Raw genomic sequence first — 144179 nt, 5'->3', positions numbered from 1 at the left:
TATATTTACAAACTTGTGTGATCAACCTAAACAGACATACAGGGACATTGTGACAATAAAAAGTACTGAACTCCAAGGATAATTCGAAACGGAACGTTCCTAATCAAATGGCAAAATCAAAAGCTCAAACACATCAAACGATTGGATAATAACTGTCATATTCCTGACTTGGTACAGACATTTTCTAATGTAGAAAATGGTAGATTGAATCTAGCATAACTTTTCACCTTGATGACAGTCGCATCATATTATCAACGATGCGTGAACAAAACAAACAAACATAATAGATACAAATGTCAACAAAAAAACAGTATAAGATGTTATTTAAATTAAATAGCCTAAATTGAATAAATATACAGCGCACATTCAAATAAACAAACAAGAATAGAAATAGATACTAGTACTGTATTGATAATTATTACTATTAATGATTATGTATAACTGACCTGGAACAATGTAGGCACAATCTTCATCATAGTTACCATCAAGGTCAAAATCGGGTAAATACTTTCCAACTGCAAAGTTGTACTTTTCAGGAACTGATAAGGTACAAAAGAAGAATAAAAAAATGGTAAATTTATTTTCTATTATCTTTTGAGATTTCAATTGTCAGTTAAAAAAAGTAGAGCAGCTATTATAAGTCAATGAAAATAATAATAATAATAATTTAAATTTAAAATCTTTTACAGTCTATTAAAAACTTTTGACTGTGAACAATACTAGCATGTTTCAATTAAACCCGATCGATAGTGGAAATCAATATTATATTAAAATGGAAAGAATTCAACACATCCCTTTGAAATTATCTACAACGCACCTACAATACAGCTTTCGCCCAGACTGAAATCGATAATAAATAGTATATATATCATCTTTAAGTAACCATTCATTTGGAACTGGTTTAATTGAAATGTTACAATGTATTGTTAATTTCAAAGATGTACGAACAGCAAGAATGAAACGTATCAGCAGAGATGACGGTGGAGGCCATATTGTTTCGGCATTATTGACTATGATGAGTTTTGTTTTGTGTAACAATTTTCAACTTTTCTTGAATGCATGTGATTCAAATGATGCAAAAACACAGCCGGTCTATTAATTTGGATATTCAGGTCCTGGAATTATTTCTCGATTCTATAGTTCTGATAGATTGAATCATATCCATCTTGTCAATTTAGCAACAAGCTATTTTTCATTATAAATTCATATGGGTACATCATTTCAAATTGATGAGCATCAATATTGTATTAACTTACCAAAATGATATCCTAATAATGTACACAATTCTTCTTCTATATGGCCATCGCAGTCCTTGTCAGCAGTGATCCCAAGATGACAAGTCTAAAGAACAAATATAACAAGAACATTGGTTGAGGGTTGATACCTGAACACCTGTTGGTGACCTTCTGCTGTTTTTGTTCTATGGTGGGATTGTTGTCTCTTTGATACATTCCCCATTTTCATTCTCAATTTTATACTCTGGACATAACTTTTCATTCATATCTTAATCATAAGTATGTTAATAAGTTATTTACATTCATATCCGTAGATATGGACATTTTAACACTCCAACGTATCCAATTACACTCTTAGGTGAAGCTGGAGGGTGTACAAGATACTGAAGGGTGTTAAATTATCCATCTACGAAAATAAACGTTTGAGAAATTCGACCACAAAGTTTAATGTGAAAGCGGTGGTTTTTTTTCATCTTTTTAAGATCTTAAATTGAAATTTTGCACTTTGACATTTTTTGAACGGGGTGTAGGGTCATATCTTTGGTAGAACCCTACAGGTATTTAGTAAATTAAGGACGCTTGTTATCCTGAGATAGAGAAACTTGAATGGTTCGAATTTGGATGCTTAATGTTGTGAGACGTACATCATGGACGGTGTGACGACCCCAGCATGGGTCATTTGCATAGATTATTTATCTTACAAATGTAACTCCTATACATTTCTAGGAATGTGATAAGTTAAAAAGTAACCGGGTAATTTTTTATTATAAGTTTAGCAGAAAGAGCTTATTTTAAAACATGGTTAGCAGTTGTGTTACATATCTTTATTAAACACCACAGTAATTAGGGAAATTCCGAAAGATTATAATATACGAAGAAATTATTTGTTGAAGATTTGAATAAATGTGTAAAACACATGTCAAGCTAACAAGTTATTATTGTTTGCATTTGTTTTTGAATAGATCAAAGGAACTCAATAAAATATATAGACCGAGTAAGGCTTTCGACGAAGGTCGAGCCTACCTGTTCACGAACTTGATCTTATTTTGTTTTGCAGTTCTTCTGATTCCTGTTTTTCCCCTGTTTCATCAAGTCTTTACATTGACATTCAAATATACACATGACGCAAAATGTTATTTGTTTATTTGGGAAATGCTTAAGCAACCAATCTACAAACTACATAGTTTGTCTGAATCCTTCTATGTTTTACTCCTGCATTTTCATGTTTTTACATAGACATTTAAATATAATTCACAAACATGTATATCAACTACTTCATGTGTGCAAATCAAGTTAATTTCACATGCCGCAATCAGTTTGATACTTTGGGGATAATGCTAAAACACATAAACGATTGGTCAAATACACCTTAACTTTGTTTTTTAGTTCATTTGAATAAAGATAGTCATATGTGCAAAAACAACTATTAATTGTCTTACAAAACCGTACCGAAAAAAAATTTAGTTGAACTTCTAAAAGTAAATTAAGTATTTGATTTAACCACTAAAAGAAGACAAACATATATTAGTTTTGTGTCATACATTTGCAATTGTATATATACTCACAAACTGAATGCAAAGAATTCGATCAAGTTAGAAATTATTCGGTTGCTATTAAACTTACCGACTGTTCGAACAGCGTCATAGCTAAGTGTGTTCCGAATGCATACCCGTCTTGATGACCAATACTCCATAGGAAAAATGTTATATTACTGTGAGCAGTAGTAGTAGTATAAGTAGTGTCCTCTAACAACGACGTAACATATCCTTTTGTTTCTGACCAACTTTGATCTTTATACTTAAGTGGGAAATTTTTTGATGTTTTATAAGCGTACAATTTCTGAACTACGCCATTCGTTGCGTCTGGTGTGTGCCATGTGTTATCATTATAATATTGCGGTGTCGTAGGAACAATGGTCATAATACCCGAGTCTTCGTTATCAATTACAAGACTCCACACCTGCACAGGCTTGTTGCAGTTGATTCTATGTGAATCGGTAGGCTCTAAAATGGGAAACTGGATATAGTCCCCTTTCCTTTGCAGATGTTCCGTTGATGTATAGTATTCACTGCCACTAGTAACTATAGAACATGTTGTATCACTCTGTGAGGTCAGTATACGTATGAAATAGTCCATATCGTCATAAAATTGAAAAACATATGGGAATGGACCCTTACTGAAATATTTTACGGGAAGAAGTTGTTCTGCGACTGTAAATTTTAGAAAATCGGATCCACAAATAACAGATATCGGATTGGCTCCCTTGATATAGGTTCCTGTCAAATCGTCTTTAGATTTAATGATAACGTATTGATACCTATCAATCAATATTTCGAATGAAAGTCTCTGTTCAATAGTAAAAACATTCGACGACGAATAAACTTCAACAGTAACATTATAGTTTCGTAAAAGAACATCAACTTGTGTATTGTATGATGCAGATGTAATTAAACAATATGATACACAGCTAGATGTACAATAGCTCGCAGCGTAATAATCTAATCCCAAAACATCAGTTGGATAAAGCAATGTTGATATAGATTTCTTAATCCCACTGTCTTGATGTAACAACATCTGTAAGGAAAGCTCGTCCGAGTTGGAAGATTCTATCCTAATTACTGTCATGTGACCAGAGATACCAACATCAATGTTATTAAAAGAATGAATGAACGAATCTGAAAAGGTTTTTGATGGTGCTAAAACATTTAGTCTGCCTTGTCGATACACATGTAAAGCAACTGGTTGTGAAGAGGATCTTGTGGCGGACAGATCTAAGTTGACTAATCCAGTGTTAAGTGATAAATCCCATACAGGGAATAAAAAGGATATTCCTTTGTGATCTGGTGTTCCTAAATGACAAGCATACATTGGTGATAGTTTTGAATTATATAATAATCAATGAATCTGTGTACAGTGCAAGTGCGATCATCATATAGCATAACTGTAAACAAATAGTTCAAAAAGATGAATTTCCATTGTTTACAACATTATACTGTAATATGTTCAACATATGCTCCGTATTGAAGGCCATACTTTGACCTATAGTTGTTAACTTTTATAAACTGTGGCTTGAAGGATAGTTGTCACATTGTCACTCAAACTACATCCTTTTATTAATAATTATATCAATAAAACAGTAAGCATTTAATAAGCAACTATTATCAATCAAACTATTAAAAAGACATTATTCCATAGAATATGTTGGGTTTTTTTTCAGTTTGATAAATAATTTTGTTTTCAACTCAGAAACATATATATTTTTTTCAATCATTAAGGCATTGTTTGATATTGTTTGGATTGTAAATTCTTATTCCTTTAATAATAATTGTGATGTTTCCAATGAAAATATTAAAATAGAAATAAAATTAATGACAACAGTTAACAATCAACTTAAACCCGTCTTTACAATGTTTGTATTTTTTTATGATTATCCTATGTAATATGTTATGCGACTTTTGAAAATTCTTAAAATGTAGGCTTCAAAGAATTTCGTTACGTCACAAGTATGGGTTTATTCCTCATGATATTTTTACTGCATCTTATTAGTATCAATAATTGATAAATGTCATCACAATGAGATGAGACATTATTTCTAATGAAACAAATTAGATATCCACTCTAGTCCAACAGAGGTAGTTTTTCGATGTGTAACTGCCTCTAAATAACATTTGCTATATTTATCAAAAAAGTGATTTTTTAACGTATTTTACTTACCTGATGGTATATTTTTACAGTCTTTACCTTCAAAATCAGCCCAGTCTGTTAAATAGAATAAATGAGTTTTTATTACGAGTAGAAAATGTAGTTATTTCCATTTTATACTGTATTGCCATTAAAAACTTCATAGTCAAAGTAAAAATACTTGTCAAAGGTACCAGAATTATAATCTAATACACCAGACGCGACATGCGCGAGTTTTAACTAAATTAAACTCATCAGTGACGCCCAGATCCGTAGTCAAAGCTTACGTTGTACTGGCTTTTCTATTCCAACAATTATAGAAATTGTGTATTAAAACAATTGTTTATAATGACAACAGCGGTGTTCAGCTGCTCAAAATTATAAATGAGAAGATTTTGTTTTCGGTGTTGACCTTACCAAACTAAATTGAAACAGTGCTTTTATTGATGTTCGTTTGATCAAATTCAAAGTAAAGCCTTCAAAACAGATTTAAGGCTCACACTCAAAGCAACATAAAGACAGCTCCTAGCACATTGTTGGGCGGACTTCTTTGTTAGGTGTTTACGATTTGGCGAGGTTTAAAAAAAAGTAATTAGTATGTCAAACTTTGATCTTTTCTGGTCAACTAAATCAAGCAAATATGAAAATCGTGATACCAAGTGAACTGGATAGAGCTAAACACGAAATAAAGTATCTGCGAAAATAAGTTCTTTAATGTATGCAATGTCAGTTCGGGGTATCTTATAGATGACTTAGCGGGTTGGTGTTTTCTCTGTACGTTGACCTATTACATAAATTTCTGCGTTTCCTGTCTCATTGGCATGTATATAACATTTCTATTTTAATGCTTAATCAATACGATATTTCTTTCACGAGAAATATTGTTTACCTGTACATAAAACACTAAGCTCTGTATCACAATTACATTCGACTAGAGTAAAATCTTTTATGCTGATTGCAACACAACTAGTAGTTTCCTGATAATTTGGATATCCAGTATACCACTGGGCGTAGGTTAGGACTTCCCCGTCTGCCCACACATATTTCCAATCTGTTGATGCGGACTTTTTTAATCCTATATATATATCATACTCAACATCCGACCTTAAATAAAAAAAAATAAAAAATAGATAAAACTTTACCCATAAACAAAATTATATTCGACTGTTTTCCGTAGGATGACTCGATTAAATATTCGGTTATTTAAAAATTACATCGGGGACTGTGAGAACACATTTAGCACATTTTTCAGTAATTTCGCGGTATTTTTGCTCAATAATCTATTTTTGTAGTTTTTGGTCTAACGAAGGTCACATGTCATATGACACCTCATATCAAAGCTCAACATTTAGTATCGGTAATTTTTAATCAATCGCAGTAACAACGGGGTCCTTTTAAGATCGCAAGTATAGTGAAAGGATACCACGCAGTATGAAATTCATTGCATTTTCTCCGTTTCAAAGAGTAGACACAATTTTATGTTTGCATGTAATTGTATATCTTTTGCTTTCAATTTTTTAGGATTTGGACGTTCCTGATCATGAAGATTAAAGGCGTTCCAATGGGCACCAATTACTACCGTTTGATAGCATACTTCTTCATGTATTTCTGATGATTCTCAGTTTATGACTAAACGCGGTAAAGACCTGTCTAAGTTCTATTTAATTGGCGAATTCAACAACGCTCAATGATATCTTGATGAAATTTGTTTTTTTAAATAATCAAGATTTCTCTAAATATTCTGCAGGAAGGACAGGGTCTTTTCAGGGTAATTTGTGGACCTTTTTTCTAATTTGTAAATCTTGAGATTGAAAGCCATCTTGCCCGTATCTACCCGTTCATATTACACATTAGCCTAATATTTTTTCTTCAGACAACTCAAATGACAAAAGGGACGAAGTAAATTAATGTAAAAAAAAAATCTTAGGCTGTGCTGCAGCACAATGTATCCGGTATAAGGCCTTCGTTTAATCTTTATCATCAGTACATTTTGCATGTGTGTGTTCTAAATCAGAAGTAATTCAGTGAATGTCGTTAATTTATTGCTGGTTGTCCATTTATTGTTTTATACATACATCAGGCCATTACTTTTTCATTAAAATGATTTACATTATTTAGTTCGGGGTCTTATATATCTTGCTATACGGCTGAAGACCAAAGGTGACTCACTATATTCGTTTACTTTTACGGCATGAGTTCATATGTAGAGAGTTAACTTATTGGATATCACTTATCAACTTTGTTTAGTCCCGTTAAAGCGTTTCTGATGTAAAAACTTTATAAAGTGTTTTGACAGAAAACAGAAAATGTCTTGTCTCATAACATTTTTGCCTGGGTCCGTGTCCATTCGACTCAATTGTATAATCTGTTACCATTGAACTTACACTTTCAACTGCTGTATGTATTCTATTGCTTTCTCGAATCTTTCTTTAGTATTAAGTTGTGCTACAACCTTTTTCTCTTTAATACATTTTTCTGAAGATGCCCTGAAGTCATTGTCATTTTTCTCGAAATGAAAGGCTGAAAACATGAAGTTATAAAGTTTTATATATCATTTAACTGATTGGATAGTTAATGACTTTTATTCTAGACACATGGCAACAAGATTGTTTTTTAAATATTGAATATATAAAAAAAACAACTCTTATAGAATGTTAACAATTTGGACTTTTTTGTGAATTGCTGAACGCCTTAATATTATATCGTATATTATCCTCTTAGTAGTGTTTCGAATTATTGTTGTCATATGGTTGCTGACTGATTGACAAATTGCCAATTTCTTCTATAGAATGTATTACTTTTAGAGATGTTTTCACTGGTAAATTATACAAAATGTAGTCAATTAACAATGGTTTGGTAATTATTTGCTATGAATACTCATGTCAACTAAAAGAGCTTTTCTGGACGACTTTCCTTCATAAGGAATGTTCAAATCATCAAATGCGATCGACTTGAACATGCGTGACAAATTTTCCACTGAAAGTTATGAAACCAATATTTAATCAGTCAATCAAAACATTTAATTACACAATATAGGTAAAATTACATAGGAATGGTATGCCATATATGACCAAAAGATTATCTCAATTCATCAAAACTGCAAAACTTAATTGGCTTATTGATATAAAAGAAGGACGAAAGGTACCAGAAGGACAGTAAAACTCATAATGTGTGTAGGGAATAAACTCATCATAGATACCAGGACTAAATTTAGTAATATACGCCAGACGCGCGTTTCGTCTAAAAAAGACTCATCAGTGACGCTCGAATCCAAAAAAGTGTGTAGGGTAGACTTTGTAATTAAATGAAATACACATTTGACGATTCTAAAATCATTTGCACACTGTTCCTCCATTTTAAAATATTTAACATTATTTGTTAGATTTATTTCTTCGTTTTGTATATATTTTGTTCTCCAATAGACGGATATAGGAAATTATTTTTTGAAAGAAAACTTTTTCTTGGAAAAAAAAGAAGATGTACATGTGGTTTGATTACCAATGAGACAACTCTTAATAAACGACTAAAAAGACACAGACATTAACAACTTAAGGTCATTCAACAATGAGCAACGCCCATACTGCATTGTCAGCTATAAAAGGCCGCGAATTGACAATGTAAAACATACCGACCGTACAAGGGCTGTATAGCCAGGCAAGGTCGTTATAATCTTTCATTTGTTGTTGTAAAACATTAAATGTTCAGTATTATACATACAGTCTGCTATATTACTACAATCGTCCTCGTCTATTATACCATCTCCGTCATTATCAACAAGATCTCCCGAAATCACATTCTTATTTGAGGCTACAGGTACTTTCTATTACAAACAGAACACGATTTTAATTATATTTTAACAATTTTTGGTAGATCTTACAGTTTGAAGTGTCTGTTATTTTCTGCAACATTTTGTATAAAATTTATTTTTCCCAAACAATATTTCATCGTGTCAATTAAGTCCTTACAAAGGACTATAGAAATTACCAATACATGATGATGGTCTATCATAAATGTACAATCATAATCATGTATTAATTTTAATATCTAAATAGATAAATATCATGTAATATTTTTTTTAAATTCTTCACAATGGGATAAAACTGAGTGTTTTACTTACTTTCAAACGATATCCACTAATATATTGTATATCAATATACTCGGTTGCTGTAAGCAAATTAACATATACTAAGGCAAATATCGACCCATCATTTCGAACGTGACAAAATGCATTTGAATCACTTGTTATGTCATAAGACCTAGCCACAAACCGTGAGTTCGATATGATACTTAGTGTTCCATTTTCAATTTCCCTGATATGTATTGTGTTCCAAGAGTTTCCCTCAAATAGAAGATGAATGTTGTAGTGACAAAGGAGACTTAACGAATTGTTCGAATACTGCTCCACAGGTGGAACGACAATCATTGCAGCATTGTTTAGTCCGTCATATATCAATTGACAAATTAGTATTGGTTTATTAGAAACGATATGCAAAACAATCCCACTGTTTATCAGTCTTTGGATCCAATGATTTCTATCTCCAAATGTAACAGAGTTAAATCCATCAATGTTTACGGTTGTTTCCGGAAATCTTGATACGATACGGTAAACATCTCGTCCGTCGTCAATATTAGAATTAATTAGTAGAAATTCCTTTCCCCAAGTAGAGAGTGGAGGCATCTGTGTCAAAAATGTGCTTTCTATTACTCCTTTCCGTACAACTGTACCACTACCACCAGAAAATACCGCAAGAGAACCGGAACTCTCGATAATTGTATTAGTCAGCTCACATTCAATACACTCCAACAAAATCGCTTGGTAACTTGCAAGTTGAACAGAAATAACGTCCTCGCTTTTATACGTTGAACCATTCACGTCTAATTCAATTTTGTCGTCTTTTGGCAATGTTATTTTAATATTTGTTGACTTGTCTTTTAATCCAGCAAAACCGACGTGACAACTTCCTAGAATTTGACAGTATGATATTATTTTGTACTGACTATCCAAACTTGATGTAGGATATACTGTGATGGTTGCTAGGTTGTTAAATCTGGCTTTCAATGTAACTCCTGTGACATGTATATCCTCTATTCCAGACAACGTAATATATATTGCAGTGTCTCCAATTACTCCGTATTGCGGTATTTCGTCGTTTGACAGGTGAAACTGATAACTAACAGCTTCTAAAGTGTCAAAGCTTTCAATTATGTCTCTTGTTGAGAGAGAAATATTTAGCGTCACAGGATCGGACTGAATAGGATACGTTTGGGTTTCTAAATGTACTATTGTATGTCTATCACCGGTATCAATTGGAACTAGTACGAAGTCTAAACTTCCTGCAATTAATAAAATGCATATGGTTTAGATAAGCAACATGGTCATATCTATTTGAAACACTTATATAAGCAATATATAAGATAATCCATCGATCTACAAATGTACGTAAATAAAGGCAACAGTAGTATACCGCTGTTCAAAACTCATAAATCCATGGACAAAAAACAAAATCAGGGTAACAAACTAAAACCGAGGGAAACGCATTAAATATAAGAGCAGAACAACAGCATAACACTAAAATGGAACACACAATGAAACGGACCGAGCATCAGACAAAATCCCACGAGAATAACAAATATAAGGTTTTTTTTGCAATTTAATAGGCAAATACTGAAATGCAATAACTGGTATTTAACAGTTGGCCTCTAATTGAGTATTTCGCATAGCAATCATTCTTAATCTTCTTATCTTAGTATTAATATTTATCAAAATGTGCATATTGGCATTGACAATAGCGGCAAAGTAAGAAAGGTTCATATGAGAAACAATGTCTTTTCTGAACTAATATGTGCAGTTGCATGATTATTTGTTTTGTACGTATTATATTTTTTAAGAATTAAAATATTAATGACCTACTGTACAAGAAAACCTGTGATAAGACGTATTTGCTCTAATCAGAGTATTACCTGCATAAAATGTGCTTTAGCCAAACCGTAGTTACTTCAATCCGAGTAACTATTGTATAGATATATAAACAGGTGCGTCATATACATACAACCAAACAAATTTGAGCCAGATTGATGATTAAAGGTTTATGAAACAGCAGCCTACCACAATAACTATTTGGCAAGATACTGACCGTGGCATTTCAAATTGACACCCCAAGTCACGTGATTAAGTAACCATGTGTCGTGATACTTACCGGCATCACGTCAAGTTGACACGCCAAGTAACATGATCGTATAAGCATTTGACAAGATACTTACTGGCGTAACAAATTGCACCACAAAGTAAAGGAATCGAGTAACAATTTGACAAGATACATACCGCCATCATAGATTTAAACGCAAATAAACATTGTCAAGTAAACTGTTCTATAAGATACTTTTCGGCATCATCAATTGACACAATAAGTAACCATATTAAGTAATTATTTGACAATATATTTACCGGCCACAAAATATTGACACTCCAAGCAACGTGACCATTTAACCATTTGGTAAGTGTAATGTGATCAAATTACCATTTGACAATATATTTACCGGCATCACTCCAAGTAATGTGACCATAGAACAACTACTTGGCGAAATACTTACTGGCATCAACAATTTGACACACTAAGTAACCTGATTAAGTAATCATTGGACAATATATTTACCGGCAACAAAATATTGACACTCAAATTAACGTGACCTTTTTAACATTTTGCAAAATACTTATTGGTTTTAAAAAATGACACACCAAGTAACGTGATCAAATAACCATTTGACTTATGTTTACCGGCATCAAATATTTGACACTCTAAGTAATGTGACCATATAACAACTCCTGGCGAGATACTTACTGGTATCAATAATTTGACACACCAAGTAATCTGATTAAGTAGTCATTAGACAATACATTTACCGGCAACAAAATATTGACACTCAAAGTAACGTGACCTTTTTATCATTTTGCACATACTTATTGGTATAAAAAAATTGACACACCAAGTAACGTGATGAAGTAACCATTTGACATACATTTATCGGCATCAAATATTTGACACTCTAAGTAATGAGACCATATAACAACTCCTGGCGAGATACTTACTGGTATCAATAATTTGACACGCCAAGGTAATCTGATTAAGTAATCATTAGACAATTTATTTACCGGCAACAAAATATTGACACTCAAAGTAACGTGACCTTTTTATCATTTTGCACATACTTATTGGTATAAAAAAATTGACACACCAAGTAACGTGATCAAGTAACCATTTGACATATATTTATCGGCAACAAAATATTGACACTTCAAGTATTGTGACCATTTTATTATTTGGCATGACTGATTGGCATAACAAAATTGACACATCAAGTAACTTGATCAACTAACCATTTGAACTACATTTATCGGCATCAAATATTTGACACTCTAAGTTATGTGACCATATAACAACTACTTGTCGAGATACTTAATGGCCTACAAAATTAACACAACAAGTCACTAAATCAAGTTATCATTTGTCAAAAGTAAATTACTTACCGGCATCGCAAATTAACACACCAAGTATGGTGACCAAACTCAGGGCAATCAGCATAGTTGTGACTGTTTCGTCGATCTTCCTATTAAAAACAGTAATATAAAAATTATTTGAGATAATTAAATAACTACTTTTTAAATGTTTTAGTTTTGATACATTATATTTTACATTTAGCAATATATTAAATTGACCCTCGTTCTCTATGTAACTGTGTTCTCAAAATGTAATCTTTAGAAATTGCTAATTTTTCCATTTGAAACATTTTTTTTTGCTCTGTCTTTTACCTCCAAAAGGTCACTAGCTTAGCAATGCTGAAATAAAAACATGAGTATTAAGTGTGCAGCAACATATAAAATGAATAAAAAACATTGTATTTGAAACAAAACAAAATCAAAAATGTTAAATGTCTCAAATTTCTTACTTTTACTTTATATGAACAGCATATTGATCACAACTATCTCAACGTTGTACATCTGTACACTGTTAATTATACTGCATTTCCTGACAACGTCTGTTTTATTTTTTCTCAGTTTACAAAAGTAGTAATTATATGGAATACAGTTGAATGCATTTGACTGCGATATAATAGATTTCCATATTTCAAATAACTCAGTTGAATAGGTTTATAACAATTCTATCTTTATATCAAAAACAGATCTCTAGAAAAACGAAAAACAATTTTTAAATATTTATGAAACTAGAAATTATAGACTCGTCATGGAATGTATGTTCATCTAGCTTAAAGTGTTACTTTAAGATAAATTGGCAATTAATACTAAACTTTAACCTGTTTTATTATTTGTCTTGTTTTATAATCACTGGCATGAAACATTTGTTCAAGTTATGTTTGAGCTTTTGTTTTCAAAAACCCAGCCTCATCAAACGAATGGAAACCAATTGTCATATTCCTATCTTGAAAAATGCATTCCCTTGTGTATTAAACGTGGCTAAGTAGCTATAATAACATGGACAAGAACCGTAACAAATGATATATTATTAGAATGTTACTTCATTTATCTGCATATTTTTTCGTTCAATTGAACTGACATAATTATTTAACTTGTACAAAACTAGGTCGCGTCGAACTTCTTTTTGTGTTGACCGAGTATTATTCACAAAATGATAATGAAATCATTTATATTGTATAATTTTTCATATCATTGCGATTTTGTCAAAACAATTTATACACGCGACCATAATTTAGAGATCCATGTCACAAAGGAACAACTCTTACTGTAAAATGTGTATATTTTCGTTTTTACTTCAGTTTATGTTTATAAATTATATTCTGTTTTCTGTTGCTGCTTTGTCGCTTATTGGCAGACAAGGGGTTAACATTTATTAACCCTTATTGGCTTTTTGTTGGTCGTTTTGTGGAACTCTATTTAATTGGGTTCATGTTTACAAATTATTTTTCTATAAGATGTTTTGTGAAATTTTGTCGTGCTTCCATGATTATAAATCATATTTGATTTCTGTAAGTTGTTTTGTGAAATTATTTTAAAACTTTAAACTACACACCGAAGGGTCTTATAGGAAGTCTATTTCTGTATTATATTTTAAAATTTTATAGCCATTTTTATCTTTTCTTTATAGTTTTGCTCATAATTTTGTATCTTTTTTTTTTTTTTTAGCACTCTATTATTCTCTTTTCCTTTTCAGTCCATTTTTCTTATCCCTACCCTGACCCTCATACACTATTGACCGTTTTAGTAGCTACGCCATGCTGCCTGACAATTAAATGGTCTTGAATAAATAAAGCGGAACTAATAATCAATTAGCGTTTAAGTTAACATATTTTAAATATTTTAAGTCACTGGAAGCTTTTCCAATGATCATTTAATTGAAAGAAAAATTAAAATACATATATAGATGTAGAAAGATGTGGTGGGAGTGCCAATGAGACAACTTTCCATCCAAATAACAATTTAAAAAGGTAAATCATTATAGGTCAATGTACGGCCTTCAACACGGAGCCTTGTCTCACACCGAACAACAAGCTATAAATGGCCCCAAAATTACTAGTGTAAAACCATTCAAACGGGAAAACCAACTGTCTCATCTATATAAAAAACGAGAAACGAGAAACATGTATAAATTACATAAACAAACGACAACTACTGTACATCAGGTATGGGTGCAAATAAGACAACTCTAAAAGGTCAAACTAAGGAATTCAACAGACGGGATTGGCTCACACCAAACAACAAGCTGTATAGGGCCGTAAAAAATCACTATTGTAAAACCATACAAACGGGGAAAAAAACGGTCTAATCTGTATAAAAAAAGAAATGAGAAACACATATGAACCACATCAACAAAGGACAACTACTGAACATCAGAATTCTGACTTAGGACAGGTTAAAACAATTGCAGCGGATTTAAATGTTTTAATGGTACCAAACCTTCACACAGATTGATTAGCAATCATTCGATTGACATGGCTGATGATGTGCATATAGTCAATTGAAGTTCAATATAAGTTTAGGAAAAATTGCTAACGAAACAAGCCTTAAAAGAGACCAAATGACAAAGTACAGATCTACAGTTAAAAGGCAAATAGCGTAATGTTAATAACAATTCCATATCATGAAAAGATCGCTACAAAAATGGAAGAATTCATAAAATATTAATGGAACTAGTAGCTGTAGACTCTTCATTAAATGTATGTTCAGCGTGCATAGAGATAATATCTTAAAATAAATTGGCAATTTATATTTAAACTTAATGTAGTTGATACTTCCATTTTCTAAGCATTCACAGTTTTAAAAAAAAGTTCAGGTAGGATTAGTTTTTTTTTTGTGTGTTGGTTAATCGATAATCTAATTTAATTGGTCCTTCCATTTTACTAATTTAAAGCAAACATAGTTCAGATAGGATAATATTATTTTTTTCTTTTCTATTGTGTTATGTAATCGATAAACCAATCGACTTTTAGAGTATAGAAAAGTACTATCGACCAATGAAATTGTAGAATTTGGTGTCTCTTAATAGTGAAGAATGAATGTAAACCATGTTCTTAGTAAGGGATTATCCTATTGTGCAGACCTGCTTACAATTCAAAACGAAGAGTTTTTTTATAAATGAGATACAAGTGTTGAAGCACATTTACCACAGTGATTGATATTGACTTAAAGTGGCATTGTGAAACAAATAAAAAAAAAAAGAAGTTTAAGTTGACTGCTGCAGTAATATGTGTGTCCATAACGTTATGAAAATGAATAACTTCAATTAATATACTTTTAAAAAAATAGAGAATAATTAGCCTCAAATATTCCGATACAAAAAATTACATCAGAAATTTACTGAAGTTCAAAAAATTTTCGGCATTTTATTAGAACATTTCTCAGACATAATAAAATAGTTTTAATAAGTCGGACTAAAATATTGGCTGAGGAACAAAATGTAACTTATTCATTTATTCATTGATTGGAACTGTAATTAAAAAGGATAAGTCCGCGTTCAAATATTAGAAGATTTACATTCATACTCATAGTGAACGAAAACGCATATTATTGTACTGCTGTGTCACCTTATATCTTGTCTATAACACAATGTTTTTAATCCCAACTTAAAAGAAAGTCCTTACATCACTAAAAATTAAATTATGCACAATGAAGCCATGCATCAGTTAAAAACATTTAATTTACACCAACAATGAAACACATTCTTTAATACAACCAATCAGGAGATCATTTGCGTCATTGGCATTCTACAATATTCTTAAAATGTTATTAGATTAAATAAAAACTCAAAAGAATGCGAGATACCAATACAAATACTCAAGGCGTTTTACGTTTGTATATGTTAGGGAATGATAATCCCTTACTTCTTGATAAATACTCGCTGTCGCTCGTACTTAATCATGAAGAAAGGGGTTATCATTCTCTTACATATACAAACGTAAAACGCCTTGAGTATTTGTATTGGTATCTCGCATTCTTTTGAGTTTTTATTTAATCGAATAACATTTTAAGAAGCCTATGATTTCTGCAAATGTATATACCCGAATGATTTAATTGTTTATGTAAACCACTAAAACAAACATGCCAAATACGTTTTTAATTTTAAAAAAATATGTCATGTAGCACCCGCCTCATACCACTCGAACGCATATGGCTAAATAGAAAATGTCGTAATGTGAAATTGAATAGTAAACATGTGAATTAATGAAAGGATGTATGGTAACGTAGAAATGATTCAAATTCTACTTTTCAATATGAAAATTAAAAAAAATGTGGTATGTTATGATTTCCAATGAGACAACTCTACATCAGAGAACAATTTATGAAGAAGTCAAACTATTGATCAACTGTATAATAAGCTATACATAATCCCGAAATGAGGAATGTAATCCACTTTAATCGAAACACTAAAGGTTTGATGTTGGATGCACAAAACAAGAAAAGATATACAGCAGTAAAAGTCAGTTGAAAAGTCCTTAACTCGGCAGATATCAAAGAAAAGCACAAATCTCACAATGTAAAGACCTGAAAGTTCTCGTAGTTACTGAACACTAGTTGAAAGCCTTATAATGACTAACAAAATTAATCATGTATCCAGAAATCTTTAAGAATGTTTGCCATTAATATTTCTATTCATGCACAGAGAAGGACAGCTTTAACCTTTGGGTCACCTGACTTGACTTATAATACAGTTTTCAAACTAGAATACAGAGTTTTACAAAACAGTATTCTTAAGGTGTATACAATAGATAACTATCCGTATCGCATTATTTATATTCCCTTCAAATTCAACTGACAACAATTAATTGTGGAGTCTGTATGTAGTTCATGTTTATAAATGTAACAAGTATACTGGATCTATGTCCTCTGTAGTCTGTTAAGTTTAGCCAATCGGAACTCTTGATGAAATAAGGCACTTGGGTACATATTTTGTCCGTCTATCTATTTCGTTCAGATTTTAAGTTTGAACTTTAAAACATAAAGGCAACAGTATTATACTGCTGTTCGAAAGTCATACATCAATTGATTGGAAAACAAATAATCCGGGTTACAAACTAAAACCGAGAGTAAAACATCAACTTTAAGAGGAAAACATCGGCACAACAAAGACACTGAAGTATAATTCAAAAACACACACAGAAACGGACTATAAGATGTGTATTCTTATACTGAATTTATCTGCACTAACATGCTTTTAAAGTAGAATTATTTTACAGAATACCTGTCTTTAACAAAAATTCATTCTGTCGTAGTTTATATTGTTTTTCCAATTTGCCGATTGGTTGTTTCATTGTCGTATATACCGCACCACTTTTTAAATTCTTATATCAAAGTATATAAAAGCCTGTAATTCAGTGGTTGTCGTTTGTTTATGTTTTTCATATTTGTTTTTCGTCTATTTTTTCACATAAATAAGGCCGTTAGTTTTCTCGTTTGAATTGATTTACATTGTCTTATCGGGGCCTTTTATAGCTTACTATGCGGTATGGGCTTTGCTCATTGTTGAAGGCCGTACGGTGACCTATAGATGTTAATGTTTGTGTCATTTTGGTCTTTGGTGGAGAGTTGTCTCATTGGCAATCATACGACATCTTCTTTTTTTTTATATAAAATGCCATTACTATCCGAAATATTACATTTCAAGAAAAAAATCGCCTTTTAGCAAAAAGCAGTAGGTTCAGTAAGACCTCTTTTTGGTCCCAAAATAAAGCAGATTTACAAAATTGAAAAATGTAATCTTTAAGCTATTTATTCGAAAGTAGAATGCTTCTGCTACATAAATATGGGTTGTTTTTGACAATTCATTTCACATATATCGGATACTCGCATTATTAAGTCATTCTAGATTACTGAAATCTTCACAATTTTAGCATTTTAGTTAAATTTTGGACGGTTTTCGTCTTTAATGAAAGTGGCCGCATTCGTGTTCATTCATACTATTGAAATGTAAGTTGTATTTGATGATGATACCTAATATATATAAAGATTGAGGATGAACACGGATGCGGCCACTTTCATTTTTGACAAAAAATATCTAAAAAGTAACGTTTTTTGGCATATTTGACAGTTTTCGCATATGTAAGCTTGAATCGTATCGTTTTCAATAACTAAAACAGTTAAAATATTTCACTTAAACTAATCGAATCAATTGGAATAGACACTGAAAGTTTTAAAAGTGTATGAAACCTTCCGTTGGATGAACTTGAAATTTGAGGCCAAAATCGGCCCTTACCGGACCTACTTCTTTGGCTTCTCTAGAGTCCTGAAAGTTTGCTTTTTAACTGCCCATACTTTAAAGTAGTATCTACACAGCTCAAAGTCTTTATTAACATATACATTTTACTTCCTATCTTTGTTTTTTGTAGTTTCTCGGAAAATCAACGGAACCAGCCACATAATGGACTTACAATCATAGAACTATGGAATAGTTTAAAACGTGCAGCAATGTATCAGATCAAGCTGAACGATTGATAACAATCTTCAAACGACGACACCTAAAATCCAGTATAGTAAACTATTATACAGATCATTAATGAGACCATCGGCATGTTGACTTTCGTAGAAAAGAAGTGATGATTTGGTAGATAAAGGCTCAAAAGTTTTACACAGGATAGGCCAAAATAAAAATAAATAGATTAAAAAACAATTGGCATGATAAAACTTTATAACCATCAAACTGTAGTCATTTTCTGATCGTTAAGATCATTTCTCTTTGATTTCATTCCGTTACTAATTTTTACCTCCCCGTCAAACTCATTTTGATATCTCGAACTTTGTATTCTTCAATTATGGTCACACAAAATTATTTCTGTCTTCAATCAAATATATTTTTTTGAATTCTTGTAGACTTTTCAAAATCAGTTTTCCCCATAAAACAGAAAGCTCAAATATCATGTAAAAAAGCACAAACGTCTCGCGCCGATATAAACAAGGTGACAAGGCATTTTATCTTTCCGTTATAAATTCTTCATCAACGACTAAGGTGTTTCCACTCAACATTCCCTGTTCACCTGCGCCGTCCACTATAAGATAATGTTTTGTTGAGCTGCTGATTAGTTGGTCGACTAAATAAACCTTCTTAGCATTATTGAACTTACTTATAACAATGAAATACAGTCATATTAATATCAGCTTTAATTTAGACTGAGAGGAAGATCAAATTTATTAGGATTTTATTTTTCTGCTTTTGTGTATATAATGCACCAAAGTTTCGATATACCCCAAAGTAGATACATCTTCACGAATCCAAGTGAATAGTCACTTCAAGGTATAATCTTATCGACAATTAACTGTTTGAATTATTCCTAAAAATAATAGTAAAATATAAAATATTGACTTACGAAATCATCAACGCACTGTTGCCTCTGATTTTATCAAAATGAATTATTCTACAAAGCAGGAAAAAAACGCTTTCTTCCACAGTCTTTTTTTGTGAGAATATTGTCACTGCATGCTGTTTATTTTGAATAAGTGTTAGATAAATCATAAAATTGAGAATGGAAATGGGGAACGAGTCAAAATGACAACAACCCGACCAAAGAGCAGACAATATCATGTATATTTAAATACACTAGTTCTAAACATTTCAATTCCTAAGTCATTTAAATTGTTTACTAAATATACATGTACTCAATGATCGATAACACAGTATATCATTATATTTGATTTGAACCAGGATGTTTAAATACCCGGCTATGCTTATTCTAATGTATTTATAAGGATAAGTTGAATAAAACAGCATTCGTCTAACGATGAACTTTTTTATCATATCCTTGGAATGGTATGTAGAATTGATTTTGTATGTTTCTAAAAGGTAATTTTAAAGCGATGTGTTATATTTTAAACGGACAGCAATATTTCAATATTTGAGTAAACATGTCAGCAAACTGCGAACCAAAAAACGACTTCGAAACTCAAGCGGATGTTATTTATTTCTGCATTAAGGAAAACAATCCTACCAAAATCGTTTCTACGTTATGTCTGTTGTCAGCGCAGGTTCGTAAACAGATTGTCTCAATCAAAGTGAATGAAAATACAGCGCTTTGTGTGGCTGTTGCGAACGGACATAAAGACATTGTTGAGTATCTTCTTAAAAACTGTGAGGCTGATGTCAACCAGAGAGGAATTTTCACAGACGAAAATGATAACCAATATAAAGTTCCACCTATTTGGTGCGCAGCGGAATCCGGGAGAGTGGATATTGCAAGTTTGCTGTTATTTTATGGAGCAGACGTGAATGATTGTTCTGACACAGAATCAACTCCAGTTCGTTGTGCATGTTTTATGAACCATCAGCTTATGGTTGAATTTTTAGTTGAAAACGGAGGAAACCTTTCGAAAACTAATATATACGGTGGAACATGTTTGATGAATTCCATCAGATGCTCAGAAATTGTTGAATTCTTAATTGCAAAGGGTGTGGAAGTTAACTCAGCTGACAGAAATGGCTGGACTGCCCTTCATTATGCTGCTAAAGAAGGTCATGTTAACAGTGTTAGGATTCTACTGACCAATAATGCTGATTACACCATACGAAATAAAACTGACAGAACTGCACTAGATTTGGCTGCATATAACGGACATGATTTCGTTGTTGAGGCTTTTATGAAGAAAAAGTGTGGTACTGAGATAGAGCTCGTCGATTCATACGAACTACTAGGATGTCACCATGTTGATACAGATATTGAAAAGGCACGTAAATTCTGGATGAAGGCTCTCGGAATGCGTTTCGAATTTTCAGTAAATTCAATGAATAAGTCTCAAACTTCCGTAAATTTCCTGTCAAAATCTGCCTTTGCTGATACGACGGAAATAACATCAGCCAAAGAACTTAAACACATAAAAGATGAGCATATACTCTATATGCAGGCATTACTTAAATATAGACGAATTCTTGGAGAGGATCACGAAGACACTATTTACAAAATACGATATCGTGGTGCAGTATATGCAGATACTAAACTGTTCCAAAGGTGTGTTGAATTATGGAAATACGCCTATAGCATTGAAATAAGTAGAAAACAGTTTTTAGAGAACGATACAGTGAATGCAGCAACTTCTCTTGCAAATATATTTTGTGAAATGCAAATCGCATTTGAAGATCAAAATGCAAACGAAAAGGTAATTGTGTTATATAACTTTTCTTTGGATATGTACAGCATGAAATTCTACACATATACTATACTGCTTTTAATAATTTCAAACAGCCTTGCCGAATGGGAGACGTCTAAATAATATATTCTGAATGTAGGCTTTTGTTAAGTATCACGGATTCTTACTTTTACATCTAACAGTCATGTTACAAACAAGCTTGGAAAACCGTAGTATACATTATACATTATACATTATCCCCTTCCCTTTCATGAATTTGACCTACCGAATTAGACTATTTACCGGATTTGTAATCACATAAGCAACACGACGGGTGCCGCATGTGGAGCAGGATCTGCTTACCCTTCCGGAGCACCTGAGATCACCCCTAGTTTTTGGTGGGGTTCGTGTTGTTTATACTTTAGTTTTCTTTGTTGTGTCATGTGTACTATTGTTTTTCTGTTTGTCTTTTTCATGTTTAGCCATGGCGTTGTCAGTTTGTTTTAGATTTACGAGTGTGACTGTCTCTTGGGTATCTTTGTCCCTCTTTTATAATAATTTTTAATTCCTATACGCGATATTATGATTCCGAGCATTACCATATCAATTATTCAGCACGTATTGGTACGGAAAAAAATCGGGTAAAGTTTATGAATACTCACATAAATTTAAAAAGATACAATTTATAGAGACTATCTTGAATTCATTTATTTTGGCAATGCTAATTTTTACCGTGAACATTTTGTTATTCTATAAATGAGCACTTCATAAGTAATCGTCTTATCCATCTTCACTAAATAATCACCTCTATAAGGGACCACATTAAAAGTTCAATGAAGGATAAAAAAAAACTTAATTCATATATTTTTTTCATTGACCCCCTATCCCCTCTCTTAACTTAATTTGGGTAAAATTTATTGATCAATAAGGATATTTGTAAAATCGATGTCAGTTTATACAAAACTTGCTGCAATTTGACCCCAATCCCAAATTTGAAATAAGTATGTTATCCTCCATTGATTTTTTTATGTCGTCCCTTACCTGTTACCGGTTAATTGGTTTCTATGTAAAACAAACATTGAAGCGGCTGCATTCAGCTCTTAGATCACTATCGTTATGCATATACTGTACCATGTTACCATTGGCCTAATTCGACGCGGACATGTCATGTCATATATGTAGACTCTAGTTTTCAGTCGTCCCAATGTGTCATAATAAGGGAGCAAGCTTATAATTTTAGTAATATCCTTTATTGAAATTCACTGAGATTCAAGCACGTACAGAAATATAAGTTTAAGATGACAGGCTATCATCAACAAATATTTATTTTTTAAATTATCATTTATATGAGAGTTGAATAAGAACACTTTGGTCCCTTTACATTTTTTTTGTGATCTACTTTGTCAGAACTTTTTTTTTCAAAATAGGTATAATGTGCAATTGAAAGTCCTGACAATTTTATAATTAAGCTAAACAATGAAACTCCTTTTTAATTTTTTTTAAGGTACAGACAAAAGATGTCATTGAAGTCATATCGATGCTTAAAGACCATATTTTTAGCTGTGAAGCCATTTTATCCAGACGTCCAGTCAATATACAAACAATCAACAACTATAAATACCTGCTTCAGTCCGTTATACACATAATAAATGTTTTCCGATGTTTAGAGAGAGATCCATATGAACAAAATGATTTTTTGAAAATAATACATGAACTAGTTAGATTGAATACGACTACTTATGATGGAGAGTCATTATTACATTTGGCCGTAGATCCACAAACAGAAACTGTTGATGATACGTATTTTTCTCAAATGCCTTCACTTGAAGTTGTAAAAGTTTTGCTCGAGTGTGGAATAGACACAAACAGATCGGACAAAGATGGTGTAACTGCCTTACTATGCAGTATCAAATATAGCCACCAACATGACAAAAAATAAAATGTGACATTATAAAGCAAAACCAAAAATGAAATGTTGTTTGGCTCGTTAGAAATATTGAATATTGATAATAGGGACAGCTGGAACATGTTAAAGAGGTCAAAGTTCGTATAATTTTCGTGATATATTTGGTAATAAAATAATGAAATGAGCAGGAAATTGTATGCTTTTTGTAAACATATTGAACCCCGCCGCATTTTTGGGCCTGTACCAAATCAGGAGTCGCTGGCCTTTTTTAGTCTTGTATTATTTTAACTTTTAGCTTCTAGTGTACAATTTGGAGTTTAGTTTGGTGTTCTTTATCACTGAACTACTATATATTTGTTTAGGGTCCAGCTAAAGGACGCCTCCAGGTGCGGGAATTTCTCATTGCATTGAAGACCTGTTGGTGACCTTCTGCTGTTGTCTGTTCTATGGTCGGGTTGTTGTCTCTTTGGCACATTCCCCATTTCTATTCTCAATTTTATTTTCAATATATTAGCCATCGACAACAAAGTAAAGCGCAAGGACGGTTGTTGTAAAGGTATACGATTTTGGATTTGCTTGAATATTGAATATTCTATTTTCGTTTTCCCAGTCCTCTATAAATTTGAGACTTGAACTTGAATTTGCCTTACTTTATTCTAAATATGTGTTTTAATAGATCTCTATGTTACTTCGTGTGACCCCGAAGACATTTTTGATGAGTATCAAATTCGTGATATTTTACATATTTTAATAAAGGCAACAGAAGTACATGTATACCGCTGTTCAAAAGTCACAAATCGAAAACAAATCCGGCAACAAACCAAAATCGATGGAAACACATAAACTTTAACAAGAAAACAACAGAAACACTGAAGTGCAACAACAAAACCAAACGACAATGCAACACACTCAGAAACGAACTATAAGATATAAACTGACATGTTTCTGACTTGGTACAGGAAGTTATTAGAGAACACGATGGTTGACCCTGGTTTTGTAGCTAGCAAAACCTCGAACTTTTATCGCAATGTTGAATATATCACTTAAATGATGACATTATATAACAGGAGTACAGAACAAATAAATGCAAGAACATTTAGGACAGAGAAATACAAAAATCAACAATATTTATCACCAACTTGCTTCGCCTATTTCATGAATCACAGCGAATGATGTGATATGGTTTTAAGAATAGACAATAATTGGCAAAAGATGGACTTTGTTTTTGAATTGTTTTACATTGTCTTATCGGGGCCTTTTATAGCTGACTATATGCGGTATAGGCTTTGCTCATTGTTGACGGCCGTACGGTGACCTATAATTTTTAATGTTTGTGTCATTTTGGTCTTTTGTGGATAGTTGTCTCATTGCCAATCAAACCACATCTTCTTTTTTATATCAATATACTTGTGAATTTTGTTTTTCGAATTTTATTTTCGATTATGTTTGGGTTTTTTTCTTTTGGAATGTTTTCATTGAACATTAGACAACAGATGTCATGATATATCTTTTTACTTTTTTTATATCTTCAAACATTTCTAAGAACAATTCACTGCGTATGTCTATAGTAACAAACTGAATAGTGAACACAATGTATATATGTCGTATAACCTTGACACATCGTTCAGGTCTGTCTTCAGTTCTGTTTTGTTAGCTTAATAAATATTCACGCGAAAGGAATAATTAGTGTGAACGATCTAGTACACAAACACACAAATATTGAAAACAACAGATTCTAAACTAAGAGATTATACATTTAAAAGAGTATTTGAAAGATATATGTTATACGATCTGGGCATGTGTTCCTAATTCTTTCAAGAAACCGGAAGTTGCGATCGATTTACCCTTTTTTCTTTATAAATGTATTGTTGTTCTGTAAGTGTATTCTCATGCCAACTTAAAGATCTTCAGGTGCATCTATCAATTATATACAGTACTAGTAGTATGTTTATTCCATGAGAAATTAAATTAACAGCAGTGCAATTCTGTCAAAAGTAGACACTAAATAGGGTACTAATTTTGCACCCTTTTTGTCCCAATTTGATCATAAATCCTCCAAAAAAAATCAAAAACAAAAAGATAATATAAGCTTCTTGTAATCAACCAAACAAGCGTGTTATTTACAGTACTGAAATACAACACATTTTTTCATGCAATGCAGGATTGAGAATATAAGTTTTTCATTTGTTGTGTCCACACTTATAGATCGTGATATAAAGTATTCGTTCCATGCTCAGATTAGCGAAAAGCTGTTTCTATGCGAAGAAACAAGTGTTTAAATTACCCGATGTACAGCCATAATATGTTTGATGATGACACGGAGATTTCAGGTGTTAGTCCACCAGACAGCAGCGAAACAACAGGTAAAAATACAATTACAGATCAGAAAAACTTACTAGTGTAAAGTTAGCCGTCGATAATAGCCGGTGCTAAAATTCATAGGGTTCAGCAACTTTGTTATAGCTGGTATTTATAGATAGTAAAAGAAAACTTTGGATCCTAGTTCGTAAAAAGCCGAAGACTTAGAGTTTTTTTACAGACCTGATGAGATTACTACACTTTCTAAGATTTTACAAAATTCATTTTATGATATTGTACTATCTTTTATGTTTAAAAAGTAATTTAAATCGAGGAAAAGAATGTGTTTATTTTTTTGTCTTGAACAACAAGGAATATTTATCAATCGGGGTGAATTATAGCCGATTATTTGGTATCGGTATTTCTCATTGTTAAAGGCATTACAGGTGCCTATCACTACTTGCATCCAATTCATTTGAGCTTAATTGGGCAATCATACCACATGTCCTTATTTTTGTGTACAACCATCTTTCGGAAAGTTCTATTGTCCATTATAAAATATATTTACTAACGTCTGTATAACACTTTAGTGATATTTTCATTTTGAGAATTCAAAAGGTACAGAACATACACAAAACCTATATCATCCAAGTTCAACGAAACTACACAAGACCTATTTAAACTCTTGTCTGACATTGTTAACACAATCTATATTAAATTGTAGTTTATAGTATAATTGATTTTTGACATATTTCTGTATTTGGGCTTTCAAACTGGTCATTTTGATCTGATGGTAGAGAAGCAGCAACTGTAGTTTAATTTTGTTTTTCGTCTTTGAAATCTCGATTTTTTTCAAATGGAGACATTGGATTTTTATAAAGGACTCGTACATTAACAAAACCTTATTCAAACCATTAATGATGTTGTCTATTTTATGAACGACAAGGTGGTAGTATTGATATATTTTGTGAAAATTGCAGCGTTGGAAATAGAGCTATTGTATTTCTTTTATTTATTGTATATATTTCTTCTTCTTTTGTATATTAAATCAAGCAAATGTTTTTTGTTGTATTTTTTTTTTATTGTTTTACTAGTGTAATTTTTGGTCCTTTTATAGCTTACTTTTCAGCATTGAACCTAAAATTGCTTACTTTACACGATTGTGTCTTGTATGGAAAGATGTCTCATTTGACACTCATACATTTACCTCATCTTCCTATTTCTATATACAAGGCACGTTTAGAAAAAAAACTAATAGGTTATATGTAACCACTAAGATCAAGGGATTTAAATAATTGGAGATATTGCAAATACGTCAATAAGACAGCAGCCGAAGGATAAGAATATCTTTGAGGTATATTTTGAGATACAATTATCAACAGACGGACATTGTCGATGGATGAACTAGACAAAGTATGTTCAACTATTTACGTCCGCTTTGATAACACTTATGTTTAGCATACTGGATATTGCGGTGCTCTTACTTTTATTTCAGGTCCCGATGAAAGAGTTTACACATCTAGTACAGGTAGCAATGTTTCAGTGCCAGTTGTCATGTTTTTCGAGGCAGAAATGTTTTGGAATGACATTATACAGGTTTAAAAGAGCTTAAAAAATTTTCATACTAGACAGTGGTCAATTCATCTACAATTTCACTTTTTCACGCCGTGACATAATTGCACAAGGACAACGCATAACAATGCAAAAACCTGTTGAACTACTTTTGCATGGCGAAAAAGAAAGTCGAATCGTGAAGCCCGTAAATTATATATTTTTAATCTGAGTATGCAAATTAAAAATTATGTTATTAATTTTACAATAAACATATTCGCAGATTAAAAAAAAGATTTTAAGAGTCACAGACACAATATTAGTTGACAGTTTTCCCACTAATTCCACGTGTTTTCAAGTAGAAGTAAACTCGTACTAGCCCACAATGCATTGTAGTTCATTGAGTCGATTGGTCAGTTTTTCAAGGCCGTATTGGCCTTGGGTTTGGGATATTACTTTAAAAAATAAACTTCGAGTGTTTTTATTTCATATAATAACCTGAACTTTAAGTTAATGATTCTTTCCAAAACACTATTACATACAATAGTAATTTGTGGGGCCTTTATAGCTAGCTGTTCGGTATGAGCCAAGACTCCGTGTTACAGACTGTATTTGACCTATAATGGTTTAATTTTATATAAATTGTGAGTTAGATGGTTGTATCATTGGCACTCATACCTCATCTATTAATATATAAACACGGTTTGCTTCATGTCTCAATATTTTCCTCAATCTTGAAACAAATGAACACGTACTAGAATACATTGCAAAACGTACTGATATCTATTTCCCAGTTGTCAATTTCTCATTTCTCAGCAGTAACAGACCATTTGTTATATCATGTGACATCTTCATTTGCGATTGAACTCGGTACGCGCGCGAATAATCACAGTATACATGCATGATAAACAAAGGTGTTATCCTGATACAGCTACAGGTGCATGGGCATCATGACCAATTTATAACATATGATTGCTTTTAAAAAGGTTTATTTTAAAACATATTTATAGTCTAATCTATCCAAAATAACCAATTGGTAAATTAACGGAGAATTGATTTGATTTTCAATGGAAGTTGTTTTCGTTCATTATGAGTTGCTAGAACAAGATAGGGACGGATAAAATACATATATCTGTATGCTGCAAATTGATGCTACGTGCACTAAAATATCCAAAGCCAAAAAACTCTCGCTTATTTCGGAATAAAAACCCTTAAATAAACACATAATAATATACAAAAATGGTTCTTAGTATTTTCTTAAGCACACATATAGAATACAAAAGTACTCAGGCGAACATGAAATAGCCATGTTATCAAACGTATAAATGTTCTACAGAAAGTTTTTTATTTAATCAAAATATACAAAATGTACAGTAAAACACAAGCCAACACATATGTCAAAAAGATCAAAGAAACCAATCAAATGTAACCATGATAACTGTCACGATATTTAATTCCTGCAAACTTCAATTCTATATTTTACAGTGGTATACATATACAAAGGCAACAATAGCTTACCGATGCTCAAATCCTATAAATATATTATAATAATTTAATTTTGGATATAACGCGTATTCTGATGGCTGACGTTGTTTTGCTAATCAGCTCATAGACATAATTTAGTCATGTTTTTTCGTGGTTTACTCCGATTTATAATTGAATTTAGAATTAAATTATAGGAAATATCTGTCTATTCGAAATAACATAAAAATATGATGCACACTTTAATATAACCGCTACGCGGATTATTCAGTGTATAACATGTTTAACCTCGCCACATTATGTATGTATGTGCTTGCCCCAAGTCAGGAGCTTGTAATTCAGTGGTTGTCGTTTGTTTATGTCTTACATATTTTTTTTCGTTCATGTTTTTATATAATTGTCATTTCGGGGTCTTTTGTAGCTGCCTATGCGGTATGGGCTTTGCTCATTGTTGAAGGCCGTACGATGACCTATAATTTTTAATTTCTGTGTCGTTTTGGTCTCTTGTTGAGGGTTGTCTCATTGGCAATCATACCACATTTCTTTTTTTTTTATATTTTAAACAGCATTTTTATTTAACATTGGAAACAAACAACCCTGGTGTACTTAATCTAAAATATAGTATACATAATTCGTGAAAGTATGTTAAACATGTCCAACCCAGCAACATTATCTATTTATGTGCCTGTCCGAAGTCAAGAGCCTGTAATTCAGAGGTTGTCATTTGTTTATGTGTTACCTTTTTTGTTTTTCGTCCCTTTTTTGTACATAAATAAGGCAAAAGAAATAGTTTTCTCGGTTGAATTGTTTTACATTGTCATTTCGGGGCTCTTTATAGCTGACTATGTGGTTTAGGCTTTTATCATTGTTCAAGGCCGTACGGTGACATATAGTTGTTAATTTCTGTGTCATGATGGTCTCTTGTAGAGAGTTGTCTCATTGGTAATCATACCACATCTTCTTTTTTTATATGAGGATGTTTTTCACCTTCATTTGATTTATTATTTCCTTATTTATCAATCAATAGTATGGCCAAGAAGACAGTTTCAATGGTATCTGTACACTTATTGGTATGGTTAGCATTTTATTTTTATTCGCCAGCTCAAACGAATATAAAATGTGTTGATAAATAACACAACACATAATTAGGATAAGTGTGCCTTAAACAAGACAACATGTTACAAATTTATCATAAAATGTGCAAATTGATATGCTTTTTCATTTATATTTATTTAAATTTTTCTATTTTGTGTTTATCATTATAACATTGTTTTTAAACATGTGAAATTATAATTTTGAGGACTCTAAGGAACATTAGTTTTGACTTCTGGGATTATCCCCTGAAATAAAGATAATTTATTTATTTATTTAACAGCCTTTAATATAAATTACATTCAAAGATTGAAGTGTACTATGGATTCAGACAACATGGACTAGCACACTACCAGTCAAATCATAGCATAGATATATAGACAGTAACATAATCAAAACCTATTTACAAAAGAGGAAACATTGATATAAAGTAATATATATATATTAATATACTCACATTGACATCAATTAAGATGGTACCCAACACTTTCACTAAAATTAATTTGGCTCGTTTAATTTTCATAAAATTTTGACAAAGTATTTACTTTGACCCTAAAACAAGTATGTAAAAATTTCAAAAAGTTTGAACCAATCGTTTTGTCAGAAAAAATACACTGGTTATATAGCAGTTTAACAAACAACAATTTTGATCATTGAGAAGCTTAATATTCCTTTTACAACGCAACGCAATTAAAACGTTTAGCTGACTTTACAGAGTTATCTCCCTGTAGTGTTAGGTACCACCTTAACTCAAAAAGGGTGGGTGGTCTGGTTAATTTGATAACGGCTTACTGTAGATACGTCAACTTAAGTTAAACTCTGAACAACTTCATTTTCTAAAACGAACTCCTTAGGTTACTTAATCATGTTTTTCAGGAATTTCATAAGCGTATATACCCTTAAATTAACATTGCTGGTGTGTGCCATCCAATCATATTTATCAAAGACTCACATCGTGTACTTAATGTTAACATAGTAAAATATCACGTTACCGTTACTACGACATGTGACCAATACCTCAATAAATATATTTACACAACAGGCTTCACTTTCATTTCTGTCCTTTTTAATGGTGTGGTATTTTTCCAAGTTTTCCAGTGAATTGTAGTTGGACCCTGTGTATCGTCTGTTTGATACAGACCATTCAAATGAGAATATGTACAAGATCTAAACCACCAAGCACCATACCGTGTTATAGCACAGTTTCCGCCATCAACATCATTGTCGCTATCTTTCGTTGTAAACTTTTGTCTGTTCAAGCCAGCTGCATAGTCCCTCATGGACTGTCCTTGAAAATATGGTTTCAAAATTATCATCAATCTCCCTTATATTGAAATACTTTTTCATTAAGGATGTATTCTTCTGACTTTTAAGTTTCGTTCAGTCTCGTTGAAATCTCATTCTTGAATTATTTCCAGAACGTGTGATAAGAGTGGAAAATATCAATGAATTTCAAAAATATTATAATCAAACTTAACTCTGTGAAAAAATTGTGTATTTACAATGAACGGTTTTTGAGTAATCAAGTTTTCAAATTTTAAGACCAATCAAGTCTGTCTTTTCAGCCAAAATCTTGACAATATGGTCAAAAGTGTCATTGAAGAGCGATAACTTATAAAAGCAGTAGAATGATTATAAATACGACGATTACACACTTTGACAATCTGTTCGGGTTTGCTCGCTTGACGACAATCTGTTCGGGTGTGCACGCTTGACGACAATCTGTTCGGGTTTGCACGCTTGACGACAATCTGTTCGGGTTTGCACGCTTGACGACAATCTGTTCGGGTTTGCACGCTTGACGACAATCTGTTCGGGTTTGCACGCTTGACTTTTTCAATTCTATAAATATTTTCAAAAAATAGGTAAATTAGGTATATTTGTGTTGATGCCATTATGACAGAAATAATCGGGTAGTAAAGTTCATCCTGCTGTGTTGAAGACACATTAGTTGCAATGAACTGTTTTTGCTCTATGGTCGAGTTGTTGTCTCATTGAAACATTCCCCTTTTCCATTGTTAACATTATTTACTACGATTGAATGATAGACGTTCAAATACAGTGACCGGCCACGTAACGCAGGTGCCTTAATTTGTACATACCAGCATCTCCTGTGTAACCCTGAATTGTTAGTTGATATTTAGAAGAGGCGTTTCCAACGTTGAATGTACTGTAAACAGCATGTCTGTTTTCACCATTAAAATCTTCAAGGTCAAATCGTATCTGACAGCGCTTTTGAGAAGTTATAGCATGGATATCCCTGTTTCCTGGAAGGATTTGATTCTGTTTGGTTGATCGATTAAACTTTATTTAAAGCTTGGTTAATATATATTTGATATTTATTTTTTGGTATATTATCAAGGATTTTCTTATCCCAGGCCTAGATTCCCTTAGCCTTATTTGGCATAACTTTTTGGAATTTTGGATCCTCAATGCTCTTCAACTTTGTACTTGTTTGGCTTTACAAATATTTTGATTTGAGCGTCACTGATGAGTCTTATGTACATGAAACGCGCGTTTGGCTTACTAAATTATAATTCTGGTACCTTTGATAACTATCAATATATTCCTTATGAACGTACAACTTTGAAATTTTCAGTTATGTACCATAAATTGTATTGGTAGAAGATGATTTAATTAAAAGGTAAATTAAACGCCAGAACACCTGTGAAATACTAAGTTGAAAGGGTTGATTTATATATGATAACCAATCTTACGGATATTGAAATATACTCATCTCTGAATATCGCCCAAATGACTTTTAATCTTTTACTAAAACAGTTGTTCGTTTGGCTATGTTATATATATATATATGCACTAATAATATAACGTCCAAAATGATTAATTCGTTTTATTCCGGATCTAAATCAAGTGCCTGTACTCGGGTTTTTGTTTGTTCATATGTGTCATTTAATTTTCTTAAATTTCTTTGTTATAATTAACGCTTTTACGTTTGTCGTTTCAATTATCGCAAAAGTTGTTTATAGAGACCATTTATAGGCTAATGTACGGTATGATTTTATTTTTTTTTATTTTGAAGGCTGTTCGATGGCTTATAACTGCTAACATCCACTTTATTTGAACTCAAACACTAATTTGTAATCAATTTCAAACTACATATCTTTCTTTTATTCATAAAACGAACGAATGTACAAGTGCGACTCCCTGCATTGAGCTAATATTGACAATGTAGGGAGTCATTGAATTTACTTCCTTTTTTAAGGCTAAATTCCAATGTATTTAGATATATATCTAGATGGCATGTTGTTTATTTGATTTTCTTAATAATAGAATATAACTTTTGATATTAATCAAAAATATCTCTATTGTGACCATTAAAAATATGAACATAATTACCTAACCAAAATTCATTTTCAAGATCACCAAAACCCTCTTCGTAATCTGTCCAGCCCCGATAAAAATCAGTCGATCCATCTTTTCTTCTTTGCAATACCTTATTTAAATAAACAATACTTTAAATTGAAACAGAAACCTATTATTCGTTACATTACGACATGACGTTATTTAAGTCAATATAAGTGAGTTGAAAATTTGGAACATTCTTACTTTTATTTAAATGTACATAGATTGATTGATTGTTGGTTGCTTTACGCCGCATTAGCACAAAAAGGCTATATCGTGGCGAAAAATGTACATAGAACTGCCAGGTGAACTGTGCTATCGAACAGCCGCTAGAAAAGTTGTCCTGCCACAGTGAGAATAGATTTCGACATGTCATGTAAACATTCTGTTTAACTATGCTAGATCGTTAGTAAAAGTATCGTTGTTTGATCAATAAATTTGGGTTCTCTTCCCGATTAGACAATTTACTAATTGTGAATTCACATAGCATGCATAGCACGAGATGCTTTCGCTGTCGATGCGACCGGTCTCAATCCTTTCGAATATATGCGATTCCCTCAGTCATTGTTCTATTCATTTTTTAAGAACTGAATGATTCTTTTTGTAAATCCATTTCTGTGTTAAAGCAGTAACCGAATTACATTTTGTATGAATCGCAGAACTCATTCTAAAATTTTACGCACGGTCAACGCTTTTACAACCTTATGAAATTACTAAAAGAAGCATTCAATAATTTCTTTATTTTGAAAACATGAAAACGTTGAAACGCGAAAACACGATAACAATTCATACAATTCATTTTGAAATAATAACATTAAATGTAGTTTCAGAAGAATTCGTTATTTTGATTTGATAACAACGCTTGTTCTTCATATTAAAATATCCCAATGAAGTTTAACAGTCACAATTGTGCTATCACAAACACCAAAATCAAAATCGATTTTTCATTATCATAGCAAAAAAAATATCATTATAAGTATTGAATGCTTTGATTGTCTAACAGCAATCTTGCGTCATTCTTCATTTGAGAATTGAATGATTCTTTTAGTAATTTCATAGGATTGTAAAAGCGTTGACCGTAAGCATTCAATTCTTAAATCTTAAATGGAGAATTGCTGTTAGACAATAAAAATAACGTATAATAATGAAAAGTACATCTAATGTGATTATATATCATTAATTTATAAGCTCTAGGGGTTGTTCATGTTATACGCCAAACTTCAAACATGAATGATCTATTGCAGTAGCATCATTGCAGATTATATAATGAAACGGATTACAAAAAGAAGTCGCATAAAAATCCTGACAAAAGAGTTTAATTGTTCCCTGGCAATTGCTAGATGCATTAAATTAGTAGAGATTTTTACTTTTAATTTCTGCGGACGTCCATCGGTACTTTTACAATCGCAAAATTTAGTTTACATGGCGACGCGTAGTGGGGACACATAAAAAAAACCGGGTATTTGCGACAGTAAAACTGCCGATGGCGGGAGCAAAGCTTCAGATACAATACAGTTATATTTATTCTAACGCGAAACAAGTACATACATTTGTAATTAAATTGCAACCATTGTTTCAGTGTAAAATGTTCAGTAAAGAAAATTCCGCGAAATGATGTTATTTTCTTTGGTCCCTAAACTAGGTGGCGTTATATGTATGATTCTAGCGTCAAACGTAAACACCGGGCGTTTTTCGGCTTCACGACCGCTTCAAAATGTAATAAAATTTGATAAAAAGAAGATTTATAGATGCAACAAGGGAGTTTTTGGCTAATTATTGTACAAATTACATGTCAATACATTCCGCAATTCAAAATGTCGGCTTCCTTAGTTACAGACAAGGAGATAGATAAGTTTACGCTTACTGTTATCCAATCAGAATCATTGATACAAAAAAATGCGCTCGAATAGTTTATACAACAATATGATTCGGTTTAACTTGGCTGTCCAAAACAACTTAAGGATATTATTTACTCCATTTTATAATCGGGGCGAACGTTTTTTTCATAAGGGCATAGCATCTTTTTTATTTGGTTGTGTATGATAGGGATTATGACGGGTGTTGCATTCCGAAAGAAATTTTTGTTACTATATAAACTCACTGTCCAACCACCACCGGAGGTACTCTGATCACAATAAACTTGTATGGCATGAAAATGGTTTGGTCGTATTACATAAGTACCACTTGGATGATCTGGGTGTAGGTCACTACAGTCAGTATATGGCTGCATTTGATCTAAATTAGCATATAAGAAAAGCAACATGTACAACTGTGTTGATTATAAGGTTAATTTAACTCTATGACGAAGACAACTTGGCGTTAAAAAACACAATAGTTTAGTAAAAGAAGCGTTTGTTGTCACACTGACATACCACACGTTCCCACATTGTCACTAGGTAAACAAAATCTTACCAGATTCATTATTTCAAAGAATCAAAACTTTAAAAAAAGAAAAAAAAGAAAAAGAAAAAAAAACTAAAATTTTTAACTACAAAGTTTCATAAAATGCAGTTGCCCAGTTACAGATGAGGAACGATTACAATCTGTTGCAGAAGTATATTTAGGCCATATTTCTAGGTTCAAAAAGAGATCATTGCTAGACAAAGTAGTAAAGCATAATTTCTTGTCGATAGCATATCTACATAGTATTTTCTTTTATCTACAGTATCTACAACGCTTCATGTGATTCTGTTGTGTGGTTTTAGAGGAATTGCAGCGACAAACTGTTGTAATTGTGTATTTAGGCAAAATATAAAAAATAGTAAAAATAGCGCATAACTCCTAGAAAACATAAGTCGTAATTTCCTATTGATATCGCTTCTACATAGTATGTTCCTTAAAATCTACAAAGTTAAAAGAAATTGTGCTGTGCTATTTTAGAGGAGTTGCGATGACAATAACATGCATGACGGACAGACGGACGGACGAATGGACTTAAGGAGGGAGGGTGAAACAGATTATACACTTTGTTGCGTGATGTATAGAATCCAAATATTAAAAAGTTTTAATTGATCTTTATTAGGTCTACGCATAGAAATAGAAATAAATAGTTGATGCAGAATATTTCAATCATATATTCATTTTAATATCGTTGTTATGTTAGATAATTCCAGATTGAAATCAACAAACCTCGAATGAATGAATTAATTAATTAATTAATTAATAAATGAATGGTTGGCAATAATAATGAAATTTAGTTAATTGATCGGATCAGCATCTTCAAAAATCCTTACCATAGTGAACCGCGTAGTCAGATAACATTTATATATATATCTATCAATTCATCTAGCACATTTTTATGACTGTGTCTTTGATTTGTCCTGATATTTTTTTTTATCAACATAACGGTCATATACGGCATGGGTATCAAATGTTTGGGCATGCTGATACTTTGATATAATTTTGAAACCAATGAGTGAGACTTTTTACCAATTCGTATTATCATTAACTATACGACAGGTGTCACCAGTGGAGCAAAATCTGTGTACGTTTTCGGACCACCTACACTATCCCAAAACAAGAAAGTGTCCCTAGTACACGGATGCCCCATCCGCACTATCATTATCTATATTCAGTGGACTATGAAAATGGGCTTAAAACACTAATTTGGCATTAAAGTTAGAAAGATCATATCATAGGAATCATGTGTACTAAGTTTCAAGCTGATTAGACTGCAACTTCATCAAAACTACCTCGACAAAAACTTTAAAAAGATGGACGAACGAACGGACGCACAGACCAGAAAAAATAATGCCCATAAATGGAGCCAAAAAATGGGCATAAAAATGGTCGTGTTTCTTTTATAGCAATAATATTTTCACTTGCTTTTAACTTATATGTTGAAATGTACTTTTTTGAATTCGTTAAAAATTTGATGAAAAATTAGAACGTCGTAACTATGATTTTTTTATAAATAAAAAAGATTTGATTCATACTTACTGTCTTTCACACAAGATGTTACGCCGTCCCTCGTAGTTTGGCAGATGTCGTCGACTTGACAATTTTCTATTTTTGAACAAGGGTCATATCTGGAAAGCTGTTTGATATTATTTGATTTAATTTAACTTCGAATGTAAAAAAATAAATTAAGCTTCACGATACTAGAACTATTTTAACAATGTAATATTACAGGAAGAATAATGTCTGAAGAAAAAAAAACATTGTCCTACAATCAACATTTACTTAAAACCTTACATTTAGTAACCATTGATAAAAACGTTAAATCTTTAGTGATATTATGGTCTTTCCCTCTAGTAAAACGATACATGGTCTATATTGAATTTTGTTGCTAAGCAACAATACAAAAACTATATAACCCGTATTGTATTTGTCTTTTTATTCTAAAAAATGAAACTGGTATTTACGAAAGATTAGATTTAGATTGTGTTTCAATTGTGATTATATAGAATGAGAAAAACATTTATTGTTAATATTTCCCTTATATGAAGATATAAGATATAAGTTATCAAATGATGAATAAATAATATTTGTATTCAAAATGAAAAGTTTGTAGTGCTATTGCCAAAACCTGCCATAGTATTTGCGAGTTCAAAATTTATTTATATGATGTTTGCGGCGCAACTACAGCAATCTTTTTCATTTGTCATAAAAGCGGGATTTTTGGTTAGCTTCACAACATGGTTCCACTTTTCATTCATTAAAACATCCTGATAAAAAAAAAGGGCATTTTTTATGAACAATTTCGTTTCTATGTATGTTGATATTTGTTTTTGTTGCACTTCAGTGTTCCTGATCTTCCTTTGTTTTCCTCTTATAGTGGATGTAAGCTTTTTTTGGTTTGAGTTTGTAACCCGTAATTATTTTCAGCCTTTTGAACACCGGTATACTATTTTTGCCTTTATTTAACTTTATGAATGATACTTACATTTCTATATTGCAGTATGTTAACATACACATAGCCATCTCCGTCAACTAAGTCAGTTTCGCGGTTTTTCTCATTTATTTCGCAGTGGCGATCTTTTTCTTTGTAATTAAAAGAAAGACATCTTCCCCGACGAATGCATTTATCAAAACATCCATTTGCACCAACGTTTTCAAACATATTAAATGCATATCCATGCAATCTAACATTGATATGATCAGGGTCCACTCTTAAGCTTCTAAGAGAACATTGCTGACAATATGTTCCTATCAACTGTATCAGTAATATGAGTCCACCAAAATAATATGAAAAAAAAACATTAAATAAATGTATTGACATGTTTATAGCTGTCGCATGCTTTCTGTTTTGCCTTAGGTATTTACAAATTTAAGACTATTCAGAAATACACAACCAGCCTAGTCTTAGCAACAGTTCTAATCCATTAGATGTTAACACTTTGGGAAAAATGTACAATGAATTATGAATGTGTTTTCATACAAAATCATGTTTTTATTATAACAACGAAGTTACACAAGTGTGATTAACAAATGCAATATTTATTAATAACCAGTTTCTTTTACTTAGTCTTTTAATAATTTATATTTAAATCGTCAGTTTACTTTGATTTCAAATGCGTAATGCCCTGTTACAAATACTAAGGAGTGGCGTTATTGCTTTAATACTCTCTTGGTGGTTGAAAAATTTCACGGTTTCATACAGATAAATAACAAACGGTGTTTGAGAATAAATTCTAAATCTTATTTCTTTTAAAAGAATATAAGATATATAAAACAATTTCTAAATTTAACTCCATGCTCGATAAAACACAGTACATTTTCTGGATACAATGTCATACATTATCTGTCTGTTTGTCTTTTTGTGTTAATGCCATGTCAGTTTGTTTTCGATTTATGTTTTTGAATGACCCCTTTGGTATCAATCGCCTCTCTTTACTCATTCATTTTCAAAAAAGGAAAATTATAGAATATATTGACAGACATCGATATGTCTGGTTGATTTGGTCCTACAGTGATTTTTGTATATCAGTGGCGATGTTATTCGTATAGAATAAATGACAGACATAATATTAATGTCGAACAAAAGCATTTATCCTTGTCAAATGTTATAAATATAAAACGTATATCAGGGTTTTGGTGATATCAATGTTCATTGTTTAATCGCTTAAAGAACTTTTAAAGTCATTGTTCAATTCAGTATTAGACAATTTCGGGATATGGGTAAAGCAAATGCAAACCTGGACATTGTATCTTATAGTACCTATCTGTTAGGTCATGTATTCTTAACGCATTTTAGAAAATAAAAAAACCCTCCTTCTACCATTTGGTTTTAATAAAGAAAAATTTGAAAATAAATTGCACTTTAATACTGGGAACCTGAACTTCGGTCCAATCTGTTTTTAGAATGACATTTTCTTCGGGAGCCAATGTGTTCAATTACACATCTGCGCTTCCACAAAGAATAGCCTTAAAAACTATGGTGATAAGTATATTTAATGAGTGGTGTCAATCAGATGTGGTTTACTTTAAAGATCGATCTTCAACTAAACATTCTAAATTATTTTTTTAACAAAATGGGAAACGTATATATTCAAAATGTTCATGCGAATCTTTCTTTGTGAAGATCCATATAACCAAACGAATACACTGCAGACGATATTATCAAAGTGATCTTACCATGGCAAAACCGAACATATATGGTTTAAGTGTGTACAAATAAAAAATCAATAGTTTGACCTTGATGATCAAGTTCAAGGTTGTATGTCATCTTTTGTATTCAGCAATACATCGTCTTGATGTGCTGCAGCCCCTGACCAGGAACCAAAAAAAAAAACTTTCAAAAGATTGAAATTGTTATAATTCTGACACAAACATGCCCCAAATAATAAATTTTTGGTTCATAATATTTAAGGTCATGGTGATTTGCGACACTTTGTCTAGTGGTAATCTATCCCCATAAAATCTATCATTCGTTAATTTAAATGAGAAAAAAACATGACCGAACAAGATTGTGTGTACAATCAGAACAACCAAAAGATGTAGAAAGAAATACCAAGACAAAACGATTCAAAAGAAATCAAAAACTAATCTTAGACCACTTGAAATTACTGAAAAATTGGTATATTTTTGGGGATAAAAATTATCTCATAGTAAAAAGCAGGTGAAAAATTATTTCTGGTAATGTGCTTCCGGTAGAACTTTTAAAAAACCAAATATATAGTTATAAAAAAAAGCTGGTCTACAGAAACGTTTTCAAACAGTGTTCTGTTAAATTGTTCCTTTTTAAAATTGTTACACGATGATTTCATTTATTATTTCTGTTTAGTTCACGCATCATTGTAAATATATCGGAATTTGATGAGACTGTCATCAAACTGAGAGGTTTAGCGCTTTAAAACCAGGTTTAATCCAACATTTTCTACATTGGAAAATGCCTGTACCAAGTCAAGAATATGACAGTTCTCTTCCATTCGCTTTTGATGTGATTTGTCATTTGATTTTGCCATGTGATTAAGGGATTTCCGATTGGATTTTCAGTATTTTTGCGATTTTACTTTTTTTTTAAACATACTGACCACGCGACTAGTCACCAATTTAAATAAAAGTTATGCAAAGTTACTTGAATTTTAAAAAGTCTTCTAATCAAATGGTTTTCAAAAAGTTTTGAATATGTATGTTAAATTCAACTCAATCAACGACAAAATTTTTGTTCACAGTATAGTCTTGATATCAAATCTGGTCGACATTAACGTTTCAAACAATTGAAACAGGCTAACAACGTTACAAGTCACATCTAGGAATAAAACTGGTGCAAGATTACAGACAGCTGTTAAAATTAATCGCATATTTGAATTTAAAAGGTCTTTTTATCAAATAATTTTGAATTATCTGCAAAATTCAACACATTCAATGCTTTACATTACTGTTAACCATATTTTTGATATACTACAAAAGTATGCATGCTTATGACAGTTGGTTTTCTTTTGATCTGTTGGTTAATATAGTAGAGAATTTGATTTTGTTTTATGGACTTCTCCCTGTTAAAATTTGTCTTTCAGTTCATCTTTTCTTTTATACCTTTTTGTAGTTTTACTTCGAAAGATTTCCTTGAAAATAAATAAGAGGTATCTTACAGATAATAAATAGCTTTGGCTCGAAATTTCTCTATTTATATTGAATGTACATAAATGCAATAATCGTGTTAGAAACCCAAATCTAACACATAGTTCTGTGAGACTGTAATTGTAAGTTAATATGAATGCCTTTTTAAAACTGAATATGGTTGGAAACTGAACTGCCTTTAGGGACTTAAAAGAATATTCAATCCAATTAATATATGTTGTAGCATTAATTTTGTTCAATCCCTCTAAAAGCAGATGTAAGAATCCACATATCCACATTACAATCTATTTATTTGAAACTCTAACAGTCAAGTAGACAAAATCAAATTTCTAAAAGACATCATATGTATATGCAGAGTTACAAAAAAGCTTCTTTTGTACTATAAAGCATTTTTTTACACATATAAATACGCAATGAGCACTATTTGAAATAGTAAACAGTCAGTATAATAATGATATTAATGTTGTGTTTAACATGGACTATGGAAAATAGTAGCAATGGTTTGAGACAATAGTGCACTCCCCTTCGGGTCGTGCACTATTGTCTCTCACCCTGGCTACTATTTTCTCATAGTCAATGAAACACAACATTATTAGATAAAAACTGTGTTTTTGCGCAATATTTTGCAACTGACGATTTCTTGCTACATGTATTGCCAAATACTGTACTTTGGTACAATACTGTAATATTGTGCAACACTGTGATATTGTGCAATACTTGGATATTGTACAATTATGACATATTGACAGTATTGTGCTATGGCCAAATACTGTGCAATTTCTTCTCATTGCGCATACTGTTGTTATTGTACAAAACTGTGCTATAGTGCAATACTGTGTCGTCTTGAAATATAGCAAAATTTCGTAGATTTTGAAAAACAATATGAACCCTAAAATCAATTTGAAATTTCGAATATTTATAAATAAAAAAACAATATGAACCCTCCCTCCCCCTCAAAAATAAATTGGAAAAAACTTCCCCCCCCACAACTTTTTTACACCCCAACTTTGGAGTAATTACACCTTGATCGCAGCAATCAATTAGTGGTATGCAACCTTTCAGAGATATCCATATACAGGTTATTGTCTAGAAACTACAAAAAACTTGTTTTTGTCCCCTTATTCCTAAACTGTTAATTTGATCCCAACCTTCATTTTGTGGTATTGAATCTGTTTGTGACATTTCAAAGAGATCCATTCACTTAAACAAAAGTCATTGTCCTGACAGCAAATGCATCTTCAGACGTCCCAATTAACAACGATAATGTTACACTATTGTTTCAGTATGGGAGAATGTTTGTTACTTTAAAAAGTTTAATCCCGCTGCAATTGTTTGCAACTGTCCTAAGTCAGGAATCTGATGTTCAGTATTTGTCGTCTGTTGATGTGGTTCATATCTGTTTCCCGTTTCTCGTTTTTTTATAGATTAGACCTGCTGGTTTTCCTGTTTGAATGGTTTTACACTAGAAATTTTTGGGGGTCCTTTACCGCTTGCTGTTCGGTGTGAGCGTAGGCTCTGTGTTGAAGACTGTACCTTGACCTATAATGGTTTACTTTTATAAATTGTGACTTAGATGGAGAGTTGTCTCATTGGCACTCATACCACATCTTCCTATTTCTATTGTGACTTAGATGGATATTGTCTCATTGGCACTCATACCACATCTTCTTATTTCTATTGTGACTTAGATGGAGAGTTGTCTCATTGGCACTCATACCACATCTTCCTATTTTTAATGACATCATAGCATTATAAAACGCAAAACAAAAATTGCTGTCGTTTAAAAAGTTCTTGCTCAACTAAACTTTTCAAGATATAAACACAGAATTATTGCTTTGCATAATCACATATGTACATTATAAAATTTTATTTTAATCATAGACAGCATAGCTCTAATTACAGGCATTTATATATCCAATTCTTTTATCAACGAGATAATAAAGCCTTGTTAATTTTAACTAATAAAACAGACTAAAGCAAAAAACAAAACATTAAAGTAACATAACAGTACACAATAGTTAATCTGTTCACCATTGATTATCATAGAAAATACAAAATTACACTAACATATTTCTTGGGATAAATTCTGACTATTACTTTTAATATGTCATTGGCAACTCTATCTGCTCTGTAGCTTATTTAAGGATATACACCTCTGAGGAGCTCAAAATTTCTAGAATTTAAACTATTTTTTTTAATCCAGAACTTTAGATTTATGACTATAAAAAATTATTGGTGGAGAAAAATTCATGATTGGGCAATTTCAATTTTTTGCTTCAGCCCTTTGAAAGTACCTGATTTTCTCTGTTTTAAGAACAAAATGCATATTATTTCAACTTCTATGTTATTTATATAAACGATTGAAAAAATAGATATCTAAGAAATTTAGACAGAATAAAGTGATTTGGCATGTACATGTTTCTGGTAACATCGTTTCTTGTACCCCTCACCAATTTTCTCAAATTTTAGCTAAAAAGACTTACTTGATTGGTAATGAAACTGGAAAAAAATATTTCTCAAAAACTACTTATTATAAATACCCAATTTTTTCACAGAGTTAAGTTTGATTATAACATTTTAAAATTTATTGATATTTTCCACTTCTATTACATGTTTTGGAAATAATTCCAGAACCAGATTTCAACAAGATTTAAGTGTCAGGAGAATGAATCTGAAATTTTGCAATATCATTTTTTTTATTTTTTTTGTAGAACTTGTTTTGCTGATCAGGTTTGATGTGAACTGTCACTTTTATCTACAAAATTAATGTACGTTTCAAACGTAAAATTGACAAAATTGACAAAAAATCACTTCTGTCAAAAGTTGTCATAATAGTGTTACAAGTACAAGTAGAGAGTAGGAACACATCTTTACAATTGGGACATTATTGCACCATTGTCATCTCTTCTGTATTAATATGTTTTTTATATATTTTCTGTACTAATATGATTTTTAACATATTAGTCAACTACCTCCATTCAACCGTTATGTTTTATTAACCTATGTATGATGTTCACATCAGTTGATGTACCAAATTAAAATTAAAAAACTTAAACAAAGAAACAGAAAAATTAATCACATGAAGTAGTATTTAAATTAGTTCAATATTTTCAAATTATCTCATCAAAAGTTTAAGAATGATGGACAATAAAAATGTTTCCCAAGCGAAAGCAAAAGCTCACACTGGACTTTGCATTTATGACATAAAATTAACCACAGATAAAAAGGTTTATGTTTGACTACATTAGTACTCAATTGATAATATCAGTACCCTAAAGTATTAGGTACTAAAAATTGTAAAAAAAACTGAACACAAAAAGAATGTTTATGTTTGAATATTCTAAGGTAATTTCCTTTACAATTTTATTTGATAAAATATCGATAAAAAAAACTAAACCAAAAATATTTAACAAGAGTGCACACACTGAAATGTCTCGCCTTCTTTACTAATCCTTGATACTATCTTGATAGACCTAAATACAAAGCTTATTACAACTGTCACATAAACTCAACATTAACCAAGAAAAGGAAACATTGATCAATCAACCATGAAAATGAGGTCAAGGTCAGATGAACCATGCCAGGCAGACATGGACAGCTAATAATTCTTCAATACAACAAATATAGTTGACTTATTGCTTATAAATAAAGAAAAACAGACCAAAACACACAAACACTTAAAACTTAGCAATGGACAGTGAAAATGAGGTCAAATTCAAATAAAACCAGCGTAACCAACATAAAGATTATAAAATATGTCCATACACCAAATATAGTTGACCTAATGCATAAAGTATTAGAAAAATAGACCAAAACTAAAAAACTTAACTTTGACCACTGAACTATAAAAAATGAGGTCAAGGTCAGATGACACCTGTCAGCTAGACATGTTCACCTTACAATCATTCCATACACCAATTATAGTAGACCTATTGCATATAGTATAAGAAAAACAGACCAAAACACAAAAACTTAACTATAACCAATGAACCATGAAAATGATGTCAAGGTCAGATGACACCTGTCATCTAGACATGTACACCTTACAATCATTCCATACACCAATTATAGTAGACCTATTGCATATAGTATAAGAAAAACCGACCAAAACACAAAAATTTAACTATAACCACTGAACCATGAAAATGAGGTCAAGGTCAGATGACACCTGCCAGTTGGACATGTACACCTTACAGTCCTTCCATACACCGAATATACTAGACCTATTGCTTATAGTATCTGAGATATGGATTTGACCACCAAAACTTAACCTTGTTCACTGATCCATGAAATGAGGTCGAGGTCAAGTGAAAACTGTCTGACAGGCATGAGGACCTTGCAAGGTACGCACAAACCAAATATAGTTATCCAGTTCCTTATAATAAGAGAGAATTTAACATTACAAAAAATCTTAACTTTTTTTTCAAGTAGTCACTGAACCATGAAAATGAGGTCAAGGACATTGGACATGTGACTGACGGAAACTTCGTAACATGAGGCATCTATATACAAAGTATGAAGCATCCAGGTCTTCTACCTTCTAAAATATAAAGCTTTTAAGAAGTTAGCTAACACCGCCGCCGCCGTAGCCGCCACCGCCGCCAGATCACTATCCCTATGTCGAGCTTTCTGCAACAAAAGTTGCAGGCTCGACAAAAACACCAAGACTCAAATTATATACAGCTAAAGTATTTCTTAACAAAAAAATGTAAAAAAGCATTCATTACACAAAAAGGATTGCTGAAATGTGTGACTTACATAAAATTCAAGAGTAAATGCCCATTCAGTCTTTAATAAAATGGTGTACAAAAAATTAAACCAATAAAAACATTCTATGTGTTCTTCAAAAAAATATTATAAGGTTCAAATGCCTTTACAATATCAAAGAATAAAATATAGCATAAAAAGCTAAACACATAAAGAATATTATATGTACATAATGTTTCTCATAGGTAAATACCATAACAGTATCCTTTAACAAAATATAGTTAATAAATAGATGTGGCAAGAGCCCATTATATGCCCATCCACTTGTGTTTTTAGTTTTATGTAATAATCTTAAATAGTTTCGGAGATAAGATGCAACATGTAAAAAAAAAAATTATTTAAAAAAAAAACTCAGTAACTCTAAATTAAAATTTTGAATCATCACCAAAAGTATACAGATCTTTAGAATAATATAACTAAGATGTGTGTAAAGTTTTAAGCAATAATCATAAATTGTTTTTGAGATACAGTGCAACATGTGAAAAAAAACACATTCCTGGTTTAGTTATTATTATATTTAATGCGTTTCCCTCGGTTTTAGTTTGTTACCCCGATTTTGTTTTTTGTCCATGGATTTATGAGTTTTGAACAGCGGTATACTACTATTGCCTTTATTAGTTACAAAGTAATGTAACTCAAAAAGTTTTAATCTTATTTTCACCAAAAAGTAGACAGATAGTTTGACCATCATAAGTTAAACAACTATGTTAAGTTTCATGAAATTTGGATAAGTTGTTCTCAAGTTGAAGTTGGACATGTTTTCGCCAGACAGATGGAGTGACTAACAGACAGAAGGACTCAAGACAGATAGAAGGACGCCAGACATTTGTATACCATAATACTACCTGTCAAATTTTTTACGTGCATTTAAAAACATTAAAAAAGCATTCATGGCATAAAAAGATTGCTAAGACGTGTGACTTCATCAAATTCAAGAGTATATGCCATTGCAATTTTATTGAATAAAATATTGTACAAAAAATAGAACCAATAAAAACATTCTATGTGTACTACATAAATATTATAGGGTTTCAATGCCTTTACAATATCATAGAATAAAATACTGGTATAGCATAAAAAGCTAAACACATAAATAATATTCAATGTACATGATGTTAATAAATGATTACACCAATTCTCTTAGGTAAACACCATAACAATATCCTTTAACAAAAATATGGTAAAAAAAAGCTGAACACATCAATATTCAAACTAAAAAAAAACTGAACACATCAATACTAAGTAAAATATCTTACATTATCCTTAAAGATAATATAGTAACAAAGCTGAACACATCAATAATCTAAAGTAAACACTCTTATTATATACTTAGCGGTAAATACAAATAAATTGTATGTGTTATACAATCAATGGCAAGTGTGCTGTATATATCAGCCACCTTTGATGATATCAATATCAGCATGGTTACAAAAGCTTTATCACACCTTTAATCTATATGAAGTCACATCATCGATTGCAGTCACTGTTGCAAAGGCTTTATCAAATCCCTAATCTATATGATGTCATGTCAAACCTATAGTCTGTATGACGTCATTTCAAACCTCCTTTTCTGTATGAAGTCATGTCACATAAAAAACATCTACTTTAGGTATATGTATATAATAAAGTGTATATGATATGGCTTTTTTCAATATCACACACCGTATCAACCCTCAACCAATATAATCCCTCGAGCTCTTGTGATTATATTGGTGTCTTGGGTTGATACAGATGTGATATTGAAAAAGCCATATGATATTCTCTATTTACATTGTCCTTAAAAAAAATCTGAACACATCAATAATCCAAGGTTTACGCTCTTACATTATCCTTTAAGTAATGTAGTAAAAATATGAACACATCAATAGTCCAAGGTCCACATTCTTACATTATCCTTTAAGAAAATGTAGTAAAATATCTGAACACATCAATAGTCCAAGGTAAACACTCTTACATTATCCTTTAAGAAAATGTAGTAAAATATCTGAACACATCAATAGTCCAAGGTAAACACTCTTACATTATCCTTTAAGAAAATGTAGTAAAATATCTGAACACATCAATAGTCCAAGGTAAACACTCTTACATTTTCCTTTTATAAAATATAGTAAAATATCTGATCACATCAATAATCCAAGGTAAACACTCTTACATTATCCTTTAAGATAATATAGTAACAAAGCTGAACACATCAATAATCCAAGGTAACAGCCTTACATTAACCTTCAACAATATATCTTTAAAAACATTGAACATATGTTTGACAACATCAATACTCTGGCACGTCTTTGAAAAAACTTATAGAATCTTTAATCCAAATATAGCAAAAATTGTTTAACATTATATAAATAACACATAGCTGAGAGGGTGATAGAGCAGATTGGTACCCCGAGAAAACATTGTCAACCGCAGCGAAGCCAAGGTTGACAATGCTTTTTCAAGGGGTACCAATCTGCTCTATCACCCTCTCAGCTATGTGTTATTTAATTTATTATACTGAACGTCCTACCATTTTTGTCTTTTACAGATAATTTTATTTCAAAAGGATTTTCTATGACATCACGTACATAACAACGTTACGAGTATTAGAAATAAACAACAAGATGTTTTATTTTTTTATTTTGACAGTTAAATAATAAAATTTGATCCAAAACGTCAAACTTAAGCATTGTATTCAACTACTTGATGTAAATTCAATCCATTGTCCTTTAAATTGTCGATTTTTGATTGGTTGAGACGAGAGGGTAACATTCAAAAAAAATTGTCACCCTCTCAGCTATGTGATAGAGTAAAATGACACCCTCGTATTAGCCAATCAAAATATGGCATTTTAACGTGAAGTATAATAAATAAAAATATTAGATGCATGTTTGATAACATTAATACTTCAATAATTACATAGCATCCTTAACCTCCTTTTATTTAGAGAATAACTGTTATAGTTTCTCTGTGTATGAAGAAATAATATAAAAGATGTGGTATATGTAGCAGGTTATTTCAAAGTGTGCACCACATTTTTTATGTTATTTCAAATAGACAGAATTCTAAATTCTATTTTAAACCAGAGTAAATCATGAAAAATGTTCATGTTTTGAACATGTCAATGCTCAAAGGTTAATCCATGAAAATTGTTCATCTCACAGCACTGGCATTTACAGGTCTATTAGATTTGATAAAATATTCACACAAATATATAATTATCATTATCAATAATAGACTGTAAAGGCTTGCCTTCATCACTGAAACATCTACTCCTAGAAAATATTGACAGCCAATAAAAACACATCCTAAGAAGAAAAAGTTCTTGATGAAAGAGATAACTTCATTTACATAATCTCCGAAGTACATTGTTGAATCACTTGGTTCAGGCGTCAATATCTGAAAAAATTAATGATATAATATATATCAATGCTTTTAACAATGTTTATATCACTAGACATACAAATGAAATAACTTAGTAAAAATGTTAAAAATAAAATCTTGGTAAAATATGGGCAATAGCAAATAATGGCAAATAATCCTATCAAGTAAAGAGGATTCAGTCAAAAGGTCTTAGTCATTTCGTGTCTTTTTATAGTCAACTATGCCGTATGGGCTTTGCTCATTGTTGAAGGCTGTATTATACGGTGGACTACATATGTTATCAAACAGTACAACATGTACCAAGCATGAGAACTTTACATCAAATGACAAATTTTCAACTTCTCGGAAATGTACCACCCAGAATTTCCATCTATCCTGAAATCAGCCAACAATTGTACAAATAACAGGTACACAAAAACATTTTTGCTTTATTTGTACTTCTTTAAAAAAAGTCTCCTTCAATGTTGAGCAAGAATATGAACTATTTCTTTGTGTTCAACTTTAAAAAATGTTGAATTCTTTGAAAAAATTGTAGTGAACAATTTGGATATCAACACTAAAAGTTTTAAGTGCCATGTATAAACTGCAAGATAAATACAATATATGTATATTGTCAGAAATATAAAGCCTCGTCTTTCTTTTCTGAGGTTTGTTTATTGTTTCTGAAGCTTGTACAGATAAAATATTTTCATTTAATGAACACATACTGTATATTTATGTAAATTTATTTTAATCAGGTAAATAGTATACCTGTCTCATGAGCCTCAGTACAGGTACATCAAGAGCTGGTAATAGAGTATCCTCATATGACCGATCAGGATCTACAGCTGGACAGTAGTTAATCACACTTGCCAATCTATTTCTAGGTAAACCAAGGGTTTCCCTGAACAATTTCTCCCTGCTTTGTACTCTTTTATCATATTTTGCTCTAAATATATCAGCACAAGTCATGACACCATAAAATGTAATGTCTATAAAAAGAAAACATTTTAATTATATTTAGCTAATCATTACCCTGCAATTGTTACATACAAAAATAAGAGCTCACATGAGCCCTTGTTACTGACATAATGAAAAAGTTTCAGGCTTCTATTGTGGACCTTAAATGGCACACACTTGTTTTGTTTGTGTTTTTTCAATTTTCAATATTTTTCGAAATACACTTATAACTAGTCATGCTAGTAACTCCTATAGTTTCGGAAAAAAACACCGCCAAATAATAACAGTAAAAATTGACATTTCAAGGGAAACAACTCTTTATTAGTTTTTTATATTTTCTAATACTTTTCAGAAAAGAAAAATCATGTTGCGTCAAGTGTGGGAGGGGGGATACAAAAGAGAAACCAAACAATATATTTACACTTCTGATTCTTATGTAAAAGCGAACATGTTATCTATTGTTTGTTCACCTGTCAATGAGATTTTGAAAAATCAATTGGCATATGAATTTTCCTATCATTACAACTTGTCCTTTAATTATTTAATTTCAGTCCATTAACACTTGTTTTAAAAATGTCTTGTAAAAGGCAACATATCTGTATGTTATAAGGGTTATTTTAATTCTGGAAAATTTATAAGACATGTATGATTGAAATTAACTGTTAAGAAGGTTAAGCTATGAATTTATGGCTTAAGGTTAGTTAATTCATACAGACTAATTATTTAGTAAAGGTATAATGAATCTTCCAAGTAAGGATCCTGTAATTCAGTGGTTGTCATTGTTGATGTGTTACACATTTGTTTTTCATTCATTTATTGTACATAAATTAGGCCAATAGTTTTTAAGTTTGAATTGTTTCACATTTGTCATTTTGGGCCTTTTATAGCTGACTATATGGTATAGGCTTTGCTCAATGTTGAAGGTCGTAAGGTGACCTATACTTGTTAATTTCTGTGTCATTTTGTCTGTTGTGGAGATTTGTCTCCTTGGCAATCACACTGCATCTTCTTTTTTATACTTGTCAAGCATTAATGGCTAATTCTCTTTTGTGGGGTTAGTTTTATATAATTTTCTAATAATTCTTTTAAAATTCAAAGTTCCATTTAAAAAATTGAAACCCATTTGTAGAGGAAGTCCCTTGAAATTAAGTTCCCAAGGTTCCATGTATTTTTTTACAGAACAAACCTTAATACTGATAGTTAAGTTTTTAGCTTTCAATTTAAGCATTATTGCCCAACTTATAAGCTTTAAATAGATGAATCTTATCAACATTACCTAATTCATTGGCAACATTCACCACAGTCTTTAACAAAGCAGAAGGCATGGCAGAATCTGGATTGGACGAACACACAATGATGATCCTATTGATTCGTCTGTGTGTAAACCTATCTCTGTACTCGTTTCTCATCGTTGTTATTCCATGATATCTTCCAAAAGCAACAATGTCATTCAATATCTCTTTTTCTTTCACTTTACCACAGAAAACAAGACGTAAGAGTTCTTCATTTATTATTGAATCATCGTTTTCAAATCCAGTCATGTCTATAAATGTAGGAAACTTACTCCAATCATTCTGTTTGTAATATTCTTCCTTTGGGAAGCTGAAATATATCAGAAAAACTTAGATTACGAGCCATCATATTCATGATAATTAATCAGAGTTATCAGATTGAGAGTTATAGTAAAGTCATTCCTATAGAAGAAAGTGTGCAATACCTAACAAGGTGGTGGCATATTGAAAACCAATGATCACAAATACAAGGTTGATAGAAAGGTTAACTGCTGTTGATGAAGAGAATCTACAATATCAAATATGTTAAAATTGAGAATGGAAATGGGGAATGTGCCAAAGAGACAACAACCTGACCATAGAAAAAACAACAGCAGAAGGTCACCAACAGGTCTTCAATGTAGAGAGAAATTCCTGCACCCGAAGGCGTCCTTCAGCTGGCCTCTAAACAAATAGATACCAATTCAGTGAAAATGAACGCCATATTAATTTCCAAATTGTACACAAGAAACTAAAATTAAAATAATACAAGATACATATTCCTATATTAACTAAAATTACTTTTCACTACTGTGGATTCATTATTATTCGTTGGATACTAATTTTCGTGGCTTTCGTGGGTAGAGTCTAACCACGAAATTAAATGTTCAAGGAATAACAAATTGTTAATATTCTTGTATGCAGACTTCTTCGAAACCACGAAATTAAATATCAACGAACATTCAAGTTTTCTTTAATCCACGAAAATTGGTACCCACGAAAATAAATGAATCCACAGTATATCATTTTTCAAACTGCCATTTCAACTATGTTCATATGACAATAAAAAAAAATTAAAGAACCTTAGTGAGCACGCTCACATACCCCACGTCCCCACATTGTCATTGGAGAAATTAAATAAGTGTAAGAAAAATTAATTTCCTGCCAATATGCACATCTAAATAGTATGTCCTTATTAGCTACAAAATTTCATGAAAATCTGTTGTGTGGTTTCAGAGGAGTTGAGATGACAAACTGTTGCAGAAGTTCATTGAAGCAAATAAGTTCAAAGGGGCGTAACTCCTAGAAAAAAAATGAGTCGCAATTTCCCATCAATATGCACAACTACATAGTATGTCCTTATTATCTGAAAAGGTTTTGTGAAATTCTGTTGTGGTTTGAGAGGAGTTGCGATGACAAACTGTTGCAGTAGTACATTGAAGCAAATAAGTTCTAAGGGGCGTAACTCCTAGAAAAAGAATTGAATTGCAATTTCCCGTTGATATGCACAACTACATAGTATGTCCTTATTATCTGAAAAGGTTTCGTGAAATTCTGTTGTGTGGTTTGAGAGAAGTTGCAATGACAAGAAACAGGACTGACGGACCGACTGACGGACGGACGGACTGATGGACGGACTGACAGACGGTACGACTGACAGACGGACGGACGGACGGGTCAAAAACATTATACCCTCCGCAACTCGTTGTGTGGGGTATAATAATATGTATACATTTATGACAAGAACTGCAAACAAAGGAACAGATAAACAAGTATCAGTTAAACCAGTTAAAATTTCTTTTTTTATGAGAACCACCTTGGTGGTCTTGATGTAGGGTGCTTATCACAAGTGTGAAATGTTGTTGATTGGATCAACTATGGGTCAAACTGAAAGGAAAAAAATTGTATTCCCTGCAAAGCATTGCACAAGGAACAAAAAATACCAAGTAATATTAAAAGTGAGCAGGGCTCTCGGTCATAAAACTTTACTCAGTACTCTCAGAACAAAATAAGTGCTCGAAACACAAAATCCAGTATTTTAATTGGTCGATTCTTGAGTCTGAGAACAAAAATCGTGCTCAAAAGTGTTATGACCACAAGGCCAGATCTATATCAATAATAATCTTGAGCAAAATGGTACCTTCTTAGATGTCTTGTAATTTGCATTCCCATCACATCTTCATGATTTCCAAAATAACCACACTTAGCATATTCGTACCAGCGATTACTGCTAAAACTAGCAAACACGGTATTTAGGAACGATGATTTTCCACATCCTGGTGGTCCAATGACAGCTACATTCAGCGGCTTTCTGACACTTTCCGTTAATATTTTACAGTCTTGGAGAAGTTCCTGTTTCCTAGCATAGCAAGGGTCATCCTTCTCATTTTTTATTTCATAATTCACTTCATAATTAATGTCTTCAAAAAGATTATCTTCATAATCAGGTTCCCATTTATCTCCCTTGTCTGGAAAAAAAATTCAATTAACTGTAATACAGAAATTAGTGTGTGCATTTATTAATGATTTTTAGAAAAGACAAAAAAGTTATATTAATTATTGTGAATTCATGAAAATCTGCATACATATGTACATTAGATAAAATTATATGTACTGTATCTGATATCAGAATGTGCTTTCTTATAACATTGTATTATCTCAATACTCATTCAGTCACATTAATCCATAATAAGGACACAAGAGTGCACAAGCTGAAATGTCTCCTCTGTCTTGCTTGTTATTGAATTAATGTTGAAAGTCTTTAATATGAAGGCATGTTTTACTACAAGTTAGCTGTGGAACCGTAGCTCTTAGGTCCTTATGCTTTTTTTTTTACTATTTGTGGACCATAGACTGCAAATAGTCAAAAAATAGCATAAGGACCTAAGAGCTACGGTTCCCCAGCTAACTACAAGTATCTGGACTTAAGGAGGCTCGCGGGTATAAGATTTTCAGAAAAAAATCAAACATTTATATTTCTTTACAAACTTTATTAATTACCTTTAATAGTTGTTACTTTATCTTATGGTACAAGAATTTTTCAAAAAAATCAATATATATTGGCCCCAGGTGACTTTTAAAATTTAGATATCATTGAAAAAGCTTCAAATTATCTCCCTTTGGTGCAAAAATGCCATTTTATTTGGCTAAAAAATTAAATATCTTGTTTAACTCATCGGTGACCTATATTTTTTATTGTTGTTTTCGAAAAGGCTGTACATAAACTGAATAATTGTAAAATTTAACCAATTTCTGTAATTTTGTTCTTTTTTTATTTCGATATTACCAATATTTCTCCTATTAGTTCAACAGAAAAAAAGGACATTAACAAAAATGTATGCTTTTTTCGAAGGCAAATTGTGAGCGTAAATGCACGGTGACCCCATTTTTTTATTTCATTTTTCCATTAGGTATAAGATAAAGTTAATTTATAGAAAAATATAGAGAAATCCTATATTAAATAAAAAAAATGATTTAGACCCGCGAGCCCCCTTAAACTTAACTTTATTTATGTTCTATGATAAGGAGGTCATGGTCAGACGAATTAACCAGACATGTACACCTTACAATCATTCTTTACACCAAATATAGTTGAACTGTTGCTTATAGCATGTATACTATTAGATAAACTGACAAAATTAAGAAACATTCATTGATCAATGAACCATGAAAATGAGATAAATGTCAGATAATAACTGTCAGACAATTTTGTACACCTTGCACCATACACTTAACATAGCTGACCTTTTAGCTATCATTTTTTGGAAAATCAAACAAAACAAAAAAACCTAACATTGACCAATGAACCATGAAAATGAGGTCAAGGTCAGATGATACAGACTAGACTGACATGTACACCTTACACAACATTCATCTACATTTATTCAATACACCAAATAAAGTTTAATTATATTGGTTAAAGAACTTAAAAACAGACAAAATACAAAAAAATTACATTGACCAATTAACTATGAAAGTGAGGTCAAGGTCAAATGAAACCTGCAGGACTAACATGTCCCCCTTACAACCATCCCATTCACCACATTTAGTTGGACTGCTACTTATAGTATATGAGAAACAGACCTAATCATGTAACTTTTACTTTGATCACTGATCCATGAAATGATGTCAAGGTCAGGTGAACCTGACTATTAAACATGTCTAATGGACACCTAGAACCCATATACCTCTTAAAGTTATCCATTACTCATAATAAGTTAAAAATTCATATGAAACAACAACTGTTATTTATTTCAAGCAGTCACTAAACCATGAAAATGAGGTCAAGGACAAATGACAGATGGAAACTTCATATCATATGGTACCTGCATACAAGATATGATGCATCCAAGTTTTCGACCTTCTGAAATATGAAGCTTTACACAAAAAGTTTTACATTGCTGTCAGTTAGTAACATCTATGTCTCTTATACTGTGACTTTTCATCACAGGTGAGACAAAAACATCTCAACAATTTCTAAATTAACAGTATTTCAATGTTTTAATTTTTTTTTATCCTCTCTATGCATGTTCAATTGACAATAATATTCTTCTTCTTATATTTAACATGTTTATGTCTGTTTGAAGATAATTTATTTTGTCAAAGATTCCTTTTTCAGTGAATCAATACCATTTACAATATATATATGATCTTCATGAGGATTCATGCACCTACCTACATGTATATGAATGAAAAACACATGATTTAGTAGCCTTAAAATGGATATATTTGGTGAAACTTTAACAGTTTTACAAATTTGTTTTAAACATGTTAAACAAATTGTTAAATTCTGCATCCTAAACACCTGCCCTCATCCATTACCATATATCTACCACAATAACGTACGTTGTAAATAAATTAAAAAATCACTTTTTGTTACGTTGGATCTTTTATTATGTTTATATCTTTTTAATACAGTATGGCCAAATGATGAGATGGCTTTGCTCATTGTTGTAGTAGTATGATGACAAATGCATGTAGTTGGTTACATCAAAATATTTTTAGTTTCTGGTAGATAATTGTGTTTCTAGTAGTTAATTGTCATGATTGTCTTAACAGCAATTATATCATATCTCCTTCTTTTTCACAAATATGGAAAACACTGAAGTTTTGAGTGAGAACCAAGCTGTCAACAGATGCATTTGACTACTATCTGAATTGGCACATAATGCAATATAAAAAAGATGTGGTTTGATTGCCAATTAGACAACTATCCACAAAAGACCAAAATGACACAGACATTAACAAATATAGGTCATCATAAGGCCTTCAACAATGAGCAAAGCCCATACTGCATAGTTTTCCTGCCAAAGGTAGGTGGTTCTCTCTTGTTGGTATCCCAGATTATTTCACCACCAATTAAAACTTACACTGCAATATAGCCAAGCTTGCTAAAAGTGGTGTTAAACACCAGCAATCAAATAATCAATCTGAGTATATACAACTGTGTAGGGGGTCTCATTGGGAGGTTCTGATCCCCGATCCTGCTTACTGTTTTGTCAGATTCCCGTATCCCGCTTATACTATGTACCTAAGCAATTCTCATTTTTTTGTAATTTCCCGTGTCCCGCTAGACCTTAATTCCCATTTTCACGGCACAATAATTTGACTTTCACGTACGCGTGTCACGCTTACAAAAAATCGGCAGTCCCACATCACGCTTAGACCCCAATGAGACCCACTGATTACATTATTTATAATAGAGTACCTGGTTTGTCTATTGGATCTTTATCTGAGTTTGGTTTATGTAAATCATCCCCATCCATATCAGAGAACTCATTAAACTCATTTTCCTTTCTAGATGCTCTCCCTGTTGAAGCAGTCTTTCTTTTGAGACCCATTATTCATATACTACAAAAAATAATATTGGTAATATGGCTATGGGACACAGATGATGCCCCTGCATGAATACAATGTAAACTAGAGGCTCTAAAGAGCCTGTGTTGCTCACCTTGGTCTATGTGCATATTAAACAAAGGACACAGATGGATTCATGACAAAATTGTGTTTTGGTGATGTTGATGTGTTTGTAGATCTTACTATACTGAACATATTTGCTACTTACAACTTTCTCCATCTATAATAAACTTGGCCCTTTTAATAGATAGAATAAAACATTTTGTAAAAATTTTACAAAAATTTACCAAATTAATGAAAATTGTAAAAAACTGACAATTTTGGTCATGTTGACTTATTTTTAGATAATATTATATATAATGAGTGGTATGTAAAGATGTATTTTCTTTAAGGAGAAAAAATAAGAATTGTGAGGATGAATTATATTAAGAGGAAAGAAATGTGAGAGAATGTTATTTTCTTTGTTAGTGCTTGACATGCTTGATGTACTGGTCTAATGGAAGTGTAGCTTTCTCTTTTCTCTCATGTAGTTTCTATTTTCTTTAGAAAATTGATAACATTTTAACTTCTGAAACTACTGCAGTTTTAAAATTTACAAGTGTTAACAGCCTATTGTGTTACTGATTATGTGCATGCTTATTTATATAAACATTATAGCACTTCACAGTGACCAAAAAAGTTTGCAGCTTTTCATCAATTTTAGCAGCATTATTATGCAGAAATAAACACTTTCTTTCAATCCCAAAAATTTTACCTTCCAGTCTTTTGAAATGCCTGGTTGGCATATTTTTCCATTGACATGCATCACGGTATATATTCTGTTTATACCCACCGCCCTAAACACATGAGACATATTTTGTATGATATATATATATTTTTAATTTTTAAATCCTTAAATTGCTCTTAGTTAAAGTTGTTCTGATATGTCATGCATCAAACAATTAAGCAATTCAATGATTTAATTTTAATCAGATTAATATAGAAAGATCATATTTGTGCTTAATAAAAATGAGAATGGAAATGGGGAATGTGTCGAAGAGACAACAACCCGACCAAATAAAAAAACAACAGCAGAAGGTCACCAACAGGTCTTCAATGTAACGAGAAATTCCCACACCCGGAGTCATCCTTTAGCTGGCCCTTAAACAAATATATACTAGTTCAGTGATAATGAATGCCATACTAATTTCCAAATTGTACACAAGAAACTAAAATTAAAACAATACAAGACTAACACAGGCCAGAGGCTCCTGATTTGGGACAGGCGCAAAAATGCGGCAGGGTTCTATTTTTAGCCTTAGCGGCCATCTTGGTTGGTTTACCCGGTCACAAAACACAATTTTTTAACTAGATAGACTAATAATGATTCTGGCTATGTTTGGTAAAATTTGGCCCAGTAGTTTCAGAGGAGAAGATTTTTGTAAACGTTAACTAAGATTTACGAAAAATGGTTAAAAATTGACTATAAAGGGCAATTACTCCTAAAGGGGTCAATTGACCATTTTGGTCCTGTTGACTTATTTTTAAATCTTACTTTGCTGAACATTTTTGCTGTTTACAGTTTATCTCTATCCATAATAATATTCAAGATAATATCCAAAAAAAGCAAAATTTCCTTAAAATTACCAATTCAGGGGCAGCAACCCAACAACAGGTTGTCCCATTCATCTTAAAATTTCAGGGCAGATAGATCTTGACCAGATAAACAATTTTACCCCTTGTCAGATTTGCTCTAAATGCTTTTGTTTTTGAGTAATAACCAAAAACTGCATTTAACCTCCGTGTTCTATTTTTAGCCCTGGCAACCATCTTGGTTTGTTGGCCCGGTCAAAAAACAAAAATTATAAATAAGATACATCAATGATGATTGTGGCCAAGTTTGGATTAATTTGGCCCAGTAGTTTCAGAGGAGAAGATTTTTGTAAAAGATCATGGAGATTTACGAAAAATGGTTAAAAATTGACTATAAAGGGCAATAACTCCCAAAGGGGTCAACTGACCATTTTGGTCATGTTGACTTATTTTTAAATCTTACTTTGCTGAACATTTTTGCTGTTTACAGTTTATCTCTATCCATAATAATATTCAAGATACATTGTAATATCCAAAAAAAGCAAAATTTCCTTAAAATTACCAATTCAGGGGCAGCAACCCAACAACAGGTTGTCCCATTCATCTTAAAATTTCAGGGCAGATAGATCTTGACCAGATAAACAATTTTACCCCTTGTCAGATTTGCTCTAAATGCTTTTGTTTTTGAGTAACAACCAAAAACTGCATTTAACCTCCGTGTCCTATTTTTAGACCTGGCGACCATCTTGGTTTGTTGGCCCGGTCAAAAAACAAAAATTATAAATAAGATACATCAATGATGATTGTGGCCAAGTTTGGATTAATTTGGCCCAGTAGTTTCAGAGGAGAAGATTTTTGTAAAAGATCATGGAGATTTACTAAAAATGGTTAAAAATTGACTATAAAGGGCAATAACTCCTAAAGGGGTCAACTGACCATTTTGGTCATGTTGACTTATTTGTAAATCTTACTTTGCTGAACATTATTGCTGTTTACAGTTTATCTCCATTTATAATAATATTCAAGATAATAACCAAAAACAGTAAAATTTCCTTAAAATTACCAATTTAAGGGCAGCAACCCAACAATGGGTTGTCTGATTTATCTAAAAATTTCAGGGCAGATAGATCTTGACCTGGTTAACAATTTTACCCCTTGTCAGATTTGCTTTAAATGTTTTGGTTTTTGAGTTATAAGCCAAAAACTGCATTTTACCCCTATGTTCTATTTTAGCCATGGCGGCCATCTTGGTTGGTTGGCCGGGTCAAAAAACACAAGTTTTAAATTAGATACATCAATGATGATTGTGGCCAAGTTTGATTTAATTTGGCCCCGTAGTTTCAGAGGAGAAGATTTTTGTAAAAGTTAACGACGACGGACGACAGACGACGGACAACGACGGAAGCCAAGTGATGAGAAAAGCTCACTTGGCCTTTTAGGCCAGGTGAGCTAAAAATGGAATTACCGAAGCATGACCTGAGCCACTGCATGTTAGTCACCCGGCCCATCCCCCCTTTTTTCCAAATATGAAAATTCAAGGATCTGCCACTGGTCTCATGGACATATTGCAACTCCATATCTGTTGTTTTTTTCAGTTTACGTTCATGGATAGTAAACGGCTGGGCACATTCTAGTACAAATAATGGCGCCAACTAAAATGAAAACTCGGTAGACAGGAAAAGTATACGAGCTAATTAAATGAGAATGATTAAAATTATTTAAAGATATATCCGCTATTGAGTCTCTGTGCTTCTTATATATGTTAACAAATACCTTTACAAATGAACTAATAGTTGTCAGTATAAGTTCTTAGATAGACACGTCATGTAAAAAAACCTTCTACTTTCACTTTTAAGTTTTAAAACATATAGTTCTGTTTCGTGTATTTACTTCCATTGATAGAGGAGCACCACCCAGAGTTTCATGATGAAGACTTTGTACCAGACTATAAATGTCCGATATAATATATTGAATAGTATACTGTTCCTAGATGAAACAAAGAAAACAAAAGCACCATTTTCCATTCTTTCAGTGCCAGGAAAATAAATTGAATGACTAATGGAAATTGAGTCATGGTTGATACTAGCTGATACTAAAAGTATATAAAGAAATAGCTAGCTGAGTGTTAGATAAAGGCTTTTCAGTATCAAATTACAGGGGCGGATCCAGCTATTTTAAAAGGGGGTCCAACTATATATCCCCATTCAAATGCATTGATCGGTTCCAACCCCGGACACCACCCCCCCCCCCCCCTTTTTTCTCATCGGGATCCGCCAATGAGTTACAATATAAACGTAACCGCCGCGTAGTAAACTTAAGGATGTTTGCTGCTCAGTTTCAAAATAAATAACTTTTCATAAAACTAGTATATATTGATAGGGGATTAATTGAGGAATAAAAATAACAAAAAAATATAGGGGTGAATGTGTTTGTTTTCGAGATAATAGCCATTAGAAATTTGGCGGGGAAAAGTTCTCTCTTGACTTTTCATAGCTTTATCATTGACCAGTCAAAATCCTCAAATACTATGAAAAAATAAATAAGATTTTATAAGACTTTTACAAATGGCTTATAATTATAAATGTTAAAGATTTATAAAAAGAAAAATGGGGGTTCATGGACAAAAAATTTTAAGGCATTCAAATGGATAAAACCAGAGGATTTCGAAAATCTGACAAAAAATCCAAAACATGACAAGCAGACATCCTTAAAACAGACATAAGTAACGCAAAGAAGACTTGTTTATAATTATGGTAAGGACAACTTAGAAATATAAAAATATGCTTTAAAGGATATGATCGTAAATGAGAGTGTCTGTAAACTCAGTTTACCTATTTTACACTGAGTTTTCACCTAAGTTTTTTATGATCCAGAAAGAAAAATCAGTCATGACCATGTTTATTTTGTAGATACATGTATATTATATATCCTGATATAGTTCCGCCAACTTAATTTTGAATCCAAAGAATAATTGGTTTGAACCGCCTCCGAATGATCTATGATTTTGTAATGATGAAGGTACCCAATTTACATCCATTCTTAAATTCACATCGGATTCCGCAGTTACTAATAAACTATATATATACATTTGTATATAGTGATCTATAGTGATGTTCAGATATTTGAGAACTTTGAAAATAAAACTCTAAGCTATACAGCGTATAACAAAACTTTTGCACTCTGATTAATAATTAAGTTAACAACTGAATAAAAGTTTTAAAAAAGTGCATATTACCTAAAAGAAAATTGACAATAGCAGTACATACCAAATAGAAAACAGTACAGACATAAAATAAAACTTTCAAAGACATACACTACTCAAAACATTTGACATAAAAAAAAAAACTCTCCCAAGATCCACACTCATTTGATAAATTTTTTTTCATGCTTGTATATTTCATAGATATAAGAAGATGTGGCCATGGTATGAGTGCCAGTGAGACAACTCTCCATCCAAGTCACAATTTGCCAAAGGAAAACCATTATAGGTCAACGTACGGTCTTCACACGGAGGAATTACTCTCACCGAACAGCAAGCTTTAGAGGGCCCCCAAAAATGACTAGTGTAAAACAATTCAAACAGTAAAACAAACGGTCTAATCCATACATAAAAAACGAGAAATGAGAAACACTTAAACCTCATAAACAAACTACAACCCTCAAACATCAGGTTCCTGACTTCCGTCATGTGCGAACAACTGCAGCGGGTTTAAACTTGTTTTGATAGGTACACCAACCTTCTCACTTACAATGAATAAAATAAGGGGTGAGATGTTAATTGATATCATACAGAAAGACAACCATGACACTTTGGTTCAAGCCACCATTTTCTACATTTGAAAATGACTGTATTAAGTCAGGAATATGACAGATGTTGTCCATTCCGAGTGGTCCGAGTCCGATGTAACAAACTTAAATGAGAAGAACATTACCCGTATCATGCCAACAACTGATTTATCGAATAAATGTGCTTATTTCCGATGCAAATTCCCATTATAAGTGAATCAATATTAAAGCCAAAATATGCCATCTTAAATAATCTGACAACAGTATCGTACATGTAGCTATATCCCTTCTTAATTTTAAAGTCTGTTTAAAGGTTTAGTACCTTTTGCCGACATTTTTGTGCTTTGTAACAAATATTACCATAAAAGATTGGATGTGAAATACCTAAACGTATAAGATGTCTGTATGTTGATTTATATTTACGAATGATGTCCTCAAACCGATGATGAAATTAAGTGAAAGTTTTGACTAGTTTGTTAAACCCTGGTGTAATTATTTTTCAGTACAACATATAGATTGCTTTCGTTAAAATCTGATACGTTGCTAAAACACAAAATCATAATGTAGTGAAAAGCCCAAAACAATTAATAAAATGCATCAAAGACTTAAATGAACTAATTGGGCCCATTAAAACGTTTAATCCCGCTGCAAATGTTTGCACCTGTCCTAAGTCAGGAATCTGATGTACAGTAGTTGTCGTTTGTTTATGTAATATATACGTGTTTCTCGTTTCTCGTTTTGTTTATATAGATTAGACCGTTGGTTTTCCCGTTTGAATGGTTTTACACTAGTAATTTTGGGGCCCTTTATAGCTTGTTGTTCGGTGTGAGCCAAGGCTCCGTGTTGAAGGCCGTACTTTAACCTATAATGGTTTAATTTTTAAATTGTTATTTGGGTGGAGAGTTGTCTCATTGGCACTCACACCACATCTTCCTATATCTAAAACACACCCCAAGAATTTTGTATTTCAACGTCAAGGATAGCCCAATAATACATTTCTCGACTCATAAGACACAAATATTGTTTGTTTATTCATATTAAGAGAACAGAAGTAAAAATGTATTTAACCAAACACTAAACATCACAGGTGGTATATATAAAAGTTGTGAGACGAGATATAACACTTTCGAATACACATTAAACAACACAATTGCATTACTAATTGTATCAATAGGACAAATTAACACGAAAATATGGTTTGAGAGAACTTGCAGTTACTGAAAGCTAGTCATGGACGGTCAAAGAACACATGGTTTGTGCAATAAAAAAAGTATCGAAATGCAAAAGGAAATTACTTTGGTAATAAATATGTATAATATTTCATATAGATGTGTAATGTCTGTTGGTTTGTTTGTCCAGTATTTTAATATAATAGAACTATGAAAAAAACTGTCGTTCAAGTAGAGGGTTTCGCTAGCTATAAAACCAGGTTTAATGAACAATAGGAATGCGATAGTTGTTTTTCACTTGTTCCTTTGATTGATTAGAGTTTGATTTTGTCAGTTTTTTATGATTTTAAATAACTTTTTTGAACTTGTCTTGGAGTTCGATAATTTTGTTATTCCTTTTTTCGGTATCTGCTTATATCCCGTTTCTCAATTTCGGCATCGCATGGCACCACACCAGTATGATACTCTGTCGATTCTCATTCTTTACTATTTTTTATGGTGATAATAAGACTGTATACGCTTTTATAAGCCTATTACTATTTTGTAATAGAATTGTAACAGTTATAGCTAGCAAGCTTTCTTATCTATTTCTATTTTTATGATAAACGTTAGAAACTATTCCAGTTTATTTCAAAATTGGAACGTCAAATAGTTACAATGTATCAAAGGTACCAGGATTATAATTTAATACGCCAGACGCGCGTTTCGTCTACATAAGACTCATCAGTAATGCTCCGATCAAAATAGTTTTAAAGCCAAACAAGTATCAAGTTGAAGAGCATTGAGGATCTAAAATTCCTAAAAGTTGTGCCAAATACGGCTAAGGTAATCTATTCCTGGGATAAAAAAAATCCATATTTTTTTGGAAAAATTGAAAGTTTTGTAAACAGGAAATTCATAAAAATGACCATATAATTGATTTTCATGTCAATACCGAAGTGCTGACTACTAGGCTGGTGATACCCTCGCGGACGAAACGTCCACCAGCAGTGGCATCGACCCAGTGGTGTAAATAGTTATCAAAATGTGACAAATTATTAAAATTAGCATATGTACTTTAATAGGAAAGAACTCATCTATATTAGGGAGCTACCCTTAAACTTCAAGGGGGTAGGTTTTTTTGTCTTTTAGATCGAAATAACTACATTATTTTCTACCTACAAAGAAACTTATATGCAGGTTGAAAATTGTTAACAATAGAACAATAGTTATTGTAATTTGTGTACACAAGAGGAAGACTATGATCACTTCTTTATACTGTGTTCGTATTTAAAACTTTTTTGGAATAAAATAAATATAGTTTTAAAGAACAGTAAAATAACTTTTAAGATAAAACTAAGACACTAAGAATTTGTATAGAAAACTTCTGAAGAAGAATATTTTGACTTGAAATCACTATTTTTTAACAATTGTGGGTTTTTCAATTTACAAAGCCTACTACATATCTCATCATAAGACAAAAAATGTCAATGTTTTCTCAATTTTTCTCAATGAGTTCAATAGAAGAGTATGTTTGAAAATTAAAAGTTATGTTTTAGCAACTATTAGAAAACATATGAGTAGTCATTTTAAGTGATTAAGTGATATTATTTAATATATATTTGATGTACAAAATGTAATATGTATTTTTAACTAATCACTACCCTGAGTGATTAGTGGATTGTAACAGGGAACATCAGGAGGAGCTTGGACTCCTGAAGGATATTGTAACAAGCCAATATTTGAAATAAATATTTATTTCTGTTGTTAAAAAAATATACATATTGAATTGTAGAACACTCTGTCATGGAATCTAATAACAACATATTGACAAAAGAGAAATGCAATTTAATTTCCATTGGTATCATCGTTGTCAAACTTCAAACTGAGGTACATTTCATAGATTAAAACTACATACTAAGGTATTAAACATTACACTAACTATTGCATGTGACTTTTAAATGCATTAAAATTATCAATGATTTAGACACTTAGAATTTTCATCGTATGGATATTTTAACGGATATATGTGTTCATTTGGTACAATCAGATTTTAAAGTGGAAACATATTCCCAGAAGAATATAAAATAATACTTTGAATATTAAATCACAGATATGTATTATAGATTGTAACTTCCAGTTCACTACTTATTGCTATTATTTTCCTCTTTTGGTTGCACAACACCTTTAGATAGAATCGGACCTCCTTTATGTAAATATAAGACTGGCCAGACTAAATATTCCACGACGGTGCCTGATCTGGTATATTCCCTATATGATTGTTTATCAAACATTTGTCCAGGTTCAAAATCTATCACCATAGGCGGGGTTTGGACTGCTGCGAAGTAACAAATTTTCACACAATTTTCTATATATTGTAGACTGAAATCTTTATATTGAGCTACTAGTTTACAGGCTGATGTACTGCTAATTATTTTCTGAAAAGTAAAAAAGAAATCAATTGAAAATACCAATTAAACGTACACTGAGAACTGGTAGATTTTCTTATATAAATTAAATTCAAATCAATCTTCTCATTTTTTTAAAATCAGAAACCCACAAGAGCTTCTAAAGCTTACCTGGTATATACCTAACGCTAAATGTATGTACTGTTAAACTCTATTTAAGCTTACAATTATTCATTAGTTGGTCAATTTATGGCTTTTCTTTCCATAAACTTTTTACAGAATTTCTTATTGATTGTATTTATCAAAAATTGCAATATATTGTATTCCTAGCTGATCATGATTAAATAGAAGTAATAATAAAAAAAAAAACAAGTATAAGCTGCAAAGTTATGATAAATTTCTAGACTTTTCGAATATTTGATAGCACATTTTTGTTTTTGTAATTAAATATATGTTAATGCATAAAATGTTGCCGTGTAGATCAATGATCCGAATCTCAACAAAACAATAAAAAGACATATGAAAGACAATGTACTGTCTTCGACAATAGAAAGGTTGTTAAACTATATATTCAGCTTTAAATTCAAATGTTCCAAACTCGATTGTTAACTGTGAGGTACCGATACCGACTCTAAATCGTAACTAACAATGATTTCCAGTCTTTTCAATACTCCTTTTAAGAACTCGTTGGATCTCTATTTGTTCTGAGGCTACATTCGACAAGAAAAAAAAATCTGTCATACCATGGCACAAAAGTCATGCTCAATCGAAAAAACAATCAAACGAATTAAATATATTATGTTCAATTATCTGTTCAATTTATAACATTCAGTGAACAAATTAAATTATTTTAAACTAACTTACTTTGTATAGAAGAGGTATATAGTTAGCGGCATTCGTTTTCACTGAATCTTTTGCTGTCTTTAAGAATGGTTCAATTTCGTCATCACTGAAGCCCTAAAAAAATATTTTTAAGCCGTGTAAGCTAACAACACTAAACACAGAAAGTTATCACGCCATCAACGAGATGCATAAAATTCGTATTGACAATTGACAAGGTTAATGTGAAACCCGGTTATTACTTATTTTCAAAGTAAAAAGTTCAATCGCTGTGTCCACGTTTCAATTTTTGAAATCTACGACAAATTGTATTTTACTTTTAATCTGTGATTGTTTAAAAGCTTTGTTTACCTAACCTTTCTGCTTCTTTTTGGACCAATCTTCTTTTCTTTGAATTGCTTTATAGTGTGTAAATGAATTGTTTAAATATAAAGTTGTAGCCAGTCATATTTTATTCATATTTCGGAAAATAAGTGAGTTTTTCTTTGGGTAGATGTTCACAGCGTATTACACTCCACATTACACTGTAATGTAGAGGGTCACAGACTGCAGAATAGAATTCTAATAAGAATCCATATCTACTCTAATGTAGGTTGATGTGGATAACTAGTTTTTTTCTTCAATGTCTTAACTGTGTCTGAGGACATGTAAATCAATCAATTTATGGATAAATATTTATGAGGTATTTTGATAAATCGTCTATTAAAGACCTCCGTAGTCGTTTGATATACGATTATAAATAATACATAATTTTCATAAGATAAAAGGAAATCAGGATACGGATAACATACATTTACAAGTTGTTTATGCCCTGACAACTGTTCTTCTATATCATCTGAACATATTTTATATATTTCCTGCAAAAGAAAAAATTAATGAATATATATATATAACAGAATAAAAACCAAAGAGAACACTCATTGGTTGTTCAAATGCACTCGATCATACCATTCGTGCGCTTGCAATGTTATTTGAACTAAAAAAAATAATACAAATATGATTCAATTACCATTCAATAAACAATAAAAAAAAAATGACCCTTTTCAACACTGATTTTTACTTCGACCTGTTTAATAAAATGACTCCTATGAGTCATATGATGTTATAATACAGTATAGTATGTGAGAGAGAAAATAAAACAGAAATTTTTCAATTGTATTTTTTTAGATAGTTTCTTCTTGCAAATGTTAATTTACAATATTGTATCCGTTTATGTTCAATTATGTTGACTGCTTGTTAGATAAATAGAAAATTAATATCTTTGACATTTGTTTTTGATTAAAATTCTTACCTTTAGTATATTCAAAAGCACCGCAATTGTTTCAATTTCAGATAAATTAAGACTTTTACAATCCGATATTTCTGAATATGCATCCGTCCATTCGTTCTCATACAATTCACTAAACTGATCTCCAAGTTTCATTGGTCGATTCGGATCATTTAAGTCTGTGATTGCAGGATTGTTGTCTCGTAGCTTTGTTCCCATAATATCACTCAGTCTATAACAATGAAATTTATGCTGAATTTAGTTTTGCCTTATTTTTCCTGACCAATATTTGCAAAGTTACATATTTAAGATGATTTATAATTTCTCATAATGATATTTGTACATAATGTGATATTCAAGTAAGAAACGAAGAAAGGAGTTGAAGATATTAATGTTGCAATCGAATTCCGTACGCAGTCCACAAAACTGTACATAGATAAACTAAAGATTGACTAAAATTCGAAACCAACCATAAACCGAAGCTGAACGCTGTTTTATCAGGTGTCGTCAAAGCTTTTCGCTCTACTAGATACACGCACCAAGCTGCGTTACGTTAATATAAAAGTTGTTGAATGTTTGTGATGTCGCTTTTGAGGAAAAGAAAAAGTATCATTAGTCAAAAATTAGGAAGCGTTTGTAGATCGGTGGACCAGTGGTGTAAGTAGTTTATCAATAGCCTGTCAACTCTGCGGTCACAGTGTAAGTTGTATGCCGCAGTTGTCAGATGAGCTAGACTCCAATCTTTAATAAAATTTGACACATACGAATTTTTCAGATATTTCATTGCAAATCCTTCGGTTTACTGAAATTATCTTTATAGTCGTACGTTTTGATAATAATCGATCTTCATTATCAATTTGTCATATGCATGTAAAAATATAAAGCAGACTTAAATTGACACGCTAAGGATACCAAAGGAACATATAAGAAATTAAACAGACGATGCCATGATATAAAACCAAAAATGACTAAACGACAAACAACAGTTAACAAAACACCACATACGTAGAAAACTAAAATGTGTGGTATCCTTGTTTTAAGTTAAATTGGATAGATGCGATCGATATTGTGACCAACTTTAATTTTTATAGTGAAACAGGCAGTTAAAGGAGAATGCTAACTCTGGGTTTTTTTTCTACTCATGTAGTTCCGTTCGTATAGCATTGTAAATAATGTCGCATCAACCGAAAGGAACTTATTCACAAAAAAGGAGCACCGATGGTTCATATTCGAATGCCAATTGTGTTTTGTAATATACGTCCATCAAACGTAAACAGGCAATGATGATGATTGTGATGATATTTGATATGAAAATGAACTATGCATGTTGGTTTAAACGCTGAATTGAATGTTTACGGTCAAATTAACTCCTCATAGATACCAGGACTAAATTTAGTAAATACGCCAGACGCGCGTTTCGTTTACAAAAGACTCATCAGTGACGCTCAAATCCAAAAAAATTAAAAAGACCAAATAAAGTACGAAGTTGAAGAGCATTGAGGACCAAAAGTCCTAAAAGTTTTGCCAAATACAGCTAAGGTAATCTATGCGTTAGGTAGAAAAGCCTTAGTATTTAAAAAAAAATCAAAAATTTGTAAACAGTAAATTTATAAATATTACCATATCAATGACAATTCATGTCAGCACAAAAAAGTGCTGACTTCTGGGCTTGTGATACCCTTGGTGAAATAAATCTCCACCAGCAGTGGCATCGACCCAGTGGTTGTAAATAAACTCATCATAGATACCAGGAATAAATTTAGTATATACGCCAGAAGCGTTTTTCGTCTACATAAGACTCATCAGTGACGCTCAAATCCAAAATAGTTAAAAAGGCCAAATAAAGTACAAAGTTGAAGGGCATTGAGGATCAAAATTCCTAAAAGTTTTGCCAAATACAGCTAAGGTAATCTATGCCTGAGGTAGAAAAGCCTTAGTATTTAAAAAAAATCAAAAATTTGTAAACAGTAAACTTATAAATATTACCATATTAATGATAAATCATGTCAGCACAAAAAGTGCTGACTACTGGGCTTGTGATACCCTCGGGAAAATAAATCTCCACCAGCAGTGAGATAAGAAAGTCTTAAAACTCTAAGATCTATTCATTATTTCATTGTCATTTTATTTATCGTGATACCTTGTGCAAGATGTTTTGCTTTTAAAAAGGCATTATAGATTTACAATATGAATTATATTTAAAATTGAGAGATAAGTTCATGAACTTTATCCAGGAATATGAATTAAAAGAGTCTAGCCATTTTTTTTTTACATTTCATTACTTTTGTAAACTATATAAGAAATATACAACTTGTAGTATATTGTCTTGCTTTCATCATTTCATAAATGTTTACTTTCTTTAATTTTTGCAGCTGCCTCGTCTAGCTTTTCATAGTATGGACAAACTGGTTTAACACTAATAATATTGTTAGCTTGCAACAGTTCAACATGTGTGGACTATGTCGACTAAGTTGTTTATCTTTGTTTGTTCGTCTGTTTTTCTTCTCATGTTGGTTGTTGGTTAAGTTGTTTTTTTTCTGTCTAAAGTTTTAGTGATTTTCCTTTTAATCTGTGTCTCAAAAATAATTCAAAGGGAATTTTAAGACTACCTGTTACACCCACCTTGTTAAAGCATCCGACTTTTCCTGAGACAGCACACGTACACTTTGTTCAGCTTCTGTTATTCTGAAATATTGTATCATGAAACGTCTATCATAAGAAGTCGTGTGAACACTGTATATTAATCAAAAGTGCATTTTCATGGATAAACGCATACTATGTTAATGCATTTATGCATTATATTGTGAATGGATTGTTTTATGGATTGTTGGCGTCATGGTCAATTTACGTCGCATAACTTTCGTGTTTGAAAAGGAGACAGCAGTGACAAATTACTTAATTGTCGTATAGCATCATTACCAGACCTAAAATACTCGCCTATATATACTATTGCTACCTTTCTTATCTTTTTCTTAAAGGGAAGAAAATTACTTTATCGATCTTTGGAATGTTTGGTATCCCTATATCCCCAAATCTAGAGTAGATAGTATCATACTTTCTATGTAGTGCAGCTTTGATTGTTGAAAAACATTGATGTTAATACTTCAGAATTTTATTTCGTGCAACACTTGATAGACCTTGCAATATTACATTGTATGTAAAGAAACAATTGTGGCATCCATTACAGTGAATCGTAGGGAAAATAAAAGACACGGTGCTATATTGTATATTTACAAAACAAAATCCGTTATGTCAATATATGTAATAAACATATTTATATTTAATATTACCTTTCCAATGCATTTGTATGCTCTCTCTGAAGGTATGCATTTGCATCCATGTATTGTTTAAGTCTAAAAGAGATATGAAATTATTTATATCATAAGGGCACGACTTGTTGATTTTCGAGGGTTCTGTTTGTCTGATTTTGAAAATGAATAGTCTGGCCTTTTACAAGGCGTAAAATAGATAGACATGAATAAAACAGGATGGAAATGTTATCCTTCAAACACAAATGCAGGAAATGATTATGTTTGAGAAATGAATTATCGACAAGAATATCAAATGTTCTTCCCCTAATGCCAAATGTTCTACTTTTTTAAAAATTTTGTTTAGTAATTAATTGAAACTCTCATGGTTTTTTTTTTTATTTGTACACGTATTGTGATTGTCTCGTTTTTAGAGGTTTTTTTTTTTTTAAATGTCAGACTTTCATGAAATATGTTGGAAAATTATTAACCACATTTTTGTGGAAGTCGTTTTCTACTTTTATTTTTAGAAAGAAAAGTGTAAAAGAAATTCAGATTAACAAATTGTTTCGAATAATGAAGAAGTAATATTAAAAAAAATAAAGCTCTCCACAAACAAGGATAAACTATACTTACGAAATACATCTAAATAAATTGGGCATTAGCTGACAAAGAAAGATGTGGCACAACTTTTTTGGAAATACAGTTTGCAATTTACTTTAACCTTGTTATGGATTTTAACTTCTAACTGTTTGATTTGAGCACACTCGTGTATCATGTTGTGACAGATGCATGGCACATACAGCCTTCTAAATTGTAAGCTTGGTATCTTTGATTTTTTTCTATAATCTTGTTGTATTTATTTTGATACATTGGTTATTTTTCTATAAATACAACAGTTAATTGTGCCGTTAGTTTTGAACTTCGATATCGCATGATGATAAATGGTTATGTAAAATACTACTTCCAGACTGATCTGGCATTTAACACAGCGGTGAAGCGTTTTACTATCTACATTAAGTAACATACTTTTTCAAAGCATCTTCCTTGTCTGATTCTGTAGATTTCAATTTATGTTCGGAATCTTTGACTCTATTAATGAATAAATGAAAGTTATTGTTATACTTTTACTATTATCAAACAAGTGTTTGCATCAAAGAAATCATTTTAATCCTTGAATGAATTTGAATTTCGGATTTTGTATAAGTCTGTTTGAAAGAAAAATTGAGTATAAATCTTAAGTGCAAATATATTTTGGGTTGAAATGTGTCATGCTTTTAAACACAATAAAGTTCAAAACACCTTTTAGGATTTTTAGATGTAATTTTTAAAAGGCCATAGAACGATATATAGGGTGTCTAATTCACTAGCAACTGTGTTTTTTATACAAATTTCACAACAAAAACGTGTTCATCCGATGTACAAAAATCCTTGCTGTATGGATTTAAAAGTTTTACATCAGTGAATGAAAGATCATTCACAAAATATTCATCAAGTAACAATTGTGATAGCCTTCGACTTACACCACAACACTGACACAAAACTGATTATAAACTAATGTTCATCTACCTTTGTGCCAAAGTATTAGATTAAGATGACACAATTTTCCCGCTGTTCATATCTCAAAAATCGATTGAGAGCAAACCAAGGTGTAAAACAAAACGTGATTTGATTTGCATGATTGCACAAGAGCGAGACGATAAACGTCAAGATGATAAGATCTCATGTTATGCTTGCATCACTAGTCTCAATTTAATATGACATTTGTTATCCATTCGTTTGATTTTTGATTTTGCCTTTTGATTTTGGACTTTCCTTTTTGAATTTTCCTCGGAGTTCAGTATTTTTGTGTTTTTACTTTTTTTTTCAAATCGACGCTCAGTTAAAAATTCACCATCCAGAATAGGAATAACGAAGCAAATAGTAAGCTCACAGATTAGATTACTACGTATTCTCTTGTATCTAAAGATCTAAAAACTCCATAACATTGAGTAAATTTATCAATATAAAAACTGTAAACCCCATTTAATCAGTTAGAGGGATGATACGGCGAAGAAAAGGGTAGTAGTTGACAATAATCAAGTTTGAAGTCGTCCATAGAATTAGAGAACTTCGTAAATGAGTTTTGCTTTTTGTCCTTGAAGAAGTTTTTGTTGGACATCTGCATCAAATGAGTACAAAATAACACGTACGATTGCATAATTTGTAGGCATAGTAGCCATCGTAATGCCGGTTGTCAGTTGATATATCAAATCACTAATCTAAAAAAATATGTTGTCGATCAACTTGTCCCGCTTTTGGTGTATGTGTCACTCTTTTTATTATCTAATATACACATACTTTGGAAGTTTAATTACCTTTTTAACGCTAAAGTCTTCTCTTTTTCGATTGAATTCAGTTTTGCCTCACATTCTTTTATTCTATCAAAAACAAAAGTATAAGAAGTATATTGTTAAAAACAAATATAAACATTAATATCACTTTAATATATATGTAATATGAAAAGTAAAATAACAAAAATACCGAATCGTAAGATACTATTCAAATCGGAAAGTCCCTTACTAAATGGCAAAAGCAAAAGCTTAAACACATCGAACGGATGGAAAACAATATCGTAAGTACTAAATTTGATAAAACATGTTAAGTTGACATCGAATACTAAAATAATATATATTAAACAAACCATTACTTAAAAGAAAGAACCGCGTTTACATGACAAGCACCGATGAATTTTTTTAACTGCTATAATGACAAAATAAATGTTGACATTACATCTTTAAAAAATGATTTTTGTGTATGAATTTTATTTCCAAAGAGCATATCATATGTTAGAAACGATAGTTGTCATGATCTTAGTGGATCTTAAAGATTTGATATGATACTTATTATGTTAAATTTCATGGACTCCGACATATATATATATATTAGATGCATCCGAAGCGCTTTTCTGGGTTTAACTTCATTAGAAACACTCAAAGCTCCAGATATGTAAATCAGTTTTTGTTTGAATGATCCTTAACTTCATACCTTTTTAAAGCATTCTCTTTGTCAGAGTCTGTAGCTTTCAATTTCTGTTCGAAATCTTTTAATCTGTTATAGACAAATGTCAATAATTATAAGAATTAAATATATATAAAACAACTTTCCCCCCAAAAAGAAACAGCGTTTACATGACTCGCACATAAGCACATGGTGTATCTGTCTATGAGTATAAGATATCACAGAGGGATGAAAGATACCAGAGGGACAGTCAAACTCATACATCGAAAATAAATTTACAACGCTAAAAATAAAAAAGACAAATAATAGTACAGAAGACACACCATAGAAAACTAAAGACTAAGCAACACGAACCCCACAAAAAACTGGAGGTGATCGCAGGTGCTCCAAAAGGCTAAACATATCCTGCTCCACATGAAACAAAAGGTGGCAATCAAATACAAAGTCGGTCAAAAACAGCCTGTACTATGATCAAAATGAAAAGGAGGTTAACATAAGCATGGTGATACGTTTTTGGATTTATTTTCTCGAAACCATTCATTTCCGGTATGTGTTATACAATTAAATTTAATATATATTTGTTAATTAATAGGGATGCAAAACAATTTTCAACTTTATGTCATTTGGTGTTCAAAACCGCTGTGAACAATTGTTCACTCTAGCTATCTGTAATTAGTTACATACTTTTTCAAAACATCTTCTTTGGCTGATTCACTAGCTTTCAATTTCGTTTCAACATCTTTGACTCTGTTAATGGATTGATTGGATATGATATTATAATTCTTGCTTTAAAATAAATTCTAAAACTTGAAAACAACACAACTCAACCAGACAATTATGTCAGTACCGAATTTCTGGTTACTGGGCGGTTGATACCCTAGCTTTGTTACTTGCATTCAAACATCAGAGGTATTGACCTATTGGTAGTACTTTTATTGAACATATTCGCATTTCGACAATTACTGTCTCTTCAGTTGTGTTCTAGGGGCAAAATTCGGCAAAGTATAAGCTTTAAGTATAAAACGTAAAGTTTGTGACTTTCGTTTGATGTGTTTAAGAGTTCGGTACTTGTAATGTAACTTTGAACCCGTTAAGATACAACATAACAACTCTTTATTTATTTTGAAAGGTAATCATCAACTTGATAAAAAGATATGATGATCAAAATGTCTTCAATCAATAACAAATACACGTAGATTTCGGTTTTTTTGAATAAATGACCGATATATTTTTTTAACAATCACTTATTCTTTACATCCATAAATGGCTGAAAATTTATTCTCGTGACACAAATGCTGATCTACTAGTATCATGTTAAGTTCAACAGTGCTTTCAAATTGTTTTCACTTACTCACAAAAATAGATAAACAACACATGTGCCCTATGTTATATGTCAGAAAGAAATTTGTTTGGCCAGATTGTACAAATATTCTCTTTTTGAAATGACTTTAATATATTTCTTTTTTAAAGTTGAGTATGGCTATATATATTAGTCAAGATTAAGCTTTTTTTATTTTTTAAAAACAGCTTTATCAAGTTGAGCATGAAGCGGTAAATGCTGTAACTGTTTTACATAACATTCTTTTTCAGAGCATCTTCTTTGTCTGTTTCTGTGGCTTTCAACTTCTGTTCAACATCTTTCACTCTGTTAATGAATTTATTTCAGAGAATATTTCTATAATTATATTTATTAAACAAACAAAATCCTAATATAAACCGTTATACTCCTACATCTGTGTTGGTTACCAAATTAGACAACATACCAAGCCAGAATTATAATTCATAAAGTTTGAAATGTATCATACGTGTAACCTTCATCAAGTTAATGAAACTATTTTGTTTTTTGGAAGTTTGAGTGGTTATTGGATATATTATCATATTTACTATATGTTATTTGAGGTATATCTACTAGTAATCTGGAAAATGCCTTTTACGATGTTTCCTTCTTATTTTCAAATGATTTGTATAAACTACCTTTTTACAGCTAAAACCTTCTCTTTCTCTGTCGATTTCATGTTAGCCTCAAGTTCCTTTATTCTACAAAAAAAAACAGTATATAAAAAGCAAATCAGAACAAACCTACTATAATTAATAAATCTTTACTTAAAATCTTTCAATGCAAACACATCGGCAGTGCCGTGTACATCGAAAAGCAACCACGCAACAAAATTATAACACAATAGACATTAAGAGCTCTCTATGGTTAATACCTCTTTGATTGATAATTTAGTCTAAAATGCATGATTTTTTTAAGTAGTTGTTAGTGACTTTGAACTATCTGTCGGTTAACTTTCAGATCTATATTAGTGTCTTTTTGTTGTTGGGATTTACAAGTACACGGTCACGTCCTCTTGTGTTTTTGTCCATCTAATGAGTTAAGCTTTTTTTCAACTGATCTTTATAGTTCGTTCTTATGTTGTATTGTTTTTATACCGCTGTCCTATGTTAGTGGAGGGTTAGGATCCCACTCTCATGTTTAATCCAACCACATTCTGTGTGTATGTGCCTTTCCATAGTCAGCAGCCTGTACTTCAGTGGTTGTCGTTTGTTAATGTGTTACATATTTTTTTTTTCGTTCATATTCATTTTACATAAATTAGGCCGTTTATATCATGCAGTTTTCGGAAATATGGTAAAATGAAGGACTATAAGAACACGTGTATGAAGGTAAATCCAAGCATATACACCCAATGATCTTTTCTATCCTCTTTAGATATTTCTATATCAAGACTGTAAATATATAAAAACAAATGTGTTATTTATGCCAAATTAGGCAACTGTCCATCCAAGTCACAATTTGTAAAAGTTTGCATTCTCTATTTCATAACAGGTCAACGTACGGTCTTCAACACGAAACCATGGATCTAATTTTATTCAATTTTATGGACAACATTAATAATCCGGTGGATTTTATACTACAAATTAAAGAGATATATGGTGGTTCATAGTGAGGTAAATGCTACTTCCAGTTTAATTTGATCTGGGGTTCGCACATCTGTGAGGCAGTGTTTATTCTAACCATCGTAAGCAACATACTTTTTCAATGCATCTCCTTTGTCTGATTCTGCAGCTTTCAATTTCTGTTCGAATTCTGTGACTCTATTAATGAATTGATTAAATGGAATAGTATGATAATATTTATTAAAAATCAATAAGCCAAAAAAAAACATAATATTCTTCCCTTCAATGCTGTTGATTTAATTTGCTTCTCTTTTTTTTACAAACCTGTCAGAATTTAGACAAAATATTAGCTAAAAGTATAATTCTTTGTTATGTATAATACGTGATTATCTCGTCATTTAAAGAAACAACTTCTTGATTTTGAAATGTGATTCTTTCCATTGAAAACGTAAAATAGGTGTCAAATGAACAAGCAAAAAACCCAATATGCTGTTCATATCCAACTAAGTTAGACATCACGTGACTTTTGTGACGTATAATAGCCGCCATTTTGTATTATATTTCCCCATATAAAATGCATATATGCTTCAATAAAGTTTAATTTTCTCATAAACCTGATCCGTTTTCTTACTTTTGCAAATCAATCCTTGATATTCAAACATATTTCTATCAAACAATGTTGGTCCTAACAGTTTAATTTTTGATTAATTTCGGTCAAATCGACATCTTAAAACATGCACTTTTTCTCGTCATTTCTCCGTTGACTCAATGCTAAATTATCGATACCCATGTCTACTTTTACAACAAATAAAGAAATTCTGTAAATAAAACACAAACTTTGCAAATCGATCAAGTATATTCAAACATATAGCTGGCGATAAATACTACTTAAAACAGTTTAATTTCAGGACAAATTCGGTCAAACATCGATTTAAAAAAGGGAATTTTCCGAGATTTTTCAAAATGGCGGCTGATGTATCATATGGAAATGTTGCATCAAATCAATGATTTCTATAGTAAGACTTTCCTAGATTATATCTAATTTTTCATAAAGAATCTCTGATGTTTCTGTTATTTTCCTTTAGTGATATTTCGATATCATTGATTTCAAAATTTCTCAATAAAAAAAATATTTTAAGTGTGACATAGGAACATTTATTTTGACAGATATTTATCCAGTCGATACTATTACCAGAAAATAGTTTACAATATCTATAATAAAAAAGAATCTCTTGGGTTTTTTTTAAATGTTTTTAAAATGTTTTTTAAGTTTTCTGTATATTTTTTTTCTTCTTTAGAAATATATATTCAACATTCCTTTTAGAAAAAAAAATCATCCTAAGAGAAAAAAACGATGTCCAATTATAATAGATAAATATTCTATACCTTTACATTCCTTGACCGAACAGGTGAAATCTAACTTCGGTTAAATGTTACATCATAATATAGTGTCAGGTAGACGTGCAAACCAAAAGCAACCAGGTGACATTCAACATCCTGTCAGTGTGTATACATGTATTGCCAGAGTTTAGATTTTGCCATGTGATTATGGACTTTCCAAATTGATTTTCCTCTGAGTTCAGTATTTTTGTGATTTTACTTTTTTTTTTGGGATATACAAAAGTTTTCATAAATGTACAAATAAATATATTCTCCTTCCCGTGTCAAATCAGAAGAAGTATGGTTCATAATAAACTTTAGGAGAATATTAATATTATGAAAATTTCTTTAAATAAAATTTTTTTTGCTTAAAAGGCATTCAAATATTTATATGTTTCTATAATTATTTCAAAGAAATATCCTGATTCAAATTTTAATTTAAATGAATTTCGATCATTGACTATATGATTTTATTGTTATTTTTTTTTTAATTCAATCGATATAAAGCTAAATCTAGGCAATGAATCGATATAAAGTTTAAATTGTGTTAAACAAAGAGTTATTGTTTACATTCCAGCAGAGACGTATGATACGATTGATCTGGTTTTAACAATATTGATTGTTACTGTATACCCTATAATATCTATCGACAGAGTTATCGGTCCTGAATAGGACTGATATAGTTGGGTATGTAAAAAAATCTAATCATCAAAATATAAATTTAGAATCGGTGTACTAAAATAACATTGGAGTTTGTTCAAATGCCTTGTTCTTTGTGCGTTTAACATCTATTAATTATAGACAATTTGGTAAAGTGTCCATAAAGAACTGACACGAAATCTTAATCACATGACAAATATTACAGTCAACGACGAACACTGCAATTCTGGCCAACAATGACAATATAATTTTTTGCTGGCATAAAAAATTTGAAAACAATTTGTGATCAATGTACTAAATCCGGAAAATGACAGTTGTTATCAGTGTTTCTGTTGTTACATTGTTTTCTCCTATAGTTAATGTGTTTATCTCAGTTTTAGTTTGTAACCCGTATTTGTTTTCTCTTAATCGATATATGACTTTCGATCAGCGGTATACTGCTGTTGCCTTTTTAAAACAAGTCAAACTTTAATTAAACAAAGGTTTTTGTGTAATAATCGGGGAAGTAGCTTTTTCCAATGTTTCTGAAAAAAATCATTATAACGTTTATAAAATATTACCTCATGCCTGTATTGAAATGTTGGAATTCAAAATAATAATAATCTTGCAACCAATTGTGAAACTTTTCTAATTTAACTTGTAAACATTACCTTTTTAAGACTGCATTCTTCTCTTTGTCTGTCGAATTCAGTTGTGTCTCAATTTCTTTTACTCTTTAAAACAATTTGTATGGGATGTATGTTTTGATAATTTACAATTTAACCAATTTTAATATTCTCAATATGGATTTATCATATCTTGTAAGGTTAAAATGATGTGTAAAGAGACTATTATTCACAAACCATACAGCCTGGTTAAATTTAACTTTTTTTTAAATCACGCCGAGTCTCAAAACCTAAACTAGTCATGAATATTAAACGTGAGAATATCAAATTCCTTGTTTATAAGATTGTCAAGTGATATATAACAACGAATAATCAATCGTATGAATATTTGAATATTTGATACCGATTTTATGGTGGATACGTTTTATAAAACCTTATGAAAATAAGGAGGTATGGTATGATTGTCAATGAAACAACTACACAAAAGAGTCAAAATATTGTTGACGTGAACAATTAACTTATCATTACTAATGGATATAAGTATTTTTAGACAAAAGTAATGTATAAATCGACGTATTTAGATAATTTGATACGTCATTAGTTTAATGAATATGTGGTATGAGTGACAATGAGACAACTGTTCATCCAAGTTACAATTTATAAAAGTAAACCATTATACAATGTAGGTCAAGGTATGACCTTCAAAACAGAGCCTTGGCTTACACCGAGCACCAAGCTGTAAAGGGCTCCAAAAGTACTAGTGTATGAATTACATTTGATTTTGATTTCTTCATATTGACACAATCGAAAGACTTTATCAAACTTAAGCACAATAATCACTTTCAGTTTTTGTTGGTGTTCTTATTTCTCTTCGATGTTCTATGTAGTGTATTATGAACTTTTTGTTCTTTCGTCGGTTTTTTTTGTCAAAGCCTGATACTTTATCTTAGATTTGGGAGTTTCTTATATCATCTTTATATCCTCCGACTGTTTTACAAGCATTCGCAAAAAGACTAAATCATATCCTTTCAAATTATTTTTTCTTCAGTGAATCTACATACTTTGTTTTGTTCGCTTAAAAAAATTTAAAACCTTAACCTTTTCCTCTTGCTGCTTTTCAATTAAAGTTTCACAACTATGACCAAATATCGAAATTGACATTTTTTAGAATAAATAAATAAACATGTCAAAATTAAATTCTTAGACAGCCATACATCGACATAATTTATTGAACATTGTAGGTATATATATCATGTACCTGGTCAACGCACTATTCTTCTGTGACTCCAAAGTTTTAAGTACTTCATCGTGTGGTGTAATTCTGAAAATATAAGTTTCATACCGAGTTTTAATTAGATACCGCTTGATAACTTCTAGAATTTAATTCAATATAATAAAAAACGAGCCTTTGGTCGGTTAATAACTTTAATCGAAATTGAATAACGAGAGTGGATATTGAAAGGTATCAAATTCTCATTTTGATATTTTAACAATATAATTATGTTTTACCGTTCATCACTTGCCGATGAGGAAAACAGTTAGGACACGAACTTCTAAAATTAGTGTGACATTAAAAACAGATTTCAACACATTTAGCCATATTCCTGTTTTGTTTTTGAAATATTTTTGAGGGATGAAATACAAAATGCTTGACAGCTTGGTCTAGTGACTTATATATAGTGGTAGTTTGGCTCTCAATAATGACGACTTCAGTATGTATACTAAAGAAATGTATCCTGTTGAACTCACTTTAAATAAAGCTAAAACTAACAATGACCACTGCCCTTTCTTCTATATTGATATATATATCATTAATGGAAAGCTAAATACTAAAATTTATGATTAAAGAGATGATATCTCATTTCCTATCGTTAATTATCCATTTTCAGATGGTGACGTTCGCTTGTCGCCATCTTACGGTGTTTATATATCTCAACTTGTACGATTCGCTCGTGTATGTAACAATGTTTAAGATTTTAACCAGAAAAATTTATGTATTACTGAAAAATTATAACACCACGGTTTCGATATCACAAACTAGTCAAAACATTTACTAAATTTTATCATCGGTATAAGGACGTCATTCGTAAATATAGCTCAACATGCAAACTTCTTATACGCTCAGGTATTTCACATCCAATATTTTATGGAATATTCTTTTATAAAGCACAAAAATGTCAGTATTCACCTCAGAAGCTAACAAAACCTTAAATTGACTTATTAAGAATGGATATAGTTATGATTCTGTTTTCAGGTCATTAAAGATTTCATATGTTGGCGTTAATATTGATTCACTTATAAGGTCTTTGCATCGGAACTAAACGCATTATTTAAAAAAAACGTTGTTGGCATGACACGGATTGTGTTCACCTCATGTATGTTATGATCGTATGATACTAAACCCCTCACGGAAAGGAGTGTGCCTGATATTCATATGATGAATACATAATCCTTCAATGAGTTTAATTGAAGTCTGGAGTTGGCATGTCAGCTAACTGCTAGTAGTCTGATGTTATTTATGTATAATTATCATTTTGGTTATTTTCTTTGATATATCTTCTGACATCATACTCGGACTTCTCTTGAACTGAATTTTAATGTGCGTTTTGTTGTGCGTTTACTTTTTTGCATTGGCTAAAGGTATAGGGGGAGGGTTGAGCTTTCATAAACATGTTTAACCCCGCTGCTATTTTGCGTCTGTCCCAAGTCAGGAGCCTCTGGCCTTTGTTAGTTTTGAAGTTGTATTATTTTTAACTTTAGTGTCTTGTGTACAATTTGGAGTTTAGTATGGCGTTCACTATCACTGAACTAGTATATATATTTGTTTAGGGGCCATCTGAAGGACGCCTCCGGATGCGAGAATTTCTCGCTGCATTGAAGACCTGTTGATGATCTTCTGCTGTTGTCTGCTCTATGGTCTGGTTGTCGTCTTTTTGACACATTCCCCATTTCCATTCTTATTTTTTATCATGCATAATTTCCATTAAAAATAAGCAAACCAAGTGAATGATGGATAAAAAAAAAACTAATCATGAACATATATAATTAGGAATGGTTTTTAAGTTCATGTTTTTCTTGCAAAATACAGCAACCCTTTAAGATTTTGTACATCTGTAATGTTATAATTTTCTTCTCGGTCTTTTTTTAAATACTTTTTAAACTTAAAGAATTATCTTTAATTTTCATGGTGTTTGCTTTTAGATGCAGAACATGAGAAATATATATTTCGTTGATTAAATATAAGCTAAAAACTCAGCCATGAATGGAAATCTGTTTTTTTTATATACCAGACGTGTAAACAAATACTTAGCACCCGTCTCAGTGATCAATTATAAGCTCGTTCTTTTAAAGAATTGTTTATCATCCAAGTAGACTCATTAATATATTTCCCGAACAAATATCTTTATAAAAAATAACTACTCATTCTGATTTCGAAACTGCGATCGCAAGCATTATATTTCCTGTTGTAAAATGACGTTGCCATTTTTCTCTTTTCTTTTTTCTTTTTTGTTTTACTCTTTTTATAAGCTTTTGATTTTGTCATTTGATTAGGGACTTTCTGTTTTGAGATTTTCCCTGGAGTAAGCTATATTTGCTACTTTACTTTTTCACAACAGCATGACTAACAAGACTAACCTTTTTAATGTTGTCTTTTCTTCTTTCTCAACTAGATTCAGATTTCCATTCGACTCGCTTGTGCTTAGAAATAAAAATATCTTGAATGTTTTACATATTTTTAAATAAATAGAGATGGCATTCGACTCAGATTTTTTTTCCTATATACCTTTACACAAAGGTATTTAGGGGAAAATTCCTCTTGAATATGTCACATTGAAACGCTTTAAAATAGGTGACTATACGGATGGCGTTACTATCATAAAAACATAAAAGTCAATAAAGTCTTCGTCCGTCGTTTTTAATGTTGATCGAACCACATTTTCCCTCTTTTAACACTTTGGTATTTCACGTTTCCAACACAACACACAAAACACAACTAATATGGTAAAAAAACATTTGTGTACATGAAAAGTAAACAGTTTTAGAATATAAATCACATGAAAAAGGTGGGATAAGAGAATCCCAAGGGCAACATTATTAATCGAGTATAAATGTGCAATTCCTCCCCGTCCCTCACACACACACACCTTAAGTGTATTCAAGAAATATTCAATAAATATGGTTTTATAAATGCAAATTTTCTAGAGGCCATTATCCCTTCAAAAACTTGTAAGGTCCATAGCAATTTTCGTAGGCCTTGTCTCGATAATCATGTGTGCCATTTAAAGTGTCTACTAATTAAAACATTTTATGAAATAATAACAAAACTCAGAAAATTAAACATCATGTCAGAATTTGGATATAATGCTAAGCCGTCGTCTTTGGCTGTTTTGGTAAAAACAAAAAGCAATTTGCCAATCATTGGTCTCTTGCCAGATTTTACGTTCAACGGATTTTAAGATACAAGACGATGCATTCATTGTACATTATTCCCTACTTTTAGTAAATGGTGGACATATTAGATTGAAACCTATTTCATCCTAAATGTTTAAACAAGTTATTCAAAGGGGTGATTTTAATGAGCGGTTTCATATTGTTTCTATAAACCTTCAACAAACGAATAAAAAGTTAAGTTTGAAGTTTACTTGGATTACCAATTATGATAGTTTTATGCTGTCGCAACGACAAATAGTACTCGGTGATTCTTTTATAAAACAATTTAATAAATGATATGTTGCTTTCAGAGAACCACAGACAAGAATTCATTGGTATGTTTCATTCAATCATTTCTTAATGAGGAAGGTGAAAAAATTTTGCTAAGACAATTGAAACATATCCGAGGCAACTACATTACTAATATTTCTAATATTATTTGTACAAATATTCCATTATTTCTTAATCAAAATTCTTTAATTAGTATACCTTTTAGGGAGTAGTCTGTTTCTTTGTCCATGTTTTTTCTTCTTCTGTGAATTTTTCTGAGACTCCGAACTATAAACACATATGTAATGTTGATAAATAAGTTATATATTGAATATGTTATCTGTTTTAGTTATTATTTAGAATGTAAATATTGTAATAGTAGAAAGTTAAATCTGCAATTAGTTTGAGTTGCTGCATGATTGAATATTCAAAGTTGAGTGTATTATTTTGAACATGTACCTGGTCTTGACAACTGCATTTTCTTCTTGAGTTTCCTTTTTTTCTTCTTTTTTATTACGTCTACAAAGCAGAAAGTATCAAGTGTATCGCAAATCTTTCAATTCGATTATTTAAAAAGTAATACACTCTGTAACTCTTTTTAACTAAGCTAGGGCTTCCGCATAGAAGTAGTAATACACCAAACTTCCAAATTAAATATAACATATGTTTGGCTTTCATCCATCAATTCATTTTATATTGTCTATGCATCTTCGGTAGTTTAACACATGGTCAGTATAACAGAACTATACTGACTCGGAAGTATTCTGACTTTTGCAAATGACACATGAAACATCTAAATCAAATAATTCATCTTCATACCAGGTTTGATTGAAATAAGGTTTACAGTTCAAAAGTAATTAGCAAGACACACGTTTTTGTATCATAAGGATCCAAGGACAAAGTCAATGCTAGAGTTACAGGACTTTGCTATATTTCACACCTTAAGCCCATGGTGCAACACTATACCAAGGTTGAATAACCTCAGTTTTAAGGCACAGACGTTATGCGCCGCGCAAAAAGAGAGACTGACAAAAGATGGATATGAACAGACAGACGGTTATGATGATTCATATATACATGTATACTTTATTTTTCTCGAGGTTTCGGGGGTGGGGTTATAACACATAAGACCGCATTCACTTGTTGTTTAAATGAGATTTTTCTCATCGCTCAACACAATTCTTGGGATTTTTCTTTTAAGAATAGTTCGTCATTGTAAAAGAGTTTCAAGACTCATATTAATTGTTCATTTTAACTAACACTGACATGTATTCGTTAAGTGCATGTTTACCTGCTTTTACTTATATGTCTATAAATTTAGTTCAGCAATATTAATTGATATTTTGTATTATTATACTTCACGTTAAAATGTCATATTTTGATTGGCTAAGACGAGGGTGTCAATTTACTCTATCACATGGATGAGCGGGTGACAATTTTTTTCAATGTTACCCTCTCGTCTAGACCAATCAGAAATCGACAATTCAAGGAACAATGAATTGAATTTACATCAAGGAATTAAATACAATGCTTAAGTTCTACGTTTTGGCTCAGATTTTATTATCGACTGTTACTAGTAAAATAAATAGAATAAAACATCTTGCTTTACTTTTGTTGTTTTTTCAAATGCCCGTAACGTTGTTATGAACGTGACGTCATAGAAAATACTTTTAAAATAAAAGTAATCTGTAAAAAACCAATAATGATAGGACATTCAGTATAATAAATTAAATAACACATAGCTGAGAGGGTGATAGAGCAGATTGGAACCCCTCGAAAAGGCATTGTCAACCTTGGCTTCGCCGCGGTTGACAATGTTTTCTCGTGGTATCAATCTGCTCTATCACCCTCTCAGTTATGTGTTATTTATATAGTGTGTCTTTTTTCTATGTTGTGATGTTACACTTTTATTTCAGGTTAGGGTGAAGGTTATCTGTTTAAACGTTTAAACATGCTGCATCTGTTTGCACCTGTCCTCAGTCAGGAACCTGTTGTTCAGATGGAAAGTTGTCTCATTGGCACTCATACCACATCTCCTTATATCTAATTAGACATATGTTTAAGTGTGTGCTTATTCGGAATGTGTTGGCGTTCGTCGAAACTCACCTGTCAGATAGTTTTCACAAATTATACTACAAGTTATAACTTTATGTTCTTATATATCTACAGTACCAAAAATCTTAACTCTATTTTTTTTTTACCTTAAACTAGTACTGAACATCGTTGTAAATTTTCCACAAATAGCACAAAAATTGGTCCAAATACAAATCATAATCTAAAATGAAAAACGTTATTGGTATTATGTGATTGAAACAGCTGCTCATATTAACAAGCGAACTTCGTGCATCATTTCTTTATGATCTGAACAAGTCAAATTGAAAGTGTGTCTATTTGTTTTGTTATTATTTGTATTTTTGTCATAACATTGTTTTCTGTTCAAAAAAATAGACGTTTGTGTTTGAAATGTTCCTCATAATATCACAAATATACCTTTTAATGCTAAAATTCTGATAATTTAAGGTGTTGATTCTATATATTTTACACTGGGTTCATATCGCCTTTTAGTCCCTGGGGTATTGTTAGCTCAGTAATCAATGCTTTGTAACCAACATGTTTTATTACATACCTTTATTAAATTTCGGATGCTAATTCAAATTATCTAGAAATTCAATTTTCAACTTACCTTATCAATGTTGACCTCAAGGTAACTCATGCTATTTATGTATGTCCCTATATATCTAGTGGTTATATAGCTCAACAAGTGTTTAGCTATTTTTACATTCTTGGCTTTCAAATTTTTTACAACAGATGTTGACTCAACATTTTCAACAAAATATTGTCTGCAAAGTAACAGTATGAATTCCGCATAAAACATTAAGGCGACATTTGTGTACCTTTGTTATGCATATGAATGCTTATAACAGTGGAGTTGTTCGATTAGATGTTTGTCTTGGAAAACAGAAATAAGTTCTATACTTGGTTTTTAAGAAGGTATTAACATTTCCGTTAAATCTAGTAACTATCCAGAGATGAGTTGCACATACTTATAGACAGACGAAAGAACAAAAAAACAACTAAATCGGACACCATATAAAAGTTACCGATTCATCATTTTTCCATACTTGATGTTACTTACCATATATGCAATTTTAAAAGGCATCATCGGCATCGTACAAAATAAAAATTCACACATTCCTTTAAATCGTCTAAAGCATGTAGTAAGAAAGGTTACATTTTCGTTTTCATTTTGCTCTTCCTTTTGGTTCTTTTGTTCTGCTTCGTCAGACTTTTCTTTGTTTCCATGCTGATTGTTGTCATGTTTTGGTCGTTTCTTCGTTGTAGTGTTGCCTCCCTTTCTCTGAAAATTTATAAATCTAGATTGGATAAGTTGTTACAACTAATCTGAAATTATGAAAAACTAGATGGTTTTTGTTAGTTGAAGTTGGTGTTAATTCAGCTTTAAATAACTGCAAGCACTCTTATATAATGGTAATTTACGTCTTGACTGAGTTTAATTTTTTGGTTTACTTTTTTTGCTCAATATCGATCTATTGGGATTAGTCATTTGACTATTTTATTTATTATGTCTGTTTAGTTCACGCATCGTTGTAAATATAACGGGACTTGACGAGACTGTCATTAAAAGTAGAGGTTTAGCGCTATAAAACCAGGTTTAATTCATATATTTCTAAATTTGAAAATGCCTGTACCAAGTCAGGAATATGACAGTTCTTGTTCTTACCTTTTTGATGCGTTTTATCATTTGATTTTACCATGTGATTATGAACTTTCCGATTAGATTTTCCTCTAGTTTAGTATTACAACTTGTCCTTATTTGTACTTTTTTTTTTGGGGGGGGGGGGGGGGGGTTTGACTGCAAATGCATTTTATATATGAACTGTTGAATTCAAAAGGTTACAACGATGACACCTAATAATTGTTAGTTTTACATTTTAAACTATATGGATCCATGATTTAGTGGTATTTTAATTAATGTCGACATGGATATTATTTGTACAGTTAGATAAAAACACCATATTCACGACCTTCATACATCCATTGATTGGTTGGTCATTAAGACATTAACGCATTCGAGGGACATCTTCGATAAAAAAAAAATGCTTGGAATATCTATGCTTAAGAATCTGACAAGTGTGTTCGCTACAGGTCTCTTGTAATACATTTCCATCGTAACAATATATAGTACAGAGAAGCTTTAATTATTTTCGCGTGACATATAGCTGCCCTACGTATGCTTGTTGTTTGTGCAGATGAACCCTAAAACCATTCAAGGACTATGTATCGTCTGCAGTTCTTAAGTATTATCTGTGTTAAATATATACCTAACACGATTCAGAGTTTGCCATGTGCTGGCATGGAATCGCTAGCTTATTATTAATATATTCCATTCATAGATTACCGTCTAGAAATCCTTTCTACTAGTTTTATTGTGGTTTCTTTGACCTATACCCTTTGTCTTGTTTCGCTACCAATGTCTAGTATATTATACTGGATACCTTTAATATTTGCGAGTGTTCAATGTACACAAACCTCTTACTTTAACTTATGATTTGTTTTGTGACGTGATATTCACTGAGGACATTTACTACACAATACAAAGTAAAGTCGATAAATAACATTACTTCACCAATTAAAGCCTTATAATAAAGATTATAAATACCTTTCCCATCTTTTAACTTTCCTTTCGAACTCTTCGATTTTACATCCGTGTTGCTTAATAATCTTTGACACGTAGATTATTTATTTTTAAATCCAGATCAATAGACCACTTTCGAGTTCATCCGTCACCGGCAAAAACTCGTCAATTATACACGCCTTTATGACGTCATTTACCAGATAGAGGGGCTCGCCTGTATCCCTGCACTATTTACGTTCATCAAGCGTCTTAGTGATCGTCTTTGTGCAGGATAAACTAGAAATAATGGTTGCTCTGTAGGTACTTACTGACATTTCCCTAATGGCAGCAGTGTTGATTGTCAATTTTGAGAATTCAATTTGCCGAATAATTCGTACAATATAGAATTATAGTTTTCCAACCACTCGCTCAACATTGGAAGGAAGTGACGACGCCCCTAAACGCACAAATGACGATGATAAAGGCGCGTATAATTGACGAGTTTTTTCCGGTGACGGATGAACTCGAAAGTTGTCTATTATACATTATTGTGAATAGATATACACTAGTTTCGGTTCTTTTTATCATGTATAACACTTAAATTGCTGATTTTGTTGATAAACTGTCTTTATATATCAATAACATCAACACAGTCAGTGAAATAATTTAAAAGATCTATAGGTGCTCTGGTAAATGATATACACACTTTCATTTTCATTTAAATTTTATCATGAAAGTATTTTCAATATGTGTATTATGAAAGTAGAATAATATTCAAATTACTTTATATTCAATCAATATAGGTGTACTTAGTCAAATCTTGTGGTAGAATGCTCCGAGGGCGGGACTCTGATGGGCGGGACAACATTGATTAAATCTTCTGTAAGACGTGTTAAAGAATTAGAAATAAGTATTTGTATAGTTACTTATTTATTCGTTCTAGTGAATTCATATGTTCGTTTTCATATCACATTACAACTAGTATGTCATGCGTGTAATACTTGCTGTTGGACATTAATCATCAATAACACTTCTTGTGTTGTAAAAAAATTAAGAATGGTAAAAATAAAAGGTAATCAAAGTAAGGAAATATCAAGGGACAATCAAAATTATAAATAAAAGAGGGGTTAGAATTTATTGTAGGCGGTGGTGTATTTTAAAAGCATACAATTAGCAAACATGAAGTGAAATGAGCAAACTTTCAAAGATTGAAAGATTAGTACTCATATTTTCTGCCTGGAATTTTTTTTAACGGTTTTTTTATGCATCCTCAAAACCCCTCCTCATAAGTCAACTGTAAAAGGCCCAAAATAACTCATACGAGGAAATAAACGGCATAATATATTTCAAATTAATAAATGAAAAAATAAATACGAGGGACATGAACTAACGAAACCTTCTGATATTCCGGTTTCAGAAAAGAAACAGGTATATAAGATTGATTTATTATTGGTTACTAAACGTCCAGTGGCAAATACTTTGAGGATATACAATAGGTAGGTCTTGTAGTAAAGGATATCTGAAATGAAGATCGGAGAAATTTTAACTGCCACTGAAAAATGAGGGTATATAGAATAAGGACGAATATTTTACCTCGCAACAGTTATCCTACGAACCCCTCGACGAGTTTCATGTTTTAATGTGCAGAGAACTCGGCACTCACTATACAAGAGAGATTAGATTTATGTTGTATACATTATAACCGGACGTGGCTGTAAACTTGTACATCCCGCACAGCATAACGTACGCCTGACTTTAGCGCTAACTCAACTTCTTTTCCATGCATTTAAACGTAGAACAGATGACATGTTATAAGTTACCAATACTTAATATAGATCAGTATTCTTCTCGGATGTATTCATTTATCAGTTATGTATGTTTTATGTATTTATTTATGATATATTGTATTTGCAAATATATTTTACTTGTGCTGATGAACATCATTTGCTCAAAGTAATACAGAATTGAATTGAACTGCCGTTACGACGAAGACCAAAGGGAACATATTAATATTCCCCTGTCACAATTTGTGCCAAAGGGGGGGGGGGGGGGGGGGGGGGGAAATAAGAATGTGGCGAAGTTTATTATGCATGCTTCAAATTAGCTTTTAATACATACAACAGTAACTCCAGAATCTGTTTTTATGCATTTAAAGTTAATAATGTTCTAGATACTAAACCAAACTCTATATACTAAACGACTTATTGGTGTATCATCCGTGACCCAAAAGCATATATTTTTCATATTTACATTTTCAAATTGAAATAGTGACTTATAGTCTGAATGCAAAACAAATCTTAATGCCAGATCATGGAAAACGAGTAAATTTTCAAGGTTCTGAACTATTTTTCAATAGAATTTTCATATACTTAGCAATGGACAGATACATTTGTACTACATGCGTTTGTGGAAATGACACCCCTTTTTTATTTTTCTTTTTTTTTTATATAATTTATTTGAAAATATTTTTTTTTTCATATTTCAACTTATATTAACTTAGTTTCACTTATTTAAGGTGTTTAAAATCTTTTCAATGTGATTTAACAATATTAGTAAAAAAAAACTGTTCCCTCTATCCGAAAGTTGATATAAGTTGAACTATAAAAAAGTTTAAAAAAAAAAATGTAAAAACCAAATTTTAAAAAAGGGGGTCCACTCCAAAAATGCCTTAATACCGCTGCTTTTGTATTGTCAGTCTCCGATGATAACATTTAGAAGTCACTAAGATAATAAGTGTCCAAGTCTCTAGGTACAGTATACCTTAGAATTAAGTTTTGCTACTCTTTAGTTTTTGATCCCATTCGGTCATATAACTGAGAAAGTAATTCGATCTGCATCTCAGTCTTTCAAAATATGGTTCTGGGGTTAACCAGTGAAGTTTAACCAAGAAAATCGCCTTATTCATACGGCGCTTTTAGTTTCCTTGTCGGATTCTTTGTTTTGCAAACATGATGGAATTATCATACTTGCCTTTAGTTGATCGTTTACTCACTAACACCAGGGTGTTGTCAGTCACCGTTTAAGTCATGCTCACGCTATTTCAAAACAGCTAAAATGTATGATAAACTTATCTTTCACTGGATTTCTACTTTAAAATAATGAAGATATCAAACAATGTACACTAACTTCAATTGAATTCGCACTCACCATATTTCAATCCAAAAGGTGTACTCGATACAATCACACTTCTAATATCTGAACATACATAACAAACGGACAAATATGGCTGTATTTACATGCCAAAAATTACTCTGAGTACAGACTTACCTGTAAAGTTGGAAAAGTTTTAATGCCTAGCATCCACTAGATATAAAAAAGTTAAATCCATTTTGTGTTTCAGAAAGATAAAATCTCTTTTGGATTTTGATGGGCATTTTTTTTCCTTCATGCAAAAGGTGTGAAAATTGACTAAGTTGTGGAACAACTATGAGATGCTCCCTCAGGTAAAAAACCGGTTTGTATTGTTTTCATTGTCCTTAATTGACCTGGACATCAGGTATCTTCACAACTATAGGTGAGTTAAAGAGTTTATCTGAGTCAGTGAGTGGACAGTATCAAAGTAATGCAGGTGTTTGTTTATTTTTGCACCTTCTGAAAAAAGGAAAAAAAATGCCCAGCAAAAACCAAGAAAGATTTTATCTTCCTTAAACACAAAATGCATTTAACTTTTATATATCTAGTGGATGCTAGGCATTAAAACTTTTCAAACAGCACAGGTAAGTCTGTACACAGAGTAGTTTTTGAGGTTAAAATACGGCCATATTTGTCCATTTGTTATGATGAACCTTATGCCTGTCCCAAGTCAGGAGCCTGTAATTCAGTGGTTGCCGTTTGTTTATGTGTTACACATTTGTTTTTGTTCATTTTTCTTTTACATAAATAAGGCCGTTAGTTTTCTCGCTTGAATTGTTTTAGATTGTCTTATCGGGGCCTTTTATAGCTGACTATATGCGGTATGGGCTTTGCTCATTGTTGAAAGCCGTACGGTGACCTATAATTGTTAATGTTTGTGTCATTTTGGTCTTTTGTGGATAGTTGTCTCATTGACAATCATACCACATCTTCCTCTTTAAATGTATTGATGTTATGATTTGATAACACACACAAAAACATCGGTAAAACCATCTATAAACAAAATAGGTGTTTTTCTTATGTACATCACAGGTTGATTGTTTTCACAGTGGCCATATAAGAATATGACTACATAATTTTGAGATAGTGAATAATAATTTTATATTCATCTATTTCATCAAATTGTCCCCAAAGTTATAAACAGATTGTATATTATATACAGAGCACATAAATAAAGACAAATACCAAGCCTGAATAGGCGTATAATTACATATGAGACACATTTATTTTTTTACATAAATAAGGCCGTTAGTTTTCTCGCTTGAATTGTTTTACATTGTCTTATCGGGGCCTTTTATAGCTGACTATATGCGGTATGGGCTTTGCTCATTGTTGAAGGCCGTACGGTGACCTATAATTGTTAATGTTTGTGTCATTTTGGTCTTTTGTGGATAGTTGTCTCATTGGCAATCATACCACATCTTCTTTTTTATATGTATTGATGTTATGATTTGATAACATAAAAAAACATCGGTAAAACCATCTTTAAACAAATTATAGGTGTTTTTCGTATGTACCTCATAGGTTGATTGTGTTCACAGTGGCTATATAAGAATATGACTACATAATTTTGAGATAGTGAATAATAATTTTTATAATCATCTATTTCATCAAATTGTCTACAAAGTTATAAACAGATTGTATAATATACAGAGCACAGAATTAAAGACAAATACCTTGTCTGATTAGGCGTATAATTACATATGAGACGCTATACAAACAATTGAATACTAATAAACTGTTCAAAAAAAAGATAGTTGCCAAGTTCAAGTCCAACTGATAATGTTCCCAGAAAATATTTTTCTTGATGTTCCCAACTATTATTTAAGTTATTTAAGGAATGACTGTAATATCTTTTTCTGGCTATGAGAAAATAACATCAATAATTAGATTCACACTAAATAATCAGCATAGCGGGTTATTTTAAAGTGTTCACCACATTTTTTATGTTATTTCGAATAGACTGGAAAAAATATAACAGTCATTTCTTAAAATTTTGATTATAAATTCCATTTTAAATCAGAGTAAATCACGAAAAAAAGGTTATGACGTCACGATCAAATGTCTAAATTTTGTCTATGAGCTGAAAGTCAAAACACTGTCAGGAGACGATTTACATCCAAAATTCAATTACTATTTATTAAAAGAATGTTGAAATGATTCTTAGTGGTTGTAAAATTTTTGGTCTTGTCAGGAGAAACGATGCAGACGTTAAGAAATTAATAAAAAGACATGCGAGATATACGTCAATGTAATAGCAACACAACTACATAAAACACAAAACATTTTTTTCTAGAAAGCCACATTCTGTACAATTATCCATACAATATTGCAAGCTTTTAACTTATGACCAATCGTGGCCTCGGTTGTCCTGTTCAATATATAGGGGTTTAAGTGGATAAAGGTATGGTGTGATAGACAGCCTTGTTTAAGGTGGTATGGGAGTCTAAAATAAAAATGATAGAATTTGTTCATACTTTGTCAAAATGTAGTATCTATTGATACATGTTCAAAAACATTATAAAAATGATAGGTCACCGTGCATTTTCTCAAGCTACAGGTTGTGACAAAATGACAAATTTTGTATGGATTATTCAGGAAGAAACAACATTTTGTGAATAGAAACTAAACAAAATGATAGAATTGTAAAATAAATTAGGAAAAGGTTGCTTTCAGACAATGCTTTGAGAATATCAAAAGAAAAGATAGGGTCACCGTACGTTTTTTCCGGCTAAAAGACAAAATAGGAAAATTTCATGTAGAGTCCTTCAGAAAATGCACTGTTTTAGAGTTACCTCCCCTTAAATTGCCAATTTGAAAATATTAAAAAAAAAAAAAAAAATAATCTACACTTGTAAAAATATTAATATTTATAAGTTATTTTCTTATAAATTGGTTCTTTTAAATGAAAATTCACAGTATTTAAAAACATGACTTTTTTACAGTAAATACTAGTGTGAGCACTCGTGTTTGGATATTAAGATACGTAAACTATTTAGAATCGTAAACATGTTATTCTGAAAAAATAACTCAATTTGTTTATATAATGTTGCGCAGGCTTCACCACTAAATGGTTTTGATAAAATTGATAAAATATATAATGGTGTTTGTAAAAATGAATATGAAAAAAAAAATCGTATTCCTTACAAATCTGTACCGTTAATTTAGGCTGATAGGTTGCTCAATTACTGAATCTCCCATATGAATTGTTCTTATTTTAGGTTGTTTTTATTTATATAAACCCTGACGTAATTTTGCCATAGACTTAAAATAGGTTGCAAAATTTGAACTTTGATTTTTACGGCTACTCTTTTCAGATTCCTTCTACTTACAAAGCTGTTGTAAGTATTATCCATTGACCGCTCTACTTCAAAAGAGGGACGAAAGATACCAAAGGACACTCAAACTCATAAATCTAAAACAAACTGACAACGCCATGGCTAAAAATGAAAAAGACAAACAGAAAAACAATAGTCCACATGACACACTTAGAAAACTAAAGAATAAACAACACGAACCCAACCAAAAACTAGGGGTGATCTCAGGTGCTCCGGAAGGGTAAGCAGATCCTGCTCCACATGTGGCACCCGTCGTGTTGCTTATGTGATTACAAATCCGGTAAATAGTCTAATTCGGTAGGTCACATTCATGAAAGGGAAGGGGATTGTAGTTACGACGTAAGGAACATATCCGATATCATTTGTGAAACGGTTATTCCATAACGGTCAACCAACTCGTGATGGCGTCCGTAAAATTTAAGAAGGGATGATTTCAACTTCACCATTTGGAACTCTTGGTTTAATAGCTTCCTTGTGAGCAGCAACCCTCTATCAAGAAAATCATGATAGGAAATGCAAGCACGGGAATATCGTATCATTTGGGAGATATATACACCGTATGCAGGTGCTGCTGGAATGTTGCTACTTAGAAATGGAAAGTTCACAAGTGGAAAGCTGAAATCATCTCTTTTGTCGTAAAGTTTTGTTTTTAACCGACACTCATTGTCAATTTCTAGACGTAAGTCAAGATATTATGACCGGACAATTTGGACAGTGCAATGAAATTAGTTTTAAAAAACATTTTAGTATTTCAATTGTTTTAATGTATATTTAGGTTTTGTATTTATTTTATTATTCTAGACTTTGGCATAAGTGTTTTACACGGATTATGTGTCATAATCTTGGACAAAGGTCATTTGTTAATCTGCTTAATCCTTTAATTGCTTGTGCTTATATATATATTGTTATTGTTTGTATGTTACATTAAATTTAGTTTGGAGTTTGTTGTTCGGTCTTGCCGGACTGCTAAATCAAAAGTTTAAGGAGCGAATCTTCCTTCTTGATTTACATTTAGCCGGAACGCCATTTCACCCGGCTATAATATGAAGCCGACTTAACTGTATCTGTATTATCCTTTATCTCTAGTTCGATGGAATACATTGTAGAGGCGTTCCACATAGTCACCAAATTTTGAATTGTTTAGTGAAAGAACATCATCTATATAGCGGAAAGTAGAGTTAAAGTATATTCCTAACTTCTTATCTTTCTTTCTAAGAAGGTCCTGCATGAAGTCAGCCTCGTAATAATAAAGAAACAAGTCGGCAAGTAAAGGGGTACAGTTTGTTCCTATTGGAATGCCGACAGTCTGTTGAAAAACACGTCCTCCGAACGTAACAAATATGTTGTCAATCAAGAAATAAAGCATCTTGATAATATCAGTTTCAGAGAAAAATTTTATCCCTCCCTAAGACAAGATACTTGTATCTACGTTGGCCATTCTTTTTTATGAAGCAAAGTAATACCAACTCTTTCAATTTGTCTTTTAGTTTGGAATGTGGAATACTTGTGTAAAGAGTAGAAAAGTCAAATGTTTTAATACTGTTACAAGATGAAAGAGAGTTAGATTGTATGTACTCTAAAAGATCTTTGGAATTTTTATGTATATAATCACTTTATATAACTTTGAAGCCCGTCTTTGATTGCTGATAAAATAGATGTTAATAATGTAAAAAGAGGTTTCGTGGAACAGTTGGAAGACCCAGCAATATACCGTTGTTTGTAAGGACACTTATGGAGTTTGGGTATCCAATACAGTGATGGAAGATCCAGTTCTTCATCTTTGGTTGTAATTCCAAAGGAACAAAGAACAGACCTATGATTATCCAGGATTTCCTCTTTGGTAAGTGTCGTGAGGGTATATGTTGAGTTTCCAAGTGAATTGTCAATACCTAATTCGTTTATCAAGCAGTTAATGTAATGACTTTTACATACAAAAACGATGTTATTTTGGGGCCTTAACTGCAGGGACAACAACATATTTATCATGGAGGTCGGATAGGTGTTTAGCAACATTTGGGTCTTTAAAGATTGACGTAGCATGGGCATTAATGGACCCATTCGATCTCTTAATTCTGATTTGTATTAACGAACTCACTGCCTTAATCCATTTGGAAAGAGTGTCTACAGCAATTCAACCTTTGAGTTAAACTAGTGAAAATAAGAGTTTAAAAAGTCCAACGTCTACGAAAAAAAAACAGAAATTGATATATATATGACCATATATTGTCTCCACCAAAGGTTTGATGTATAACGACATCAAATAAGCAGAGACCCTTACTCAATAAATTAAATAGACAGCAATATACCATGGAGAAAAACTCCGAATAGAAAAACAAAACAATTACCACTTGTGCTCTATCTATTTCTTTTGTCCAATATGAAATATGCCATCCAATTGTGATTATTATTGCATCCTTGGTTTGTTGTAAATTAGAAATGTAAGCATAAGATAAATAATCAAAGAACAGTGATGATTTTATATATATTATTTTTTATATAATCTTAAATATTTCTGACAAAAACATTATACAAAGAAGTTTTTCTGATGATATGATTAATAGATGCTGCTTTCAAATGATTTGACATCATATGTAATATCATCAGTGTGTGTTTTCTTTAGGTTGAACAACACCCTTAGACATGATAGGACCTCCCTTGTATAAATACAGAGCTGGCCATACTACATATTCAACCTCAGTTCCAGACCGAGTATATTCCTTCCATGACTGTTTATCAAATATATGTCCAGGTACAAAGTCTATAACCATAGGTGGGTCTTGGACAGTTATATAGTAACATAGGTTGACACAATTTTCTATGTAAGCCAGACAGCAATCTCTGTATTGAACAACAGTTTTACAACTTGAACTGTCACTAGCTATTTTCTGAAAATGAGGCATATGAATTAAAGATTACAATGATTTTCGGTATCCAGTTGTGTAGAAAAATATAGATAAGATATGTGTTTGAATACTCTTTTAGTCGAAATTTGTATGAAACTTACTACTGTTAAAAATTATATAAAGTTTTACGTTCATTCTTTGTTAGTATGATTACATACTAGAAGATGCCCGCGAAATCGCAATACATTTGGGTTCAAACCAATTGTGTGGACAAGGTATTAAGGTGGACCTAGCAGGGATTTGGACACGGTAATGTATTTAATTGGACTAAATGCAAAATAAACCATTTATCTCGCTCGGAAAATAAAAATATCAAATATCCCAAGAAAGCGTGGCAAAGTGCGATATTCAATAGTTTTGTTTACCTCTTAACTCAATAACTGTATAAGATACGTAAAATAAGTTGAAATTACTGAAAGGGATCAAAATGAGTAACATAATAGGAGAAAAAAATAAATTCACAAAATAACTCCGAGGAAAATTCAAAACGAAAAGTCCAACATCAAATGGCAAAATCAAACGGTAAAACAACTGTCAAATTACTACAGTATATTGGTGCAGTAATTCCCATTTACATCCAAATACAAATTTAGAAAGTACAAAAAGTACTTCATTTATTTGTCTAAAACAAATATTTCCGACTTTGTATGGCTTCAGAGAGCTGCAGCTCAATGAAATCGGTCTTCTCCTAGAAGTATAGATAGCTTCTTATTTGTAGTTTGTTTTTGTCTAGGTGGCAACAAATGTTAAACTAACTGGTTTAGTACTAGTATTTTATATATTTGTAGGCTATTACACGGATGAACTAAGTGAAATAAATCTGCCGTTTTGTCAAAGTATGCCGGCACAGTCTATCGTGCCTCCATATAAATTACATACATCTGTTCATCATCTGTAAAATATAATACCTACCTTAAGGAGAAGAGGAATATACTTTGATGCATTGGTTTTTATTGAATCCTTTACAGCTTTTATAAACCCTTCTATTTCATCGTCACTTAGGCCCTACAAAAACAAATATTTTTGATTATCAACTTGTCACACAACTTTCAAACTGATAAAGTAATCGAAATGTAACACTTGAATCAAGGAGTCATGAGTTTGACTGTCTATCTGGTATCTTTCGTCCCTCTTTTGAATCAATTGTTAAAGCAATGTCATAATATATAATTGATTACTTAAATGTATTCTTGTGCTTTATTAGGTTCCCAAAAAAGCAAAGAGAACAATATTTAATTAACATTTTTTTTCTCTCAAAATGTTATTGTGTTTACTATTTTTCTTGTTAACAATGAAAATGAGTAACACTTTGTCACATCTTAATATTTCCTGTTAATAAATATCTTTTGCTCACATGTACAGCACTTCTGTGTCCAGACAGCTGCTGAGAAACGTCTGCTAAACATGTCTCATAAATCTCCTACAAGAAATTCCAAATTATGAGAATTTCATTAAATAGAGATATAGATTTAATCTTAATTTTAAAAGTAACTATATATGCGTGTGTTTATTTATGTTGACTATTGCAAGCATTTTCATTTTGACTTTTTCTTTTTGCCATGGCGTTATGTATCCATTTCAAGTTTACTTTGAGATTAAGCATTGTTCTTTAGAATTTTAATTGCTTTTATTCAATTGTTTTAAGTCATGAGCGAGATCTATAATAGTTTTCTACTAGAAAACTAAACCTTTTTTTCATTTAAAAAATAGAATCAAGGTGAAAAAAGGGTCCATTGAATCAAATGGCTTATTGGTAATGTTACCTGCTGCACCATTTGAAAGTGAATATATCATTTCAAATAGGGTCGTCAAGTTGGTACTTATTCTTTATTCCTTATTTGTCACTTATTACTTTTCTGTAATCCCTACGTTTTATAACATAATCATTCTTTACGTTGATCCATCTTTTTAACTAAATGACTTTTTGAGATATTTTGAAAGGAGGCTAGTGTGTCAACCACAAATTAACCTGTCGATTGGTGAACACAGTCTGTAAAAGTGTTTAACTTTTTACCGGTAGACTATCGGGTATATAGTATTTGTCAGGCGCGGTAACGGGTTTGTATGTAGGTATTAAGCTTAAATCCTAGGCAATAAGCTAACGCCTAGGCATTAAGTTATTACCTGAAATTTTCAGGCATTAAGCTTATTTCCTGAAATCTAATGATGATTATTAATCCTTTTGCCGAACATAATTTTGGGCAATAAATAAACTCTGGAATGTATGTATATTTGATTCCTTATTATTTTTCTAATAGATCTTCAATTTTAGTAAGTTTATTAACAAATAAGAATTTTAGCAGTTAAAAAGCAGAATTGACCCATACTTTTCCCATGTTTTTTGTGGTATTACAAAATATTAAAAAGATTTTAGAAAGGTGATTGCATCCAATTAAAAAAGGAGGAGATTCTATAGAATAATTATGAAATTATTTGAAAATTTTTACACTTCATTAGTCGAGCTGGTTTAAAAACTGGTGAAATTAAGATATGAAAGTTTTCTCACACCATTTTCCACTTTTTTTTTATTGGAGAAGTCAATTTTCTTTGTTAACAAAATGATTTTATCATACATTTCTATCAAATTTTCATATTTTTAAATTATTATTTGGTGCGTTTTAATATAAATAACATATTTTATACGTGCTTTTATTTCCGGTCTCTTGTATTCGAATTTCTCCTCTTGCGTATGTTATTTGCAGTAATAAAATAAAACAACAAACAAATGGAAGTTTTAACGACCTTGACTGGCTATACAGCCCTTGCACGGTCGGTAAAAATTAGGAGTGGAGATGCCGGGGATCGAACCCGGGGCCTTTCACAATAAAAAAAAACAGTTGAAGAACTCAGTAGTTATATGAAAGATGCACGAGATTTGCCTTTGAACTTTTAGTATGAAACCGTGACACTTCGAATTCAGCTCCCTGAAAGCATTTGTAAAATGATTGTACTGATTTAATTTTAACTATTTACGATTATTTTGTTAAATTCTAAAATAAAAAAGCAGCTATATTTGTTTTTACTTAATATGTTTTGTTTCATATAGATTGAAGGTTCAATTATAATATAAAACTTATTTATTATCTTTAATTTGAAACTCATAATTATTCAAATAAGTTTTTAAATAAAAGTTGTTGGTTAAATTTGATACCATGTTTCATTTTCTATTTTCTTTTACGCCAATACTTAGGACAGCGGTTAGGACGAGATCCTAGCTAAGATAATTCTAAGATAGATTCGATGTGCATGCTAAGAAATGTCGGCTCTAACTTTATCATAATAATAATGTCTGTCGTAAAAATATCATATAGGGCCAATCTTAAGACTTAACTAGTCCTAGTTCTCATAATGTTATTATGTAACAACTATATATTTTTTCATTTAAATGAATAAATGTCTTTTATTTACTCGTATTTATATTTTAGGCATTACGCTAAATGACTGCACAAATTTTTCAGGATTTAAGCTTAAAACCTAGGATTTAAGACTAATGCCTAACATCATTTAGGCAATAGACTTACTGCCTAGACGTTTGCTTATTGTCTAGAATCTAAGCTTAATGCCTAATTTCACTTATTGTTGCTAACATATACGCGCTAAATGAGTATATCAGGATAATTATACCTCTTCGAACCAAAACCTACACCAGAGTCATGACAACAAAACAAAAAGAAAGATAGCGTTAATACGGGGCAACAAATTAAATACGAATACGGAATAAGTAATGAATAAGAAATAAGTTGCACAGTGTAGATACTATTCTGTACGCTATCCGGAAGTCGCGATTTTCGAAGCGAGGATTTCAAACTGGCTAACAGAACGGTTTTGTTTTCGTGCTTTTTATCATCATTTGTTTACTCCTATATCTATAAAGTGCATAGCACATCTTAAATGTATGTATAGCATCATAAATATGAGCAACTGTAACAAAAACATGCAGTAGAATATAAAATATACGTGTGCATCACACCAACTTCATAGAAAAAAGTGAAATCGATTGACAATTTTACTCTCGTAGTACAAAGCAAATAATCTTTTATTGCAAATATTTGCATCAGTTTACAGTTAAATATATACTGTTTCAATATTCTTACCGTATTTAAGTAGAATGTTCGTATTTCAATTAAAAAATATGCTTTCCTTGAGGATCCCAAAATAAATTACTGTACGATCAGTCTAAAACTAAACTGACTGTATTCTAGTAGCGATTTCAGATTTTTTGTCTGTATGACCAGTCGTGATTTTAAAGGAAAACACAACGGCAATTTGAAGGTATATACGTGTCTATGTGATATTATGACTGTGTCCATGGAACTATAACGTGTAATTTCTTTCATCAGACAATACAAACATATTTCTGATGATTTTTGTAGACGGCAAAATAATTATATTTTTGTTACGTTAGTCTTTTTTAAAATCAAATGCCTTAAAAGCAATACATGAATCGCTTGTGGACTTTGTATTAGTGTGTCGTTGCAGTTATCTTTTTAACTATTACATTTTTAAAGACTATTTACACCGTCAGCCGTTGACCAATTGGCGATAACATACATCAAGCTTGTCTCTTTTAAAATGACAAAAATAGATAGAGAAAGCTTTGTTTAAAAACTTTAGGTATTGAGGAAAGAATTAACGAAATTATACCCCGCCACTTCTAGTCCATGTTTTGGAAAAAAATAAACCACAAAAAAAACCTAAATTATAGGTGCACAGGGGCATCATTTGATAACGAATATGAGGAAGTTTTATTAATATATGGTAAGTTTTTGAAAGTTGCGTATAGTGAAGGGGTACCACCCAATAAGGTAGTGGAAAAGTCCTTATCATGGAAATAGAAAACTGATGAATTTTCGAAAAATCAAAATAAGAGGTGCACAATTGAATTGTAATGAAAAGGAACCTGAAAAAGATTCATTCAGTTATGCCAAGTGTCTGAAGGAAGTTGTGAAAATAAAATAGGTACGCCCAATATAAGGTTATGACAAAGTCCGTATTTTAGATATAGAAACATCAAAAATATTTTTACCAAAAATTCGAAATAGAATTGATTCAATATGGAGCAATTTTAGAAAAGTTTAACAATTGGTTTCGGAGGTCACGGTGTCTTATATATAAAAAAAACCATAAAAGATTTTTAATAAAATTCGAAATACATTCCTTTTTTTTATATAATTAAGGCCGTTAATTTTCTCGTTTTCTGTAATTCAGTGGTTGTTGTTTGTTTATGTGTTACATATTTGTTTTTCGTTCATTTTTTTTATACAAATAAGGCCGTTAGTTTTCTCGTTTGAATTGTTTTACATTGTCATATCCGGACCTTTTATAGCTGACTATGCGGTATGGGCTTTGTTCATTGTTGAAGGCCGTACGGTGACCTATATTTGTTAATTCTGTGTCATTTTGGTCTCTTGTGGACGGTTGTCTCATTGGCAACTTTCAATGCATTTGTATGGGAACATATACTTGGAATCCTCTTTTCTCCTGGATTGAACCCCCTCTCTATTTAAAAATGTCTGGAAACCCCAATGTATATTAAGGTTCATCATAAGGAATTGAAAAATATGGCCGTGTTTACACCTCAAAAATTACTATGAGTACAGACAAACTGGTACATCCAGGAAAGTTTTAAGGCATGGCAGGAACTAGATATATAAAAGTTATATGAAGTCTACGTTTCAGAAAATTAAAAACTTACCTGCATTTTGATGTGCATTTTTTTCCAGTCTGCAGAAGATAGCAAAATAAACAAACACCCGAGTTTCATTTGATACGGTCCACTCAATTACACAGTTTAAACCTGTTAAATCACCTATTGTTTACAGGTGTCTATTGTCCATCTATTGTCCATTTAAATCAATACTACTCACAACATTGATTATACGAGGGGAGCTTCTCAATCGTTTTCACTACTTAGTTAATTTTTGCACCTTCTGCAGGAACGAAAAAAAATGGATAGCAAAATCTAGAAAAGTTTATAATTTTCTGAAACATAAAATGCATTTAAAATTTATATATCTAGTTCCTGCCATCCCTTAAAACTGTTGCAGGTGTATAGGTTAGTCTGTACTCAGAGTAAAATTTGGTGTGTAAATACGGCCATTTTAGCCAAAAGGTTATGATGAACCTTAAGTGGTTTATGAGGAGATGCGCTTACAAAACCGGCGAAACATGTTGTACCGTTCCAACGGACGAACGGAAAGACGGACTTCATTATCACTATAAACCACGCTTTACAAAGTGGTGTACAATTGAGTTTGAAAGAGACAGATCTACATCCAAAACAAAGTGAAGAAACTGTGACCAATTAAAGGCTATGGTACGGCCTCGAATGTTTGTAAATACATGCATTTTTATATAACAATTAAATCTGTGTGTTTGAACAATTTTAAGTATAACGGAGGACATTTCTGAAACTTATATAAACAAGCAAACCTTCCTCTTATTTCAGCAACATTCAAACATCCTTATACTTAATGTAGTAACTCGAGTACACCCTATCAAGCTAAAACATGTTTGATAAGTTTTCAGGATGTGAATTTATTAAAATATATTTATGTTATTTAGAAAAATGCCATCTTCTAATGTGTCGTAAATAAATTTGAAATCACGACTAGAATACAGTGAAATAAAGACTGATCATACAGTTTCAAAATATACAAGCGAGACTGATCGTACAGTGAGAAATTCAAATAAGTGTAATTTTCTTATTTCTGGCTTCAAAGATCTGGCTGAAACTTTTACCACCACTTAACACATACTTTATTTAGTTAATTAAGTCTAGTTTTTACGTTAATGTGTACAGTAAGGGTGCAAAAAGATTGTTTTTATGTTCACCGACTGATTTTCCTTAGTGATGCACTTGAAAATCTCTTGATTAAGGCAAAAATACGAATAATGAATGTGCTAAATTCAATTATAAACCATTTGTGAATATCGATGTCAGCTGAATTAATCATTAAGCAATGTACAGATGAACATCTTACCGTTTAATATAGTATATCCAACAAATTAAAAATGTGATCCAAAAAGTTCTCGCTTCGAAAATCGCGACTTCCGGATAGCGTACAGAATAGTATCTACACTGTGAGTTGCATCTTGATTACAAAATATCAAATGAGTTTCCTTTTGTACAAAATAACACGAATGAAATAAAAAATAAACCAGTGCATGCATGTCCAAATGTAGTTAAATATAATGCAGTTGTATACGAAATTATAAACCAGCTTATTTATGTCAATTCATCTACACATGCACCAAATTCGTATGTAATCAAAATACAACGTGACATTCATAGTTTTTTTTATGGAATGGTAGTACTCCGAAAGTTAAATCGGAAGTTATTCAAAAGTCTCCTAGCGAGGGTGGACTGAAAGCCCCAAATTTTGAAGTACAGCTGTTATCCTTCCGTATTAAGTGGGTAAAAAGATTTTTGTCAGAACATGACTCCAAATGGAAACATGTTTCTAAAGCATTCTTCTCTCTTTTTGATTTAGAGGATTTATCAATGAGCAGATGTGCATTTGAGTTTTTAAGTTTAAAAGCACCTCTTTTTTATATAGAAGTGTTATCTGCATGGAAACGTTTCAAGGGTATTTTCCAACCTTTAAATGCATTTCATGTTAGAAAAGAACTTATTTGGTTCAATCCGTTTATCAAAGTTGACAGAACGAGTATTTTTTTACAGATCTTGGTACACGAAAGGCATTAGGTTCATCAATGATATTGTAGATGATAAAGGCGAAATTTTGTCTCACGATGCTTTTAACAAATAATATAACTTGAATGTTACTTTTGTAGACATTCTATCTATTAAACTTGCTATACCACGTGACTGGACAGATTTGTTATTACAACACATGTCACCTAACAGCAACTCATTGGGATTCGTTTTTGAGCATGAGAATAAAAAAAAATCCTATCATTAAATTATTCGCTAAAGATGTATATTCACTTTTTATCGATCGGGGAAGTGTTTCTATTTTTTCACAACAAATGTGGGAAGAAAGTTTTAATATAAAAATTAATGACGAACAGTGGAGCAATATTTATTCACTCGCTTTTAAAAGTTCTATAGAAAGCAAACTACAAGCTTTCCAATATGAAATTTTACACAGAATAGTCTCACATAATTATCTCCTTGAAAACTGTCCTTAACTAATGAATGTGCCAGTTGTAAAGAAATAGAAACTATACTTTTTTTTACTATAGAGCATAATATTTTTGAATATACAGAAATACAACAATTTTGGAGAGAATTTTCTCATTGGTGGTACTTAGTTTTTGGAGTAAAAATATTTTTGAGTAAAGACAGTGTCATTTTTGATGTATTGAACTCTGATAACTTAGCTTTAAATTATTGTATTCTACAGACAAAGTATGCAAAGAACACACAATTAGACAGACTGTTAATATCTGTGCAATCTTTTCTTACATTTTTGAAAAGACGTCTGAGATATTAGAATATTTATATCTTTCTAAAGACAAACACGAGTCACTTGTCGGCAGATAGGTGGGGGATTTATGGACGTTATTTATTTGAATTTATTTCTGATATGATCATATATATTAAATGTATTCCAAAGTATCCTTTACGCGTATCAAATACTGGGTATTTACTTCATTTACTTGTAAATCTTTACTTTGTCTTATTCGTAAAATATAAATATTATAACAATGCCATAAATATCATGTCATTCACTCACGAATTGTAAAAAATGTATATATTCACTGTAGTTTGAACACCAAAAAGATCCTTAAAAAAAATTAAAAAAACTTATCAACCAAATGTACTTACTTTGAGAATTTTTATAAGAATTTCTATGATTTCAATTTCTGTTAATTTTTTGGAATCTTCTAATTCAGAGTAGGCATCAGTCCATTCATTTTCATACAACTCACTAAACTGGTCCCCAAGTTTCATTGGTCTATTTGTATCATTTAGGTCTGTAATTGCTGGGTTATTGTCTCGTAATTTTGACCCCATTACCTCACTCAATCTAAAAACAAATAGTCAAGTGTTCCTACTTACAGCTGATCTTTTGGGAACGTACGTAGTTAATTCATTTAAGGCTTGCTTATTTGTTTTTATTGCAATGAATATTATGATATTTAATTGTTTAATCATATGATTCCTTTTTTTCGACATGTGACAGATTTCGGCATATAATGACTGCTTCTATTTCAAAATCATGTTCTTTGATATAAAAGATACATGAAATATTTCCTCTTTTCAAAACATGTAATATGCGTTTATATCTGTTCGACAGTTTCCAACAAGGACCAAACCAAAGTGCATTCTGTAATGACAGTCAATTTTGTTTCAAATCGACATCAAAATCATAATCTTCAATATGGAAAGTAAAATTCACTAAATGGCAAATAAAGGCACCAGAAGTATAGCGCTGTTCGAAAGTCATAAATCAATTGAGGCAAAACAAATCTGCGTTACAAACTAAAACTTAGGTAAACACATAAAACAATAAGAGGAAATCCAAACCGATACTGCAACCCACCCAGAAAATAACTGCCATTTTCCTGACTTGGTATAGGACATTTTAAGGAAAATTGATAGGTTGAGGCTAACCAAACCTCGCGTTTTAATTGCATTGTTAAATGTAATACTAAAATGACAACATTGCATGTCGTTTGTTTTTGATCATTGCATCTTTATGTATAGGTCGGTTGCAAAATAGATAACAAAGTTCTGAAAAGGAGAGTAAATTAGAAAACAAGAGGCTCTCAAGAGCCTGAATCGCTCACCTTATTTTTTTTGGTTAAATCTCTCATCAATGATTATTTTGGCTTTTCAATTTATTTAAATGTTCTTTGAATCGTCCTATTTTCTTCAAAAGCAAAAAAAAATCATGTTCTCCTATGTTCTATTTTAGCCATAGGAGCTGTGTTTCTTGACATACAAGGAAATAAAATATAAAATTTATACTAGATACTCTAAAACTCATTAAGCCTAAGTTTGGCTGAAATTGATACAGCAGTTTCAAAGGAGAAGATTTTTTAAAGTATGTCAACATGATGAACAAATTGTGAAAAAAGTCTTTAAAGGGATAATTCGCGATTTTTCACTTTTCATCTTATTATGTTCATAATACCATAAAAAACATATTCACCAAGTTTTATTTTGATATGAAATCAAATAAAGGAGAAAATTGGGAATTATTAATTTTATTTCTTGAAACTTCCTGACTTATGTGACGTAGTTTAAGTCTTTGATGCATGCCGGGAGTGAAAATATCTCATTTAAGTCTTGTTCGTTAAGCATCTAATAACGCGATTTAAAGCGCATCGACGACTTTTGGTGTAGCTATTATCCGACGAAAAGTAAGTGATAGCCATGCAACTTTTAAAATTAGATCGTGTTGATATTTTAAAACGAATTTTAATAATAAAATCAATTCATACAATAGAACATTTTTATGATTTTTTCTACAAATACTTTAAACAAACATATGAAATTGACATGATCAATAGTGTAATAAAAATACACGTTTGTATTCTGACCTTTTTGCCTCATTCCAGCAAACATTTTCACTTGCTTTTAGGTGGAAATAAAATGTGTATTGTTTTGTGACACCTAAAGAATGTTGAGTGCGTCGGTTAACTCAAGGTAATTAAAGGATTAGCATTATGTAATTCTAATCCTTTGATCCTCATTCAGTGAAATCTAGGCGTCACGGTTTACTGGCTTGAAGGTGTGAACAACATTTCGTATGAATTGAAAACGGGAGTCAGTCAAAGTTTTAGACACAGAAATCAAGGACTTATAAAGACGTCCCTGCAGAAATGTAAGAAAAAAATAATTAACGGGAATAATAAGGTCGCACAATAACTGGATAGCTGTTGTATATTTTTATATTTTGCATAAGCATGATAAGATCACTCTTAAATGAATTATGACTTTTAATTAATTCAGTAACGATAAAATACTTAATTACTTTAATTGAAGTATAAATTCATAAATAAAAATAGCCTTCTAATCACGAGTGTATGAACTAAATATTGTACTATCTTAGATTAGGATCGGCAGCCTTAAATATTTCAAACAGATCATTAACAATATGTTAATTATATAATTTAGTACATCCAAAGTTATCTTTAATTACCTATTTAGGAATTAATGTTTTAATCAAAATATTTCAAATCTCACAACGTACGAATACTTTAGATATTTGATAAATTTAAAAAAAAAAAATTGACAGAAAATTTAAGAATCTTTTTGGAATGAAATCGAAATTTACGAACATATATGCTTTTCAAGTGTGAAAAGCATCAACAAAATTTATACATAATCGGGAATGTCTAACAAAATAGTCTTCGTCTCACACCGTAACTATATCGGGCCCAACTATATATAATACTTTAGCTATTTGACCAACAATGTATTAAAAAACCAGAACGAATTTAATGTCATCTTTCCCTATTGTTTTATGTTATAAGTCTGTTTCAACTGGCAAGAATACCTATAAAGCGGACAAGCAGTTTGTTCTTTCAATTGCTGTCATTGAATATCAAGAAAGAAAATAAATCCCGAAATTGATTTGAAACTTTGAAACTCTATAGTTTTCCTGGAAAATATTCACATCCCTTAGAGATTATTAGTGTACGTCCAGTTGCGTACATATAACATGCATGTCGGAACAATTGTGATGATGACGAATTTCTTCCTTTATTCGAGAACAATCTAATTGATATATAAATGTTCATAAATTCGATGAGCCAAAGAAAGTTATATATCGACCTGTATTTAAATCTCTTCTTCTTCTTCTTCTTTTGGTATAAAATAGTCTTTCGACATTTGATGATTACATACTGTTGGCATACGTGGACTAGTCTACTAACAAAACTTTTACCCTAATTTACACAAAATGTATGTTTCTTTCTTATGTACAATGTATACATGTATATATTTGAATTTTCGCTATAGTTCCGTAACTTTTTATCCTGGCGTATATACGAATGGTCGACAAGTGCGTACATTTTTTTAAATCAAAATTTCTGATATGGTCCGATCTGTCCTTCACCATTGACAAAAAATATGTATATAGATTTTTATTTCATCAACTCTGTTGTTTATTTTTAGGTATTATCTATATTTTTTTAAATAATTTTCTTTACATCAGAAATGTTATTCATAAACAAGCGTATGAGTTTATTAATGACTAGTATATAGTATCACTTTCGGACACGCAAGATAGAGATGCATATTATACACCTTATATTTCAAAATGGAAAGTTATAATCTTATAAGTTATCGGTCGTGTACACTGACCAATACCCTAAGAAGTGAAACGATGCATGAATTTGCAAGCTCGACAGGAAATCGCTTGAATACCGTGGACGTGTCACACCCCCTGCAATACCTTTGGGAGTAATACCTTTAGCCATGCAGGTGATCAGTGGAGCGAAGATCCTAATTTATTTGAATAAAGTTTATTACATAAAAGAATTATGAACTAATTAGATTTCCGAAAACAATTCAAGTTTCACGGAACACTTATTTATGATTTGAAATTTTTACTTTTTAACTAATTCCAATATTATCATTATTGTTAAAAATAACAGATCATGGTTATTTAAAAAAAAGATAAGAAAATTTTCCGTATCAACTTAGTTAAAGTTAACTAGTCGGATAAAACAACCGTACGATTGGCATGATATCGAAACGCAATTACGACTACATCGGGTTACTGTAGTTTTGGTCCTTAGACATATCTTGGGTGCAATTCGGAGAAGGTAACAAAATGGCCGACCGGAGAGAATTGATACTCTAAATTTAAAATCGATGGTGATCTCTTATCTAGCAGAATAAAACTTTAATATTCATGAATTTGAGCATTTTTATACAGAATGAACATAATATCAATTTTTGATTTTTTTGCGAAGTTTCCCTTTAAAGGGCAATAACTCCATAAGGGGTCAATTGACAATTTTGGTCAAATAGACTTATTTGTAGATCTTACTTTGCTTAACATTTTTGCTATTAACAGTTTATCTGTACCTATAATAATATTCAAGATAATAACCAAAAACTGCAAATTTTCTTCAAAATCATTAATTCAGGGGCATTATACCTGAAAAACCAGTTACCCAATTCGGCTGAAAATTTCAGGACAGGTAGACCTTGACCTTATAAATACTTTAACTTCTTGTCTTATTTGCTCTAAATGCTGGAGTTTTTGAGATATAAACCAAAAACTGCATTTTAACCTGTGTTCTATTTTTAGCCATGACGGCCATGTTTTTAGACGAAATAGAAAATAAAACACAAACTTTATTTTATACACCCTACTGATCATTTAGTTGAAGTTTGGTTGAATTTTGTTGAGTAGTTTTAGAGGAGAAGATTTTTTAAAGTTAGCAAATATGATGAACAAATTGTGAAAAATTGTCATTAAAGGACAATAACCCCTTAATTTTGGTCATATTAACTTATTTGTAGATCTTACTTTGCTGATCATTTTTGCTGTTTACAGTTTATCTTTATCTATAACAATATTCAAGATAATGACCAAAAAATGCAAAATTTCCTTAAAATTACCAATTAAGTGACAGCAACCCAACAATGGGTTGTTTGATTCATCTGAAAATTTCAAGGCAGAAAGATCTTGACCTTACGAACATTTTTACCCCCATGTCAGATTTGCTTTAAATGCTTTCGTTTTTGGGATATAAGCCAAAAACTGCATTTGACCCCTATGTTCTATTTTTAGCAATGGCGACCATGTTTGTTGATAGATCAAAATTCGGATACAATTTATAAACTAGATACCCTAAGGAACATTCAGTTAAATTTTGGAAGTATTTGGCCTAGTAGTTTCAGAGGAGAAGATTTTTGAAATAGTTTACGACGACAGACGACGACGACAGACGAGAGACGACGGACGACGGACGACGACGGACGCCAAGTGATGGCATAAGCTCACTTGGCCCTTCGGGCCAGGTGAGCTAAAAATCAGAAACATTCAACGAATGACAATGGATGACTGATATTTTTATCAGATAATTTACAATTGAATTCGGTATATATGTATAGTAAAATTAAAGGGGTTACTGATATGATCAATGCATTAAATCAAGCATATTTAACATACTTATGCAAACAATTCCAAAATGAAATACAACCAGTAAATTCTTATGTAAATATATTACCTTGTTAATGCATCACTTTTTTCTCTTTGTAGCTCATTGACTTTTTCCTTATAATCTTGAAGCCTTAAAGAGAAAGTAAAACTACAGATATTCACATTGAATGAAACCTGGTATAAAAGTGTCTTTTGAAGTGCTGACCAAGTGCTACATTGTAGCTATTTTGTCATCCAATATGGCTGTAAGCAGGGGACTACGATTAACATATAGGAAATACATACACTTGTTTTCTTCTAGAGAATCTCTGAATAGAACGAAATCAAACAAGACATGAATGTTCCTAATGGAAGCTGACCAACTGCTGTTACTTTGTAGTCAAACCATCACTCAAGAGAGCCACCAGTAGGGGGCTTAGTTTAACATGAGGCCCAATGGGAAATACAAACGAATGCTAGAGGAACATACACTTGAATGAAATGAAACCAATTATGGCATGAGTGTTCAGGTAAACGACTCAAGCTCTTGAGAGCCTCTAATTGTTGTTTTGCCAATTGGCAGTTCGTTTTCGGCTTATGAGATTGATTTTCTATTTGACATCACTCGCCTCAATGACAATCATACAACAAATTTATAATGTATTCACACCTCGTTGTCATGAATCCATAATATAATTAATTAGATGTTACAATATAATTATTTTAAAGGAAGCCTTTTTTACTTATAAACATTTTTTTTCTGCCATGCATTTGTAAGCAACATGATTTTTTTTATTATACTTCGTTATACAGTATTTATAATTTTACTAGTGCTTTGGGATATAACTAAGATAACTTCAAATGTATGTGCCTTCTAAAAAATTACAAAATGTTTGTCCAACAAAACGCAATACTTGCATTTTTACAGAATGGTTGTTTTCATTCCGAAGTGGACCAATTTCCCTGTTGCATTCTTGTAGTCTGAAAACAAATAGTCATTTACATATTATCTAGAAAAAATGTTCTCACAAAAGTCAAATCACTTCGCTTTTCAAGTTTTATAGGACAAAAATACTAGGGATGTCAACTCGGTGAAGATGTACTACTCGAGTACTCGCTCGGTAAAACATTTACAAACTGGAAAAACAAAAATCCATTGTATGTGTTGTGGGTCGTTGACTAATAAACGTAAAAACCCAACACATTATTACCTTGGACTAGATAATAGTCAAAAGCATAGTATAGCATAATTAATAACTCACTAACTTCGTGTACTAATTATGGGAACTGGCAATAATGTAATCAAGTAATTAATTTCAATATATATAGAAAAATGATTACTCAAACAGTATTTGGGAACCGTGAACACATTTAATGATCATCAAGGGTGATGATTATAACTTACTATAATGCCTTTAAGCATTTTCTGAGGGTCGATATCGGTGCGACGAATCATATCTAAAACATCACTTCATGGATTTATGTTATGTGTTGTGTTCGTATTTTGTTTAAATTGTCTTTGTTAGGTTACTAACTACAGTACTTCTGATGAAAATATATGCTGACATCAACAAAAATTGTAAGCCGTGTAAAATAACTCTTGTTCATAACTACCTCTGTTTGGAGGATTTTAAATGACAGTTAACCGCAAACATTCGTATCGTATTTTATTTTAAATAAAATTTTGTTAATATTTAATTTCTCGGTAGGCGCTCTCAATAACAATTTTTTTGTTAAAGTTTAAGAAAGCAACAACATTCTAACAGTAAACCGATTAGTCGAGTATCATTTTGGTATTCGATACTCGGTACTAATGAGCGATACTCGAGCATTCGAGTACTCGTTGACATCCCCCAAAAATACTGAACTCCGAACAAAATTCAAATCAGAAAGTTCCTATCAAATAGCAAACCCAAATGATAAATCACTTCAAACTAATGGACAAAAAATGTCATATTTCTGACTTGGTACAGGATTAAACTTAAAATTGAAACCTGTCAATTTCATAATCTGAGCATTGGCAAATAGCGAAATCAACTAGTCAAAATGAATTGTAACAAGATATAGGAAGATGTGGTGTGAGTGCCAATGAGACAACTCTCCATCCAAATAAAAAAAAAAAAAAACATTATAGGTCAATGTATGGCCTACAACACGGAGCCTTGGCTCACATCGAACAACAAGCTATAAAGGACCCAAAAATTACTAGTGTAAAACCATTCAAACGGGAAAACCAACGGTCTAATGCATAACAGATTGTCCTTAAAACAATTGGCAAGAAAGCGGGCATGTTTTTGAACATACAGCTGTAGATCAGCTCTAGATTATTAATTTATAAGATGATTTTACCGAAAATAAGTCAACTAACAACGTTAAATAGCAGTTTTATCTCGCAATTTGTAATAATTATTCTGCTTTTATGGTTGTTTTGATTGACAAATAAAACTATTCTTATTCTTATTTTTAGGTAACAGATATTAAAACAAATAAAACATTTTAAAACACAGTTACCGAAAAGAGTAACTAACATTAAAAATCCAAAAGACGTCTACAGGTCATCAATATACAGTGTTCAACAATAGACTTTAACCCAATAATAGTTGAATTTACCAAACTATCCCTTTTTTAAATACACAAGCATTTAAGGAGTTTAAGTTTTAATCGTATGCGACAACAGCTCACCGTAGAACTTCATCTCTAGCTACTTTAAGATCATGTTCCTTTTGCTCCAATCTACAATTAATATAATATTCAATGAATAACAAATGTAAAATTAAAGGTATATAACAATTGTAAAGCTTTTGACTTCAAATCATATTTGCGACAGACTCTTTGTAAATAGGCAGTGTTAATAATTTTTCTTGAGTAATCAATCCTTTCCTAACCTTAGAATTTTTAGGAAGTCTCTTTATACCTTATGTTCTTATTATAACACCACTTCTACTGATAGACAACTAAACACTACCGTATGTTTGTCGACTAGCTTGATGATTGTATATAGAAAACAAAAACGATAGCTAGTGTATAAAAAATAATTTCAAATTAAACAAAAAATAATTCTTAAAACCAAAATTGCTTTTCCATTTACCATTACGTTTTCAGTACCTTTCGTTAACCACAGAATTAGCCGCCGCAGTGGCACCACCAGACCTCAAAGAGTGCAAACCAAATTTTACTGTGGAGAAACTTATAGCAAAGGCTTCAGTATGTATTATCTAGCTATGCTATAACTGATTGATTTATTAACCTGAACTAAACAAGATTTTTCTCAGATTGTACAAATTACGATAAAATTATTTTTATTGAAGCCTCTTTTTACATAAAAACAAATGTTTTCTGCCATGCATTTCTATCCAACACGAATGTGTATTATACATCACTAATGCTTTTGGTAATATCTAAAAAAAAATAGATACTCTTAAAAAGTTTATTGATCATTTAGAACTTCAAATGTATGTATCCTCGCAAAATTTAAAAATTACAAAATGTTTTTTTCCACAGAAGGCAATACTTGCATTTTTACATTATGGTTATTTTCATTCCGAAGTGAGCCCATCTCCCTGTTGCATTCTTGTAGTCTGAAAAAGAACATACCAACAAACTCTCATTTACAAATTATCTAGAATAAGATGTTCCTACACTAGTTTGGTCAGTTCGCTTGTCAAGAAGTTGCATGGGATGCTTCTGATTTTGAAATTAGATTAGGGTCTTTCCGTTTTGAATTTTCCTCGGAGTTCAATATTTTTTTAATTTCACTTTTTATATCGGATAAATCTAAAAATTAAAACCTGACAATTCCACAATGTGAACTTAATAAGACAAATAACGAAATCAACCAGTCAACTGAACTATACTGCATTACAGACCATCCTACAAAATTGGTAAGCAAGCGACCATGTTTTAGCAGATACAGATGTAGATGAGCACTACACTTGTTCATTAATTAACAGAAAATTAGTAAAATAACAAGGTTAAGGGGGCTGTTGGGTATAAATGATTTTTTTTTTCTAATATAGGATTTCGCTATATATTTTCATAAATGAACTTTATCATATACTTAAAAGAAAAATGAATTAAACAATGGGGTCACCGTTCATTTAAGCTAAAATCTGCCTCGGGAAGAAGCATACATTTTTGTTAATGTCCTTTTTTTCTGTTGAACTAATAGGAGAAAAAGAGGAAATATCGAAATAAAAAAATAACCTTATATAAGAAATCGCTTAAATTTTACAATTATTTAGTTTATGTACAGCTTATTTGAAAACAATAATAAAAAATATAGGTCACCGATGAGTTAAAAAAGATATTCCAAATTTAAGGCCAAAAAATGGCATTTTTGCACCAAAGGGAGATAATTTGGAGCTTTTTCAATTTTTAAAGTCATCTGGGGCCAAACAAAATATTTTTTGGGGTTGTGTTTTGTACCATATCATAAAGTAACAACTGATAGTGTAATACATAAAATTTGTAATGAAAAAATAAAGGTTTAATTTTTTGCTAAAATTTTTATACCCACGAGCCACCTTAAATAGCAGATAGGTGTAATATATACCACATAAATAAATTAATTAAAGTACAGTTACCGAAAAGAGTTACTTAACATTAAACACCAAAAAGACGTCTTCATGTCCTCAATATACAGTTTCCAACAATACACAAGTGTTCTTTGCCTCATTTACATATAAATTTTCTTTCATTTTTTTTTTAATACAAAAGGATGAAAGAAGTATAAGTTTTATCCAAGTGTCAACAGCTCACCGTAGAATTTCATCTCTAGCTTGTTCAAGTTGATTTTCCTGTTGCTGCAATCTACAATAAATATAATATTTTAATGTACAAAAAATAATAAATTAAATGTATCATACATATTTATAGCTTTTGACTCCAAATCTTATTTGAGACAGGCTCATAATGAATGTACAGGTTTTAACAATTTTGTAAGCAATCAATCATGTCCTAACCTAGGGACGTAGTGAATTACAAATTTGTAAAAATATATAAGTTGAAAATGGACTAATACGAAACACAAACAACCAAAACCTTCTAAAAAAAACGCTCAACCCTTCCTTTAATTTTGGACAGTGGGTTACAGCAAAACATAAGAAAACACTGTCAAAGTCAGTTTGAAAATGTTTGATGTCAACTGGATGGTCCCAAGCACACAAACAAAAAATACTAAACATGTTTAAAAGCGCTCACTCCTTTCTATAACTCGGGACTTGGGTGTAGCAGCGGGCAATCAGAACAAACTGTTAAAACCAAACAGTTTAAACCTATCTAAACAGATTTGTACGCTGCTAAAAAAAACACCACCGTAAAAACAAAGACAAAATACTCATCTAAGAGTACTTTTAGTTACTGAATCCTAGTTTTAAGCCTATTCAAACTTATGGTTTAATCATGATCTCCCAGACAAGACACATTTCTTAACGGATTGAGAACAAATTCGTCATATAAAGGAGAATAAAAAACGATCTTGTGAAAAGTCAACATAGCATAGTTTCGAAAGGATGTATGTCCAAAATCAATGTAAATATATTTTCGAGGTACCGAAAAAGAATAATTTTGAAGCAAATTTGTATCTCTGCTACATGGGTGAAGAAGTCAATCGTCAATACAAGTTAAACACCACCGATGTTAAAGCATTTAACTCTAAATTAATATAGTTTGCCTTTTTCTCCCGAACTTTATATATCTCATCAGCTTTATATATATTTTAAAAAGAAAATTGGGTCGTCAGCGATTCCTTTGGCATTCAAAAATACTTTATATTAACCCATGCATGTAGAAAAAACCGTAACATTTAAATGTGGAAAAGAGAATGGAAAGAGGAATTTATCAAAGAGACATCAGTCCAAACAAAGAGCAGAAAACGGCCCAAGGCCACAAATGGGTCCTCAACACAGCGAGAAAATCACGCAACTGGAGGCTTCAAAATACTGTTAACTAGATCAGTGAAACTAAAATGTAAAATCACAAAAAGACTCCGATGGAAATATAGAACGGAAAGTCCCTAATCAAACGGCAAAATCAAAGACTCAAACACATCAAATGATTGGCTGATATATGTCTCTAAACTCCAAAACATGCAAATGACCAAAATTTAAAACATGCAAAACTAACAAAGGATAGATGGTCCTGACCTAGGCATTGGCATAGGCACAAAATATATGCTTTTTTCAAGTTATGATAAATACTAAAAGTGACCTTATTCTATCTTCTATAACTTGTCTGTCGTTACTTGTGCCATTTCCAACTTCTACCATATGCAATCTACAATTCAGTCACAAAAGGTGTATTAAATATTGTGTTCCATTGTAAAAGAATGCAATATGGTCAACATATCTAAGCTTACTATTTTATAAATCTTTGATTTCGTGGTGCTGCAAACTTCTTTGTTGAGTTTTGTTTAAACAAAAATGTGGCATGATATTCCATGAGACAACTATGCGTGACAAAAGGACAAAGATTTGAACTGTCTTTTGTTTGAGTGATAATGATAAAAAACAAGGAATACAAAGATATGTACGATAACTTTAACTTTAATTCGTGATAACATTTTCAGTGGCATTTAGATTGCGCAATGGAGAAACGATCTCGACAATCAACATGTGTATTCAATATAAAGTCTTGATGAATTTTTCCATCTCGAAGATATCTAAGACATGTGTTGTTCGTTGTTCGTTGTATTTTGTCTTTGATTTTATACCATTTTTGGGTAAAAGTATGATCTGTTGTACAGTCCAATATTTTTGTTAATTCCGTTTATTCTTTTTGTGTAACATAGATGAAAAATTTCCAAACGTTTCAATTATAGTAGGGAAAAAGTGAAATGACAAAAATACTTAACTCCGAGGAAATTCAAAACTAAAATACCCTAATCGAATGGCAAAATCAAAAACTCAAACACATAATACGAATGGACTACAACTGTCACATTCCTGACTATGTACATGTCTTTTCTTATTTAAAAAATGGTGAATTAAACATGGTATCACGAGATTGAAACTCATCTTTTAATCAAGAAGATTAAAACTACTCACTCCTCTCCGACATTCACCTTTTCATACCTACAGAAAAAAAATATATTATAGCCGTCAAGATAGCATCAGTCTAAAAATGTATATGCTATTGGTCAAATTGTCAGGTAAACTGAAATCTAAAAGGTTTAAAATCCTTACAGAAAAAAACGAAATACCTAATTTATCTAAAAAACTAATCTGTTGGTCGTTCATGCGCCAATTTAACGTCCAATTCCAATTAAACGTAGCTGCATAGTTAGATAGGAGTTTTTTTGTTGATATAGTACACTGAGAGATGGTATTAGGAATTCTGAATATTGCGTTATATAAATTATGTGATAAGATTTGTTTCATGTGTTGGGGAGCAGGAGTTGCTAGTCCCTCCGGAGCACCTGAGATCACCCCCAGTTTTTGGGGGGTTCGTGTTGCTCAGTCTTTAATTTTCTATGTTGTGTTTTGTGTAATGTTATCTAACTTTTTGTCGTTTTCGTTTTCAGTGTTTTCTATGACGTTGGTAGTTCGTGTTCGAATTTCCCTTCTGGAACCTTCGCCTCTTTGTAAGTAATTATTGATGTGCCTGCTACAGTAATACATCTGAATTATATGTATAAACACTACGTACCCAAGTGCCTTGTTACGTATCCTGAAAAGTAAAAATCCACTATTAAAAAATAAAGGCAACAGTAGTATACCGCTGTTCAAAACTCATAAATCCATGGACAAAAAACAAAATCGGGGCAACACACCAAAACTGAGGGAAACGCATTAAATATAAGAGGAGAACAACGACACAACACCGGAACACAACACACACAGAAACGGACCAAGCAACAGACAAAACACCACGAGAATAACAAATATAACATCAAAACCAAATACATGAATTTGGGATAGACAAGTACCGTGCCACGTCTTATCTCAATATCTTAAAAATAATAGAAAACACAAACGACTCAACATTAAAATGCAACACACAAAGAAACGAACAATATTATAACAATGGCCATCTTTCTGACTTGGTACAGGACACTTTTAAAGGGGAATAAAAGTGGTGGGTTGAACCTGGTTTTATGGCATGCCAAACCTCGCACTTTAATGGCAAAGTTAAATATAATATTGAAATGACAACATAATACCACAGGACTACAACACAAACAAACAGGAGAACATATTAGACAAAGAAAAACATGATCAATAGACAACAAAAAGCATCAGGTTTAAAATTCAATACGCCAAAAACGCGTCTTGTCCACACAAGACCCACCAGCGACGCCCAGATACAAAAGATCGAAAGTGAAAAAGGTACAAAGTTGTACAGCACTGAAGATCAAAAGTTGAAAAGGTTTTGCCAAATACGGCATTGTTTGTATGCCCGGGATAAGAACATTCTTATTATATAGAACAATTCATGCTATTGCAAACAGTAAATTTTATCAAATGAATATGAAAGAGATATACATAATGAAACTGAAGTATTAACTAATTACAGAAAACTAAACCCGAATACATAACGCCCAGATATAAAAGATCGAAAGTGAAAAAAGTACAAAGTTGTACAGCACTGAAGATCAAAAGTTGAAAAGGTATTGCCAAATACGGCATTGTTTTTATGCCCAGAATAAGAACACAATTATTATATAGAACGATTCATGCTATTGCAAACAGTAAATTTTAACAAATAAATATGAAAGATATATACATAATAAAACTAAAGTATTAACTTATTACAGAAAACTAAACCCGAATACATGATGCCAAGTTCAATACAGCATAGACACACCCGAATCAGTCCAGGCGTCAACGCAATTAAAAAAATGATGTCACATACGATAGCGAAATGGCACAAACGTTATGCCACATTTGAATTTATAAAATATAGAAGCAGCATGTCGTCACACATGAAAAACTATAATTCAAAAGTGAGATAGAATCAGGACTGCCCCAAGACTATACTAGAACCAAACACTGATAATTCATCAAAACAAAATGCACACTGCAACACTCATCAATAGCAACCAACTGCAATATATATATGTCCAGTCTGTAATGAATCCAACTTCAAACGTAATTAATCGTACAAAATTAAATACAATCAATAAAGGAGGTGACCAACTTTTCCATCCACAACACCCAAACACAACAAAAAGACGTCAACCCATTTGACAAAATCCGATGAGAACCACAAACACAACACCAAACATGCAAACCAAATACATGAATCTGGTACAAAGAAGCACAGAAACACGTCCTACAGTAATACGAACTCACACTCAGCAAAACAGTCACAATCGGGAACAAGTCACGTATGGCAATTAAAAGATTAGACGACATAATGACAAACCACAATCTATCATGTGGTAAAAATGTCCTTAGCTAGTTTGGTTAAAGAGACATCATATGGATCCACCAATTCGAGATGGTGTCCATAAAATTTACGGAGTGTCAATTTTAATCTGTCCTCCTCATAACTCTGTTGGAGCAGTTTCTGCGTAAGGAGCACACTCCTGTATATGAAGTCCGTATAGTGTGAACAAGCACGTGAATAACGTATCAATTGTGATATGTGAACACCATACGAAGGGCCAGAGGGTATGTTACTGCTAAGAAATGGGAAATTGATAATTGGGAAGTTGAAATCGTCCCGTTTATCATAGATTTTCGTGTGAAGTCGTCCATCTACGTCAATATTGAGGAAAAGATCAAGGTATGAAGCAGTCCTTCTAGTATCAGTAGTATCCTTAATTTCCAGTTCACTGTGATATATGAGATGTAAGTATTGGCTGAAGTATGGGTTGTTCAATGATAAAACATTATCAATATATCGGAAAGTAAAATTAAAGAATTTCGCAAGGTGCTTTTTCTTTTTGTCTTTTATAAGGTTATGAATAATTCTGCTTCATACGAATACAAAAACAAATCAGCGTTATAGTGTTAAACAGTCATGATGCATTTTGGTTGGAAAGGATATTTGAACTCAGGAAATTTTAGTCGCTTGGGGAATAGCATTGTGAATTATGGATCCCTCTTTTTTATTTTTGTGTAACTTAGTTTCAAATGTTTAAAGTGTTGATATGTAATGTGTCCTTGCTCTTATCCACACAATATTACATTTGTAGTAATTATGTGTATTGTCCACTACTTACTAAAAGACGGACATCAGATAAATAATGTATAGAGTTGAGAAGATAATTTTGAAAATAAATATATTGGCATGGTATGAACTGAAAATGAACAGCCTTCACGGAGTATTTAAAACCAATATGGAAACGAAGAGTTGACCCAACAATACGTAGAATAAAAATGTCTACAAAATTGCAAAAAAAAAATCGAGACTGACTATAGTTATCAAAGGTACCAAGATTATAATTTAGTACGCCAGGCGCGCGTTTCGTCTACATAAGACTCATCAGAGACGCTCAAATCAAAAATATTTATAAACCAAAACAAGTACAAAGTTGAAGAGCATTGAGGATCCAAAATTCCAAAAAGTTGTGCCAAATAAGGCTAAGGTAATATATGCCTGGTATAAGAAAATCCTTAGTTTTTCAAAAAGTTCAAAGTTTTGTATACAGGAAATTTATAAAAATGACCACATTATTGATATTCATGTCAACACCGAAGTGTTGACTACTGGGCTGGTGATACCCTCGGGGACGAAACGTCCACCAGCAGTGGCATCGACCCAGTGGTGTAAATAGTTATCAAAGGTACCAGGATTATAATTTAGTACGCCAGACGCGCGTTTCGTCTACATAAGACTCATCAGTGACGCTCAAATCAAAAATACTTATAAACCAAAACAAGTACAAAGTTGAAGAGCATTGAGGATCCAAAATTCCAAAAAGTTGTGCCAAATACGGCTAAGGTAATCTATGCCTGGTATAAGAAAATCCTTAGTTTCCTTACATACCTTTGCTTTCTACTAGCAACAAGCCTATGTCATATTTACCAACAGATATACAGGTGAATATATTGTTGTTTGTCTTGAATAAAATAATATTACTCATAATGTTAACTTTGATAGTGTGTAAGGCCTACTACTTCTATAGTTCTAGCAACACCAATAAGTCTTCAGTAGACAAAACGCGCAAAAAACGAATTTATTATAAGTCTGGTATCTTTGATGAGTTCTTAAATGTATTCACTAACATTACAAATTCATATCGCTACGTACACGGATTCATATTAAGCTATGGAAACGCCAAACGCCAAAGACAGCTCTGTGTCTACAGCTGTACTTTTTGTGGAGTGTTTTGTTATTTCTGTTCGTCTTTTAGTCTTTTGATCTTTTCTCCATAGTGTTATATGTTTGTAACTTGAGTTACGTATTTCAGTGCACCCGTTTGATATTTGTTTAGACTTCTAGGTCAACTAGTCAATATCACTACATATATATATAGCCTTTGAAAGGCGAGCCGCGGTTTAATTCCAAGTTAGCTTAAATCAAGGTGATAAAATAGGTACGTGTAATAGTAGCTTAGTGATCGTATAGATGTGCGGATAATGTTTATTCATATATAAATAACTTACTGTCTCGTAAAATAACGCATGCATTCCAACACCCAAAAAAACTTTTCAAGTATCCAAACCATTATCTGAATACAAATGAAATATAAATATACACATTATTGTAACATATCAGTAATGTTTCAGTCGTTTTCAAATACAGTTCGTCTGTTACCAAAAAATGCCACAGAAACACAGTAGTTACATCTTAAAAGTCGCACAACGGATTTTTTTGAACTTTTGATTTTTGTATTTGTGTTAATTCTAAATATTAGCACTAACTTATGGTTGAATAACACAGCGGAGGACTTTCACGCAACCAGTAATAAAAACGAATGAAATTGAATAACTAGTAACATGAAAAAAAAACAAATATAAATGATCGTTATTTTGCGATATCAATGTGCAGAAAACCCGATAATCTATACTTATATTGTTCGCTTTTAACCCCCTACGGCTCCATAGAGGGTTAGTAAAATCCATGAGATGAGGGTGTTACCACCAATCACAACGTCATAGTTTACCCGGGGTGCGATAAAAGCCGACAATCTAGAAGAAATCATATGTTCGTTTTTCACTTCTCCTTATTGACAGGTACTTTTACTGAATGAATCTTGGGAAATTAAGCTGTCGTTTTAAATTCTTTTAAAGAACTTAGTACATAATATTATACTGTACCTGTATTGGAATTTTCAGTAAAGATTGACAACAACTCAGACAACAATTAATTATAACTCCCGCATTCATGCCATAATTATGTTTTCAACACTGTTGCTGTTCATATCTTGCCTCTTTACTTAGTTTTTCTTATATTTTTCTGCCCCTGTCAAATTCATCAAGATTTCACCTGGAAAAACATAAAATAACCTTTTGTAAAGACATGCATAACAGCTGAACTATAAGCGTTAGAATGGAAATAGGGAGTGTGTCAAAGAGACAACAACCTAACCATAGACTAAAAACAACCGAAGGACACAATGGATCTTCAACACCGCGAGAAAACCCTACTTCAGCTGGACCCTGAACAACAACAAAAAGAAACCAAAAATGCAAGACTAACAAAGGCCAGAGGCTCCTGACTATGGACAGTGGCAAAATTCGGCGGTTGAATAGATATAGGAAGATGTGGTGTGAGTGCCAATGAGACAACTCTCCATCCAAATAACAATTTAAAAATTAAACCATTATAGGTTAAAGTACGGCCTTCAACACGGAGCCTTGGCTCACACCGAACAACAAGCTATAAAGGGCCCCAAAATTACTAGTGTAAAACCATTCAAACGGGAAAACCAACGGTCTAATCTATATAAACAAAACATGTTTTGAAGATCTCAAGCCTCCCACCTTACCGTTAGCCGATGTAAAAAAAACACAGTAATATGCATAGAAAACTCAGTTTAAAAGAAGTACATTATAAATGGTCATTTTCTTATACGAATTTTCTGTTTTTATACTTGCACTATTACTTTGTTTATTAAAGAATCAATAATCAATACCAGCGTTTGAAATCCCAATCGTCCGAGAAGAAGAAAAAGTATGACGGAATGTTCACTTTTTTAGTCGAAACCTGATAAAATCCCACTTTCCAAATGGCCTGATATTCTGAGAAATGATAAGCCGACGAAACTTCGAAAAATTGACAATCAGTTTCGAATTAGGAATATGGCAAATTTTCCGTTTCTGTGTGTTTTTGAGTTATCGATTTATGACTTTCGAACAGCCATGTACTACTCTTGCCTTTATTCAAGGCTTACTACTTTTTAAACCCAAAATAAGAATATTATTTCTTAAGCTATAACGAAATGAATCGTTGCAATTAACAAGTACAACATGTGAACGTTGTTTTACATCATGAATCCATGAAATGGAGTGTAGACGTTTTCTTATTAGATTTCTTTTCTACGATCTTCCAGATTGAATCTGTATTTTTCTAATTTTCAAGATCATCAAATGGTATTACTGCATTCTTCTTTGAATGTAATGCCAGACTGTGGTTGATAACAAGCGATCAGAAAAAATTGTGCAGAAAAGAATTTCCATTCCTCTTAAAATGTTGGACAAAAATTTCTACCTGCAGTAGCTGGGACTGAGGGCTGGGAGTTCAAAGGGCTGAGTTGTCTTATTTTTGCGAATGGGGAAATTAAGATATAGATCTTAATCTTTGCGAGAGTGCTTCATAAAGGGTTGTTGCAGCACTTAAACATCACACTGCGAGGCATTTTCGCCAATTGCAACGACCTGTATGCCTATAACCACCAAACACAATGTAATGGTTTTACGTTTTTGAGTTTCATAAACTATCTTAGAGATACATTTGTAGATGGACAATATACTATCACTTACCCAATCCAAGCGAAAAAGGGCTAGTCTGTGCAGATTACAAAACTTCAAAAGAAAAACAAAAGCTTCACAGAAACATTCATAACAATAAATGAAAAACTTACTTATATTTTACTTCCGTGATGCGTTGTGTTACTTTTGAAAGGTCATGTAAATATAGCATGTATAGTTTACAATTAAAAGATAACAGGTTCCTGTTTAGAAAACAATGCCTAACATTAAACTTTACATAACAAAACTGGGTCGACCATAGAGCAATACCTCTATGCAATGTATTGGAAAAGGAAAATATCACCCCAAAGTCTTCAATTCTTCGATAGAGATATATTATGACTATTATGACTGATTGTCCCAATTTCAAGTCGTCACTTCAAATAAACTGTCATTTCTGAATACTAACCCATCCCTGAAGTTTGAACAATCCTATATTTCTACAAAAGGGGTTAAAAATAAGTTAACAATGTTTGCAAGGACCAATCGAAATTACCTTAGTAATATTAATCTACAATTTTATAATAGCCCTTAGTTGACTTTAGATAGGAAACAACTTTAATTTGTCAACACCATAGTGGGATAGAAGACATTTTCGCAAATCAGTTTGCATATTTGTGTAATGACCTGGATAAGCACCGCGACAACATGCTTTGATTATGTCAATAAGGAGCACGGAGAAGCGTATAAGATTTACCGAATGTTTGCATACAAGGGCTACAGACTGATTTCATAAGACAATTAGAGTTGTCTTTCTTTCATCGTTGAGAATTAAAAGAATTGTGTTACGCTAATTAAGGTCAATAATAGGTGGCGGATTCAGAACTTTTTATAAGGAGTGGGGAGCGGCGCTGACTGATCTAAAAAGGAGGGGGCACTCCAGTCACGCTTCTATGATTCCCTATATAATCCACCAATTTTTTGCCACGGAATAGGGGTCCGGCAGTCATATTGTTCTTTTGTAAATCATAGTAAAAGTAGAATTCAAAACATTTTATGTTAAGGGCAAAAAGAGAGTAATGCGCAGATTAAACTTTTAAATTAAAAAATAAAAGTTTTAAATTTCTACAGAAAGCATTTTAAAAGATCCAATGTTCGGTACAGAATATGATTAAATTACATTATTTAAGATGAATCGGGTTCTGTACCAGATTTGTTTTGTTATAAATTTCATTTAGAGTTACCATTCTTAGACTAAAATATATTTATTAAATATTTCTCATCACAGTTCAAGTGGTATATTAAAGGCATAGATACGTCCCATCTTCAGGGATATAAGCAGATCTTTCTCATGTAAACCTTCAAATCAAAATCTACGTTACATGTAAAAAGTCTATGGCCTGCTTTTTTTTCATTTATATGTTTTGGAGTTCAGTGTGAAGGTTTTTTTTCGATGAACTAGTTCATATTTATTAAGGGGTCGGCCTCCAGATACGGGATTTTCTCGCAGCGTGGAAAAGCTTAATTCTTAGTTACTATATGAATGATCTACGGTAAAAAAAAAAAAACAACAAAAAAACACACAATTTTTGGTTGATTTGTATGTTTAGGAGATTATTGCAACATGCATTTTTGTAGAATATTACACATTTTTGTTAAGGAGCAAGTTGAAGCGATCCACCTTGTGCAGGATTGGTTTTGCTGTGTTGAAGACCAATCGGTTTCCGTGTACTGTTATCTTATCCGGGTAGTTTGCTGGTTGACTCATTCCCAGTTTCCATTCTCAATTTTATAAAGTGAATAATTCAATTTCCAATAAACGTTTTACTAGTTTATTATATATATATATCAAATTATTTTCTTTACAAAAACATCTATCGTCAATTTTACTGTCGAGTATTGTAGATAATCTTAAGCATTTTGTTGTTATGTTTTTTTATTGTCTCTTCGCTTGTTTGTTTGTTTATTGTTTTTCTTTTCACGGGTGTTTTGTTGTGGTATTTTTTCACTGTTTATTTTTATTTTTTAGGATGGAGGAGGTAGAGAGTTCTGTCATTTAATAATGAAGTTATAGAGTGGACATTGAACTTAACAAAGCGGGTGATGACGTTATCAACACTATATAAAAAATACTGATATTACATTTTTATCCCTCTTTTTGATTGTTTGGCTACAGATGTTGCTTTGTCTTGTAACATAAACACGTCCTCCATACTGTTTAATGGTTTATTCCATCATCCTACTATGTAGTAGTCTGACCGATATTTTATTCTGTTGTAATGAATTATCTCTTTGAAATTAAGGTGTCATCAGCACATTAGTCAATGTGTCGACGCTAGCATAAAATTTATTTTAAAAGCATTTTTTTTTTCAAAATTCTTTGGCTGATATACATCAGATGGTGCTGGAATTTAATCATGGTGTTAATGTTCTCAATAAAAGTCAATTCAGAAAGACACATTGAAAGAAACGTGAAGTTTGCATTATTTACAACTGTTATTGGGTCTACACCATTGATGTTTGATTAAGTCATCAACATTATCACCAGACTTGTCATGAATGTGACCTACCAAATTAGACTACTTACCGGATTTGTTATCACATAAGCAACATGTGGAGCAGGATCTGCTTACCCTTCCGGAGCACCTGAGATCACCCCTAGTTTTTGGTGGGGTTCGTGTTGTTTATTCTTTAGTTTTCTATGATGTGTCATGTGTACTATTGTTTTTCTGTTTGTCTTTTTCATTTTTAGCCTTGGCGTTGTCAGTTTGTTTTAGATCTATGAGTTTGACTGTCCCTTTGGTATATTTCGTCCCTCTTTTGTAGTAAAAATGTATAATAATACCGAACGCCAAATAAAAGTGAATTCTTTGAAAACTGACCAAATCAACAAGAAAAAAAAAGAAAATCAACTGCTATTTCTGACTATAAAAATAGAAATTACATTGTTCCGAAGAAAATGGTGGGTTAAACCTGCATTGTTATGTAGCTAGCCAAACCTCCCACGTGCACTTCTATGGCAGTTGTTTATATGTCCGCTATATTGAGAAAATCGGATCAGTAATTTCTTAAGCATTGTTTATAATGATAACGTGTGAATTTAACAAAAGCTAGTGTTGTATTCCTCATGTAAATTCTGATCTACAAGTATTGCCGATGTTTTGATACACGTTTCTCGGGAAGGATAATCAAGGATCGGAATGACGTTGTTGGTAGACTGGTTACTCCCAGGAGTTATTGGTAGCAGCTAGATTTTACTGCCCTGTTGGAAAAACGGCGGCCCAAGGCGAAGTTTGGGATTGTTTTAGGTATAAATCATTGATTGTTTAATTGACACATGCATGAGTAACGCTACTAAGTCTTTTCAGCACTCTTGGTTTTATTGCGGTGGCCTATCACCTTGTACAAATGAAGTGTCACCCCTCCCCCTTTCCCTTTCCACTCGAGGCTAATGAACGCTATAGATGAACAACTTATACCGTAAGGCCAACAAGATTCCACCAACCATTTCAAACATGTGTTTAAGTTATTTTATATATTGTGTCACTCCAACCCGGGTTTAGATATGAACTTACCCAAAACGAGGCTTTTCCAACTAACAGAACAAAACGTTATAGTTGCTTATGATTTTTTTGCATTCGTGTTAACTTTACTTATTCAAATTATACAAAGCATGTAAACATTAAACGTTTGCCTGCAGTTTTTAAATTATGATTAATTATTTACATCTAGAACTTTCCCCATTACATAATAAATAAACCACAATCATACCGCATCTTTTTTTTTATAAACAAAAAGATACAAAATTGCCAAAAACTTCCTTTTTATAAATTACAATTTTATGTTGTACAGGCTATTTAATTAATTGAGAAGCACGACTATCGCACATAATTAGCATACAATTAAGAAAACCCAACCACTTTATCGTTGTAATTTATAATAAACAAAAATGTGTTATTTATTTCATTCAGAAAAACATCACCTGACTTACCTTTTATCTAAAATGGAATAATCTGTTTATCATAATTATACAGCAATCATCATTTTCCTGCCAATATGAAACTCGATACAAATAGGTCTGCCCAGCGAAAATCAGGTCACCTTTAACAGGGGTCAAAATAGCAATAGTGATATACCTGGCTAGTATATCAACACCTGCATTAAATTATTTAATTATTTCAAACGAACTGCAATATTTTTAACATGCTATGATACTAGAATTGTGTGTTACGCGTTTAAAAACCGGTTGTCCTAACGAATAATGATAAGGCTGCAGAAAGCATGCCAGCTCAAAATTTGCAGTCTCATGCTGTCGTGGCGCAATGTCGCAGAAGTACTGAGGTGATATACCCTCAGTCTTTTAATTTCAGGTACAAAAAGAAACAAGCTTGACTACAGTTTTAAGTAATACTTTGATAAATTAATCTAAATATAACAAACTAACCAGTTAGAAGATTATTTAAAAAGCGGGAAACGGACATACTAGTTTTAGATATGGCACGTAAGGTAAATTTAGTACGTGGTTTGACGGGAGGGGGGAGTATATGGTGTAGTAGTGCACGACATAAAATCCCTTCGCGCATTTTACAACACCATCAACTCTTAATGTAAAACAGAAAACGAAACACATATACATATTTGTAAATATCTCTATTTCTAGAAACACGTCAATTTCATTGATTAAAAAACCCAGAGATATTTTGCTTACATTACCTAGCAGATTCATTGATGTAAGGAATATCAATCACAGACATCTAAGAATAGATTTTATCTCCTTCTCATTCATAAACAGGAAGCGCATCCTCTCTGTTATTCTACTTATGTTTGAGGATTTCGTGGAGGGAGAGAGGGTAACTTCAGGCTTACATTTCAAGTATTATTTCTGTTCTAAGTATTTCTTTATCACAGAAAAGCTTTAATTTGCAGCTTCCAAACATACCTGCCTCGTCCGTGCTTTTATCTTTATCGTAATGCATTATCAGATGCGGATTCAGATTGGGGCGTAGAGGATGTACGCCTCATTCCCTTTGATAGACAAAAAAGATTACTTATTGTGCATAAAATCGTGAACTAAAATTTCGATTTCTTCTCAATAGCGGCAATAACGATATCTCCCCTTCTACTCGCATTCTAAAACTTAGTGAAAAATTTGTCGAGTTAGTTGGTGCGATTTCATTTAGGAGGAACATTGTTATGTTGTAAGACTTCTGTTCGAGAACCGATCCGAAATATTTACTCTAGTTGATTGCATCTAAAATAAACTTAGTCTTTTAGTTTTTGTAGATGGTTTTACCCCAGATACAGGCCAAAATCCTCTTCCAATTAAACTGGTCGGATTGACAAATGTGATAAGCACGAAAAAACGTCAAACCTGAGTGCTGTCTTGGGTATTTATTTGTATCTCAATCTTTATTCTCTTTTTTGTATTATTTTGATAATTCTCTGGTTTATTTTCAGAACGTATGTACTAGTATACCTTGACTGAAGCAAAATTAGCCCTGTTTAATTACCTTTTAACTTCTTGTTCACAAAAACGTAAGGGTATTTATTTATTTAAAAGCATTTGAGTGAAATTTGAGCAAAACTAGTTTCCTGTTCTTTGGTATTTTGACAACGATGTTGAGGATGACTCCGATACCCGTATGCTGCAAGAGGAAGCGAACTCAAAAGGGAACATACAGGTGTGACGTAGTACATGTATACATCAAATTGATGATCCATTGGTAGCTCTCGGCGTTTATTCACATATATGAATATTGACGTAACCAAGTCGGTAGGTTTTCATTTTATTAGAATTATTTTAGATAAGTATAAAAATTGGAAACCCTTTATTTATGCATTTCTTCACATTTTATAATTATAAAATTTCTTGTTTGTAATGTTTAACACTATATTTGATTTTTTTTTCTTAGCTGTTCGCAGATATTTGATAGAGAATACTGTATTTTACTCTTTTTTTTTTACAAAAATCTGCATGAATTGCCTCATTTGCTATAACTCCCCCACCTACTGATTGATGTAATCTCACAGATAAATCTTATCTCTGACATTCAGGAAGTACTGCTTATCACAAGGCATTTTCTTCCAGGAGGATCCATAGAATATATTTTTAAACTTACCTCAAAACTTGAAAACGAATGCACCCTCTATTCTATTACAATTAGAATTATCACCAAATATATAATGTAAATTGTATGCATATTTGAAGTTTTTCGTGGTTCTTGAAAAGAAATAAAACAGGAGATACCAGGATTGGTTTTTTTTTTTGTTGTTAATGGGTTTTTTTGGGGGGTATGAATAATTTCGATTGTCAAACATCATTAACAAATAAAATTGAAAAGATATTTTTAAAAACTTTACAACTGGACACCAAATTTGAATGAAAACTGATCGAGCGGGTATACAGATAAACTAGTGGTCACAGCAGTTGTATTGCTTATAATGAGCCATGAAATGGGGAAAAAAGCTATCCTGAATGGCTTTACTACAGTTGGAGCTCAAATGCTGAAAATTTCATCAGTAACACTCCAAAATGTCGTTCTGTATCGTGAGTCCCATTGATACAAAAGAAGACAATCATGTTTTTAATCGGTGAGTAGACAAACATTTATAACTAGGGGACTAGGAGACGAGATTACGGTCTGACATACAATAATATAAAAAGTACCCCAAAAAACAAGAAATGAAAAAAAGGCATAGAATGTTAACTTGTATTAATATGATTAAAAACTACAAAGACGTGGTGTCTCGTTATGGGGTAAAAGAAAACAAGAAGAAACATAACTGTTTTATATTGAAGGCTAATGAGCAATGCTTGAGCCAGAAATCACACTATATATCTGAAATATAATATCAAAGCAGGAGAATGGAATGTTAACAATTCTACTTGAACTGAAATATTAAGATATATAGAACATGCATAACGGTACTGAGAGGAGCTCTTTGTTCCTTTTTAAACAACATGAAAACAAACATGGATATTTCTATAAAAAATGTGGTACAGTAACCTATTCGAATTCGGACTTAGTCATCGTTATTAAAAACCTGAGAACTGGCGAAACTTCTGTGTGAATACCTGCTGAGTCAATAATGTTCAAGAAAATAACTCTTTCAGTCTTGATTTTACTACAACAAAATGAAATGCTTTAATTTAAATCTCAAACTATCAGTTTAAACGAAACAGTAGGTTAAATGACCCTTTAGTCCTTACATCTCGCTATATATCAAAAAGATATCATGGTTCGGTTACGTTTAGGCCATAGGGTCTATCTTAAATCTGATGATGGCACTTTTCTCTACTACCACAGTTATCTAATGTGAGACCTTGTGCGGGCGCACGCCAGTTATGCGTGGTTAGCCGAAAACGCGCCTATCGAAGTTGATTCTCTATACATCAAATTCCTTAATTGTTAAATTCTGGTATACGAATTCAAATCTCCAATCAAACAACTCTTCTTGTTACAAGCTAATACTTCAAACAAACTGATGATGTATGATTTTCTTCTACATTGCGTTTCCGTTCAATTCTTGTTGCCACTTCAAACATAAAAGAATACTTAGGATGAATAGCAAATACTTAATAAGAACAAAAGGAAGTGTCTGTTTCTTCTTGTAGGAGATGAACTGTACAAAGACATATCTGGAGTGTTTGTGTCGTCAAACCGTCCTACACATATATTATTTCTTCAAATCCATTATGTGGGGGTAAGCCTAGTACAAACGATTATCTATTTGATCAGAAAAATGGTTTTTCCCTTATCAAATTTAATTGAACTTGACTCATGGTTAATATAACAAATATGAACGTCTGTACAGACGACTTGTAATAAATCTCAAAGTGTACGTTATGGGGTCGATTAGAGTTTTGGTAGTTTTGAAAAAGGGGGGTCTTTTCGGATGTCTTTTACCTCAAGGTATCATATATCAAACTTGCACGCATGACATTTATTGTGAAAGGGAAAGAAAGCCATTTATTGTCAATGTAAAACATGATTTGAAAGTATGCATCCATTAGAATGGCGTATTCCATCGTTTAATTCTTTTGAAAGCTACAGATGTATAAATAAAAGGGGAGATAATTTACAGGAAGGAACTTGAATCTATTTGACATGATAAATTTTGTCCTTAAAAGCCCAAGAGACGTCAGCAGTGGCGGATTCAGAGGGGGGCGTAGAGGGCGTCCGCCCCCCCTTTTGCGCGGACTTTTTTTTTTTTTTTTGGAAAATTATTAATCAGACTAGACTTCGTGAACTTTGCCATTTCCCGAGTATTTAATTTTTATACGACAATTCTTTACTTATCAATATATTTTTCGCTGGTATTTACTGATTGTTAAAGTCATGTGATTTGCTATGGTGGAGTTGACCAGTGCGTTGAAAAAACGGCACACGGTCATTTTGAAATTCAAATTACAGTAATACACATTGCTTAGGCTGAGGATGTCATGACAATCAGGAAATCTTCAAAGCGACACAGGATTGAGCAAGAACGTATTGACTTCTATTTCACTATTCTACCAAACAGAAAGTAATATTAAATACTCTATAGACTATAACACTTTCATGAAAAAGAAGTTCCACAAATTTATTTACCTACGAAAACATGTTTAACCCCAAATGCCCCAGCTTATTTTATAAATAAAAAAGTTGAATAATGATCCCCAGTCACCCCGCCGCATTTTTGCGCCTGTTCCAAGTCAGGAGCCTCTGGCCTCTGTTACTCTTGTATTATTTTATTTTTAGTTTCTTGTGTACAATTTGGAAATTAGCATGGCGTTCATTATCACTGAACTAGTATATTTTTGTTTAAGGGCCACGGAAGGACGCCTCCGGGTGCGGGAATTTCTCGTTACATTAAAGACCTGTTTGTGACCTTCTGCTGTTGTTTTTTCTATGGTCGGTTTGTTGTCTCTTTGACACATTCCCAATTTCCATTCTCAATTTTAGTATAAGCTCTAGAAAAATTTCAAGTCTCAGGTACGAAACCATTTGATTTGAGGAGGCATTCTGAGATATTTGAGAGAGAAAAAATTGACTCTGATTCTTGCCTAAAACAAAAATTCTGGCCGTATCTGGATTGAAAACAATAGTCTTATCCACTTTTTCCTATCAAAAACGAAAATTTCCGACAAAATTATTAAGCATGAAATGAACATGATCAATAAAAACGGACGTAGTTTTTTTTTTGGCCGGGATTTGCATGTCTTACTGGAATGTCTGTTTCACCGGACTGATATATGCATACTTTTTCAAGACCAGACTGTAACCTGCCTACTGGGTGTAACCTTTATGTCTCCATTTGTGGACCGTCATTCTAACTTCGTTGTCATTTCAGACACTTTCGTTATCTTTTGTGGATTTGGAACCCCTCACTTCGGTTCTCTATGTTATGTTGGGTGAAACATATCAATCAAACATTTGGATAAAAACTGCTTGTTTGTCTTTTTTAACTCGTGTCGGTCGTATTGTAAATTGAGTCGAAGTCCTACATCAAGTATATCAGTACATAGCTTTGGATTTATACTATCATTTTATGATAGACAATTAATAGGGAGAATACAGCATAAAAAATGTCAAATCCTTACACTTTACAGCAACTATAAAATATACATGCCCCAAGCACTTATTTTATGTTTTTAGCCCAAAAAGAGTCCCAAAAATTTATTTTAAATCTTCGCCCCCCCTTTTCAAAATCCTGGATCCGCCCCTGGTCAGGGCATTTTTTCTGGTTAAATATTTTGCTGTTCAATTTGTGTTGCACAATGCTCTTATACATTTGTTGAATTACGTTATTTTAGAGTTTAACGCATGATGGTCAATATATAATCAAAGCTTTGCACGCAACAAAAACGATTTGTGACTAACATAATTAAAATCCAATCCTAAATCTGCAGACGTTTGTTTAAAAAGATATCCTTGAATATATGAAGAGATTCTCGTTAAATAGTTTAATGTCTGGTCTAGTGTTTGCCATTTCTTCTCATGTCGAGAAGAACTGTTGTTAAAGCAGGAAACAATCTATATTAAATCCAATAAAAAAAATTAAACCTTTCAAGCTCAAATTAAGTTTTAATAGCAGTTCTAGTGAAAACTACCACTGCAGTAAGTCACAAACTTCAAAGGAGATTCGTGGTTAATAGAAATTAAGGTAGAAGTCCTTGAGAAGTTTGCACACCTGGACAGGTACGGTAATTATGTTGTTTGTCAGGTGTAACCCAAGGGCAGCATAATGCAGCAACATTTCCGACGTATAATGATGGACACTTCCTCATAGGCCTTAGGCTTCGTTTCATCACAAATTTCATTCCGTCTACATTTTTCTTAACAAATAGCTTGAAAGTTTTAATTTATTGCTTAAGGTGGTATGGGTGTCTTCCTCCATCTTGGATTGTAAAAAACAGTGAACCAAAGGTCCAGATTTTCTACCATGTTAGCAAAATTTAATGCAGGAATGCAGATATTTAATATGAATTTTCATTTAAAAGAACCAATTTATAAGAATATAACTTATAAGTATTAATATTTTTGCAAATGATGAAAGTTTTTGTTTGTTTTTTATTTTATTTTTAAATTGCCATTTTAAGGGGATGTAACTCTTAAATAGTGCATTTTCTGTTGGATTCTACATGGAATTTTCCTATTTTGTATTTTAGCTGGAAAAAACTCACGGTGACCCTATCTTGTCTTTAGAAATTCTCAAAGCTTTGTCTGAAAGCTATCTTCTCCTTTAGTATTTAACAATTCTATCATTGTGTTTAGTTTCTAACCACAAAATGGTGTTTTTTCCTGTATAATCCTTACAAAATGTCTCAATTTGTCGCGTCGTGTAGCTTGAGAAAATGCGCGGTGACCAATCATTTTCATTATTTATTTCAACATATATCAATAGATACTACATTTTGGCAAAGTATGAACAAATTCTATCATTTTTATTTTAGACTCCCATACCACCTTAAGTTTAAGTTGATTTGGTTTTTTTATGATTCTTATAAGTCCAGTATGTAAATAAAAGGAGACTACTATATTTTTTTTTATCTATTTTGCTTTTACTTCAGTTTTCAAGTCTGAAATGTAAAATGGCTAACAACGTTCGAATTTGATGAAAATGTGTTACGTAAGATATGGTATTGTGTCCAAGAATTGAAACGAGAAGATTTCAAGGTCAAGGCCAATCAATCAGAAGCTTATTAAACCAACCAAGAAAATGGGGGAAAAAATAAGTTGATAAGACACCCTCTTTTTCTCTCTCGCCCACCCAAACCACCACTTAAACATAAGGAAACAAAATACAAACAAAAATAGGTCTTACTTTCAGAAATTAGGTTAACACGAATCTCAATAAAGAAGAATTAAAATTGTCTGATGTCTGATGCAACAAAAGTTCTTTGATGGTGATAAAATAAACAATTTCCGAAACAATTAAAATATCTAGAAATTTTAATAAATTATCTGTAAAATGTTGTTAAATTATATTCTATAGGTTGGCTGTTTCTACTTTGCCGACATAAAAACGAAGTGGTTACTGTAACAAGCATAATTCGCAATTTTCTTTTATTTAGAATATATCATCAAATATAATAAAATACAGTTTTCAAGAGGAATAGGCATATAACAGCTAAGATAAACATAGTTATACTATTTATAAAAGTACATTAGTTTTGCCAGAAAAAAACTCAATATTTAACCGGGGAGCTTGTTTCACAGATAATTTTGACTTCCTGTTGATGAAAGCGTGTTATCACTTAGTTTGGACTTCTGCCATCAGCAACAAAAAGAGGCTTATTGTACTAAAACATCATACGCAGATAAAAGAGGGTGTTGATGGAAATGAAATAAAATTTTAAATTAAGTTGTAGATACTTCCGTCATAACTAATTGCTGAAGCTTCTAAAAATTGAATTGCAAGATATTCCGTCTCTTTTAGAGATATAATGTATAATGCTAGTATTGTTTGAATGGTAACCGTCTAATTACATTTTAGATGACATAAAACACACACATATACATATATATATATATAAACCAGATATTAAACACTGCATGGAAACTGTAAAAAAAAAACGTCCATTGGTCCTTTGTTGAAGCGAAGAATGTCTATATTGCAACTCACTGAAAAATTAAATGGTATGATGAGCCCATTATTTTGGCATTTTGAATTTCTAACAATCACAGTGTTCAACGTCATATAACATTACTCTTTCAATTTTTAATTTCCATTTACTCAAGTTGAATTTTTGTCATTAACAAAGTATTAAGCCGTTATACAAAATGCTGTTTGTATTTTCGTTCTTACGGGGTGTTGTCTGCTTTTATTCGACATGTTATATTTGCGTCATTGGAATGGTTTTCCCTCTTTTTATGTGTCCCCTTCTACTTCAAAATCAATAGTTTATATGAGTGCGACTGGCCATCGAGTTCGAGTTTGGATTATGAGTCCATATAGTTCGAGAAAAGATCTATTTGCTTTACAATAAACTCATCATAGATACCAGAACTAAATTTTGTATATACACCAGAAAAGACAAAAGACTCATCAGTGACGCTCGAATCAAAAAAAGTTAAAAAGGCCAAGTAAAGTACCGTAAGTTGAAGAGCATTGAGGACCAAAATTCCTTAAAGTGTTGCCAAATCTAACTAAGGTAATCTATGCCTGGGGTAGAAAAGCCTTAGTATTTCAAAAATTCAAAATTTTGTAAACAGTTAATTTAAACTTCGAGTTCAATCATTGGCTGGACCGAATAGCTAAAATTTCAACTCGTACTTCAACACGAAATTCAAGTCGAACTTTAATGTTTACCAAACTTTAAACCAGCTGAAGCACGCTTCCGGAGGCAGGATTTTCTCGCTGTATTGAAACCCAGGCATTGTTGGCCTTCGGCTGTTTTCTGCTATTTGGTCGTGTTGTTGTCTCTTTGACACATTTTCCATTTCCATTCTCCTTTTTATTTAACTTGAACTCTTAATTCGATGACTCATCTGAATCCCCACGGAATGATATCAACCAAATAACAAGAAAAATCTGATTGAAATGCAAAGATGAAAATTGTTTACAGAAGAAAACATATGGCGGGGAGCAGTCTATATTAATTCAGCCTTGCCGCAGCTATCTATCTTACATTTACTTAGCTTATTAATTTACTGTTGGATATCAAACGATTTTGACTCAAACAACCTGTTAAGATTATAATGAAATTTCCTCAGCTTCGAAAAGATTCCAAGTTTTCATAAATATACGAATTTATGCTATCTTTGCAATTTAATATTCCTGTTGTGAGCTATAGATAAAACCAATATTGCTTTATCTTGTATGAAATAAATCTTATCATTGAATGATTGGAATTACTGATATCTAGTCCCGATATTCACTTATGTTCATACTCCAAACTCCACACCAAATGTTTTCTGTGGTGTTTTATAGAATGTTATATGTTAGCTCCGTGTTCGTCTTTTATATTGGCCGTGGTGTTGTCTGTCTTTCCTCTACCTTTGAGTTCTTGTTTGCACTTTGGTATATTCTCTTCTATTTTATCAGAACACAGACACTCGACGTTCTGTAAATATTGTGGAAATATATAGATGCTATTTTCTTCCTATTGCCCATATTTTATTACTATTTACAAAACGTCTGGTGCCTGTGATCAAGATGCAAAAAAGGTTACATTTGTAAGTCTACCTGTAATGTCATAATATTGTGTAGTTTTAAAGTTGCCACATGCAGGTTCGAAGATCCCAACTCTAGTTTTTATAATTTTCCATTTTTAAAAGATAAACTTTTTCTCCAAAATTGAGTAAAATTTATAAAACGTCGTCTTCTTTATTCTGTCACAATCTGACATATGGCCGTATTCGTCAATACATGTTTGAACAATTTCAAAACCGTACACTGCCGAATTTGAACTTATTGAACGATTTGGACCTTATTCAGGTGTCAAGAATATCAAAATTACTCAGTCTATTTTGTACTTATTTTAGTCAATGCTTTGCTATTATGTGCACCCATATCCTCACGTGCTAGACCCATTGTCCTCTGGTTTTCAAAATTTTAGGTTTGTTTGTTCAGTTTACTGAATGGATGTTATATGTTATGCAAGAAATTCAAGATTATAATGTCGGGTTCTAAATTCAAATTAAAAAGTTTTGAACCGAAAAGTTGATAACCTTTCCCTAACGGTATCAATAGGTGAAAACTATTTGATTTTCAATTGACTTTGTATAACATACTGTTGTAAAAGCTTAAATTAAAGCGTTAAATATGACAATTTTATCAAACCAGATTAGTTTTTATCAATCCTACATTTCCTGTTTAAGATAAGTTTGCCAATTTTTAAATGCTTACAAAAGTTCACCAGTTCTACAATGTAAACATAACATAAATGATCTTTTCATACCAGTACATTGCACTTGCAGTCACTACATGTGTGCATGCTTGGGAATTTAGTTGCATATTTTTACACAGCTTTTAATTTCCGAGATAATTAGCAGTTTATTCTATTTTCAGGCAATTTTCTCTGAGTTGAAGTGTTTTGAAACGGCAGTACACAAGTTAACATAAGTGTACTTTTAAGTTGCAAATATATAAAGTTCCCTTAGCAGAATTTGAACTCAAACTTTTAAAAGACACCAATGGAATCAATACTTTCACTATTTTGAATTTTGAATGCTCTATAGACCAATCATCCAACTGAGCAAATGCAAAATATAACTTTTGGTTATTACATGCATGTATGAAATGCCTATATTTGTTTACCGCCGTTGGTGGATTGTGGCCTTCCTCGTCAAACCGTGGGATAGTAATTCACTGAATAGGAGCATGAAAAATAAAGAACCTTTTACAATGTAATTCAGATGGGGGTAATGTTTTATTTTTTTATTTTGTTTTATTTTTTTATCTTTTTTTATCTTTTTTTTATTTATTTTTTATCTTTTTACATCTTTTTGTTAGTCAAACAGAATCGTTTACCATGCAGTGGTCTCTTTTTTTCTCTATTTTGTGAGATTTTATTATTATTAATCCACCCGTACGTGTGTTTGCTTTTATATCTTAAAACGGTCTTTTTGGCGACGTTCGAATACAGGGAAAATATAACTAAAAGATTTTTGTCTGATTGGGCTCAAATCGACATTTTGACTTGTCACTGCGTTCGACATGTATAGAGACACTGTCAAATAACTTGTATAGCTATCAAATGAAACTGTTTACTGAACTAGTTAGATATCTTTCTGCATGATGAGTCAGCAGTTTTATAACTTTGTAAGATGAAAGATAGACTACAAAATTTTCTTTTGCTTTCTATTTACTCTTTTTTTTTCTTTGTGAGAACTCATATTACCAGTAATTGAAAATAATTTTAAGATTTTTCTCAGCAAAATAGTATAGCCTCCGGGAATTGTACATCAAAAGTTACATTACTTTGAAATATTTATTTGATTTTATGAATGAAAAATTAAAGACAAAATTGAATTTATGAAAGAAAACTACTAATTGAAATACATCTCGACCGGGCAATTTAAAACATATCAGTTTCTGTGGTAGGAAGATAAAAGGGCAAACAGATTCACCTGACAAGTTTAATGATTTCCTGTTCACAATATAGTTAAAGGGTCATATTATTTGCAGATAAATTAAAAAAAAGTTTCGAGATTTTTTAGATGCATGTGCACTAAATTTGAAATCCAAAAGCATCATCGTAATAAAATAGTATCGAAGGGAAAATCAGGCTTCTCAGTTTTGCTAAGCGGAGATAAAGATATGCTTTAAAGGCATACGATACAGTTTTGAACCTGTATTTAAAAGTTGATGAACATTTGCATATAGGCTATGTTTTACCTGATTAAATCAAATATCTAATAAAAAAATATACCTTCATGTGCTACTTTTTGAGTAAAATGATGTCGAAGTTTTATATATTTACTCAAAATTCCAATTTGTGTCCGTATTTTCTTTTCGAAAGAAAGACATAACTTTTTTTTGTTTTAAAAGATAAACACAAATTGTTTTTTGTTAAATAATCGGTAATTTCGGTATTTTTTAAGTATATTTAAAAATTATGCAATTTTTATTCCGAAATAACTCTTTATTTATCAAATGTTCATGAATAGAGACGAAAGTACGTCATTTTTTGCTGCATGTTTATCAAAATTTTAAAAATTGCGCTATTTACAGTTTTATAAAATTTGGGTCACATAATCTCCTTGCAAAATGAAACAAATTGCTGTTTAAAAAAAAGAGGTCCATGCACTAAATTACAGCATACGACGCATACACAATATGGAAATAAAACATGAACAATAACATATTCGATCTAGATAATAGACATGTAATGAAAAAAATAATTAAATATTCAACAACATATTGTAATTAAGGTACAATTATACCGACATTGACCCAACTACACTAGACAAGTTTATTGTGAATAATTAATAAACAGAAGGTAAACATATTTGGTGCCATATAAATGAGTCACTTTTTTATATGGACGCCAAAAAGAACTAAACTGTTCAATGAAATTTAAATAAAAACTTTAATACCTAAGAAAATAGGTTTTATACTTTAAATTCCTGTATATTGTTTTGTTGTAACCTCCTATAACTTGTCTGCAGCGACGTGGAAGGCTTGAAAGTCTCTGGATTTTAATCTTACAGTTCGTTTCTGTGTGCGTCGTATTATCGTTTTTTGTTGTTTTTTTGTTGCACTTCTATTTCTGGTGTTTCTTTGTTTTCCTCTTATATTTGATGTGTTTCAATCATTTTTAATTTATATTAACCCGGATTTGTTTTATTTTCTAAAAATCGATTTATGACTTTCGAACAGCGATATATACTACTGTTGCCTTTGTTTTTGAATATAACATAATGACACTCCTAACGAGGCACGCTATACATCAAACTTACGGTCTTCAACGTTACGAATTGAATACAAACTATTTTTCTATTTTATTCTTCATCAGAAACCGGACATTTTTTGGGAGGCTAAAGTCTGGTGATTATGAGGGCTATTTAAGTTTTTTTCATTCCTCTTCCTACCTCGATCGATGAAAGGTGTACTAACATCTTGAAATAAATAAATTTGGTGTATTTACTGTCTTCTGATTGGTTAAATTTATTAGTTTTATTTTCAATGTTGTCAATTTTTATGGCGACACGCCCACTCTAACGTTGTGTATTCATACGTCAACATGTGTGTTCGTTGTTTTTCAGCCTAATTTTTATTAAAATTTATTTATAATGAATAGCAATAATTTATTTTGATTATATTGAACCATAAAACTAATTTTTTACTCTTTACATTTTACATAATCCGCTTCGAGGATAATTCAATGTGAAGAGTAAACAATTAGTTTTATGGTTCAATAAATTCAAAACAGATAAAAGACATTA

At 31.8% G+C, this 144179-nt stretch overlaps 4 protein-coding genes across 8 annotated transcripts; 1 reads left to right on the top strand and 3 right to left on the bottom strand.

Annotated features, from left to right (window-relative positions):
- Nucleotides 1-20146: 20146 nt before the first annotated feature.
- LOC134696085 (protein fem-1 homolog C-like) lies at nucleotides 20147-23548 on the top strand. The gene is made up of 2 exons (XM_063557677.1): nucleotides 20147-21525; nucleotides 23000-23548. The coding sequence occupies exons 1-2, from the start codon at nucleotides 20281-20283 to the stop codon at nucleotides 23432-23434; spliced, it is 1680 nt and encodes a 559-aa protein (XP_063413747.1). The 5' UTR covers nucleotides 20147-20280; the 3' UTR covers nucleotides 23435-23548.
- A 24886-nt stretch (nucleotides 23549-48434) lies between these two features.
- LOC134695645 (uncharacterized) lies at nucleotides 48435-60859 on the bottom strand. Of its 2 annotated transcripts, none has more exons than XM_063556960.1 (6): nucleotides 60751-60859; nucleotides 57257-57399; nucleotides 53690-54017; nucleotides 51555-51880; nucleotides 50090-50310; nucleotides 48435-49354 (listed from the first exon to the last, which is right to left on the bottom strand). In XM_063556960.1, exons 2-6 carry the CDS (start codon nucleotides 57387-57389, stop codon nucleotides 49109-49111), a joined length of 1254 nt encoding a protein of 417 aa, XP_063413030.1. In that variant the 5' UTR covers nucleotides 57390-57399; nucleotides 60751-60859; the 3' UTR covers nucleotides 48435-49108. The 2 variants fall into 2 exon arrangements, with proteins under 2 accessions (XP_063413030.1, XP_063413031.1); XM_063556961.1 differs by having other exon boundaries at nucleotides 57257-57426; nucleotides 60751-60837.
- A 4791-nt stretch (nucleotides 60860-65650) lies between these two features.
- On the bottom strand, nucleotides 65651-92771 carry LOC134695868 (myosin-11-like). 3 transcript variants are annotated; one of them, XM_063557329.1, is made up of 21 exons: nucleotides 92705-92771; nucleotides 88058-88279; nucleotides 87123-87196; nucleotides 85381-85440; nucleotides 85141-85209; nucleotides 83857-83919; nucleotides 81479-81541; nucleotides 80266-80328; nucleotides 77711-77773; nucleotides 76649-76711; nucleotides 76257-76319; nucleotides 75359-75421; nucleotides 74702-74764; nucleotides 74032-74094; nucleotides 72704-72766; nucleotides 71717-71779; nucleotides 71049-71111; nucleotides 68451-68658; nucleotides 67951-68016; nucleotides 67184-67276; nucleotides 65651-66349 (listed from the first exon to the last, which is right to left on the bottom strand). In XM_063557329.1, exons 1-21 carry the CDS (start codon nucleotides 92705-92707, stop codon nucleotides 66056-66058), a joined length of 1845 nt encoding a protein of 614 aa, XP_063413399.1. In that variant the 5' UTR covers nucleotides 92708-92771; the 3' UTR covers nucleotides 65651-66055. The 3 variants fall into 3 exon arrangements, with proteins under 3 accessions (XP_063413399.1, XP_063413398.1, XP_063413400.1); XM_063557328.1 differs by lacking the exon at nucleotides 92705-92771 and adding an exon at nucleotides 89603-89704; XM_063557330.1 differs by lacking the exons at nucleotides 76257-76319; nucleotides 92705-92771 and adding an exon at nucleotides 89603-89704.
- A 5825-nt stretch (nucleotides 92772-98596) lies between these two features.
- Nucleotides 98597-127045, bottom strand: LOC134695889 (uncharacterized). Of its 2 annotated transcripts, none has more exons than XM_063557364.1 (15): nucleotides 126978-127045; nucleotides 125212-125380; nucleotides 124558-124622; nucleotides 120650-120670; nucleotides 120049-120075; nucleotides 119213-119278; nucleotides 117764-117814; nucleotides 116521-116583; nucleotides 115688-115738; nucleotides 113924-113986; nucleotides 113094-113156; nucleotides 107725-107926; nucleotides 100285-100350; nucleotides 99843-99935; nucleotides 98597-98912 (listed from the first exon to the last, which is right to left on the bottom strand). In XM_063557364.1, exons 2-15 carry the CDS (start codon nucleotides 125278-125280, stop codon nucleotides 98628-98630), a joined length of 1185 nt encoding a protein of 394 aa, XP_063413434.1. In that variant the 5' UTR covers nucleotides 125281-125380; nucleotides 126978-127045; the 3' UTR covers nucleotides 98597-98627. The 2 variants fall into 2 exon arrangements, with proteins under 2 accessions (XP_063413434.1, XP_063413433.1); XM_063557363.1 differs by lacking the exon at nucleotides 126978-127045 and adding an exon at nucleotides 126877-126976.
- Between the last annotated feature and the right edge of the window lie 17134 nt (nucleotides 127046-144179).

The sequence above is a fragment of the Mytilus trossulus genome, chromosome 14 (genome assembly GCF_036588685.1).
Source record: "Mytilus trossulus isolate FHL-02 chromosome 14, PNRI_Mtr1.1.1.hap1, whole genome shotgun sequence".
Lineage (NCBI taxonomy): Eukaryota > Metazoa > Mollusca > Bivalvia > Mytilida > Mytilidae > Mytilus > Mytilus trossulus.
Note: the sequence above shows the minus strand (reverse complement) of the source record. Positions and strands in the feature narration are given on the sequence as shown.

Excerpts from the sequence above, each read along its gene's own strand:
- LOC134696085 (XM_063557677.1), top strand. The coding sequence starts at position 20,281 with ATGTCAGCAAACTGCGAACCAAAAAACGACTTCGAAACTCAAGCGGAT. Across the intron at positions 21,526-22,999 it reads ATCAAAATGCAAACGAAAAG|GTACAGACAAAAGATGTCAT; the intron begins GTAATTGTGTTA and ends ATTTTTTTTAAG.
- LOC134695645 (XM_063556960.1), bottom strand. The coding sequence starts at position 57,389 with ATGGGTCTCAAAAGAAAGACTGCTTCAACAGGGAGAGCATCTAGAAAG. Across the intron at positions 54,018-57,256 it reads AGATCCAATAGACAAACCAG|ACAAGGGAGATAAATGGGAA; the intron begins GTACTCTATTAT and ends TTTTTTTTCCAG. Across the intron at positions 49,355-50,089 it reads TACTGAGGCTCATGAGACAG|ATATTGACGCCTGAACCAAG; the intron begins GTATACTATTTA and ends TAATTTTTTCAG.
- LOC134695868 (XM_063557328.1), bottom strand. Across the intron at positions 77,774-80,265 it reads AAGAATGCAGTCTTAAAAAG|AGTCACAGAATTCGAACAGA; the intron begins GTAATGTTTACA and ends ATTCATTAATAG. Across the intron at positions 68,017-68,450 it reads TGCTTTTGAATATACTAAAG|GAAATATATAAAATATGTTC; the intron begins GTAAGAATTTTA and ends TTTCTTTTGCAG.
- LOC134695889 (XM_063557364.1), bottom strand. The coding sequence starts at position 125,280 with ATGAATGCGGGAGTTATAATTAATTGTTGTCTGAGTTGTTGTCAATCT. Across the intron at positions 117,815-119,212 it reads GTTATAGAAGATAGAATAAG|ATTGCAGCAACAGGAAAATC; the intron begins GTCACTTTTAGT and ends TATTTATTGTAG. Across the intron at positions 98,913-99,842 it reads ATATTCCTCTTCTCCTTAAG|AAAATAGCTAGTGACAGTTC; the intron begins GTAGGTATTATA and ends CCTCATTTTCAG.